Here is a 144,179-nt window from a genome sequence, read left to right on the forward strand (position 1 = left end):
TACAGACTTAGAGAAACACAAAATAGCTCGAAGCAGGGCTTCGGTTGAATGCGCTCATCTGCACTTCACTAATCCTGCATTGGCGCCGCATTCACTCGGAAGCGAACTTTATAGTATCCCTCCTGTGTCGTTCCCACGACGCACCGCCGCCAATAAGTGAACCTCACTAAACGGCTTCAGCCCAGGCACGGCGTTGAAGGCTCGCAGGCGTGACGGGCGGTGCCACGTCGGGTTCTTTACTTCCTTTTGTACATCTGCGTGCTTCGTCATATAAAGCGGCACCACGGGGTCAAGCTTTGCACGTGCCTGTGCGGACGCGCCGGTCGGTGACTGCGCCTCCCTTTCGTTCTCAATGAGCACGCGCCCGTGCACGCCTGTACGGCGGAGCGATAATTAAATCCTGACTCACCGTGATCAGACCAGCCCGACAGTATGAAGCTGCATTCCATGGGGAAAGCATGCAGGGCAGTTCGGAAACCTATGGGAGAACAAAAGAACTTGTGTGAAAAGCAGCCGCTGTTTGACACAAAGTGTTGCTATGATTTGGTCTAAAGGTGAAAGTTGCTATTAGTTCGGTGAACTCCGAGAGCAAGATAAATTTATATATACCCGTAGTGAGAGTTGTTGTAAAGTCTAAGAAGGTTTGGTACTTAAAAGGTCACTCTAGCCGAGAAAACGCATTTAATTTCAGAGCGATAACTATATGTGATGGATTTAAGAGCATAGTTTTTTAGCGCAATGGCGCCCGGCCAAAGAAGGGAATAAGAAGAACGATAAGAAGGACGAACACCTGTTGGAAAACTATGATCGTAAATCCACTTTACTAAATAGTCCAACACCTAACTGAAATTATGATGGACACAGTTGCGGAGTTTCCGGACCCATGATTTGACTGTAGCAGGCGTCAAGGTACAGCCAAGTACAGCTATCGTCGAAATTTTGCTCCGGAGGTCACAACAAAATAAGCCACATACCTCCAGCGTAAAATTAAACGCAAACAACATAGTAGCTGAGGCGCGTGCGCAACAAGAGAGAAATACATTTCAACTCGGACATAACGAACACGAAGTGGATCGCGTAATGGTTGGATATATCAAAAATTACAAGTATAAAAAATGCAATAGATAACACCCCAGAAGCAAGAATATATACCTTGCACCCATTTAATAGTTACACGTTCTTTCAGCGATATGCATGCCCTCCTGCGTGCCGGAACGCACCACTGGCTATTGCTGTGGCTAGGCCTAACCTTCTTCGCTTCGAAACCGAAGGGGACGATGCTTTAAGCTAGCCACTGCATAGCACAAGATGACAAATCTTGTTACTGGCGCACTACAAATAGAATATTATCAGTAAACTTAAACTTCAGTTGGTTTCCTCAACGTCTTCGACAACGAAGCGAAACTGTCGCCGCTATAGGCTTCAGTTAAGTTGATTTCACTGCATGACAACAATGTCGCGTGAAACAGCGAGTACATGAGCTGGAAAGCTGCCCTCAAGCACACCCCAGTGAATCCACGTTCGTCTCGTCATGTGGTTTCAAAGCTCTAACGCTGCCAGCAGGCGCCCAAGGCCGAGGAGACGACCCGTCTGCGCTCGGTAAACGCGAACGAGCACTTGTCCTATCCAATGTATTTCAACATTAACATCTACAGACAGCGACGTTGTGGGCATTAGATAAAAAGCCTCAAAATAGGGCTTCACAGCTTCCACTGACCGTTTACTTGACAGCGACATGGCACAGCCTTTCTCGCGTCGCAAAAGGCTGGTGACCGTAATGCGCTGAAGTTTGAAATATTTCAGAGCAACATCTCTTTTCCTGTTAATGAACAGTTTGTACAGCTTGTTTCTTTTATGTATCTCTTTTGACATTTTCTTAGTTTTACGGGAACACTGCAAACATATCAGCAGGAAAAGTTGGTCATAAAAAACTTTAAATACCTCTAGCAAATAATCGTGGGCAAGGTCAGGGTCATCGAAACAATAAACTTTTAACACGCCAACCACGAACAACTGACTGCGAAAATTCGCCAAACTTCTATTGTTAATGTATTTAATGGTGGCAAGCCGCCGCGGTGGCTCAGTGGTTATGGCATTTGGCTCCTCACCCGAAAGACGCGGGTACGCTGCGGTAAAATTTCGATTGAGGAGAAATTCTAGAGGCTCGTGCGCTGTGCGATGTCAGTGCACGTTAAATAACCCCAGGTGGTCGAAATTATTCCGGAGCCCTCCACTACGGCGTCCCTCATATATCCTGAGTTGCTTCAGGACGTTAATTTCATATAAACTAGACAAAACTAAACTAAACTCTTATGGTGACACCGAAATCAGATGATGTCTGTCATTTGCAGTCGTTGAGTTTGGTCAGTAACAATATAGAAAGGTGGTCACTGATCTCTGCGGATACTATCTGACAAGATACATGAATAATCAATGTTAGTAATAGTAGTGGTATTACAAGACCTTTATTCGGCCATAATTTACAGGCCGAGCATGTCGACCGCCTGGGCGACCAGAAGTCGCTGTTCTTCCTCCCCTTCAGCGCCAAGCCAGTAGAGCCAGGTGGTGATGGATAAAGAACGTGGGGGGTTGGAACCCGACTGCTGAGCAGCCGGGCAATAAAGAGGCTTTAGAAGAGCAAGTTGCTGGGCTAGTTGGTGCTGTTGCATCGTGGTGGAGCAGCGCAAAGGACGGGACACAAGAAACATGGAAAGACGAACACAGGCGCTGACTATCAACTGAATTTTTATTGCGAAATACAGAGAATATATAGCGATCATGAGGGGGTGGAACATAGATAAAAGGTTGCTCGGTCACCGGAATCCAGAAGACAGTCACGTCAGTAGATACAGTATGTTGGTGAATGTGGTGGCGGTGAAAGACGATAAAGAGAAGCGGAGGGTGTATAGGGCCAAGGCGCGAAATAACGGATGATCGATAATGAAAGATGAGGTCGCCTTAAAGGGACTAAAAGCTATAGACAATCAATAACAGAAATGATGGCATTAAAAACATAAAAATCGTTAAGAACATTTAAAGAAACACTTTAGAAACATTAATACCTGGTAGGCTGGGAGGTATGAAGGGCCGGCAATCAACAAACACATTAAGGCCTCACGGAAGATGAATTTTTAAGGAGGCCAAAAAAGGGGTTAAAAGCACGAAACAACTAAAAGGAGGAGTAAAGGCCTGCGACGAATAAAACCTAACCCTATATAACAAAAAACCCGGGGAAAAACAACACTAAAAAACAGGAAGGGATAAAAATCAAACGCCAAGATTCAGAACCCATGCCCTGCTGTTCTCAGAAAATCCAATTCTTTCTGAGATAAACTAATGGAAGATGTACTGACACAGTGGTCTTTTGCACGACGGATGTTGCAAGCCTCAATTATTTCTCTCGACGTACGGTCTCGTCCTTTCCCAATGGTTGTACATTGGCTAAAAATTGGGGCGCAGGTTTTGCTTTCACATTTTTTGCAGTGCTTGGCCAGATTTCCAGTGATGGCTATATTACCTACATTATTATTATGTTCTTGAAGTCTGACATTGATGCATCTTCCCGTTTGACCAATGTATTCCTTCCCGCAGGATAAGGGGACAGAGTACACAACACCGGAGGCACAAGGAACGTGGGGATTGCTGTGCGTTTGCCCACAACCACGGTGAACTTGCTGGTTGTTAACTCTCCTGCAGAGAGAGGCGAGCTTGTTGGGCGCAGAAAAAACCACGTCGACGCCTGCGCGTTTCCCAACTTTCTTAAGACCGTGGCTAATATTGTGCAGATAGGGCACAACTACAACATTTCTGCGGTAATCCTCCTTCCGGGTGGGCAAACGTTTTTTCTTTATGCTGCCTGCAACTGATATCAGGAGAGGTAAAGGGTAGCCCGCCGCGAGGAGCCGACCCACCTGCCCGTGAAGACAGTCATGAAGTCGATGTTCGCAGGTTTTTTGAAGGGCGTTGCGGAAGCACAGGCTGATGATGCCTCGCTTCGAAGTTGATAAAGCACATTCGAAGTTGATAAAGCGAGGCATCATCAGCCTGTGCTTCCGCAACGCCCTTCAAAAAACCTGCGAACATCGACTTCATGACTGTCTTCACGGGCAGGTGGGTCGGCTCCTCGCGGCGGGCTACCCTTTACCTCTCCTGATATCAGTTGCAGGCAGCATAAAGAAAAAACGTTTGCCCACCCGGAAGGAGGATTACCGCAGAAATGTTGTAGTTGTGCCCTATCTGCACAATATTAGCCACGGTCTTAAGAAAGTTGGGAAACGCGCAGGCGTCGACGTGGTTTTTTCTGCGCCCAACAAGCTCGCCTCTCTCTGCAGGAGAGTTAACAACCAGCAAGTTCACCGTGGTTGTGGGCAAACGCACAGCAATCCCCACGTTCCTTGTGCCTCCGGTGTTGTGTACTCTGTCCCCTTATCCTGCGGGAAGGAATACATTGGTCAAACGGGAAGATGCATCAATGTCAGACTTCAAGAACATAATAATAATGTAGGTAATATAGCCATCACTGGAAATCTGGCCAAGCACTGCAAAAAATGTGAAAGCAAAACCTGCGCCCCAATTTTTAGCCAATGTACAATCATTGGGAAAGGACGAGACCGTACGTCGAGAGAAATAATTGAGGCTTGCAACATCCGTCGTGCAAAAGACCACTGTGTCAGTACATCTTCCATTAGTTTATCTCAGAAAGAATTGGATTTTCTGAGAACAGCAGGGCATGGGTTCTGAATCTTGGCGTTTGATTTTTATCCCTTCCTGTTTTTTAGTGTTGTTTTTCCCCGGGTTTTTTGTTATATAGGGTTAGGTTTTATTCGTCGCAGGCCTTTACTCCTCCTTTTAGTTGTTTCGTGCTTTTAACCCCTTTTTTGGCCTCCTTAAAAATTCATCTTCCGTGAGGCCTTAATGTGTTTGTTGATTGCCGGCCCTTCATACCTCCCAGCCTACCAGGTATTAATGTTTCTAAAGTGTTTCTTTAAATGTTCTTAACGATTTTTATGTTTTTAATGCCATCATTTCTGTTATTGATTGTCTATAGCTTTTAGTCCCTTTAAGGCGACCTCATCTTTCATTATCGATCATCCGTTATTTCGCGCCTTGGCCCTATACACCCTCCGCTTCTCTTTATCGTCTTTCACCGCCACCACATTCACCAACATACTGTATCTACTGACGTGACTGTCTTCTGGATTCCGGTGACCGAGCAACCTTTTATCTATGTTCCACCCCCTCATGATCGCTATATATTCTCTGTATTTCGCAATAAAAATTCAGTTGATAGTCAGCGCCTGTGTTCGTCTTTCCATGTTTCTTGTGTCCCGTCCTTTGCGCTGCTCCACCACGATGAAATAAAGAGGCAATGGGCCAGGTCCGCATAGATTCACCAGGGTGGAAATTTGGGCAAGTCGGTACTGATCCATAACATAAGAGTAGCGCAAAACCAGGACGACGGACACAAGGGGAGAGAACACACACCAACAACACAGGCGTAATAGTAGCAGTATAGATACAGGGGCAGTTGGGAATAAATAGATCCAAAAGTGTTGAAGAGCCATTTAAAATGTACGTGGGAGTTTTCTTTTACATCTGAAAAACCACTCACTTCAAGAGTTCTGCCTAATTCCTTCTGTTAAAGACATAACCTAAACACGTACCGTTGTCCCAACTGGAGTATTTGTCCAAGAAGTGAAGAAAATGCGAAACACTGAACACAGCCTCCTGGAGGCCTGCATAAAAAACGCTAAACAGCTTCACTGCACTGCACTGCCAAGACCTCGAAATCGTTCCTGATGCACGTGTACGGTTGTACTACAGAGCAAGTATTCCATTCTCGACCATCAGCATCACGCGCCTCCCTCCTAATCGGGAATGACGGTTTACAAAGTATACGAGGTATACCCGGACATTTTAAGAATATCAGAATTATCATGACACCAGATTTCGCTGATCATGACGATGTCCGGCTCAAAGCCAAAAGCAGCTATCAAAGCAAGATCTGTCTTGTTTATTTCGTACCCACTGAGCACTGAAATAAATAAAAGAAAAGGTAAAGCAAGATTTATTGCGCGTAGTGGCAACTTCACTGGGTATCAAATAAGCTGCATTCATCCCGCGTCTCAAGCTTTGATAACGTAAAACGCCAGATGTGCTCCGTTAATCTTTTCCAGATCACTTGCGTGCGCTATACGCGCAGAGTGCTAATAAGGACTCAGTCTTGCAAAAATCTTTCCGCCTTTGGTCCCACTTTTTTTTTCGCCAAGTACCACTTTTTTTTAAGCACAGAAAAAAAAATGGCAGGCGGTTTATCCTTGCTAAGCAGAAATGTTGCGCGAAAGCACAGTTTTTTGCAGGTGCACACTACAGCAATGTACCTGAAAGCGCGATTGAGGTCTCCATAGACCCAAGGAGCCAGTTATGAGCGTATTCAACTTTTTCATCCTCAATGCCAGTTTATCCAACGTACGCCAACATTGTCCACGCAAACGCATGCACCGCATATCTTTCTGTCACATCCGCTACCTAGCTGAAAGGCGAATATTATAGTTTGATAGCAGTATTAGTTGATGAAGAAGACGATGCGCAAAGCAAGGCGCGATAATGTGTCTGTCAGCTGGGGTTGTTCTGTCTCTTGGTGCGTCCTCCCTTGGGCACAGTAACTATAATGTGCTCTCCGCCATTCAAACTTTGCTTTCAGACACTAAACGGTTGCCGTCCTAAGCTCTTTCTCATGATCAATATTCCTCGGCAACGAAAGCTTTCCTAAAGGTTGCACGTTTAGCCCCAAGCCGAGCATAGATAAAATTGTTCGCTTAAATGAACAATTTCTTCCAGTTTCGGCACAGCTGAATATGCTGACGTGGCATGGGCGTGTGCACCGTCCATGCAAGTACGTTGGCGTACCACTAAGCGCATATAGGCACACTGAAAGCTATTGGAAAGATCACGTACGGGCTGTACAGCGCCATACTTGGACATTTCTCCTACATGGTCTTTCAATACTCGGCAAGGCTACCTCCTTAACCTTGTTTCTCGCGACAAAATTTATTAAGTTTTGTAGATTATTCACTGTGCCAGAATTTGTATTCATCACTTCCACAGAACTTTTGCAACTTCCGCTTGGGGTTCCTCCCGGAACCCATGCGACGTGATTATACTTTCTGGCCTCTCAGAGCATGCAGGTGGGCAAGGTTAAGTCGTCTTTTATGTGCGGCAGATTGTCATCTGCTTTATGTATTTTCGTGACACTTTCCGCCTGATACTCCGAGCATTTTTGCAGACAAACCCGATACATCTAGGATTTTTGCAGACAAACTCAGTTGTCGCTTTGCCCACACTGACTGTGTCCTCAGACTTCTATGACCGTCCTTGTCTGTGGGAGTTTATGCATGAGGTATATTTTGCTGTACGCTTTCTGGCAGTCCGTTTTTCAGCAGAGTTCTCATTTTCAGTGCCGCGGAAACGTTTGTACATAGACTTGATTTCGATGCTTTTCCCTCCTCCTATTTACCGCTTATTGTACTTTGAATTGATCTCCTTACGCGGGTGTGAAAAATGTTACTTTCACTGTGCACTAAGAATTTCTCCTACAAGTTACACACGGAAACATTGCCCGTGAAGACTTGGCTTTAGAAAAAGGACATTTTTGTGCCATCTTGGAACTGCCGCCTCTGTGATGTTCCTGAAACATTTCAACATTGCTTCAACTATTGTAAGGAGGCAATTCGGTTTTGGATGTCTTGCAATGGGCCTTGAAAAAACTAATTTATTTGACTTCTCATACCATACCATACCTCAACGGAGTGCAATAGGTTGATGGACCTCTTGATATGTTTTCTTTTTTGTGGTTGGACTTTTTCTGGTTGGACTACACAGCTCATGGAAAGGAATAATGGACCGGCACTGTGAATAAGCTGTTTCCATAAAATCTAATTCCTGCCAAATGACTATTCATCTAAGAGAAGTGTGTGAGCAGATCGACTTTCAAACGGAGTGGCACTCCCTCATGGTAATGTGCTCGCCCTTACCTTCTGCGTAGTTCCCTCTTGCACTGTGTTTGTTAGACGTCCGTAGTGGCGTTTCCCGAAAGCTTTGTAGATAGTTAATGCAAACAGAATATAACTTCAGTTTTAAAAAAAGCGACGATAGCTATAGTGCACTCGTGCAGTGGCAAGAGAAGCTAATCTGTTCGCGCCTCCGGGGTCCGAATCCCAGTAGCGGCAATATTTATTTTATTTATTTATGCTTCGCTGAAGGTTACCCTCAAGGTCAAGCATCACACAAACTGGTGAACCTGTTTGACCAACTGAAGTTGTGCTTTCACACTAAAATGAACGATTTGCGGTTGCGAATTGCCTGGCGTAAAGTATGCATGATAAGGCACGTATTTTTTGGACAAAAAATGCAGTTGAGACCGCTGTGCATACGCTTTAATGCTTGCGCAGCTTGTTGCAGAAGCATATGACACCAAAATAGCCATGCTTTGCTGTAAAAAGCCATGGGGTTGAGAAAACTGGAAGCAGCAAACGCAAGCAGTTTGCTTGCTTCGAATATGAGGCTTCTATTGTTCTCGACCGTCTACTGCGGTGGTGTGATTCTAGAACCGCTCTGTATTTTGCGTGAATTTTAACATGACGAGGCCAGGTTCATGCTGGCTGACCTAGCGTACACAGCGTAGAGTGTGTCTTGTTGATTGTTTGTTTTGTTAAATGTTATGTGCGAAAGCCAAGCAATAAAGGACAAAAAACTGCGGCGGCCTGCTTATATTCGCACTCGAATCCCAACCCATATAGTTGAGGGTTCGAATCCACGCTTTTTTCTGTTTCCTTCATTGTGATATCTGTTATCTGCGCTGTTGAAAATTGCCACACTCTAAATTACCCGCAAATCGTGCACCGTTTGTACTTTTTTTTTAAACCTCTGCTCTTGGAGACTCACTGTTACACTTCTTTCCTTGGGGACCAACAGTTAGACCTTGTGCAGTTAGCCCTGAAAGGAAGTAATGGTTTTGGTGATAAGTTAGTCCCCAAAAAAACTAACATCTCCTCCCTTTTTAGTCCCTTTTTCTTATGCTTAGTTTTAGCGCTGGTAGCTACGCACGATCATATCTTCATTCAATTTTTTTTCAGACGCACTACAGTAAGAAGCGAGCATTTACATATATCAATTCAAGTAACCGTGTGTCAGATTCTCAGCGCAGAGCACGCTGAAGAAAAAAAGAAAGCGAAACATCCAGAGAACGCGCCTTAGTGACTACACAACGCAAACTATTCATTCCGGCAGAAAATAAGCCGACTCCTTTATGCCCTTGATTCCAGGACCAGGAAAGACTTCTGCGTACTCCTTCTTTGAAAATCGCCGACATGAAATATGACAAGCTCAAATGCACAAAAAGGGGCTTTTTTGGTGGCGGAAAACTGTCCATTGAGGTTCACGCGTATTCTGCATCCCAGTTGGCTATCCATTTGTAAAACATTTTGCGCGCTCTCACGTATTATGATTTTGACTACATTCACATAACTGCGAGTCTCAAACGACCCGTCATATCAGAGGTTTACGACTACCTATTCGCAGCGTTTATTCTGTTGTTGGCAAATGTTCGCATGGTGACACGTCTGCCCGTGAACGCGAGTGGAACATTAGCTGCCGTTAAGTTATCGTGACGCTTCCCTGTGTCGTCCAAGAGGTTCAAAGAAGCACTTAAACTTGTTGCTCTTCTCAAAGGCTTCGTTTCCGTTTGAATTTAAATCGGCAGTGGGCGCAGTTTAAAACGCAAGCAGTTTCGGTTTGTATGCAGTCGGCAGCTTTCATGTCGAGACTGCAGGAGCTATTCGAAGCCCCTATAAAACGGAGCAGTCCTAAATATGGGTATACTAGGACGACAGTGCTTGAATATTCCTAGCGCATTGTGCATGTCTAATGAAGTCTTTACTGTGAGCTTCGCTCTTCTTACGTCACTACCAGGTCCTACCAAGAAAACATATCGATAAAGCTAGAATTTATGCCGCAGTTTGTGAAGTTTGAGGTTTGAGGTTTATTTTCCTTCAAATAAATGAAAGAGGGAACTGTGACAAAAGGCGGTAAGGCCTGACGAGGTCACAGTTCCCCAAAACAGTTCATGCAGCAGTGTGCTGCACATAAATAACAAAACTTAAAGTAATATGACAAAAAAAACATTGGGACAAAGAAACATTGCAGCAAGCGACAGTATTTCAATAATAAATAAAACAAAGACAGTGCACCATAAATCATATCAAAGGTAGTATATAAACATGGCAGGAGGTCACAAAAGGAAACGCAAACACACAAACAATTTAACATGAAAACAAGAGATGCTACGCTAAGTAAAACCGAAATTATATTGCGTCAGTGCTGATTAGTAACCTTTTGATGTCTTTTTTAAACTTGTTCTTTGGGAAATCAAACATGACACTTAGAGATGGGTTATTGAGAACGACTGGAATCTGATAATCGAGCTTTTGTTTTCCGTAATTTGTCCTTGTTTTAGGGACAAAGTTTCTGTGTTGCCGAAGGGGGTATTTACTAGGAGGTCGGTTCGGAGCAATGGAATATAAACGATTACGATGGATGTACAGTAACAGGCGAAATATGTAAACATGGTTTGCTTTAAGTAAATTATGCTTATGATAGAGTGGTGATGTTGGTAGGTTTTCCGGCCTACCATGGTAACCCTCAATAGCCCGTAATGCCTTCTTTTGCAAAATCAGTAACTTTTGAAAATTACGTATTGTTGTAGTGCCCCACACCAGTGCACAATACGACAATTTGGAAAAAAAATAGTGCATAGTATATGGACACTTTTAGGGAAACGGGCAAGAGATCGCTGATCCTGTAAAGACAACCAACAGCTTTACTGAGGTCAGTGAGAAGTTTGGAAATGTGTGTGTTCCATGATAAATGTTCATTAAACCAGACACCAAGAAACTTCTGAGTTGTTACCTGTCGCAGCTTTTTATTGGCATATGTAAGGTTAAGAGTGCAATGAACAGGGGCATTAATAGGCCTGAAAATTATGTACCTGGTTTTTGGCAAGTTTAAACTAAACTTATTCGCCTGCATCCAAGTGTATAATTTTACCAAATAAGTGTTTACGATATTTTCTAATTCTGGCAGAGTACGTGATGTGAAAAAAACATTTGTATCGTCAGCATACATAACCAAGTCTGGAGAATCAGGTATGTTACAGATATCGTTAATATACAATAAAAACAAAAGTGCACCTAATATAGACCCCTGAGGAACCCCTTGGGTTATGTACAAACGGTTCGAAACAAAATTATTCCATTTAACGTACTGTATCCTGTTAGCTAAGTAGCTTTTCAGCAGGTTTAGAGCTATTCCGCGTATACCGTAACCGTTCAGTTTACTTAAAAGAATATCATGCTGTACGCAGTCAAAAGCTTTCCGCAGGTCTAAGAACAGACCAAGAGTGTATGCTCTGGATTCAATGTTGTCAATATTCTTTTCTTTAACGGCGAGTAAAGCTTGCTAAGTCGATTTATGTTTCAAAAAGCCATACTGAGAGGGGTTAATAATGTTATGAACGCTAAGGAACTTTTCTAATCTGCTATTAATGGCTCCTTCAAATACCTTCGATAACACTGATAAGACGGAGATCGGGCGATAGTTCGTGATTTCATTTCTGTTTCCTCCTTTATATATAGGACAAACACCAGCAACCTTCAATTCATCTGGGAGCACACCACATGCGAGCATCAGATTTATAATATACGCTAAAACATCGCATATTAATGCATACACATACTTCAAAGGTACAGCTTTGATGTCGTCATGGCCTGCTGAAACATTGTTTTTTATTTTCCCAATGTAGGCAGCTACTTCTTGTGGGATCACAGGCAGCAACGAAATAGAGTTAGGTAATGGGACAATGAGGTTGCATACGGGAGCATTAGAGAGAGCTTGATCTAATGTAAGCTTGCCAGCTTCAATGAAGAAGTTGTTTATGGTGTTAGCTAATTGCGTTCCGTTAGCTTCGGAATTAGTTGCAGCGAATTCTGAGTTATCCCTGCACTTGTGTTTGTTTAATAGTTCGTTAATCTCGCTCCAAACTTTCTTGCGGTCATTATAAATTCTGGAAAACCGTTTTGTATAGTAAACTGTTTTTCGCATGTGCACGCTGCTGACAAGTATATATTACAGTGCAGGGAATCTATGACCTCAAGAATTAACGATGCCCTCCATTGCAGACAAAGAAACTGCGCAGGGGTACACATGCCGGGTGTTTTACCTAAGACTTTACACAATTAAAAAAATAGGGTTTTTGATTTATAACGCTTTTTTCGCCATTCAGCGGTGTAGTACATCAGTATACAGCTAAGACGTGCTAACTAGCGGGCTGGTTAACTAATATTGAATAGTTAACTTTTAACTATTAGGATTAGGCTCTTTAATTATTGAGAGGCGTGGAGGCCGCCATAAGGAATATCCACATCAGTTTTTAGAATTTCAAAACGCAGTTACCCTCGGTGCTGTGGCCCGACAAATTTTGGCTACATCATGTCAAAATAAATGCGCTTTCGAGAAACTTGCAGGCAAAGCAACCTCTCCAGCACACGTAAATCGTCGAAACAGACAAAATTGACGATGTTGCAGTCTCCGCTGATTTTGACGAAAGGAAAGACACCAAACTGCAACTCCCTGGGTCAGTGGGTACCTGAATCGCTCTTGCAGGTAAGCGGCGGTGGCGTCCACCTGCAAAACTTCTAGGGTTGCACTTAAGTCTGCTTAGGTGAAGTAATGCGAAAGCATTTTTTTTTTCATTTATTTACCTTAAAAGCTTATGTGCGTATGGCACGGGGGGGGGGGGGGGGGGGCCTCACGCAAGAAATGCAATGAACAAAATGCAATAGTAATATAACGACAGTTAAAGAGCATGTAGTAAGACATCATAACAAAGGTTTAAGCAGTCAACAAAGAATAGGTTGGGGCAACCGAAAAGGAAATAAAAATAAGCAGTCAACAGTAAAAAGGGCAATATGCCTGAGTACAAACATGCAAGAATGGAATGCAACTTGCTCCAATACTATTTCAAAAAAAAAAACACAAATGCGCCAAGAACGCAAAACAAATCAGTCAAAACATACATTTTGCACACCTACTCTGTCAGGCTATCTTTTATTACTGAGAGAATTTTTTCACAGTCAATAATGCAAACTACGGAATGGTAGGGGGCATTCCATTCTTTTAACGCCAGGTGAAAAATCGAAAACCTGACTGCGTATGTTCGCGCAGATGGAGGTTCCATTTCTTTATTGTGGTCAAGTCGATGAGAATGTGCGCATGACACGACAAATTAGCGGTGCGGAGTAGGGTGTGGAGTCAAAATATAATTTAGGAAAAAAACGCAAAATGTGATATCTTACGTCTGATTTCCAACGTAAGTAGGTTAAGGTTTAATTTTATTGTAATGACGCTTGGGAAACGGGAGTATACTGACGTACAATGAGTCGACTGGCCTTGTTTTACAGTGTCTCTAATTTGTTAATAAGGTACTGTTGATGAGGACACCAAATGAATGGCGCATATTCTAGCTTCGGTCTGACTAACGTGATATAAGCAGTTAGCCGTGTATTTTTCTTAGCTTTACAAAGTGACCGGCAAATAAAACCAAAAGTATTATATATGTTAGAACGTGATTGATATGAGTGTTCAACGACAGATTAGGGGTTAAATACACTCCTAAACATTTGAAAGATTCAACAGACTCTGTTTCGGTACTGCTGATGGTGTAGGTGCTTGAAAAAAACGTGACAGGGGCTACTGAAATGCATTAATTTTTTTTTTAGAGTTAATGGTCATTTGCCATTCAGAGCACCGCCTATCTAATTTAGACAAATTGTCTTGCAACATAAAGCAGTCAGTGAGATTAGAGATTGGTAGAGATTGGACAGTAAATTACACAACCATCGGTGAATAAACTACTTGATTTTGTAATGCTGGAGGCAATATCATTTCTGCGTATTAAAAATGATGTTGGTCCAAGCGTTCAAGCGCAGATCCTTGAGGGACTGCAGATTTTACAGACTGAGGAGAGGATTTACCGTTGTTAGTAATGACTGATTGAAATCTGTTATGGTGGTACTGCTCTACCTATCTAATAGCCTTGCTATTTATGTTAGTGATGTTCATTTTATATATCAAGCGATTGTGGGGCACACTATCAAGCGCCCCCCCCCCCCCTCCTCCCGCACTCCCCAAACCCATCTCGAGCTCTCAGTTCTTAGTTTAATGAACTTTGTATCTTTCTCATACGGTACCGCGGTAAACTTTGTTCCGCTCAGCACCCACATGTTCTTTTTTTTTTTTTTTTGTCTCGCAGTGCGCATCCTATTCGCAAGGTACCGGCGCGTCCACATTTTCCCATCGCTTGACTCCTGGCGAGTGATCCACGTTCGCAGTGCCCCGTGTCGGTGTCGAGAGGCGTTCCGGATCACTTCGCGCGCATCCACCACCCGTGACGAGTAGCTGTGATACCGAGAGTGCTCATTTGATTCAAATGCCCCGCTTTCCCACCTTTATTGCTCTCTTTATACTTCCCCCGTGGTTTGTAATGGCCATACCTGCAGAGATGACGAACATGGTTGCCTTCCCGCCTGACCGTGCGACCCACGGTGTACCGCAACGAAGCCGCGTTAATCGGGCAAACCTTTCTGTGAGCGGACGCCCGCGCGCGATGGCTTTCCCACTCGTCCGCGCAAGCAAGCGCTACCGATGCAGTGAAGCGCGGCTCGTGGGTACGGCGGGGCTTGTGCTTGTTCGCGCGTTGAATTATTTGGGCGACGCGCTTCAAGCTGGACGTCACTGCTGTGGAAACGAGTGCCGCCTTTTAGGGCCATTTGTTGCTGAGTTCAGGAGCTGTAATTTCAGTATGTCTGCGGAACCGTTCTTTTTTGGTGCGATAAAAAAATGCTACTTCCGCAGGTTTGTAGTGATCTCTTAAAAGCGCTAACTATACAAGCTCCTTGCTTGTACTTTTTTGGTAGAAATCAGTCAGTCAGAAAAATAACGCTGTGGGAAGTGGGAGCAAGGTAAGCGCCGCAAGTTAGAAAAAATAGGTATATGTTTTCTAAAGGACTCCTCGTTTTGGTTCCTGTCTACCACCTACTTTGAGTGACATAATTATGTCATTTCTGAAAAAATGCATGTGCACCATCTTGGAATACTTATAGACGCCGGAAAAATATTTAGATACATACACTGACGGTTACCTGGAGTTGCCACATTGTCGCAATGACTACCCTGGTTCTGCCAGGGCTGTTTTTGATTGTAGTGAGTGCCTAAGGCCTCTATGTTTTCCGAAGTGTTTTACAACGGTGTATCAAACATTTTTGCCCCTAATGTTTGCACTCAATTTGTTTTCAACAGAGTTACTCGCAAACGTGGCGGCATTTCAGTTGAAGCTCTAGCTGATTGTGTCTGCTTCTAAACTCAGCCTCTAGTGCTGAAGTATGAAATATCTCTCAGTATGTATGATCACCTAGACACAAGGCAACTTAAGCAAGGGGGCGTATTCGGGAACGGGCCAGGAAAGCGAGATTCATAGCAGCAGCAAGCCAAGAGCCGCTTGCAAATTTGTTCAAATGGCGGATGTTATAAAATGTTTTTTTTTGTTTACCGAGAATTTATATTATCGCAACTTTTAATTTCGTAAAAAGTGCCCGCCGCGACGAGACACGCGAGCACCACATTTGCGCGATGCGTCCAATAGGTTGCCTATATTGCGTTTCTGTATAATGTGAATCCCCTGTGCTTTAAAGTGCTTGCCAGCGCCACCATTCATAAGTGCCAGCTTACCTTCATGGCGGTACGGAGGTTGACCTACAGGGTGGCAACTTTTCGCAAATCACCCACGACTTCTGGCGTTGGGTAGTTTGGATACTTTCCTATATTAAATAGTTACTTTTCAATAATTTACGCTTTTCGCGATAGTTACCGCCGGAGTATAATGCAAATTCAGTAATGAATTACTGGCTGGCGTATTTGCTGATGAAAGACATTTTCTGCTTACGTATTTGCATTTTAATAACTTCTCAAAAGAACATAATTTATTATCATAGAACTTCAGAAGACTTTCGAGAGTACCGTATTTGCAGAAAATCTTCCTTCGGGTGTAAAATATGAGTTTGAATTTTCCGGCTCTGAAAGCAGAGCCGTTCATTATATCGCTGCGCCCCGCGCTATACCATGACTGCTGAAGCTTTTACTCTTTGCGTATTCGTTTTTTTTGTTTTACTATTTTGTGGCGTTTGTTCCTTTCTTTAAAACTTGAACGCACATTGTTTTTTTCTGTTGTTTTTTTAACGAGCGCGCACTGAGCGGCACACACCAGACGCACGAACTCGGATGCACATCTCGCAGATGCGCTACCACAGTTTTTCTCACTCGCAAGTGCGACGGAAACCACAATGCGGGACAGTTCGAAGATCGCGTTTGGTTTGTGTGGATAAAATGCACTATACTCTTCAAGACACCGGCCAAGAAAGCAGTTCTAGTGTGTCGTTCAAATCCGCCTATGTTAAGAAATCTCTTCTCCTGCTTTTCCTGGCATACATCTCCTGCAATATTCTAGAAAGGTTATTTCGCTCCCTCACCAAGTAAAAAAAACTACATCTTTTAGCTTCGTTTTAAAAAATATAAGCGGTAACAGAACCACAGGCAATCAATAAACGTTGGGCAAAACTTGTTTGCTGATCTTTTCACTCTGCGCGGTCCCGCTGTCGAGAGGTGCTGAAGAAGCGACACTGGTAAATCACTCCGCGGCACAACTTTCATCTTTTCCACCGTGCGCGGGTTTGAATAACACCAGCCAGTACTTGAACGTTGGTAAGCAAAACGAAGAAGTTGAGTGCTGAAAGTTAAAAGCAAAACTCCGTATAGTATAGCCACCATATTCCTTTTTTTTTTTGTACTCGAAGAGTTTGTTAGTCTCCGAGTTGAAGCCAGGGATTGAGCCCGTGTTGGCTCATATCACTGATGGTTTTGGACAGTTTTATTTTTCTGTCGTTTTTGTACACGCGGAATTTTCAAGTGGAGGGTCGCCGCGCCAATTTCCGACACGTCATGGCCACCTGGACCCTCGTGGTCGCTTTTGTAAGCTAAAAAGCCGCTGGGTTGCTGTTCATGTGTAAAAATAAGGAGCATGATCTCGGTACCGAGGATTTGAGCGGAGGGGCTGAGAAGGCGACGGACAATCTATAGAAACGAGGACTCTGTCCTCTACGCCGATATTGCGTAACGATATCATTGTACCGCACCTAACAAAATTTCAGACCTTTCGCTTTTCCTTGCAAGGAAAAAAATATGCAGGGTACACTTAATTGCATTACACGTTGTGAATGCGACGGCTTTGAAGTGTGAAGTCCGCTCGGCCTGCTCCTCCTCCATCGTGGCTGTTCGCCGCATACGTTGAGCCTGTGCGGCCCGCCTGTCATCATCATCATCATCATCAGCCTGACTACACCCACTGCAGGGCAAAGGCCTCTCCCATGTCTCTCCAGTTAACCCTGTCCAATTAGCGCGCCTATACTCCATCTATACTCCACTTCATTAAGCTGCCTTAGATACGTCTGCATGCGACCAATAACAACTGACGCCGCTGGTATACGGTCTGCCAGCTACCAGCATAAAAGTCGTCCTTATTTTTTGTGTATATTTTCGCATTACATATGAATGGGCAACTTACGCTGTTCTTAAAGTTTTCACGTGTGTTCTTCTCTTTCATTTATTTTATAGATGCGCATGCCTACATCACCCAATAGGGTTTTATTGCTGGAAGGTTACAGCGATGATGTGGCTCGAAAATTAACACAATACACATTCCAAAAAAAAAGTTGAGCAAAAACAGACTTTTTCACGCGGCGGCTCTGCGCATGTGCGCCTATCCTCCTCCTGCTCAGCTGATTGAAAAGAACCCTTACAAAAATGACTTTTGAGCTTCAGTTGACGCCTTGTTGAGCTCCTGTTGAATCAACTGGAAACCAACATGAACTCAATGTATGTTGAGCCTACTCAACACCTGCTACACGGAATGTTTTGTTGAGCGTAGTCAAGAGATTTACTGTTGAGCAATTTCTGTTGGATTTAAGTTGAATCATCTCAAGGCAGCCGTTTCTAAGCCTAACTAAATGAAATCATTTCGACATCCATCGTGTAAACAGAACCTGATCACATTACACATATTAAGAACGCATGCAGCACCCGTTAAAACTCTCATAAACCGCTCAAAGTCATTTTCTTGCATAGAAAAAAGTGCACTATGCTCATTCAGGCATACCTACTTTGGAGGATTTGTATGTGCTCTCATAAAAAAGGGCGCTTAATTAATGCTTTAATTAAGTTGTTTACGAATAAATCAAGGTCGTCAAATAATAGACCGTTGCATATGAACTTCATTACTTCTACTACACATAAAATAAATAAATATTAAGAGTAATAACTGACATAACTTTGCTGATCGGCAGGCCGTAACCTGCGCAGGTCCGGACACCCCTGAGTAGGACTATATAAGGGCGAAGCCGAGGTTGCACTAAAGATCAAGATGAACTCTGTCAGTTCTTTCTATAGCCTCGTGTGCAGTACTGTCCCATGCTCTTTATCTGATGGATGTGTAGGATGTGTATGTGTATGTATATATATATATTTATATACATACGTGTTTGTGCGTATGTGTGGGGCGCTACGTCACAGGGGGTGATGGCTTCACGTTAACGAGAAATCGCAGCAATATGAATATACCGCCGAAAATTGCATTGGTAGTCAGTCCATCTGGTGCAATACGAATGCATTCCCAGGATTTTTTGCTTTTTTACCCCAGCCAAGGTTCAGAATAGCGTGTTGATTCACTCCCGTAATTCCAACATGAATTCAACATGAACGCAAAGCAGAAATTTCATTGAGAATGCTCAACTCTGGCACAGTGGCCACTTTTCCAATGAGTTTCAACTCGGCCTCAACAATTCACCAACACTAGCCCATCCTAGTCACAATAAAAATTCAACATGGCGTGTTGAGTCTGCTCATGAGAACTTCAACACTGTCTCAAGAAGCATTTTTGTAAGGGACCGCCAGACCCTTCTGCGCATGCGCAGTTCTTGTAAGCGAGAGGCGCATGCGACAGATGGCAGCAGCGGTCAAGCACACACTTGCCAGTTTTCAGGCAAAGTTAGCGCCTCGTTTAACGGGATCGCTCCTCCGTCTCACACGTGCGTTTGTTTCCAATCAGTTGGAGACAAATTTTCGCCACTCCCCAGAGGGCGCCACACCTTGTGAATTAGGCGGATAGCGCAACACTCAAAGATAACAGATCTCATGCAAGGCTGAGAACAGTTGGGCAGAAGGTACGCTGATTATGTTTTCACCGTTGATGAAGTCAATGAACACATTTCAGCGCAGTTGGCTGTAACCGCAGATTCACTTGAGTTTCAGGCGACAACTGCGGCTTAGATCATAGAGTTTCTTACTATTACCTAGAGGGAAAGCTGGCAAGCCGTCTATGGGAGTTTGCATGGAGACCCCACGTGACCACCTCAGCCACCATGGGCGCTCAAAGCATCATGGGGCGGTGAGGTATACTTGTTGCGGAACTGCAACTTTTGGCCAAGAAATAATAAAAAAATAAAGCTGTTTGATAACTACAAACGTCCTAACATTCAATATCTTGTCTAATGATTGCAACAAACGAGCAGAAAAGCATTTAAGTGCAAAGTTTGCCCAAAATAAGAGATGACTAGCTTTCCTATTGGCCAAGTGATGAACACTAAAAAAACTAATATTTCGTAGTTACCAGGCGCACTTTTAAAAGTAAATATGTTTTCAAAAAAAATGTTGTTGTTTAGATACTTTAAGAGGTTTTTTAATGGCATTTCGGAAGAGTAAAATTTTATTGGCGTCGTGTGTCGTCGAGTTTTCACTACTATGGCTTTTGCACACTGCGCTCGCGCGAAAGTCGTCTGCGCGCACACGAACAGAGTTTTCGGAATGAAACATTTCAGTAAAGCCACTCCGTGTTCCCAAAAAAATACAACTGTCTCGCAACAAGTACCTCACCGCCCCATGATGCTTTGGGCGTCCATGGTGGCTGAAGTGCAGCGCCGCCAGCTTTCCCTCTAGGTAATAGGAAACTCTATGGCTTAGATAGGTGGTAAAATGCACAATAGTCAGATACAGCTCATGTCTGCAGTGAAGGTCTCCCCACATTCAGGAGCGCGAAAGAAAATTCCTGCACGTCATAAAGGAGACCGTTGTTAAAAGCGTTTCTTGCTGCCTAAACAAGCAGCTAATCACGAGACGAAAGTATAAGACCAAGAATTTTGATGCCTCTGACTTGCTTGATAGAGTAGTCTTTGAAAATGTGATGTCATTCAATGATGTAGTCGGTCAGTGGAGTCATACAGGACGCCGCTCGTACAGTGGCTCATTGTTTGCAACTGCTTTTTTTTATGTTTTATCTTACTATAACCTTATAATGAAGGAGCAGAAAATAGTGGGTTGTAATATCTCTCCCTGCCATTCTCCTCCTTTGAAATACTCGACTGTAAACACGAGGCGAGTTTTACCATATATCTCCGTAAAAAGGAAAAATAATAAAAAAAAACAACCCCGCTAAGGGTCACTGATTGGCAGCAGCAGTATACCTTGACTTCGAAATTTCGTGCAATACAAAGTGCTGAGAAGTACACTCAGCATGCACCGCACTACATGTCAAATGCAGCTATGCACACCATTGTTACCGACGCACAATCATTGTTGCCACCTTGTCGCGGCACTGGAAAAGTCTCGGGAGTTGTTTCTGTGCTGTCTGGCCATTTCATAGAACACGGGCTTTAAAACGTTGACCAAAACAAGATTAACCCAGCATGTCGAAGTTTCTAGTATAGTAAGGAAATTACGCATCAGCGGTATTACTATGCAGACAGGAATGCATGCACACTTCGTAACAAAAAAAATGGACAAAAGAAAAACGTTAACGAAGTTCAAAAGCGGATGGAACGTCAAGAAGCCTGAATTCCTCTTCAGCTCTCTTTCCGAACGCCGCATAATCCGCGTGGGACAAAACGATTCGGGAACGGGGACACGCTGCGCTTACAAGACGCCAGAACTGAGGTGCCGCAAAAGCGCCCGTCAGTTGTAGCCGCCCGGTCGACTGCTCTCCTACTGGATGCGCGCGCCTACCATATGCTGAAGCGTAATACCTACGTTGCGAAGCTCCGCAGCTATTGCCGCTGAGGCTCAGAGCTGTATAGACGAGAGGGCTCGGCCGCATGCATTATTGGGCGTGCGCGAAAGACGAGGGAACAAAGGCAGGAACGGAGCAAGTCGGGTCCTCTTCTCCCTGTCTACGTCCTTCTCAACGCAGCCTTTCCTTTCCGTTGCTTCCCTCTTTCCAGCGATGCCTCTTAAAAGCCAGCCAAAGTCATGCGCCGTAGCAGCACGTCGCATACTATACAATGCGGGCAGTACTTATGTCTCCGCGCACTATATACCCAAGAGTATAGAAACCATTCTCACCCCGAGCTATGGCCAAAAATGCGTACCGTTGTTGTGCCAGAGGTGGACGCCGGCTCACGGCAGAGCGACAGCCTTTCGTATGCAGCGGCGTCAGCGCAGGAGGGAACGTCTAAGGTAAAGAGTCGGCGGTGCATCTTTGGCCCGATGGCGACAAATGAGCTGACAAATCTGCGCGCTGCCGGAGACGCTGACCACCACCGGGGATGTGTGTACAGACCGGCGGCGCTTTTGCGGCCTCTGAACACTGCTGGCCGAAGGGTTTTATGAAAAAAAAACAGGGGGTGAGGGGGCGTAGCTGCTCCACCGTGACCGCGCGGACAAAAGCGGCAGAGAAGAATGGCGTCTCAGATGGCAGCGATTTTTCGGACCACTTCCCTTCTTTGCATGCGGTCCGATTGGGAGAGGAGGTTAGCGTCTCCCGTCGACACTCGCTGGGCGCGGCGGGACTAACCAGGAGCGGGGTGGAGGCATAAAGAGGAACGGTATGAGAGAAATGAAAGAGCAAGGAGCGCGGGAGAAGTCGACCGAGTGAAAGAGGAGCCGGTCCCTCTTGTTGGCGTCTGCGCCTAAAAGGCGGGGACTTTATCTCGGTAAGTCCCAAAGGCAGCTAGGAGTCTATTGATGATGTGTCCCGCACCCAGCGACGCCACGGCCGCCTGCCGTCTGCCGCCGACTTGGCTCAGGTCGGCTGTGTGCGTAGCAGCATTGGCTTCCTACTCGACGCGTATGCCTGAGGTATGGTCGTGGAGAGTGCTAAATGGCTTTCGGCACCGGCAATCGGAAGATATGATTGCAGTCTGGTTTCTCACAGCATCGCCATGTCTGACAAGAGATGGGAGATTCTGACCTCATACAAGCAATTGAGAATCAAATATAAAATTGAAGTGAAGCATTCGAACGCAACACCGTGCTTGGAAATGAAAGCAGCCGAAATGAATTGATAATAGCGTTGATAACAATTACTTAATTCAGAGCACGTGAAATGAGTATCTTGCTAACATTCGTCACTTCTGCTAGAATCTTGTTTGCAAGCGGTCTAAACAGTTGCTGTAGAATTCTCTGGTAGTGTTCATATCACCTGAAGAGAGACAGAAGTGGCACCTCCATCACCGAAGCCAAAAGTGGCCTAAAATCTTCACCTGTTTTCCAAATAAACACTTGACCTTATTCGTCTTCATATTTGACTTAGTCCATGCATGCACACGAAGCAACGTAATGTTTGTCTAACCAATGGGACGAACGTTCGATTTTTATGTTCTTGGTTAGTCCTTTTCTCTTGTTTTTCTTATGTTAGTCTCGGGACAAATCAAGCCTTTGTTCAACTGAACTCTGCCGTGAATGTTAGCCCACCTGCCGAATACTGTTTATTTTCGTCTGGCAATGCACAAAGGAAGATTTGTCGTAGTGCAAGGGCATTTATTCTCAAGAGAAACCAAAACAACAAAAAAACTTTATTAAACCTTCATGGTACAGTCAGGCGTACTAAGCAGGGAGTTTGAGGTTGAAATTTGCTAAGCTATATGTGAAGCACGTTACCCGACCAATAGCAGATGCAGGGGTTCAGCTCGTCCATCGTTGTTTGCGACTGAGTGGAAAACCTGTTGCAAAAGTGTGTGCAATAACCTCCCAGGCGGTCAAGCTCCACGCTCGTCGCTTTCAACAGTATCCTCCTTCGTGACCATTCTTAACGCAAGAACCGCCGAAGACGAACGAAGTCCCTTTCATGTAGTGGCCGAGTGCGCCCACAAGCAAAGCATTTTGGGCTGGAAAGTGGTCACAGTGTCAACCCCACTTTCTGCCGCGTCTTTGTACACACTTGGAAGCCTTCCGCCCTCTGCGGCGACGAACAAGAGCGCAATTCACAGCGGTAAGCCCGAAAAAAGGGGACCCTCCTTACTGCCAGTCCATAAAGCCGTAGCTCCGCGCATGCTGGGGGCGAGTCGTTGTCGCCTACGCCTTCTGCGCACTGAGCAAGAATGCCCAAGGCGGGACGTTTGGGCGGGCGGGGGTGCCACTCTACTTACCGCCCTTCGGATGTGTTTGCGGCTTGCATGAGGAACGGCGAGAACCCGCGCATTGTTGAAAGCACAAGCCTTTAAGCCGCCAGAGCGCTCCCCGTTCGCCCTCTGCGGCGGTCGACCGCGACAAATGGTCGGGGCTGGCTCGGGACAACTTTATCGCAAATAGTCTCGCCTCCCACCTTCTGACCGTCGTTCGGCCACGTGGAAAGAGCGGCTTGCAAGAGAGTTCGCGGCCCGAAACACTTCATCGCCACCGCGCGAGCATTCTGAACGGCAGGGGTTTGGGGTGGGTGTGTAAAAGGGTAACACGGAGGCGGTGGCTCGAAGTCGAGGAGAGTTTTGGCGCAGTCCGCGGGCGCATACATACTTTGCCTGGCTGGGAGATAAAAGCAGTATGATCATTGGACACTAATTGCTAATTCCGCCAAAATGGGCTCATAAGAGATTCTGTGTTCTATGCACTGTCCGGCCTACTAACTATGCTCGGCACTTCGTTCTGAACATTGAAATTTTTAATGATATTTTTAACACGGCTAAACACAATGTGTATTAATGAGTACTGAAGATCTGGAATCATATAGGCTCATTATATTCACGCCTCCCTTAAAAAACTTCCATAAGCTTTCGACTAGACGAAGAAAATGAAAGCTGGCCATGAGGGAATACCCGCAGAGTGAACGTGGCCGCACTATGGATGATTACGTGGTCTATTTTTTACTTTGAGAACATTACATATTTACTTACCACTCGTATCATCTTCGTCAATTTCTCGTTTCTTTAATTTACTCGATCAAGAAGGAAAACCCCCTCGTGGTGCGCGAACTTATCCTGCTAAAGCACGAGCTTAATAGCGGTACCTTCATTTAAGCGGTATAGTATTAAAACTGGCATGGGCTTTTTGGAAAACAATTCAAGAAGTGCAGAAGAGAGGCTGATAAAATGTTGAAAAAGTGGTCCTTCTTGTGATTTCTATGTGTTTCGTTCACTTCCGCCGGTTTCTTGTATATACTCAACAATTGTGGACAAAAGCATTTTCGAGCGGGAAACAGGTTTTGAACGCAATTTTTTCATATTATGTGAGTTTTCTCTATAACAATCAATATGTCCACAAATCACCCGACGGCAGTCTTGCAATTTTATTTCTATTAACGTTTTTACTGTCGTCAAAAGCGTTCTCCATTGCTTTTCTACGGCACTTTAAACTGTTCGATGCCATCGATAGAAACAGTTTAAAAGAAAGATTTTGCTAATTACAAGAAGAATGAACCATTGCCTTCATTATCTCCACAACAGAATCTTGCAATTTTCTAATTTTCAAAAATTTTCTCCGATAATGTTAGACATGGGACGTTTACAGGTAATTAATGCACTTAGGAAAATCGGTTCTTAATCCCGTGGTGAGTTTGTGCCCTGTGTCTCGCGTTCAGCGTCTCCTTTTCGCTGGTTCTTTCAGTATTAGATATAAACAAATTCTAAACTTCTGAGGTTCACTTCTTATTATGGCTTTTCTCTCATTCGTCCTCTTTTGCATTATATAAGCCATGTCAATAGTTCAGGTTTATTGGTTTGGTTTATTGTGGTTTAACGTCCCAAAGCAACTCAGGCTATGAGGGACGCCGTAGTGAAGGGCTCCGGAAATTTCGACCACCTGGGGATCTTTAAGGGGCACTGACATCGCACAGTACACGGGCCTCTAGAATTTCGCCTCCATCGAAATTGGGCCCCCGCGGCCGGGATCGAACCCGCGTCTTTTGGGTCAGCAGCCGAGCGCCGTAACCACTGAGCCACCGCGGCGGGGCATGTCAATAGTTTATTTCGCAGCGTAGACCTTTGACACTCTTCGCCCCTAAGTGTAACACAGGTGCTTGATAATGCACCACTCCAGCTTCCAAGATATTTTCCACGCAAGTGTTCACGGAAAACAGTACGTATGGTTCCGTTCAACATAAGATAGTCGCACGTTATCTATTTCTGAATAGGCCCTCGTTACGACAGTGGCTCGAAACGCATCTGATCCGATACTGATGAAAAAACTTTCATTTTGCGTGGCTCCTAAGGTGAGACGCATGTGCGGTGTGAGTGATCCGCTACTGAAAAGTTGTGACCCTGTAAGATTTACGCCTCATTAGTTAAAGCTCTGCAGGTGGGTTCTGTAGCGTGTAGTATTTGAATAATGCGTGCGTATAAGTCTACACATGCATCTCTCGTAACGGCGGTTTTCTCGCTGCAGTTTTAGTGTGCCAATTTTAAAAATTGGCGCCTGACACTGGAGATTAAGAATGAAGAGCAGGGCACGAGCAAGCGCGAATGGCAGTGAACTCTATGTTGCCGGCCTGACAACAGAGTAGTTAGACGGGACATGTGTGCCTTAGTTTTTACCGGGCGATTTCTTTTCTTTCAAAATTTTTGGTTTGTTTTATGGGGCTTACCGCCCCAAAGCGACTCAGGCTTCATATAAGAAAGGCCGTAGTAGGGCTGCGGATAATTTCCAGGACTTCGTCATTAACGCCTTCTTGACCGCAAAAATGTAAAAAAGAAACTTTGAGATTCATTAAGAAAAAAATTACTTCTAGTTGGTATCAGCTAAATTTTGTAAAATCTGACTGTCTAAGGTCCGCGAAATTGTGTGCTAACACGCTGGCGCACGCTGGAATTCAAGTGCAAAATTCAAAACTAATCATCTGTGAATGTAGCACTACGACCACATAAATTTTAGGCTTCTTTGCGTTAAGACTAGGTTTTGCACGAATTTACCTTTTTGCGGGCCTCATGCATCTCCGGCTGCTTATATTTTATCTTGCGTTGATAAATATGTTAGGGAAGAGCGTTACTTGAAGTACGCTAGCAGTTCAAGTAGATATGCGGGCAGAAATTAAAATCTTCACATTTTTGCATTCTGTTTCATATATTCAACGTAGGGCGCTAATTGGTTATCGTGTACTGGCATCGCATTCCTTCTTCATCGAAATGCGACCGCTGTAGCCGGGATCGAACCACCATGTTTCGTGTCCGCAGCCGAGTACCATAAACCATAAAGCCACCGTGGCGTCTTTTCCAGATTTTTATTTCGGTGGATGTGAAAAGGCGGTTAGCTAATTTTTAACATTCGGTTTTAGAGCGCAAGATTTAATTCCGAAGTTGAACAACACCCAAGGCCCGCCAGGTTTAAAATATACGAATCGACATTCAGGTTCAAAATATCAAGCGTCAAAAATACGCCCTTGAAAGCTCACTTAGTTGCCTCCAATTTGCCTGCATAAGTAATGGCGTCGCTTCGCGCGATATCATAGCTAATATCTCGTTAACTTCTTCTATATGATAAATTACACAAACTGTGTCTGTACTTGCTACATTAGAACACCGAGCGACAATATTTTATCAATCTGCAACGCGGGGAAGCCATATCAACCAGATTCCAAAAGTATGTTTTCGACGCTCGTTGTTTCGAACCAAAATACCGATTTAGAACATTTAAAAGCCGGCTTTCCTTCGATGCTGACGGCCTTCATGTTCGCGTAATGATTTGCTAGCTCTGTAAAACCAAAAATTAAAAACTTTGAATAGTTATTTTCAATTACCTACTCGTCTTTTAAATGAACTCTATCATTCAAAAAATGTCCGCCTTCATGCAACCACAGCGACGTATCTCTGACAGTTCCTAAAATAAAAATCTGTGAAGATTTAAAAAGAAATGCCCCCCGTATATTGTGGTGCCTAAACCAGGGATAGAACCAGAACCTTTCATTTTATCGCTCATGTGCACAGATTTCAACGAAATAAAAAATTGTCCAAATAGTTCCCCATGGTTTTCTATTGCAGTCTGAAATGCTCGCGGCGAGCGATAGAAAATTTTAAAAGATTTTCCTATGTATCGGAAGAAAAGACAATTACCTTCAATGTTTACATAACAGCACCTTGCAATAATCCAATATTCAAAACTTTTATCCAGGAATGCTCGACATGGGAAGAGAACGAGTATGAACAGGAAAGAATTGCAGTATTTATTACACGCGGAAAGAAAGTGTATTTAAAAATGTCTGCACGGACAAAACAAGGCCCGTGCAGACATAGCATAGGCCTATAGCAGGAATTGGGTAATCGTTTGAAGAAATCCGGCACGAAGAGTTAATAATGGAGTGCATAAACTTTAGTGAATCAGTGAGTCAGGCTACGTGTTCGCAGAAAGCCGGTTGTTTCTAAAACATAAAAACTAAGAGAAAATGCGAGAAACGTGTGACACGACAGCCTGTGAGCGCGAGACATTACATAACTGAACATCTGAAGCGTGTGACCCTTTTGGTTCGCATCTTTAGTGGTGGTGTGAATCTGACAAAAACCCGTAGCCGTTATTAGTCGTATAATGATTCGTAGATAAACTGGCTGCTCTTGGGCAGTGCGTCAGAATAGAAGGGTTTAATCCAGGCAATACCGACAAAACTAGAGTGCGCTACCGATAAAAGAACGGAAGAACGGGATAAAACGAGAAACGACGATCGCCTAAAACAAGCTGAAAAGACGCTCTGTAGTAAAGGTTTTGTATTACGGGTGTATCCAACCACGTGACCACATCTCAGTGAAGTCTGACTTGAACCCTTCTAATTGCATCGTGTTTCAGTTTCTTCGAAAAGTTTTCGTGATATCTTGTTGTATTTTTGTAATCAACCGCTTGAAATCTCTATCAGACGGTGCCGTAGCGTTTCGTGTGTCTTCGTCTGATCAGCGCTGGTCCAGCAGAACTTTTGTCCACGAGACATATTTCAATGTATCACGATGGCTTTTGTGTAGAAACGCAAGTGCATAAACGCTCCACTATACTAAATGTTTGGCGTCTGGGCCCATATTAAATATCAGTTCATTGCTTCTGAGGGCGTGCGGTCGCTATCGCGCTCGCTGATCATGGCGTCCAGCATCGGCTTACAGAAAATGAGCGTCTTTACTGATCTAAAAAAATTTGGTAAGATTCTTGTACAGCGTTAAAGGAAAAAAAAGAAACTCGTGTGCATGAAATTTAATGTCTGACAGTGACAGTAGCAGAAAAATTGTTCTCTAAACATGCGCGCAAGGCAAACCACATATGATTTCTTGGGAATATTAGGGACATGGATATGTCGGGGGACAGCAGGGTTAGGTTTAAACATAACGCGGTGCAGTTTAGGCAATTTGGGGCGTTCGTAAAGCTCAACAAATAAGCGCCGGCGTTAGTCCGATTTCTAAAGAGGAGCGCGGCAGTTGGAAGACCCCTTCAGTGCAAGCCGCCTTCCCAGCAGTGATTGGCCGATGCATGGTTTGTAATAACCGTTGTAATATTCGTCGTTCGGATCAAGTGTCCTGGGGCAGGACCCACAGCGTACGTCTATTGGTGAGCACATGACGATCGTTTGTGCTACCTTTCATTGAGACTTGAACTAGCGTACCTGTCGTGCTGTTCTGCAGACAAGCTACCAGTGGCATGGAGAGTATACGAAGCTCCTTCCGGGCAAGAAAAGTGAACAATAATAAGCTGCGGCAAGGCGCCCTGCCAGCATTCCTCCCTACCCCAACTGCTCAGCTTTCGAGGACGAGTCCAATGTATTCTTCCAAATGGTCTAAGCTCACAGAGATGGATATTCGCCGCCATAAAAGCGTGCAATTTCCGGCTTATTCCGCTGAATCTATAGCCATGTTTGCTTACCTTGTGTCGCTTCCTGGCCTGGTCTTGGTGGTCCGTACCACTCTGTGCCAGGAGGATTGGCGAGGTGGTCAGGCGTCCCGAGGCAGTTAAGTTGTCACCGTTGTCGTCCGTGACGTGCTAACAAGGGCTTTAGGACGCATCGGCTCGTAGCCCACGCCCCGCGAGGTTTAGCATCTATTGTCCTGGCACAAGCAGCGACAACGGGAGACGTTCCGGCTGCACAGAGAGCACAGTTAGTGCGACCGTGACAAAACTGCCTGTGGACGATCGGGAACGCGGCGGCTGCGTGCGTCGTGAAGGAGTCAACGCATACCACCCGCGGAGAAGATTGGGTGGGGTGCGCAGCAGCCGCAGGTGGCTGCTGGCGCATGCCATAGGGACAGCCCCGACTCTTTCTGAGACGTAAGAGCCCGGAACATGATGAGCGTGAAACAGGACGGGGTAGGACGTAAGCGGCGTCTGTACACCTCGAGTGGTGCAGCCGTTTGAGACCAGGGTACAATGGTACAATGCATTTCACTGGGGACAATGAAGAACCAAACGGTGGCCTTTTAGCAAGTGAGTGCCATAGCAGATGTATGCGCCCGGAGACCACAGGAAAGATACATGAGCTCTCCTCGCGGAGAGACCCGTCTTCGGCAATCTCTCGTATGATCACGCTTCGTGTGCCAGAAGCGTGTCTACTGTTCCTGTCATCGCTCCATGGGTCATGCTGGACGTGTTCTGTCCCAACGGAAGACGCTACCACAAAACCTGCGCTCTTTCGTTGCGGTCAAGGTGCGAAGGGCTTTGGAGTCGTGGGAGGCTTGCAAGTTGTTTTTTCGGAATGCACACTGGCTCGTTTGAAGAGTTCTGGGATAAGTCCGCTTCTTGATAACTGGACAGGGGAGGGCGGTGGCAAACGCTTTGCTTTCACGCTGGCTCTGCATGCCACGCGACTCCATGGAGCCAGCAACTTCCCGTCGTTGTTGTGGACGCGGGCTAGACGTTAGCGGGAGCAAGCGGAACCTTCACGGTGTTTTGTGCGACGACTTTTGGTGGGCAGCTGGAGGGCCGAGGTCGTTGATCTACGAGCCAGTTCAGCCATTGTATAGCAGCCGAGTTGGCACGCATGTTTTTCTTCTCTTGCAGCCCCCCCCCCCCCCCCTGGTTGCCTTTGCGAGTTCTCATTCTGCACAGAACTGCATGTTAAGAAAACCACAGTCATAGGAATCAGTTGAGTTATAATCGGGAAAACACATAACGCTTTTGCTATTTAAACTTACATAAGAAGTGAACTATATAAGAGTTTTGAGAGTGGAACAACAATTTCGGAAGTTTGTGCGACCGGCGCAGAAGGATGTTCTTGACCCGTCGCATTCTTCTCTGTCCCATTAGTCGCACTGAGGCTTCAAAAATGCAAGAACAGTATACTGAAAGCTCATGATAAGAGAAACGTCTGAAGGATGTTGTGGCCGAAGGGCGCAGTGGAGTTCATATGTGTCAGAAACCGAGGAGTTGGACCAAGCAACATTAGGTGACGCAGATATCTGAATATCCATGCTTGGAAGCGGTCTTAGTTAGTTATTGCCGCAAGCGATAGATATAACACAGTTTCATGCGGGCTTCCGCTAGCGTATGCTCATGATAGCTCATCTTTTCTTTTCTCATGTTATGACTGCGTTTCTACAGTAAGGTTTGCTAGCCTATTGCTATCGCTTGCGTGTTCCTGTCACTGCTGCTTGCTGGTACCATATGATTCAAAAGCTACTAAGCCCGCACATCTGCTGAGGCCATATGGCTACGCTGTGATCCTTACTGTTCACTGCAAGTCTGCTAACAAAGGAATCGAAAAATTTCACAATCGGCCTTGCGCTCGTGAGTACGAATTAATGGAGCTGCTTCAGAAATAATTGGCACCGGTTACGGGAAATTTTGTAACAGGTCTTGCAATGCCTTTATCGGACATGGACTAGACTCATGTAAAAAAAATTGGGCCATTCCAACTGTGTCAGTCGGCATTGACGCAGTGGCGTGGCTGGTCATGGGACTTGGCACCATGACGGCGCCACGAGTATGCAGCCCTCCACTTTCGCTAACCACGACTACGCGACGCTTATGATTTTTTTTTTTTGGTTAGCCACTTTGATTAAAGAAGAGGCCAGAACAGGTTAATGAAGAGTCGTGGGGCTCATCGGTGGCCTTGTTGACTACAAGCGGTTCCCGCCGCTAATGCACAAATCGCAATATCTTGCAAGAACTGCACTGGCCAAACTCAGTAATTAAAAGCTTTTTCTTCCATTCAGTACCAACTTCGCAACTCAGCGATATGTTCCGCCTCAAATTCCGTGTCACCCCTCCTTTCCAGCCGCCTCTATTTGTTCAGCACATATCACTCTCTTGTTGACTAAGACTCTGGACTGCTTTGCAGCCCAGACATAAATCAGGTTATTGCAACAAAGTATTATCTGTGGAGAGATTTTCATATTAACCAAATATGCAAGAGAGGTGTGGATGAAATGTTTCCCGACTAATATATCCCAACAGGCAAATTCCCTTCACTACGGATATGCTGGGGCAGTAATCGCAAAGTATAAAAGACATTCTACGTATACGACTTCAACGTCGCAAAACCATACTTTCCAGAGATAGCTATTTCAAGTGTTGCGCAAATTTTCTGAAAGTCAATTATGAATTCGTTGTTATCATTCCATTGTTGTTGACACGTGAATCTGAATATGCAGGTAAGCATTTCCGAGGTTCCTTGAGCACTGTATACAGCTACGGAAATTATGCCCGTTAGCGCGTCATACTTGCCTAATTTTGTCGGGTAAGCTCTCCTTTCCTTCTCGAAAGTTGGCCGTCTCACACGTACACAAAAACGCACGCCCACACAACTTCATTCAGCGCGGATAACCCAGTGCCCAGCGTATATAGAGAAGGGATCTAGTCACGGGTCGCTTTTTCGAACAGCTGCAGCCTGACCGCGGTGATTTGTGTATGAAAGGCAACGGCGTGAATCGGATCGGTAGACTGTCATGCAAGTAGCGGCTTTACACTGCGCTTGTTCTGCGTTTCGTTGCAAGCCAAGTGGTGTTGGCTCGCTGGCGATGCGTGAAAAGCTGGACCCTGATTCCTGCCGTTGCGCCCGTTGTATATGCACGCACGGATCGCACCGCTCGCTAAGCTCTCTCCTGCATTTTCTGTCCTCTGAGCTTTGGCCGCAGTCTGCGTATGCATAACGTACGCGCATGGAGAGCTATAACAATAACAACAACGAGTGGACGTGGTGCCTATTTATGCGGCGCATGCGCTGACATGCTGCGGCGATCAGCAGGAGTCCGGTTTGCGTGTAGCTTACACACACACACACACACACACACACACACACACACACACACACACATATATATTATATATATATATATATATATATATATATATATATATATATATATATATATATATATATATATATTGTGATGACGAAGAAGTGCCCGCGCGGCAGCGGGACTGCGCTCGGCGAGCGCGCGCTTCCTGTTGGTGCGTTTGGAACGACTGACTGCCGGTGGACGCCGTTCAGCGCTTTGTGCTCTGTGCCGTGTTCTTTGTGTTCTGTGCCCGGAAAACCCATTACAAGTGGTGGAGGTGAACTCTGATCCCGTCCTGGAGCTGAGGAACGGCACCGTTACCACCCCGATGCCGAGAGACACAGCCCCGGCGCCTACGCCGCCGCCACCGGCACCGCCAGCACCTGTTATCTGCGCTGGCATGCCTCGGCAGCGAGACCCAGCTGTCTTCAGCGGCACAGGTGACAGTGATGTCGAAGATTGGCTGGCGTCCTACGAGCGGGTAAGCGCACACAACCGCTGGGACGATAACATGAAGCTTAACAACGTAATTTTCTACCTCGCTGACGTCGCCAACCTCTGGTTCCGCAACCATGAAGCGGACATAACCACCTGGTCGGCTTTCAAAACGAGCTTTGCTGAGGTATTTGGCCGTCCTGGTGTGCGCAAGCTTCGCGCTGAACAGCGCTTGCGTGAGCGGGCGCAGCAGCCAGGTGAGACGTTCACCAGCTACGTGGAAGACGTAGTAGACCTGTGCAAGCGTGTCAACTCTGAGATGACTGAAGCCGAAAAGATCCGGCACATTATGAAAGGCATCGACGAGGACGCCTTCCAAATGCTACTTGCCAGGCAGCCAGACACCGTTGCCTCCGTCATCAGCTTGTGCCAGAGCTACGAGGAGCTTCGCAAGCAACGCGTCCTCGCTCGTCGCCCTGTGCGGCAGGCCGAGGTACTATCGGCGGATGCCGTGGCCGCTGAAGAGCCCCAGTTCATGCAGGAGGTGAAGCGGTTTATCCGTGAAGAAGTTGCACGCCAACTCGCGCTCGTGCATGCGCCCACAGCACCGTCACCAGCACTTCCGCCGGCCTTTCAACAGACCATCCAGGCACAGGTCGCAGACGCACTGCAGATCGCGGATGCCGTGCCACCCGTCCCTCAGCAGGCAGTGGCTGCCCCGCTTACCTACGCCGCCGTCCTGTCCCGCCCGGCTCCTCATACCACGGGCAATTTCTCCGACGCCACATCAGCTCCGCCGCCTTTGGCACCACGACCCGTCCGGTCGTATCGGGTTTCTGCCCCACCATCGTCGCCGCACATGGCGTCGGCCCCCCTTCCCTACGGTCGCCCATGGCGCACTCGCGACAACAGGCCCATTTGTTTTGCCTGTGGCATTGCCGGACATGTCGCTCGCTACTGCCGCAATCACTCCTATTATCCGCGTACTGACGTCATGACGCCATCGGCATACGGACCTTACACGCAGCACTACCGCATGCAGCCTAGTTCGCCACCATCTTCGTTCACAACTGACAACCAGTCCGCAACGCCGCACCGCTCCCATTCTCCGCGGCGCCGTTCCATCTCCCCGATGCGCCGCCGCGTCAGCCCCAGTGAAGCGGAAAACTAGTGAGCGCAGTTCCCGAGGCAAGAGCTGCGCCTTCGGCGAACTTTACAAGGCCTCTGACGTCCCCCGCCAATGTCGTTGATGTAGTCGTGGACGGTGTTGCGACTTGTGCCTTGATTGACACCGGAGCAGCCGTATCAGTTATAGACGCGAAATTTTGCCGCCGCATCAAGAAAGTTTTGACGCCATTCTCTGGTATTTTACTGCGTACTGCTGACGCCCAGCAAATTCAGCCGCTCGCCGCTTGCACTGCACGAGTTGCTATCCAAGACGTCATCTACGCAATTGAGTTCGTAGTACTCTCGTCCTGCTCGCATGACGTCATTCTTGGGTGGGACTTTCTGTCGGACCACTCTGCTGTCGTCGACTGCGCTCGGGCTGAAGTCACACTCTCTGTCCTACCCGACGACTCCGCTGCCGAAACCGCTGAGTATCCGGACAAACTTCTCCTTTCCCATGATGTCGAACTTCCTGCTTCCTCGTCCGTTGTAGTCTCCCTGTCCTGCGTCTCTCGAGCCGACCCACCCGACACACCTGTACTCTTTACTCCCTCGGAATTGTTCGTTCGCCGCAAGAACCTACCGCTTCCCTTCGCTGTCCTCACGATGACTTCCGGAACCGCAACCATGCTCATCAGCAATCATCTTCCCTCTGCTTTGACTCTGCTTCGTGGGGAATGCATTGGGTACGTGGCATCGGCTGAACTCCTACAAGTAGTTAACGACGCCGAGGCCGCTCCTACACCGTCGCTCGATGCTCTCACTCCGGCTCCCCTGTCACACCAACCATCCTCTGATGTCCTGTACAGTGCTATCGATGGCGACCTTCATTCGGCGTGCCGTGACCAGCTGTTCGCCCTTTTGTGCGAATTTCGTTCGTCTTTTGATGCGTGCCAAACTCCCCTCGGCCGTGCTGCCGCTGTCACACATACCATCGATACTGCCAACCACCCTCCTCTGCGCCAGCGACCATATCGCGTGTCCGCTCCGGAGCGTCGCGTCATCACCGAGCAAGTGGACGACATGCTAGAGCGCGGGATTATACAGCCCTCGAAGAGCCCATGGTCTTCCCCGGTCGTTCTCGTTCGGAAGAAAGACGGCTCTATCCGATTTTGCGTGGATTATCGACGGCTGAACACTGTAACCCGGAAAGACGTTTATCCTCTGCCGCGCATAGATGACGCCCTCGATTGCCTACAAGGAGCAGAATTTTTTTCGTCCCTCGATCTGCGATCTGGTTATTGGCAAATACCCATGGCCGAAGATGATCGCGCAAAAACAGCATTCGTCACGCCTGATGGGTTATATGAGTTTAACGTAATGCCATTTGGGCTTTGCAATGCCCCTGCTACATTCGAAAGAATGATGGACAATGTCCTGCGGGGCCTACGCTGGAAGACGTGCCTCTGCTACCTTGACGACGTCGTCGTGTTTTCGGCCGACTTTCCGACACACCTGACTCGCCTGCGCCAAGTGCTCACTTGCCTCACCACCGCTGGGCTGCAATTAAATTTGAAAAAGTGCCATTTCGGAGCTCGCCAACTGACCATCCTCGGTCACGTCGTCTCTAAACACGGCATCCTTCCGGATCCCGCAAAACTTCGTGCAGTCGCCGAATTTCCGAAGCCGTCCACGCCCAAAGAACTGCGGAGTTTCATCGGCCTATGCTCATATTTTCGGCGCTTCATCCGGAATTTCGCCACTATCATTTCACCTTTGACACGACTTCAAGCCCAAAATTCCTTGTCGTCATGGTGCTCCAAATGTGATGATGCTTTCGCTACAATGCGCCGGCTCCTTACTTCCCCACCCATACTTCGCCATTACGACCCGAACGCTCCAACCGAGATCCACACGGATGCTAGTGGCATTGGCATTGGTGCTGTGCTTGCACAACGGAAGCCTGGGTTTCATGAATATGTCGTCGCCTATGCCAGCCGCACACTGTCTAAAGCCGAGATCAATTACTCCGTGTCCGAAAAAGAATGTTTGGCCATTTTGTGGGCAATAACCAAATTTCGACCATATCTCTACGGCCGCCCCTTCGACGTAGTCACCGACCACCATGCTTTATGCTGGCTGTCGTCCCTGAAGGATCCATCCGGCCGACTTGGTCGTTGGGCACTGCGACTTCAGGAGTACGACATTCGAGTCATCTACCGTTCCGGACGCAAGCACTCTGACGCCGACGCCCTCTCCCGCTCACCGCTACTTGCCAACGATGCGACCCTCTCTAGCATTGACCCCGTGCTCTCTTCGTTACGCCCTCCAAACATGCATCTGGAGCAGCGCAAAGACGCCTGGATAACCTCTCTTGTGCACCTTCTCACCGGCCGCACTACGTCAGCGCCCTCTCGCTCGCTTCGTCGTCAAGCCCGCCACTTCACTCTGCAAGATGGTATTCTTTATCGCCGGAATTACATGCCAGATGGCCGAAAATGGCTGCTTGTCATACCTCGCCACTTACGCGCTGAAGTCTGCGCATCTTTTCATGCCGAACCCCAGAACGCTCATGCTGGTCTCTTAAAAACATACACGCGCCTTCGGCACCGGTACTACTGGCGCGGCATGTATACCTTTCTACGAAAGTATATTCGCTCATGCCTTGACTGCCAACGCCGCAAGTCACCACCGCAGCGCCTTTCCGGGCCAATGCAGCCTTTACCTTGCCCTGCCCGTCCGTTTGATCGTGTGGGCATCGACCTTTATGGGCCTCTGCCGCCTTCTACTTCTGGTCACCGCTGGATTGTCGTCGCCGTCGACCATCTTACGCGCTATGCCGAGACGTCCGCTCTTTCGGCGGCTACAGCCAGAGAAGTCGCTTTCTTCATTCTTCGCAACCTCGTTCTTCGCCACGGTGCTCCCCGCGAGCTTCTCAGCGATCGCGGCCGCGTGTTTTTATCAGACGTTGTTCAGGCGCTTCTACAAGAATGTCGCGTAGTTCACAGAACAAGCACGGCGTATCATCCTCAGACGAACGGGCTGACCGAAAGGTTTAATCGGACGCTCGGTGACATGCTCACTATGTATGTCACTCCCGACCACTCTAACTGGGACCTCGTACTCCCATTTGTGACGTACGCCTATAATACCGCCGTTCAGTCTACAACAGGGTTTTCGCCATTCTTCCTCCTTTATGGACGCGAACCTACCTGCTTGATTGACACCATTCTCCCTTACCATCCTGACGCATCTGACTGCTCGCCTGCTTCTGAAATCGCCAAGTACGCCGAAGAATGCCGCCAACTAGCCCGATCGCTCACGTGTAATGATCAACATCGTCAGAAAGAACGGCGTTATTCTGGTCAACCTTTTGCCCACCTACCTGCCGGCTCCCTTGTTTGGCTCTGGGTCCCTTCTGGACCTCCTGGCCTGTCGTCCAAGTTCCTCACCAAATATCATGGCCCCTACCGTGTTGTCTGTCAGAGTTCCCCCGTGAACTACGTTGTGGAACCTTTGACACCCTCATCTGACCACCGCCGCCGTGGCCGTGAAACCGTTCACATCAGCCGCCTCAAGCCCTATCACGATCCCGTCATGTGCACCACGCCGTGAGTCGCCAGGATGGCTCCTCCTTCGCCGGGGGCCATTGTGATGACGAAGAAGTGCCCGCGCGGCAGCGGGACTGCGCTCGGCGAGCGCGCGCTTCCTGTTGGTGCGTTTGGAACGACTGACTGCCGGTGGACGCCGTTCAGCGCTTTGTGCTCTGTGCCGTGTTCTTTGTGTTCTGTGCCCGGAAAACCCATTACAATATATATATATATATATATATATATAGATATGTATACAGGCTCAAAGAATGAATGCCGTCCATGCAAACAACCTACGGCCAGCCGCAGACCTTCCACTCAGTATCTCCTTTATAGCTTATTCAGTCGTTGGCAACACTGTATTCGGGCAGCAAGTCAAGTCCACAAGCAGCGGTCTCTGTGTGCAAAGTTTCCTGGCTTGCGTGGTTCGTTTACAGGCTACTTATGCAAGTTAGCTTAGCAGTTCTAAAAAAACAGGCCTATTTAGCTGTTTTTGTTAGTTTCTAAGGGATACGACCAATATATTTTAACTGTCGCGCAGACATATTGTGCGACCCTTTGAGAAAAATTATTTTTTTTATTCTGTTCATCAGTTACTAATGTTTCTTCAACGAGGTGAACTTTTTCATCGGAAACTGAGGCATTTACCTTTGTTCTTCAACAAGAATGCTACCCATGTGGCCCGAAGTGTGGGCACTCTCCACAAAGCCCTCTGAGTGATCCCGCATGTCCAGACGGGAGTGTGTATATATGCGTTGAGTCAATGGCGCTGTCGAGATGTTGCTGTGAACATATGGAGGGCTGGAACGGCTGCATGCAATAATTGTTCCCTTCAATAGAGGCGATTGCCTTGGTGTCCATTTTACTCTTAACGGTGGAGAGTCGGACAAAGAGGAAAGAACAGAAACTGACAGGAGTCTGGACAGAATTGAAGCGCAGGCTGCCAACTTTAATTCATAACTTTCATATCCTGCATCATTCGAGTGATGTATACCAACCATGCTGCCAAAAGGGATACTTCGATACCCATCCGCATGCTTTTTGCAATCGTCGGCGCTTCTGCATGCTTTGTTCAATCGTCGACGTTGTATAGTTAGTACAGTATGTCGCAGTCGAAAGATCAGGGTTCCCATCCTAGCCCACCCGGGTGGTCGGGTCATAAAGTTACGGGCTGAGGAAGCCGAGTCCTTATCATGTCGTCCGTCTCTATTTGCAAGCGGGATGTTGGACAAGTAAAAAGATTACGACGAAAGAAAGGAGACACACACATGAGCGCTTTGTCACAAATGGAATCTATTGGAAAGGCTTCGGAATATATACTGTTGAAACAGGCAACAAACACATGGTTTGGATTGCACTATTTTTGCAACATGCAACAGCTCCAACTTTCTCAGCTCTGCCTGCAAGTGCTTCTGCGAGTGGGCACTCCCGTGTACTGCCACAGGCGTCATTGTCACCTACTTTCTTGGAAGGAGAGCCAAAAATCCGTACGGAGGCAGCGTCGTTCGCACGAAATGACGTCATTCTGAAGGGACCAGCGGCGCAGCTAGACCAGCGGCAGATCCCATCGAGCTCCGTACTCACGCGTCAACATATCTAGGTACCCCTTGATGCAAGTGCTGCGAATAAATTCTCTAGTAACCTAGGCCAGGGTGGGTTCGTATGACTTAATCTTGTAGGAGCCATTGAGGGGCAATGAATTACCAAGCCTATTAAAAAACTAGAGGGGACTCTAAGCTCCTCCTTAAGGGTACGATGATATAGGATTAATGGGTTGACGCCTATATATGTGCGGAATTGGTCATTCTTCGCATTCATAGATCCCTGAGAGTATTCATACCACTCATGACGCAATGCATGGTGATGCAGCGGTTAAGCAATGCGACACTGCCCTGTGATGTGAGGGGCTGCAACCGTTAGGGCTTGTGAGACTTGAGTTGCTTTTCCGGCCTGAGCAACCTCTCGCGACTATATAGTCATTCAGTCAACTGCCGCCTGCAACGATAGGCAGTTTGTTCACAATCCGGTGGGCAGGTTGCGATTCCGCCAAGACGTCGCGTGAAATAGGTGCCCCACCTGCCACCTAGGTTGCTTGTCTGGGGACTTTTGGTACATTTTTCGCTCACGCCAACGACTCCGACGTCAACGACGGTGCCGGCTTTTCTGCGACACCGAGCCCTTACCGCTCTCGCGTTAAAACAGAGCGTGACCCCACTAGTCGTACATGACCTCGCACCACATTACTTAAGAAAGAGAAAAAAACTTGATTATTAGGAATTCGGGGCACGCCCCTGGGTCCCCGCTCGACCCCACTGCACTCAAGTGTTTATGTTCCTGAGGTCCATAACACTGGCAGCCCGGCCGGCGGCGATGGTCTGCATGCACGGCCGGGTCCTCCGAGCGCAGCAGGGACTCCCAGTCCTCCCAGGTCTTGAGGTTCTCTAGGTCCCGCGGGGGAGGGTCCGCCGGGCAGAGGGAAAGGATGTGGAGGGAAGAAGCGAAGGGTTCTGGGCATAGGGCGCATGCCGGAGTGGGGAAGGAGTGATGATAGTGGACTAGGGTAAGGGGTGAGGGGAGAGAGTGTGTGTCTGCGCCAGAGTGTTGCTAGTTTGTTATCTAGGGAGGGATGGGGCGGGGGTTAGAGCTGGTGTGAGGCTCTGTATGCCTGGGTCAGCTCTCCCTGAATGAGTTCATGCGCTCCTTCGTGAATCCCGCATCCGAGGCCACACGAGCCTGGTTTAAAAAAAAAACCTCGGGCCAAAAGGTTGGAGGGCCTCGTTTCCGGGATTCCCGGAGTGCGCAGGCACCCATGTCAGCTCCACTTGGCGGGAAGGGGGTGCTTCGGACGAACGCAGTATTCTTCATATCTTTCTACATATATGACACAATGCGCTCATGTGGTTTTTCTGTTACGACTAAGGCAGTATTATCCGCACATATTAATACTAATGAGAGGCTATTTTACTCTACTTAAACCATCTGTGTAAATATGAAAGGACATGGATAAATTCGAGAACTTCGTTGTATCCAAAGTATATTACCAATTCAGTACTTACACTGTTGCCCATTTTAATAATTAACAACATGATATCGATTAGTAAGATAAGTATAGAAGAATGCTGCAAATTTGCCTCCGAATTCCAGTAACTGCAATTTCTCAAGAAGTATATCAAATATTACACTGCCAAGAGAATTATATTTTGTTCCAGAGCTGTACTAACTACATTTTAAAATTAACACTGCAAATGTTATTGTACTTCTGCCCTTCATAAATCCACACCATTCCGCGTAATAACGAGTAGAAATCTATTGAAAACCTGGCCATAACATTTAAGATGCGTTTTCTATAATATGCATAAAACAGATAGTGCAATTGGCCTATTTTGTTAAAATCAACTTTCTGCCTCGCTTATGTATTGGTCGGGTGGTGGATGTCTTTATTTGTTAGAATGCTATAACAATATGGAGAATTACAGCATGCAACTTATCCCTTTTGATATGCAGAGGTCGCTAGACCTGATATGGCTATACCGATGTGGCTAATAAGCTGGAAATGATGACAGTATGTCGGCTAGAACCATTTTAGTTGTCCGTTATTTGTCTCAATTTCCAAACTGAACGCCACTACCGCATTTAATTTGTCTTAAAGGTCAGGTTTGACTTAACTGAAATTATATTTGAACGTTTTTTATCTGTGTTTTCAATTCAGCTAGGAACTCGCGTATCTCGCTTCTTCATGGTCGATAAATAACGTAAACAAAGATATGATCGCAACATGATATTCTAATGGGTAGAAGTTCAGAATTTTAAACTAAAATTCCGATTTCTCGCAATACCATTTATCTTTTACAGAAACTAATGCACCTCCTCTCCTTTTTCGTGACAGAAGCAGCATGGTAAGCAGGCAATAGTAAGTTTAGAAAGCGGACTGATCAATATTAATTTCAGTTGAAGTAAGTAAAGCAGCGTATTGTCGCATATCTCACCATCATCTCAGTGAACAATCACCTGATTAAATTGTTATCAAATACTTCATATCTTTACATGGATTAAGTCAACGCAGATGGCGTACTTCTCTTTTAATGGTGTTTCTTTTTTGTAGGAATGCGGTTCTTTGAACTGCGTGACTATTCTCGTAGCCAATAAAGCTTTAACAAATCATTCTTAGATTTGGTCTGAATGACTGGTCCCCTTCCGTTTCCCTCACGAAAACTACACCGTTTTCGTGTCCACGCGAATTTATAAGACATCTCATGTGGTTTCATCTTGGATGCCTGAATCAGCTGTCGACCAGTGTGGATCACTTTTTCATTGTTGAATGTATTATCCGCTCAAAGCGCAGCTCTTCTGGTAGCCCAAGCGTCCAGCAATGCTCTTTTTGAAATCCTCTTAATTATATACGTGGAGTTGACCGCAGCGGCGGCCTATAGTGGTTTTAGTATCCTCCTCGCATGTGGGAGGTGGGGGTTCGATCCCCAGCGCCGCCGCGTACTCACCGGTGATGCAGTGGGTATAAGCGTTCCCCTGGCCTGGTGCTCGGTTACTCTGGAGAGAAGTGCTTGGGAAATAGGACTCTGACCCAATCTTTCGTAAAGAAAATTACCTTGCTCCCGGATACGTTTTGGCCAAAGCTTCCCTTGCGTCTTTAAGATTCAGCCTCAGCATCATCAGGATAGGTACATTTTTATTGTCCGCCGCTTTCAGTCTGCTCACACCTTTAATTTTATCACCAGCAGGTTAGGTAACACCAAGGCCTCCAGCAATTCTGTTAGAATAGTGATTATGTTCTCATTTTCTTTTAAAGGGGTGCCATGTAACTGTATGTTTCCATCGAGAATTCTTTTCAGCTTCATTCGGAGCTATCTTAATCGGATTTCATTCTTGATGTCTGCTTTTGATGTGATTTTCGAGACCGAAAACATTCTTACGTCTGCGACTAAGCCCTCCTTAAGCTTATTTTTTCAATCTCTTCACAGCTCTGGTACAAATTCCAGAGCCTTTAACGTTTTGCGCTATACTTTTTTGTACTTTGAGTGCCACGAGAACGTTTTTTGCGTGTCATCTAAAACACTTAAATGACGTTTTTAATAGACATATTTCTTTTCAGCATAGCAAGTTTTTATAGTGCTTCTGCACCCTCCTCGGCAAGCACGGCGAAGAGGTCTGCCTGCGTCGGCTTGGCCTGCCTATAATCTTTACAGTCCCAGAGCTTTGGCTGCTAGATGAGTGCTGTCTCTCGTCAACCTGGCACGTAACACAGGCCCGAGCCTTGTAGTCATCCTTTGGCATTGCTTTGAGTGCGATTTTCGGCACTCTGGAGCATTTACCATCATGATAAGCATTCTGACATTGCTGATTTCGAAGTCTTGTAGTGTCACCTGTAACCTGTTTGTGGCATGCCATGCAGAGCACGCCTTTGTCTGTAATTATAAATTAGCAGTGCAGACCAGCGAGGAGGGCGTCGTTCTTTCTTGAAACAGCAATGTTTACTTTCTGCTCTTCTGGTAAAAGTAAAAAATGCACTTGCGCGGGGAGCAATTTTTCCAACATATTTTATTGTTCCGAAAAAAAAAAAAGCGATTACTTCAATGAGCGCCGCCACAGAGGTATGCATCCTTTAATATTGCACATGCTCTTCAATGCAAACCTTTGACTTTTCACTACACGGTGCAATACTATGTCCGCCGTTTCATTTGCGTCATTGAATCAGGGCTACGCGCTCACCTTAGAAGGTGCTATTTGGTTTCATAAGAAATGCTGCACCGCAGTGAGCTTTCCAGTTTCTTGATTTCATATTCACTTTAGTTTTTATTGTGTGGCCCTGGTATGTTATATCTCAACATTTATATACACCAAGAGTGACTTCCCAAATCTAAACGGCGACACCATCGCGACACCATCGCCTGCTTGCGGTACGCGGTTTGCTTATCATGACGCGTTTGAGGACTGCCATCTCAGGCGAGGCTGTCTGCTTTGAATGTCTATGTCTGGGAATAAATTTAGCGCACGCGGCAGCGCCTCGGACCACATGAGAATCTTGTCCGATTTGCAGAAACACCAGTGACTGAGCGCATCGCTTTGTGGAGTATATCCGGCATGACAACAGACATTTATTGTTACGTTTTAAAGATATATCAACTTGCGAATAACGTAGCATGTTGTTTCATTGTTTTTTTTTCAAGTACTCGATAGTCAGTTGTTAACAACCTTCTGCCTTCATAGGTGCGCTCAGAATGGGAAATTTATTTTGGAAGTTTATTGTTTACATCTGCTTCTATGGATCGCACTTCCACCAGGTACCTGCGTCCGGAGGTAACCAGCTGGCAGGCCCATATTGCTGTGTTTTAAAAATATAGCCTCTTCGAAATGATTTTCCTTACTTCCACATCGTGTTCCAGTATGTACTGGCCTGTTTTCAAAGAAGGGATGGCCACTATGGTGCCCCGTGAAGCAGGAAACTACTTTTAAAACTATTGTTTACATTCGTTCATTTGGGCCGTGCCTCCGGCTGTTACCTCCACGCGGCGAGAGCAGCGCCACCACACCTCCTTACATAACTGGTTTGGTTTGTCGGGGTTTAACGTCCCAAAGCAACTCAGGCTATGAGAGACGCCGTAGTGAAGGGCTCCGGAAATTTCGACCACCTGGGGTTCTTTAACGTGCACTGACATCGCACAGCACACGGGCCTCTAGAATTTCGCCTTCATCAAAATTCAGCCGCCGCAGCCGGGATCGAACCCGCGTCTTTCGGGTCAGCAGCCGAGCGCCGTAGCCACTGAGCCACCGCGGCGGGGCCCTTACATAACTGGTCAATGTTGATTCATAAGCAATTATTAACGCTTTATTTCTTTTCTTACGCCAGTCTTCTTTTCATCGAGACCTCTCTTTGCGAATTATACTGGTGCTGATACAGTTGAACAAGAGTGTACACCGGCCCTGACTTCCAGAATAGCTGGCAAGAAAATATTCCTCTGGCCTTGGAATTGAAGCTGTGGCTGAACAGTTGCGCCGGTGCACAAAAAAATAAAAAGAAAATAAGGAAAGCAATCGTTATGAAATAGGTCGTTATGAAATGCAGACCGCCTGCCAAAATCGTTGTGTACCTTATCAACGTTGATCTACGAGTTCGTGGACAGGTCTGAGGGTGAGCATCACATTTACTATGATATTAAAACCTCTCGGTGGACAGACGCATAAAAATTTGGTTCCTAAATTATATACACAGAAGCTGCACACTGAAAGAAACCTCTCAGCGTCTGCAGCAGGTATGCGAGAGCAAGCTTTTCAAGTGTGTCCACCTACATCAGTGGTGCCGCATTGTTCGATTAAAAGCCTACGGAGATATTGGTGCATTCACTCGCTGTAATGTTTCTTGAGGCTCATGATCAATAAAGGCACGTTCAGGCGAGCAAGCTCTTTAATCGTGCTTAACTCGAAGGTCGAGCTGTGACCATTAGGTATCACATTTGCATGTTTTCCGTAATTATTTTGCCCCTTTCGCAATCTTCAGGGCACTACACATGCACGAAAGCGTAAAATGTCATGGTGTCCTAACGTATAACGCGCAGTATTGATATGAACATTGACTAGCAAAACACAGTTCTGGCGTTCACAATCACCACTTCTCAAACAAGCAAGTTCTCATCCATTCCAGAAGAGGCAGCACTGAACAGTCGTTGACGGTTCTCCAGGGCTGTTCGCCAGGTTGTCTTGATGGCTTCGGCGATGCGCTTCACGAAGTTCTGCTCGTAGTAGCAGGTATATATATAATCGCACTGCTAACAGTTCACGTCAGCACTTCCCAGAAGCACGACACGCAACACGGAACCTGCGGCACTTCTCGGCACTCATGTTGCACACCGGACGCCGGAGAACGGTATCCACGTTGGTCCTTCCACTGTTCCCAGCGAAGTTGGTATATGCCGTTCTGAAAACAGGTAAACGGAAAATTAACTTAAGCATAAGTTGACAAAATTTAAATAATAATTTTAAAATAAATAAATTAACATTATAATAATATAAATTTAAATAATATATCAAAATATTATATAAACATTTGCCATTTTTTAAAAGGCAATTTTAAACAAGTATATACTCCGAGACTACAGGCGGAAAGAATGGCATAACAAAAGACAGCAATGCCTAAATGCACATGACTTATCGATGTGACAGGTGCCCGCCCTAACAGTTTACCCATAATTATCTTGGCACTGCTCTCACAGGCACGCAGTGCGTTTGCACAGGTCCATCAGTTCTCGTTGCAAGACAGGTGCGAAATCATTTCAAAAGCCAGTCGAACTTCGGTTTCCCACTAATCCTGCCAAAAAAAGAAAGGCTTCTGTTTTCTTAATCGCAGTATACAAATAATGTGGAAGCTCAGGTTCACTCAACTCACTGTAATTTCTGTTTTCCCTTAAATTTACTGCCCCAGTCGGTTGATTGCTCAGTTTCTCTCTACTCGCCGCTGATTTATGTGCATAGTTTTCAACTGCGAAGACTTTACCATATTGAAGAAAGCCATAGATTAAAGTGAAGCCGAAATTAGTCGTAAACGACTGTAGTTTCTACTTCGGCGCTCACAAATTAAAACTAAAAAAAATTAAGAGGCCCCACGCCAGTCGCCTTTGTACTGAATGGGAAACAGCGCCATGTTCCTCCTTGTGTTCTTAGGTGCGTATTGCTCTTAGCACTATTAACATCTCATCATTGAAATAAATTCACGTGATGAGCTCAGTATAGTCCACAACGCTCCACCAACTGCGAGCAGCTGGAATTTAGGTCATCTGTAGGGCTACGCTACTATTTCATCCCTCCACGTAGGCAATAAATAACTCGCGAAAATGACTTTTATGTATTGTTTCTCAAACCTCGTTCAGCAAATGTACAGCGCGCGGTGATATACATCTATCGTGTGAGCCGAGTACTTTCTGTATGGCATGCTGACATATTTCCAAAACCTATTCGAACAACCCCCCTTGTGCGAGGTGCTCCTATATTCGCGAATATATTCGTACTCACGGCAAAACACTGGGCGCCGTAACTCAGTAAACCGGCTCCAGGGCTAGGCGTTCAGAGGCAATGGTGGACCCACGAGGTCCAGGTTCGCAGTGCTGGGGACCCAGAGCAGTCACGGGAGCGGTTCGAACGGACCAACTGCCGGCGCCCGCGGCGGGGCTTCTGCGCCGGCAGTTGAGGACCCACGGGTGCGTTCATTCGAGTGCGTGCGTGAATCAAGACGTTGGCGCTGTCAGGGAGACGATTACCGCAACGGGTCCGACACAACGCCATCTCTTCACGTTGGCACTAGTGGTAACGAGCGCATCTCCAGGGAACGCCTGCATGGAACGTTGCAAAAAAGCCGATCTGTTTGGTTTCTTTCGCAGGGTGTGCGAAAAAAGCGAGGGATACTACAGTTATGAGGAATGTGGCATTGAATGACGGCTCGTAAGTACAGCGCCAAAAAGAGAACAATACTTGTCTGCTGCATAGTTTGATGTTAACCCAAAATAAACTCGGAGGTGCATGCCGCGTGTACAATGCTAATTTTTCCTTTAGTCATCATCTGTTCGTCGCTGTTCTGATCTTTGCTGTCCAAAATGAAATGTATTTAATGAAGCTGCTACATGATTTCAACGGCCACTATCGCTCCAACTAAGATTTCTGAAAGTATTTGGAACAAGAGCATGAGCCGTGCTGCACAGGTATTCAGTTCTCCAAATGATTCAGCAGGCTGCAGCGTTTTTAATGATTTCCATTCATAAGTCATGCCCCAAAGGCCCCATCTTTCTGGATCGTTGGCTACGTTCTTTCAAAAAGAACGTCCCCGTCTCGACGGCGACCAACGGCACGAACGATAACTCCAGTGCAAGGCGGCAGCCGCGGTCGTGCGCGTACCATGGCGGGTTCAAGATGACCCCCGACTTGTACATGTCGCACAGCAGCCTCTCGATGGGTATGGCGCCGATGAACTTCCGGAAGAACAGCTCCTCGATCGCCAGGGGAGACACGGTTCGGAGACAGGGCAGAGACAGCAGCAGCTTGCCGAAGCGGAACGGCTGTGACGGGTACGCCGTCTGGATGTACCGAGACAGCGTCAGCTGCGCCTGGTCCTGCAGGGCTGCCACGGCCCGGACGTCCCCCAGGCTGCGCGACTCGGACGTCTGGTCCTGGAAGGCTGCACGTGTGAACGGCAACAAGCAGCAGAAGGAAGTCAAACGGCAGGCTTTTGTTGAACGAGTCATACTATATGTGCGGCTACATAGACTAATAGGCGTATACACCGACTGGAAAATATCTGCCGTAAAAAAAAAAAAAAGAGGGGAAATGTTTCCTGGTAGAATATTACATACCCAACCCGTTCAGTTCAACTGGCACTTTAGCGGATATCATCGTTTATCACCAAGTATCAAGCGAAGGCGGGCTAGTTGGTGGTTGACAATGGAGTGCATATTGCAACCGCGCAAAACGACGAGGGACGAAGAGAGGAAAGCACAAGCGTCTTGTCCTGTGCTTTCCTCTCTTCGTCCCTCGTCGTTTTGCGCGGTTGCAATATGCACTTCATTATCACCAAGTATGCCTGATTGTGTATAGGTACAGTCTTTGTCAAAAGTAACCAGCCTGCATGGTTTGCTTCTAGCGCGTACAGTGGAGCCCTTACAGCTTCCCTGAAGCTGAAATGGTCGTTAAAGAGAAGGACTGGGGGTCTTCTTACCTTCCAACAACTTTTTATCTTTAGGAAAGCCTCAAAGGCTCCACTGTTCAAGCTAGAAGCAAATCATGCAGCCTGGTTACTTTTGACAAAGACTGTACATATGAAACGGATAACTAGGTTTCAGGAATGCTATAATGAATAACTACCTGTACGCCATGCATGTATGTAAAATGTCACTGGTGCGCTTAGCATGACCTTGCCAACGTGCTGTGCTGAATACGTACATGTTTTGAACAACAGGATCGCCTTGACACACGCGTATTCCGTAGCGTCCACTTGCATGTCCTTGAATTTAGAGATGATATCCTGGAAATTTCTTATCTCCGCCATCAGAGAAACCACGCGCTCCGACGTCGGTGGCTCCGAACCAAGGCCTGCGCACACGAGGAGGAAAACCGTTACTCTTCGGACAGAACGTGTCTGCACGCTTCATGACCGAAAAATATTTCCTCATAAAAAATGACATGGCTATCTGAACTGAGGTACTCAGACGCACAATGTACCCCGACCTTCTGCGCGGGCTGCCTGGACTTATTTCGCCGTCCAAAGCTGATAATCTGCGAGGTCTCCTTCCTACTAAGTATAGCCTAAACTCTTCCATATAAGCTTTGGGGCTACAGCCAAAAGTAGAAAAGTCAAGAAGGGACTCAAAGCTCCTTTTCGTCTCTTCCATTTTCTTTTAGATTTTGCAATGGAAACTCAGGGGGTTGGCTGTTTTCCACTGTAACAGTATCAGGTAAGGTACAGCCTTTGTCAAAAGTTGGGAGCACAGGGGGTTTGCTTCTGAAGCATACTGTCTGGTTCGTAATGCATCTCCAGCGCTCCAAATTTGCTGAAGGTAAGAAGATTTCTGGTCCTGCCGCCTCCAATAGGTAGTACTACCACGAATGCTACAGGAGTCCCACTGCGAGGCTTAGAAGCAAACCCCCTTGGCTCTATACTTTTGGCAAAGACGTGCACGTCTCCCCCATTCTTATATCGTTTGCTACTACTATGCTTATGTTTGCACCTGCGCTCCTCTCCGATGCTATTGGCATAAAATGTAATGCTGTTGTTCTTTCTTACCAGCTGCTGCCAGCAGTGGCGCCACCTCGAGGGGGAGAAAGAACTGGGCAGCCGAGAGAACAAACAGCTCCCGCCAACCTTCCTCCAAGAGGAGGAGCTGCGACGAGGAACAAAAAAAAAATAAAATGATGTCACGAATGCACAGTTAAATACAAGGTACAAACTATGCAGCCATTAATTAGAACTGTACGTGAATTCCGCCATCTGGACAAAAAAAAAAAAAAGGAGCACAGAGGAATGCAACATGGACGACGCAGCAAGCCGACAAAAGAACACGCAGCCGTTGGTGCGCCGGAATTGCTGTGCTTCCTGCAAACATGTAGCCACAATTTAGATGCCACAGGCAGGCACAGCGCCATTCAGGTGCTAGAGTCGCGGATTGGTATATATTTCCTATCCCAAAGCCGATTAGAAAACAATGCTAATCAATTTCTTTGCAATCCTTTTAGTGAAGAAATTATCTGCAGGGGACACCGTTACACCGGAAATTAAGATGTCTCCTTTTCAAGACAAAAAGAATATCATAATGAAGCATAGCTGTACACGCACACCAACTGATGGGTGTGAAAAATGTTGCATTAAGAGTTATTTGCCCATTCCACTGTCGGAAGCTGCAGGATGTATTTTACAGAGCATCTCGTAACGTTATACTTATCGCCTTGAATCTTGCATTGCTGACTACTGCTACGTCGCAAAAACATCGAATAAAACTCGTGAATGATGATCATTCTAATGAATCATCAATGGTAAATTTATACGCCTAGGGGTAAAAAGGAAGCTAGGGACTAGGCTCTTTCCGTTGTTCAATAGTCGGCAACGCGAGGCATCCTTTCTTTATTTTTTCCGTACCGAAGCCATATCACGGAACGCTTGAACACGATATGGTTCTTTTCGCCAACTTCAGACAAAATCAATCACCTCAGGTAACAAGCGCGGTATTTTTCGCTTCGTATTTTAGCACTCAGTTTCAGCGGCGAGCGATTGGAAGCAGAGAAGCCGGGCTTGGTCGCAGGCGTGGCAGCAGTCCGATCGATACTTTCTCCGCGATGTCTTACAGCGGTACGCCAGGCAGGGAAAAAAAAAGCACAAATGGCAGACAAGCCCCTCCCACCTGATCTCTCACTGGCAGCACGGTGAGGGCGGTGACTGTCTTCATCCACTTGACGTTCATGAAGAGCAGTTGGGCGGCCGACTCGCAGATTGCGTCCGGGAACACGGCCAAGATCTCGTGCGGGTACTGCGCATGCGCGAGTTGCCGTCCTAAGCACAGCAGGTACGCGAAAATGACGAGCACGCAGCAAAGCAAAGCTTCTAAGTTTTTTTGCCTTATAGATACAGCAATGTGGTCGTTGGCTGGCTAACTCCATTAGCGTGTACAGTCGCCAAAGACTGATTACGCTAATAACAGTGAAAATAGGAGTGAGCGCATATCTTTCGCCTGCTACGCAAAATTCGCCACCTTCCCTTCTTTTTCTAATCTCCTTCATTGGTAAATCGCATAATTTTGTCCGAACAGCAGCAGTTTCCGTTAAGGGTGTCACCGTTTCCACCTGGACTGTGGAAGGCGACGCCAACTGGCGTATACAGAAGCGCCGACCTCAGCTGCATTGCAGCCCAAAAGAACTATATTACAGCAAAAGTGAATCTCATGTGCACGTGTTATCGTGTTTGGTTGCAGCGACCATCGCGGCTTCCCAGGTGCTTTCGCATGTACTTATCGGTTACGTCGCCTCTCGAGCTGATCAAGAAGAAACAGCGGAGCTCAAACAGCTTTCTTCACTCTTCAGCGTGAGCATATACTACGCGACCAAATACAGGTTCACATCGACGGCCCCAGTGAAATCAACATGATCCTTATCGCCGGCGTCCGGTCAATCCGGCAAGAAGCCGTTAAGAATTCAGGGCACGTGATGTATATGGCATCGTCGACACCATCATCCCATCGCGTTTTTTTATTATTATTATTACAGCATCGTGGTTTAAAACAGAACAGACCAGTGGCGACTTTTGAGACTCTTGGATCGCATATGCATGAATATGCCGATGAGCCGTGGTCCCGGGGTCTATGGAGGCGAAACGCAAAAGGCGCCCGTGTGCTGTGCGATGTCAGTGCACGCTAAAGATCCCCAGGTGGTCGAAATTATTCCGGAGACCTCCACTACAGCACCTCCTTTTCTCTTTCTTCTTTCACTCCCACCTTCACGGTGAAGTTGAGGTGCCCACCGAGAAGTGGGACATTTAGTGCGCCATTTCCTTTCTTCAAAAGCAATACATTTATTCGACTTTAGTTTGGCGTACGCAGTATAACCGGTGAATAGTTTTTGGTCTGATGATTAGCCGTTTCGTGATTTTTCTAACCTGAAATGAAAATCCTGCAATTGCGCAAGCTGACTTCTGGGCCGCGAAACCACTCAACTCGTCCAACGAATTACCCATGACCACCTGCAGTCGTTCTCGTTCTTTACCTTGGGTGTTGGGTGGCACAGTCCCGCTCCGGGAATCGGCCTCAGCGCGGGCGCCGTGTACAACACTGCAGCCGCAGCGGCGCACGCGGCTTCGGGAGTCGCTCCCGCGGAGCCCAGGAACGCCGGATGCAAGGCGGTGAAGGGGCTGCCAGCTCCCGCAGCGGCACCGGCGGCGCCAGCGCCCAGAACGCCGCCCGCCCCGCCAGGTGTCAGTGCGGCCGAGGGACCCGGGGGCACGAGGCCTGCGGGCCGCAGTCCGCCTTCCTTTAGATACAATGCCACCTGTCGGCGAAGCGTCGAGTTGCGAGGACCGCGCTCGTGTTGTACGGCTGCGTGAGAGAAGGCGAGATGGCCGTGAAGACTATAGCTCTCACTCTGCCCTGCTGCAAGCCAACGTCGCTGAGCTGTTGTATCACCCAAAATATCGTTGGCTTGGCCGCTGTGAACTTGAACACATAGAGCTGACACTACATCAAATGACCTGTGATTGCATCTGAACATAGTAGACGCCGTTTTGCGTTTTGTTCTCAATCGGATAATTCATCCCGACTGAAGTTTCTCGGTTCAGATATAGCCGAGTACCACGCGCTACTCTTCCATTGGCCAAGCTAATTTAATATATGTATATATGTACGCAGTTTTAAAAAGCTCAGTGCTATCTTATAATCGCAGTCGAAGGTTTTACTATTTGCACGTCGCTGTTTTTGGCTAATTGATCAAACTAGAAAGGGGGAGTGGGACAGTAGCGGTGGCCTAGTCGTTTGAGCATCCGCCTCACATGCTGGAGGTGCTGGGTTCGATCCCCAGTGCCGCCGGGTACCCACCGGTGATACAATGGGTGCAAGCTTTCCCCTGCCTGGTGAAATGCGTAGGAAACGGGTGAAATGCTTGGAAAATGGGTCTTTGACCCCACCTTGAGAAGGCAACAATACCTTGTGCCATGTCGCTGTTTGGCCACTGATGCCCTTGCGCAATAACAATCCATCGCCATCATCATAGTGAGGAGGAGCAAATATAATTTAGCACGTTATGCAATGCACAGTAGAAAGGTGATCGTTCAGCACGACGTAATAGCCGGCACCGAGCAAAGGGAAACGAACCGGGGACAGTAGGGACTCAGATGGGAAGTTCGTATGGGGGATGTTCGCTGGGATACGCTGGCCGCGGCGGGAAGCATGGAAAGGCCTGATCGGACGTCAACTAGGGAGGACTTTGTCCCGTTGTGTACTCAACCTTTCTGGTGACGGTGATCAAATGAGTGCCACATCCCCGCACCAACAATCATTCGTTGGCGATACCAGTTCTTGCTCCCACGCAACGACCTCGTCTTCTTCTCACCTTCTCTGTTCATGCCTGCCTCGAGGCACTTGCGCAGACGGCAGGCGCGACACTGGTTGCGGTGTGTCTTGTCCACTGGGCACCCGTTGGCAGCCGCGCCCCGTGCCTTGCACACGTACTGTCGGTTGCGACGGATGGAACGCTGCACGGGTCAACGAAGGAGGGAGCCATGTTTGTTTTTGTTTGTTTTTTTCTGAACTCCGCGTACGCTTGCGTATTCGGAACAACAGTGCCGCCGTACACAGCAGCACTGGGCTTTTCTATAAGTTCGTAGGAATGACTCAAACATAATGTTAGATATCACGAACAGTTGCCAGCAATCTTTAGAGCTCCTCATGCAACGACGACAAATTGTGCATTGATAACGGACATGACGTGACCATTTTTTCACGCTCACACAGACAATCCTTTTTTATTAGTTATTATTATTATTATTCATATGCACCTGCAGTCAAAGCACGCAGGTGCACTTGGACGGAATCACACAGCAAAAAAGAATGAATGACTGGCACGAATAATGAAGAGGGTGATAAGGAGGAAGACGACCGGTGCACTGCCATAAAGGGGACAGAATTGAGGAAGAGAGGGGGCGGGTAAATCGGTGATCTCAATTAGAAAGATTCCTATTGTGCCTGCTAATGAAGCGTGCTTGTATCATGACTCTTCCGTTTTCTCTTTCGTTCGTCTTGAACGGAAAAATTTGAAGTAGCTCTGGGCCAATAAATTACCGCTTTGTAATGACAAAGACACTATATACTTTAAATGAAAACGCAGCAGCTTCTATACGCCACAGAAAATGCGAGAAAATGAAATACAGGCGTCCTTATAACCTTCCCACTCTTCGCAAGCAAACCGGGATATGTCGACACATTTTTTGGGTCGCGAAACTCGGAGGCTGTAGGCTAAATCTACATTCCCTTCAAAACGGCGATCACGGTGTCATTGTCAGTTCACATGTCAAGTGTTTGAACCAAGTGGCGGAAAAATGTCTCTTTATGGTATTTTCTCACCGATAGATGCGTCTTTTTGCTGTAGAACAAGCAACAACATACTCAGAAAAGCAACACAAAGTGAACAAGACAAAGGCAGCCTCAGAGTGCTAGCCAAAGTTCCGACAATAAGACTTGTTTTCGTCTGGGCCCAGGCGAAAACAAGTCCTCTTGTCAAAACGTTGGCTGAGCGCTGCGAGGCTCCTCCCTCCATTGTTCCCTTTTTGTATTCAAGAAGCCCGCCCTGCTGTTCTCTCTCTCTCTTTTATGTAGTCAGAAAGAGACATAGAGTCGAATTTTACTCAGCACTAAACTTCAACTGAGTTGTTCTAGGGACTCTCTTAGCGCATGCGGATGCAGAGTTCTAAGAAAAATGCTCACCTTGAAGAATCCCGCACACCTGTAAAAAAGAAAGAACAGCGAATGTCAGCCACGTAACGACCGGCCGCGCAAGAAACACGGCAATTTACAATTTACGAAGTATATACGCTCGTAAGATACGAAGACCTGTTCTGGAGATGATCATCAACGAGTGCGGCAAACTCCTCTGGTAGCCATTGTAACTATGTATGCATGAATTCATGGGTTCCACAAAAAGGGCTTGTTCCCAAAAGGTAAAGTGCAAGCGGTTGTTGAAATGCGATGCCGTTAGTTGGACACTCAATGCGCACAGACCACAATATGTTTACAGACGATCAAGATGTGTTTCATCTCTCACTTGAATGCTGCAGCATTCATGCTAGTGGCAAAACAAAAGTTGAGCGTTATCAGTATAGACACGAAAGGTTTAACTCTATGCTAAGCTCAGGATAATACATACCGTGTAAATAAGCTACACAACTGTTGGAACACGGTGCATAATTTAATAACCCCATCACCAGCGTAACATAACAAAAAAAAAGACTTTCACCGTGTTCAGTACTGATATTATTTCAGCTCTAAGCGTCGTTCAATTGAATTAGCTCTCGCCGTAGACGGGAGTTTGATCAAACAGCAGGCTGTGCTTGAAGCACGTAGTAATACCATTTACATGCATTTATATATGCACAAGTTTCAGCCCGTCTCATTCACAAAAGAGGACATGCTGCCTATATTACCTGCCACGCTGACGCTATCCGGTCATGTATACATAAGTGGTTCTTTCGCATTCAACCGGGAGAACAAAATTAGAAAGAAAAAAAATAAACTACCCGGTACACCATCGACTTTAAGCGCCACCGCGACAGCCGACAATGACGCCGCGCCATATGTCACTCGCAGTCGCCGTCACCAGGCGCCAGCTAAAATGGTCCCCTTCGCCACCCCAACCGCCTTTCCACCCCCTTTCCCCATTCACGCTCTCTCTTCTTCCCCGGCGAATGACCCAGCGAGGGCGACGCGGGTATTATTATGCCAAGCTGCGCAATTATGCCAATCCCGTTCACCCCCTACAGCCAGCAGCGCTCCGGGGTGCAGGCTGTTTCCGGATAAATCGGTGCAGTTGATGTATACGCCGAAGCGTTCTGCAGGCAGTGAAAACATACAACGCTCGTCTCATCGTTCCTGTTGTGTCCAGCAGCGGTGCCTCTAAGCGAGGCAAAGCGACCAGACAATGTGTATATCTGTAGTGGCGGAACACGCGATGGTATCGACAGCTTTAAGCTCCACGAAATGACCTGCTGCTGCACATAACTATTTACCAAAGGCTTGTTTCTTTACGCACGCGGCTCCGCTGAACCTGACGGGAAATGGCTGCACAAAAACGCACCCGCCTCCGCCGGCTTAGCTCCTAGCGCACTCAAGCGCTCCGCTGGTGAAAACGACCCCGTCTTTGATACAATACCGAAAGATTCTCAACTCCGATGGAAGGAACGAAAAACATAAATGAAGCAACAAGGATCGCCGCGTAAAAGTGGGTTATATAGTAGGTAGCATTCAGGAATATACTGTAGCCATGTGGGTTACGTATAAGCGCAGCTGGAGTTTCCGCGCATGTATCGCTTAGTGCAAGCTGCTCCCTCACCACCCGCGGTGAGCTCGCGCTCTTTACGCCACTTCGTTCGCTTGCTTCGTGGCCTTTGAGGTGACGCGCCCCTGCTCGATTATATAGATGGGCAGTTTTCAGGCCGCCTAGGCGCCTCGCCCGATGGCGACAAAGGAGAACTCGCACTAGCGCTGTAAACGATATCAGCCAGCTCTCTGGAGTACAGGACACCCGTCGTGAACACTTAGGATCTCTACTCTCGTCCCTACGTCGCGTGTTTAATATGTAAATAGTAGTCGAAAATGGTTTGGTTGTGCATGCATTAAGAATGGCCACTATTTCTACAGCGTCGTATGCTCTTTAATTGTAAGCCCCAATCAGAAATGCTAAAGCAGGCTCAATAGAAAGACAACACGTGCACAGCGTTTGTCCTCGTACAATGCAAGAGTTTATATGTACTTTGCTTTCAGTATGTTTTTACGATTAAAAAAAACGGCCTGCATTTAACAGAGTGCGTCTCTAGCGTTTACCGCGAGTCCAATGCTTTGTTTGTATGCAGTGGTAAGCGGTAAAAAAAGGGCTGGCTTTTTGCGTACTGTATAAAATGTGCGGATCGCCCTCCTTCGTAATAAAAGTTTTTAGTTCAGCGCCCTGTGTGTCTCCTCCTTCATTCGTCCCTCGTCTGTCAGCGCTATAATGCTGATAAAAAAGGAGGCCTACTATCATGCAATCGTGGTCAGAGAAATCGAAACTATGCGGCAAAAATGAGAGCACGAAATAAGGCAGGCAGCAATTGACGGAGGTGGAATAAGAACGCGCTTACATCGCACTGATTACAAGAGAGTTCACGCCTTGCATCGGGCACGTAGCCAGAATTTTTTTCAGGAGGAGCCCGAATGCAATTTTTTGCGTATCGATGCTGAGGCGGGGCTGACCAATAATCTGGGATGGTTCTGAGGAGATTTTAGAAACCTACAACCAGGATTGCGGGATCCTGTATCCAACTTTATTCGCCGAAGAACGCACTGACAGCGCTATACTGAGCACGATGTGTTGGATTTTCTTCTCGGCCTTTTTGCTGTGAATCTCTCTCTCCCAGCAATCCACATGCGAAAGTACATGTTCGCCATATTCGTGGTCAACCTCCATTGGCTTTCCTTCACCTGTCTTTCCCCATCCCTCTTCCATCTGAAATATCCGAACTTTGTCGGGTTTCCGAATATTTCTATCATCACCATCGTCGTTATGTATTAAGACGTTCACTGTAGGGCAAAAGCCTTCCTCACTGATCTCTAATTTACGCTGTGCTCTGAGTACTGTGCAGAGGTTTCAATTTTCAAGCTTTCTCTCTTCAGCGGTCTGAACTTCCCAAGGGAAGGCTCCCTCTGAGGCGTCACAACGCACTGGCAATGCTTTCAGTGCCTATTAAGCAGTCTTGAAGAACGGCGTGTGTTCATATATTTGCCGAGTCTCGTCTGCTTGCTGGATCGTGTACAAAGTTGTGCGTGCTCTGAAGCTGGACAAGCGAAAGAGAGGGTATTCGGGGTTATCATGCATGGAAGGAGGAAATAAAGGGAAAAGGGCTGTCGCCCTCCTCAACCTGGCAAAGCCACGTTTAGGTTTGGTTTGGTTTATCTGTGTGTAACGTCCCAAACCGACTTAGGCTATGAAAGACGCCGTAGTGGAGGGCTCCGGATAATTTCGACCACCTGGCACTGACGTCGCACAGTACACGAGCCTCTAAAATTTCGACTCCATCGAAATTCGACCACCGCGACCGGGATCGAACACGCGTCTTTCGGGTCAGCAGTCGAGCGCCATAACCAGTGAGCCACCGCGGCGGCAAAGCCACGTTTAGGAGGGCGACAGTGGCGCCTCTTCCTGTCCACAAATATCAACAAACGCTCCGCGTATTCAAGCGTTCCCCCCACAGTTCCCCGTCCTCTCTCGATTTCTGAAAGGCGGGGTGCAGCGCCTATTATGCCCTGCTGCGGTGGCGTGACCGCTCTCCGCTTGCCTTGCGCTTTTGCCTCGATCGCCCTCGCTCGAATCACGGGCCGGCGACAGCCAGGCAGGGGACAAAAGGTAGGCCGCCCCAACCACGGCAGTGTAGACGGAGAGGGGGCGCCATAATCTTACCCATGCCTTTAAGTTTGCCTGCTCTGATCCTGAAGACCTTGTGAAACCAACACGGAGCGGAGGGTCTAAAAGGCAAATAGCTCGCTTCTCAATTCCGCTGTTTGTTCCAGTTGTGTATAACAATGTCATGCTATGTAAATGCCTTTTTGAGAGCAATCGTTTATTTATTTTTCTGCCGTTTTCTCTACATATACCTGATTTCTTCTAGTTCGATGTAATCGTTTGCTAAGGCGTTGTGTAACATGCGCGGTTATACCCATCGAAGAACACTTAGCTCATGAAGGTGACGTTTCTGGTTAGTGACATTAAACGACGTGCAGTGGGCTCGCCTAGCCACACTCATGTGACTGCGCGTGACCATGAGGTGTCGGGTAAACTGATATACGTATCCACTAACACGTCTCCGGTATGCTAAATACGTCTATTAGAGGCTTTTAGCATATACGGATAGATATTAGACTATATATACCGCTCTTCCCGAAGCCTCCTGCGCCAGCGCAGTGACATGGTTGGGGCCAGGCGGTGCCTGACTACGCAAGCGCAGCCGGTGTGCGGTAAACCGGTATATATCAACGCTAATATGTATCTGCTGTGCTAATCAAAGCCTCTTTTAAATGCTCTTTAAAACTGTACGACCCGCCGAGGCGGCTCAGTTGCTTTGGCGTTCGGCTGCTGCTGCCAAGGTCACGGGATGGAATCCCTGTCGCGACGTCCGCACTTCGATGGAAGCGAGATGCAAAAACACCCATGCACTGTACGATGTCTGCGCATGTTAACAAAAACAAGGTGGCCAGAATTAACTCGGGGACTTACACTACGGCGTCCCTCATAGCCCATGCGTCGCTTCGGGGTGGTTAACCTGACATACCACATTTAATACCATACGCTCTCACACACACACACACACACACACAAAAGGAAGTTGCGCTTCATGATCCAAAAGCTTTTGGTTGGAGGAGGTGATAGCACCGGGGCTGATCCATTATCCCTAGTTCAGGTGTGTAGAATTATTACTGCCCCAATGAATTTTACCCATGAAGCATACAAGCAAGCAGTACAGGATAGGCTGTAACATGGGAACAAACGCACCAAGGCCACAATGCACACGCGTAATAGGCAAGAGAACACAGAGAGCCAAGGGCAAGACTTGCTGAGGATATAAGACCCCCTTGAATGCGCTTCGAGTGGACACATGAAGCCGTAGACTCACCCATCGCAAGCGAAGATGCCGTAGTGTTTTCCGGACGAGTGGTCCAGGCACACCTTGCAAGGAATATCCAGCAGGATGCGACCTGCGTGTTCAAAAACGGACGTTAAAGTTGAACGTTATTAAAATTCAACTTTTAAATAGCTCGAGTCAAGTTAGGGTCCTGTCTCCTGGAATTTCCAGGAGTGGGTTAGCGTTGCGAAGAAGAAACAGGCGTGTACTGACAAACCCAATGTTATTAATAATCCTCTTTAATTCTTTGCATTCAATAAAAACTTCACCGTAAAGCATGACACGCTCTTGAAAAAGCCACGACGTTTTCGTCCTATAACAAGGGACATAAGTTCAGACAGTGACAGGCACGATTTGTAGCTTTCGTAGTTTCCCTCAGCTCATCTCACCTACATTTTCTTTGTTCCAGCGCCAGAACAAGTTAACGCTGTTCTGGGGACCTTTAACGTCGGGCGTGCACCGGTGACTGTTCACGGGACGGAAACGGCCAGGTGTACACTCAGCCTCCACACGAACTGACACCTAGACATCCTTCCTACCAAACGCACGAACTATTCCTGTAACACCAAGCTCTCCCTTTTGTGTAAGCATAAAGCTACGTTTATTTTTCTGTTTTTCTTGTTTGTTTGTTTGTTTGTTTGTTTGTTTGTTTGTTTGTTTGTTTGTTTGTTTGTTTGTTTGTTTGTTTGTTTGTTTGTTTGTTTGTTTGTTTGGCGCAGCACATCTTCAGACGCAATCACGACATCCGAACCACTTTGCCTGTGAACGAAAGCGTCTACTATGGGTGAAATTCGAATCTTCTGCTCCACGGCGTTCCGTTAGGAGCAGGGGAAAAAAAACGCTGTATATCGAAGAAAAACTGCGTTCTACCTTTATTTAGTTCGAGGATGTAGCAACCTTCTCTGACAGCAGCTCGTACACGCGTGACCTATATACTCATTCCTTCCATTTCGCTTTTTATCACTCGTCAACCTGGCAGCCGTGCGGGTTTCCGTGCTCACAAAAGGAGGGAAAAACATTTGAAACGAACTTTCATTTTCGAACGTTATGTATATAATGCTACCGCCACGTGTCGGCTCCATGCACACAGCAACCATGCAAGAAAGCTGCCTACGCGGTTTATTTATTTCCCTCGTTCCTCACGCGGCACGACTTTCTATCTGGAAACCATGAAAGCCCGGAGTCAGAACAGGTTTCCGTGCGCTTTCTTGCTTTTCATGCTATCTTATACACGCGTTCGCAGGTCCGTAGGTTAACTGCGTAAGGTCTCAGGTTTACATTTCTGTATGACCCGCTATGTGCAAGTTGCGCGAGATACACCCCGTTCGGAAGTCTTTTGGCATATAGCATCAACTGCGGGGCCTTTTCCTCGACTTTCTGTGGCACAGAAAAAGCAGAAAAAAAACATCTCGCGTGAGATAGTTTCCGAGGGTGTTTTCTCCTCGAAGACGGTCGGTGAGGCGTTTGATTTTGAGCTCCCTTTCCTGCGTCGCTCCTGAAAGGTGCGTCCCTCGATAGAGGCATGTTTATTACTATACGTCAAGCCTATATTCCCCATTTACGACGCGACTTCGGTGCCTGCCTTCTCACTATTTCGATGTTTTCTTTCTTTTTGGTGAAACGAACGGTGAAGTAACGCAATACCACAACCACCACCACCGTATGCGTGACGCCTTAGGAAGCCTTTCTCGTTTATTTGCAACGCGGAAAGACAGACGTATAGCTGCGCCAGGAAGCCGTGAGGTCAGTTTTTTTTTCTTTTCGGCAACATGTTATGTTCACTCACGATTCTTTCATTCCCTCGCGCGACGCACGACGTTCGCCATTTTGATTGCCGCGCGCGGCTTTTGCAGCTGCTTTTAAAATGTCTGAGTACCTCTCGAAAAGCATCTTTCTCAAATGGAGGCTGTCTCTATGATTGAGACCTGTGATGCCTGTGATCATTTCCGGTGTTTGGTTTTTTATATATACTTCACAGTAACTCTTCAGTCTCCTTCACATGCACGGAACTCAGTCGCACTCTGAAGTAATCGAAAATAGGAAAACGATGTGAATGTTTGCCCTGAAGAGCGCATGTATTTCAGGCGTATACTAATCATGAACAAGAAGGATAACACTTTTGTTACGTAGGAAGAATTGGAGACGAAAAGATAAGAGGGCAAATTCGTAGGCAATTTGGTTGTACACAGTGCAAATAAGACGTGCGCTGGACGCGCGAGCAGTAACATGGGACGGGACGGATTAGAATCGGCAAAAAAAGAAGCGTACCCATATTTCCTCTTTCCTGCATCCTGTCCTGTCTTCCCGTGCGGCAACTTTTCACAGAGAACAACACAGGCTTCTGTTTCTGGGCGAGCTGGTTCATGATCCAAGAGACACGTAGTATACAGCCAACAAATATACTCTGCACAGGGATGAACACACGTGCATGAGGCTAATTAACACCTGAAACTTATCTGTTGTTGTTGTTGTGACTGAGAGAAGGATGAAAAGGAAATTGCACGGGCCTGCTACTGGCTCAAGCCGAGCCACCACCGCTGCCTCGTGCAGATAGAGGAGAGTCAAAAGATCAGAGGAAAGAGAAAAATGAAAGAAAAGACGCGCGTCGCAGCAACAACTGCGTACGCCGGAACAGACGCTGCTCAAAAAACAGATAAGCGGCCGAAGCCGCGCTCGCCGAAGCGAGAAACTTATCTGAAGCAGACAAACGCCTATGTAGTACATAGTGGGGACGAGGGAAAGGATTGTGACAAGGCAGCGTACCTTCCCCACTGTTTCCCTCCTCTCCCTCATCCTCACTATATTCGTGCTTTTCTGCTTGAATAGAGTTCAGTTTTAAACCAGCCTCGTGTATACGTTCGTTCTTCCCTGTGCAGAGTCCATTTGTTGGCTGTAATTCTATTCAATGCGAATTAAAGACAAAACCGGAGCGTGCTGGAAATGGACTGGTCACGATGCCTCCAGTAGCGTGGAGATTCACTTTTTCTTCCCGCGCGATTCGCAAATTGTGTAGCGAAGAATCATCATAAGCTATATTAGAATGCCCGGCCATCGAATCCTCATGACCGATCGCTATAGTTTAGCACTATGTGTTAGCGCACTAATGAAGTTAAGCTATGTTTTCACTTTCTCTGCTACCCCAAGCGCCCCGCCGCGGTGGCTCAGTGGTTACGGCGCTCGGCTGCTGACCCGAAAGACGCGGGTTCGATCCCGGCCGCGGAGGCCGAATTTCGATGAAGGCGGAATTCTAGACGCCCGTGTACTGTGCGATGTCAGTGCACGTTAAAGAACCCCAGGTGGTCGAAATTTCCGGAGCCCCTCACTACGGCGTCCCTCATAGCCTGAGTTGCTTCGGGACGTTAAACCACAACAAACCAATCTCCTACCCCAAGCGGCCGTTTGCGTGCTCCTGCTGACGCGCTGTAGTAAGGCAACCTCTTTAAGAACAGTCAAAGGACACGAGTATTTCATCCCGCTCACTTTCTTTTGTTTTCTTTTTGGTTCACAACGCTGCACGAGCAAAACTTTTGAACGAGTTCAGTCTGCTGCGGAAGTGCTTCTTCGAACAGTAACAAAAAAAAAAGACAAAAATACCAATACAAGAAAAAGATGGCAGCGTGTCTTTTCCTGTCTTTGTACGAACCGTGCCTTTTTCCACCTTGAATGAAAGGCCCCACGCACGCCTGCCAGGCGTGATGAGGCGCCGTAAATCAGGAGCCGTTTGTCGGGAGGGAATTCACCCTCCCGACCCGTTTAGCGCCGGACGAATACCTCTCGCTTTGCGCACGACCGTGCGGAGAAGAGCCTCGGCGGCGTCCTGCGGGTCGGGTCGCCTTTGCGTGGCTAATTGACCAGGCGTACGCGCCTTTTTGGGGGCCCCCGCAGCTGCTGCCACTGCGGGCGAAAAGGGGGACCTTCTTTACACCGGACTTCACGCGGTGGCAAGTTCAGCCGCAACTGGCTTCATTCGTTCCTCGCTCCAAGGTCGGGACGAGCACGGCGCCCGAGAAAGCGGCGCCACGCGCGGGTGTAGTGGCGTATTTACGAAGCCTTTCGTTCATTGCGCGCAGCTCGTGGGTACCCAACGAGAACCCTCAATAGCGTCACCGTGGTCGAGGGTGAAATTATTAATGCTTGTTTGTTTATTTATTGGGGTTTAACGCCCCAAAGTGACTCGGGCTATGAGGGACGCCGTAGTGAAGGGCTCCGGAAATTTCGACCACCTGGGGTTCTTTAACGTGCACTGACATCGCACAGCACACAGGCCTCTAGAACTTCGCCTCCATCTAAATTCAACCACCAAAGCGGGGATCGAACCCGCGCCTTTCGCGTCAGCAGCCGAGCGCCGTAACCACTGAGCCACCGCGGCGGGGCAATTATTAATGCGAGAGTGCGAGAGCATTGTATGGGTCTGTCGCGTCTTCAAAAAGTGTCCGCACATTTTGTCAACACGATTACATCGTTCTCTGATGATAAATGCGAGAATGTGTGATATTGACAGATAGTGTGTGATAAAATGTTGCCGTGGAAAAAATTTGGTTGATGAGATGTCATTAGGGAAACAATTAAACACGAAAAAGCGGGAAAAAGTACACTCAGACGTCAAATTAGCCATGGACGACAATATAGTACATGGTTGTCAGAACGTCGTTATAATATGTGGACGTTTTGCTTTCGCATTGCTCCAGTGCGGGTCGCCGCAGTGATCTCAATGTTTTTAGCATGTGCGGTGTATGCAACGTCCCGAACCTGCATGCACTAGGGGCTATGAGAGGTCTATACTGGAAGGCTCCGGATTAACTTCGATCGGCAGGGGTTCTTCTATAAAGTGCACTGACGTCGTACAGTGCACTGCCATTTTTTTTTTTTTTGTATATATAGCCTTAGTCGAAATGCGGAAGACATTCGATCCTGTTATCTCAAGCAATGAAACGCTGGCCTTGGTTTCGTAGTTTTATATCCGCAGCTGTCTGTTTATGAGGCACCATAGAAGGTAAAAACAGGAAAGTACGAGCTAGTTGGTGAGCACACTTCTTAGCGTTCAGTTGGTGCAACACGGAAAGAGAAAAAAAATTCGAAGAAAAAAAGAAAACAATAGTCTCGTCGCGTGTTTCTTCCTTCTGGTCATTCATATACACTGCTACACTTTTTTTTTTAAATCATTCTAGTCGAGCGCTCCCTTGGCGCCGACGCTGAATCCTCCGCTTTGATGAGCGCTGTTTCATTCAGAAGCCACTCTCTCTCTGTCTCCTCACCATTCCAAGCGAGTTACAGCGGCACAGGCTGACCAGCTGTCCAGTGGCTCTAATGCCGTTCGCGGCGGCGGCGACTGATTGAGGGCTTCAATCGGCCCGTATTGGCACGTCACGAGGAGTCAGGGTTCCCTCGAAGCGCGCTCACGCCACCGCATTCATCAGTCCAGCGCGGTTCGGCCGCAGCGTCGCGACTCGTGAGCGGCGTAGGCAAGTCGTCCGTCAGCGCGGATTGTCTGTCTCAGGGCGTGGACTCCCAATCGAGTTGATCGCGAGCAGGCCGTAAACGAAAGAGCTACGCCCAGTCTTCTGGCCTCGACGGAACGACTACGTCGGTCGTGATCGTTAATTAGGTTAAAGTAATGCGTGAACCAAGATGCCAACACAAAAAGAAGATAGGCACGCCTTGTCTTGTACAAGACATGAGATGTCTATTCGCAACTTATTTTATCGCCATGTGCGGCGCAGCACATATCCAAGCGTGTGCGAAAGGCAGTGCGGACGGGACATGTAAAAAAAGCAGAAAAAATTTAAGGATGGGTGGAAGGGGGCGGGGGGGGGGGGGGGGGGGGGCACTTTTACGATCTAAAGTGCGCGATGCGAAAGCCTTTTCGCGCCTTTTTTCTGCCTCTGTTGCTGATTACACGCTGTTTGCGAATGAAATACTACGATTCTGTTGCCACTTCTTATCATTCTACGAATGCATTTGGCTGCATCATTCTACTGATGTTTCTTCGCTGAATTCCATCACGTGTGGCTCGAAGTTGACAAGCGCCAAGCGCATGTGCACTAGGAACCGCCGATGACGTCACCAGTCTGATTGACAGCTATAGTGTGACAGAATTTTGGCCGACAGTATGAGCCATTAAAGGCTTTCGCCTTAATAAATTACGGATCACACAAATGCAGAAAACAGCCTGATCACTATACTGATGGCGCTAAAGTATTCCTTCTTTTTTGTTTTTCACATCTGTGTACAAAGGCAGCAAAGTTCGTTTTACAGTCAGCAGCCGTCGATAAATATAGGCCTATTTTTTTTTATGCCTCGAGAAATGAATACATTCCTCTCGCGGTATATCTCCTTCCGCTTCACAAGAGCTTCACTTCCGTTTGCTGCGTTCCTCAATGCTGCGTGACATTCAGTGTATACATATATTGGTGAGAGTGCGTTCCGCTTGTTTCACGGTTCTTGACGACAACAAAGACCCGCTGAAGCAACAAAACCGCGCATGCGCAAATAGCACGCGCCACGCTTTTCCCAGCTCCCGTAACCTGCCCAGCCATGGCAGCTCCGGCCCCGATTCTCACGCGTTCCCCGCCCTCCGTGGCCATCGCTAAACGGTTCCGGTCCATGAAAGCCAGCGTCGCCATCGTGCGTGCGCTCTGGTCGTAGCGCCGAGGTTCTGACCCCCAGCAGTGCTTCCTATATGTGCATGCATGATGCCCCCTCCACACACGCATCTTCATTTCGGGCACCTCACCGCCGCGGAGTCGCCATCGCACGTGCCCCGCCGACAGCAGCTGCGGGTGACTGCGCCCTCCCGCCTCCTGGCAACACACGCACTGGTCCCGTCAAATTACGCGAATCGACGCCATACACACCCGGCTCATTCTGGACGCTGCCGGCAACGCGCACCCCCTCTGCTATCGTCACGAAAAGACCCGGGCGGAGAGCGAGCATGGGATAGAGGGAGAAGGAACCCTGACAAATATGCCAGCAGAGGTGATGGCAATTAATGACGCTTTCCTGACTGGAAAGATGCTGATCAGAAATTACACATATATATGTGTGTATATATAGCAGACAAGGGAAGGGAAATGAGGGGCTTGTTATACATTTAAGAGAAGCCAACAGCCACAGAAAACATGGGAACACAGGGGTTTTTTGTATTTATTTATTTTGTGGAGTTTATCAGTGGAGAATATTAGTGAATATGTTATCGCTTAAAGATAATTGATTAAAAGCAGAAGAAAAAACAATCCCATGCTGCCAGTGGGAACGGAACCCACGACACACACACACACACACACGCACGCACGCACACACACACACACATATTCAGCGCTTAATATGGCTAAAACGTATTAACTAGTGGGCGGGTTAACTATTATTGAATAGTCAGGTTTTTAACTGTCACTGTTCGGGTCTTTAATTAATGACACGCGCATAGCGCACCTTAAGTAACGTGAATATCAGTTCATAGAATTTCGAAAATGCGGTCATCCTCGACGCTGTGGCCGAACAAATTTTGGCCACATCGCGCCAAAATGCATGCGCTTTCGAGAAGCTTGCAGGCAAAGCAACCTCTCCAGTGCACCTAACTCACGGAAATAGCTAAAATTTGTTAGCCCGCAGCGCCTAGCGTGTCCTCATTTTCGAAATTCTAAAAACTAATATGGATATTACGTACGGTGGGATATATGCCTGTCGGCTCCTCATCGATCGAGATAGGATGTGAAGCTTTCTGGTGAAGCCCACAGCACGATGCAATTGCAGACCGACTTGGTGATGATGTCAAGTTCACGTGACAACCGCCTATGGAGTGTGAAAGACAGGAAAACAGCTATACAGTTGCACAGTGCGTGTCATGAGCGTATGCGTGCGAGCATGCGCAAAGGGATGAATGGCTACTACCGCGTATTCCTTTTTTGGACAGAGCGAAATGCAGTATAGCGAGGCCTCCGACAACTTTGATTTCGGGTTTCAGCACACTTTTACGGAGATCCATTAACTGAACTGAGAGAACAGTGGCGCCACGATGACAGCACAAGAAAGAACGACAGCAGTATGCGCATGTGTCGCTCTTCCTCTTGTGCTGTCGTAGTTGCGCCGCCGTTGTCTCGCTTCAGAATTCGATGAGCTTAAAGAAATGAAATGCCTGATACTTGCTGGTAAATCATGCGAAGTGCTATCATTGAGATGGTGATGTAATCTCCGAATAAACACGCGACGACTTTCAGGTGTCTCCGCAAGAGGGCAGCACCAAGCTGGGGGCGCGTGTTGACGTCATCTAAGGAGTCGGTACATTACCAACGCAGAAAGGGATTGTTTTGAAGAAAGAAAGCCGTATGCACCAAAGGCATGCCCTACACTTTAAACAGAATGGAGTAAAAAGGGCAAAGTTGTCCTCTAGCGCACTTCCTTGTATAAAGCATGTGCGCTAGAGTACAGCTTACCCACTTTTTACTCCCATATAGGTGTATTCGTGTTTAGAGTGTACGGAGTCGCAAAGACCACGGAGCGCTCTTTGACGACGTGCGACGACGCACGGCACGGCGTGGGCGAAGGCAGTGAAATTTGCGATGGGACCGTTCATGTCGTGATCACCAAGTTTCTCCGCACTTCTCTAGAACTGTGAGGAGAAGCCATAACTTTTTTTTTTGGCGGTTTTGTCATTATTTTATGTATGCTAGCGCAATAATAAAGCTTCCCATGTTTTACTAACCGCATTCACAAATTCGAATCCTTAAACATCGCGGAACCGAAAGGCTGTTCACAAAGTGCTAATAATTAGCATGCTGTCTCTTACAGTTTAACGCCTGGTTGAAATTAGAGACTTTTATCCAGATATTAGTATCAACGATACCTTTTTTTTTTATATATGGGGTTGCCTTCGGTGCTGCGACTCAACAAATTTAGGCCATCGCAAACATTATTCGAATACTGCGCAGCTTGCCAGCGTGCATAGCAACACCCACCAACAGACGACTTCAAGTGCCTAGCTGTAATAAATAAAAAGCTAACTACAGTCGAAGCTCGTTATAACGAATCGGTTTATAAAGAAATAATGGATATAACGAAGGAATGGTGATTTCCCATGGAAACTAGGTCAACACGAGGGCTATAACAAAGCTACGGTTATAACGAAGTAATCGGACCCCTTCAGCTTCGTCCGCCTGAGGTTCAGCAGTATTGCCATTCAGTTAGCCAGTCAGACAGTTAACATTGCTCACCTGTAGTCTGACGTCCACCAACACTGGCATTCTCAAAATCCCTATGTTTGCCTCAAAAAGACTTTTTTTAAACATAAGTGGCGGACGGCTCAAACCTTGCAGGCGCCAGTTAATTAAGCTGGATATCGTTGGTACGCAGTTGCACACGGGAAGGGTCGAAAGCGCCAAATATGGAAAAATTAGACGGACGAAACGAATCACAGGAATAAAACCTTCAGACGTAAACGATACCCTCTATGCGAGCCAAGCATATATACGAGCGCTGAAGCGCTCACGAACACCCCCCCCCCCCCCCCCCCCCCCCCCCGGTCTGCCGACGTTCAAAGCTAGCGCTTACGGTCGCACGCGACGTCTCCGCGTCGCGTAAAGCCTGATGTAGTTACGAAGGCTCGTGTCAATCGTGTTTTTCTTTTTTTTTTTTCGTGTGACGACAGCCGCCTCTAAGCGCGAACCATTACTAAAAACAAAGGACCAGCGCAGACCGCACAGCTGCGACCTGTAGCGCCGAAAGTTTGTAGCGGCGTCCAAGCACGACACTTGATAGCGACGTGAGGTATATATACACCCGGCGTATATTATTGGAGCCCGAAACGTTTGGACAACAATAATTATTGCGTCGTGCGCAAGCCCGGCCAACATGCGCTATGTATGCATACACAGCGCACAGTTTCTGTCGTCCATGTGTTACCACTCGCACGAGCGCAGAGCCAATACTGCGAGGAGAAATGCAGGGAGGAGATCGTAACAATCAGCCAGCTTCGCGGCTGGCCCTTTATATAACGCGCCTGTCTGATTTAGTGTAAATGCCGCGTCGAGTAACTTAAGTCGAGAAACGGCGGCAGCGCTGACTGTACACGATGATCGCTGGCCGTTGAGCTAAGGATATATGAGACCACATAGAGCAAGGACTTGGCTCTCTACTGCCAGCGAAAGACTAATGCAGCTATAGCTACACAAAGCCAGCAGGCACCGGTTTCATTATATATACTCTATATATGATGTCTGGAAAGTGAACGCGTTCGGCGCTGCCAAGTAAGCGAATGCTGCAAACATGGCTACGACGCGTTGAGTATATTGTGCTTGGAGCGCTATATATAGAGCCGCACAAATAGATGCGGTCTCGTATATAATGTATATAATGTCCTGAGCTTGCTGGGCCAACTTATGTATGTATGTATGTATGTATGTATGTATGTATGTATGTATGTATGTATGTATGTATGTATGTATGTATGTATGTATGTGTGTATGCGTGTATGTGTGTGTATGTATGTGTGTATGTATGCATGTATGTATGTATGCATGTATGTATGTATGCATGTATGTATGTATGTATGTATGTATGTATGCATGCATGTATGTACGTACAGCCTTTGTCAAAAGTTTGGAGCCAAGGGGGTTTGCTTCTGAAGCACACTGCCTGGTTCGTAATGCATCTCCAGCGCTCCAAATTTCCTGAAGGTAAGAATATTTCTGGTCCTGCCTCCTCCAATGGGTAGGGCTGCCACGAATGCTTCAGGAGTCCCACTACAAGGCTTAGAAGCAAACCACCTGGGCTCTAAACTTTTGACAAAGACTGTAAGTATGTATGTATGCATGCATGCATGTATGTATCTATTTATGTATGTATGTATGTATGTATGTATGTATGTATGTATGTATGTATGTATGTATGTATGTATGTATGTATGTGTTTATGTATGTATGTATGTATGTACGTATGTATGTATGCATGCATGCATGCATGCATGCATGCATGCATGTATGTATGTAGGTAGGTAGGTAATCGTTGAAGGAAAGCTACTTGCATTGGCAGTAAAAAAAGAAAATAAGAATTACACAAAATAACTTGAGTGAACTGTCCGCTACATCATACTATCAAATTAATGCTAAAGCCAGGCCGCTTTTTGGAAGTGTAGGCTGCCTGATTTGGTGTTATTCAGATCGGTGTTTTAAAGCCTCGATAGTTAGTGATTTGTGCAGTATTGGTTTTGCAGAAGTGTGGGAAGTATGATTCCAAGCGACTATATATCAAGACGTTAACACAATGGGAATTAATTACTCCGCGGTAACTTGGCTTTCCCAAAAATAATGCCCTTGAGTGCGCTTAGTAGATACTGAAAAAGTAATAGATAAGTTATAAAGAAGTTAATTGCCTCTGAAACGGTTTTCTAATTTCGGAAAGCCTTTAGTCCTACATAGAGATGCTTATTATAAAAATTTAGCCACTGTGATACAAAGAGAAATATATCTTAATTGATAAATAGCTATTCAAATAACGTGCAGAAATATACTGTGTCAAATGTCAAAACGCCATGAGACCAATCTTACCGCTGTCGGAGCTCAACAACAGTGACCAGTAGGTCGGATTTTGCTTCAGTATACAGAACGGTATAATTAATCTACTGCGCACAATTGCAATCCTATACGCTGATGCTACCAATATCTTTCTCTGCGGGCCAAGTCAGCACGAGATGCAGTTAAGCGCTAATCACCGGTTGCCAGAACTGCTTTTTTTGTTATAATGAAAAAAACTTTGCTACTTCAGCAGCAAGGCGAAACGTGCGCTTTTCAGATAAAGACATATCACATCTAATTTTTCGCTGACGTCATAAAGGACTTGGCTTACATGGAGAACGTACAACGTGGTTTCTTGGAATAATTTTTGGCGAGTATATATTATGAGAGCATGCATATTTTATTCGTACCAAGATCGCCCTGTTGGTTACATCGTAAACAGATGTGGTACCAATAAGCAAGCAAAACGGACCTTTAAAACTGATTTGTCTACACTTCCACGTTTTCTGCATTTCGTTGCTTATTCCTTGCATTTCCTTGCTTGCATAGTAAACACGATTTAAAAGAAATCGCTCGCTTTTTATATGTCGCCAGAATCAGAATATAAGTCGAACCAAAACCATACTAAGCCTTCCTGGGAATGGAGACATCCACAGCAAGTAATGGAGGACTTATATAGGGTGCTATGTGCCCTAATATATCCCTCCCTTCCATCCCCGTCCCTTTTTTTTCTTTCTGAGGAATAAGTTCAGCTATAAACGGCCGAGACTCATCGCTTCAAATCGTTTTGGAACGAAAAAGTTGCACTTCTTGCATGCAAAGCTGAAGGTCAAACAACGCTTGGATTTGACCTCTAACTGGAGGCTCGCCGCTGGTGTGGCTGTGACGTCATACCACGTAAATTGTTGCAGCTGTTATCGCTCCTTTCGCCGCTCCGATCGCTCGCTCTCGCCAGATGTGCCGCCTAAACACCGCAGAGACATGGAGCCGGAACCGATCACCGGAGCGAGTTACTCGACTGAGCATTGGAGGCGCGCGGGCTGCTTCTAGCGATCCCTACGACAGAGAGCGTCACGAAGCCGCGTTGGCTAGAGATAAGTCCCGCAAGCGGGCTTGTCTAGTTGATGAAGAACGGGAGGTACGTCCGGATAAGCAGCGGAACAGGCAACAAGAGTATCTCAAGCCCAAAACGGTAGCGGATGCTGTCAACGTCTCCGCCTCGAGATCGGCCACTGGTTCGGTTGCCTTTCGCTCGGTACAACCTGGCTCAGTCGAGTTGAACCTCAGCCATTCTTTCGGTGTGCAAACAACAGCTCTCAATGTGTTCCAAATGCCATTAAGAATGGGTGTTGAAATGCGATCACTTCTCCAACAGCTGGTTTTCGACAAAGTTTGTTAAGGAATAAAAAGTGTTACAGGAGACAATATTCCTCTTGCTTCCCAATTTCTTTGATCACTTTTCTATGTGAGAGTTTTAGGCTCATTTAAACACAAGTTACAGCAAAAACAAGCCACAAAAAAATCCAACTTTTATGCAGTCTCGGTGAGGCCTTTCGGAGGATACGAATCTCAGAGCTTATAATTAACAACGGAAACGAAATTGGCTTGCTTTTGGAAACACTCCAGCTTTGTGCTTTCATATATACGATTTGGAAAAAAGAGAGATGCTTCGGATTAATTATTTAAATGATATATCTTTTGAAGGCGCAGGTAGGAAATGGCGTCCAATTTTTACCCATTACCAGAACAAAAAAAAACAACAAAAATATTTCACTGTGCAAGCCGCGGTTTAAAACGTTACAGGTTGATTACCTTAATGCAACTTCATCCTTTGCACTGTGTAATCACTACTAAGTTTCCGTTTGGTGTACGAACCATGAAATTATTTTTTAACCCGCCCTACAACGCCGCAGCTGCAGGTATAGATCAGTGCAAATAGTTCTTCAGTATTAATTTCACATTGGCGGCAAAGCCACAAGTGCGACACTGTCGCTCAAACTCACGTTCATTCGAGACATTCAGTTCAGCTGCCGAAGGCGAGAAAGTCGAAGCCTTAATTTAAGACCAAGAAGTTAGCAGAAGCCAATATCAAGCGCTTCGCTGTCGTATAGGGTTAGGACCGCATCTCTCTCAGCGCTCACTAATTAACCACGCATCAACGCCCTCTATAAGACACGGCCTTTTCTGCTGCGTTAGTGCGTGCGTCTTGAATGCAAACGGGTCCGCGTGCCCATCCAAGCGCATGTCATTTTTCATGGCTTCGTTTTAGACTCCCTTTATGCACTTGCTAACTTCTAGTCGGCACGCCACGCGAATAAAGCCTCCGTCAATCCCGCTGTCTTGTGTGCCTGCATGTATACAAACACCGCACGGTTACTCGACAACGAGAAGAATGACAAGCAATATCGAGACGCGCTCTCTTCAATTCTCTATATGGAGTATATATAGGTCATGGGAGTTCACACCGTCGCCTGCTCGATCGATAGAAATTAGGCGGGCACTCTGCAAATGTCAATTCTAAATGAGAGTCTGTGCTGCCGTTATGCCCTCTTTCTGCTGTCGCGGCCGTCTCATCATTCAGCTCCTCAATTCGATCGTTTTTTTGTCCTTTCAAGCATGCCATGTTGTAAAGAAGCTCACACCCTTTTTTAACCACGGCAAAGCTGTTATTGATCTATTCATGTGTTTTGTTTATCGGGACAATAGAACAGACGGTGGGGATGCGCTGCGCACAAACTTCTGTTAACAGGCACGTTACGTCACTGGGCGTCAATAAATTGTACATACGATAAATATGACCCAGCGCCTTAGTGAAAGAAAGAGAGCCTTCAATGGCGATAAATTTCTGAAAGTCTACTTTTTGCACTCCGAATTATTTGAAATATTGGTGCGGTTTAGGATTGCTTTGTTCATGTTTTGAAATGCTTTGCGAAAGCAGACCCCATAACGAATGCTTGTATTGTGCTTACAATGGCAGTGCAGTTGGTGTATAAAGCCCCTCAATAATCTATAAGCGACGCCATAACCTCTCTTCTCCTCCTGGGCCACCACTCTCTCTTTCATTTTTCGACCGTGGCTCCCCCTAGGCGGTGCTGAACTAACAGACGCTGTTCGAAGCGATCTCCGAGCTGCATTGACAGTTTTAGCATACACAGGCGGAGAGCCGTCCGTTGCCGTTGTTATCCGTTGCCCGGCTTGCCGAACAACATTGTCCGTAAGGTAGCAGTTACCGTAGTTGCCGTGTTTTGCCGTACGATTTGGATAAAACTCTATTGTATCGCAGTGGGGCTTGCACGCGCCGCTCGCTGTGTTCGGTACCGCGGGTGAGTGAGTTTGGTACCGCTTGCATTAGAGTGCACATACTTGTAAGCAGTTTAGAAAGAAAACTGGTTAGAACAACTGATAAGAAATGAACATCACATAATTTCACACAATACACAGTGCAGATACAGAAGAGCAACGTGCTAAAAGAATAGGTCCCGGATGTCATTGTAATAGATCAAACTGCATCATCAGTAAACCCAAATTTGTTCAGGAATGCGGCATTCTTCAAAAGTTGGCGCTACTTTTAGTTCATTGGAGGGATTTATCGGTGTCTCCTGCTGTACGACACCTGCATATCACCAGGCATAGTTTCGTTATTTTCTTTGGTGCGCATTTCGTACTTACGATAAGTTTCGCGTCTCAACGATAGTATTTCCATGTTTGGCGGCCATTATGTCATTATATGTCATTATTTGCAGCTGCCGCCTACTAAACCGAAAGGAACGCTCCATGAGCAACAAAGTTACGCTTTAAACTTTTGTGTCGTCATACTCCTCACAACAACCCGGCTAAAATTCACATCGAAAGGCATGCCTTCGATGGTCATGCGCAAAGGATTAACAGGATCCTGAAAAATCCTGGTCAGCTAAATGTATAACAGTATGTGAGAAGGGAAGTTTTTCTTATATTCCGATTGATAGTAAAAGTTGCACCATTACAGCGAAAAGATAGAAAGGGCTAAATGGACTTTTAATACAAAGGCAAATACATTCTGGTTTATGGGGTTTATCGTCCCGAAGCAACTCAGGCTATGAGAGACGCCGTAGTGAAGGGCTCCGGAAATTTCGACCACCTGGGGTTCTTTAACGTGCACTGACATCGCACAGCTCACGGGCCTCTGGGATTTCGCCTCCATAGAAATTCAGCCGCCGCGGCCGGGATGCAAATACATTCGTGCTGACTTAATTGTGTTTATTTTCTACCTGTTTATTTTTCTTGCTAAACTGTGGAAAATCAGCAGTATATTATGCACTCTATATAGGTTAACGGTAAGCAGCAGTCGTCGTTTTTTTTTTTTTTGCCTGAGGAAAAAGAAAACACGCAGACACAGAAAACACTAAGTTCTCAGAACCCACTGCACATGAATGTTCATTAGCTGCAGTCTTGATGACCATATTGACTCTGTTCATTGCCTAGAAGAGGTGCCCGTAAAGGGCCCAATAGACACTTCCAGCAGGCCCGCAGCGCTCGGCTGCCGCATTACCGCAAACTCTGCGCTGCAACCAGCGGCTTCATCAGCCGTAACGATGGCCTGTGCCATCTGTCTATATTCTTTCTTCGATCGCTCCTGTTTTCTCGGATTCTCGCCAATGAGACCTGTCTGCACACGAGAGAGACAGCCAGGTCTGCGGTGTCCCCCGCAATCACAGGTGCCAGCAATGGTCTCTATTGTCAGGTCCTTTTTCTCGGTACACGTCGTATCAGGAGCAGCCAGCGCTTCGGTCTGAGCGCATTCGCGGAACCAAGCCGCGCAGGCCTAACTACACTCGGGCACATAAATGGCGTCTCTTCAAGGCCAAGAAGTGTACGTGGGAGGTGAGCGAGAAAGAAGCAAGGAGTGGGGAGAGGGGGACACGGCAAAGAGTTTCACGGACTGAGCAATGAAGCATAATTAGGAGTGCCAATTCCATTACGGCATCAGGAAGAGCGCAGTCGCTCGACACCAAGAACAGGACGTCTTCGAGCGTGCCGATATGCGCTGAATGGACGGCAAAGTTCGCGCTCGCGCGACAGCCAGCGGTGCTTTTCAAAAGCGCGCCACACATCGAGCCACAGCTGCGTCGCCCTGCTTCTCCAACGGCGCTGCGCGGAACGGAGGGGAAAACCAAGGGAGGAGGTGAAAAAGCGCGGGAGCGCGGCGTGTCTCCGCAATCACGGCGCGAAGAACCAAGAACGCGCTCCGCTTTTTCCTTTCTCCTCTCCTCCTCATCCTTTCCCACGCCGCGCAATTGACGTTCCGCCGCGTCGGCGTCAGGTGCCGCCGCGGCAAGCTAGTTTGCCGGTGGCGAACTGACAGCGGAGGCGCGGCGGCTGGGCAAAAGAGGCGCGCGCGCGTCCGACGACGTCGTGCGCCGCACAAGCGTTTGCGCGTTCGCGGAAGCGCCGCTTTTTCGACGCCGCGTTAGTGAACGCGCCCGCGCGCGCTGCTGCAGATGTGCTCTCTTGGCTGCCTCCGGGAAGTGGCCGGTGGCTGCGCGCGCTGCTTTCTCAAGTCACGGCGTGCGCTTCGTGTTCAGGCGGTAGAAGCCGTTCGCCGAACTCGTTGACGCGTCTTGGCTGATGGTTTGTTCCACGGGTCACGAAGCGAGCTATTGCGCCTTCACTGTGTGGGCCCGCGCTCCGACGTGTACTAACCTTTCTTGCCAGGGTTTGGTCGTTATTTTTTTCTTTCAAGCCTTTCGGGACCATATATATGTGTGACAGTGCATGCTATCCTCCCAAGGCTAAAGGAAGGCACCAAGAATTCCAGGAGCGCCATATGAAGCCGCTGTATGGCCGTGGTGAACCTTGATGAAGACGGTGCCACGGAAAGAGGCCTCATTCATTCATTGCGTGTCAGTGCGCCTTGTCTCTGCTCCCTTTGAGGCTACGAGCGGCGGCTGCGTATAGAATAGCTCTTTCTTTGCATGTGCCACGTTTATGTGCTTCATTAAAGCGGTTTTTATCATTTGAGAACTCGGGCTCTGGCCTGGCGCAGGTCGGAGTGTAGATACCGCATAACCCGCGGCGTTCCTGGAGAAAGACGAGCTGCATAGTTTGCTGCCTGCTTTCAGAGACGTTGAAGTTGGCATGGCTTTCATACGCTCTGGCTGTACACCCAGTATACGCCGGGAACAAAATACTCCAAAGAAATTTTACGTAAGGATCTGAGAATAAAGAAGGTACGGCCAGGAAAACACGGTAAGGTTATGGTCGAAAAGTGGCTGCCAAAAGATACGCGCAACAAAAAGCTCGAACGCCTGCTCAGACAAAGAGAGACGGCCAGAACTTTCTCAGCATTAGGGACTCGTGCACAAGGCATGACAACGTAGCTCCGTCAAAAGGGAGAGAACTGCTTGCAGTTCAGCCCCTTCTGCAGCGTTCAGCGCCGTTGAGGACTAAATAGATTTCGTGCACAAATTGGCTTCGGTCTTGGTGCAGCAGCTTAAGATGCTTTATCTCTAGAGCTGGCCGGTCTGCGTCAAAACACGGCTTCGCCCTAAGCGCCGCCCATTTCCTTTACTGCCCGAAACGTGGTATATCACCATTCTGAGTATATCTGCGGAAGTCACGGTAAAAGGGCACTGTGACGGAGAATCGTCGTTCATCGGGGAGTCCCACCTTATTTTCTCTATCATGATCACTGTCATCAACAGCCCTGCAGTCAACATGGCCTTGCTGGCGATACATACTGAATTGCAGTTTTTCTTCACTGAGAAACTGTTTGTAAACCTTGCCTCGCCATTTACAAAAAGAACCATATAGGCTTAACCTTCCGGTATATTACGCCTACGTGGGCAGGAGTTGCTTGCAGATTATGGCCATATAGTCGCGACTTCCATCGGTTTTTCTTTGCCCTGGCACGAAATGGTGTGGGTGCGAAACCAACCATGACTCCGCCCATGACTCAACCGCCCATGACTTAACGAAGAAATGGGGCAATACTTGTGAGGAAGCATGTCCAACATTCTTGGAAGAAATTTTCGAATATTATTGCAATATTGTAGGGTACTGTTAAGGAAACATTAAAGGCAATAGTCCATTCTTACCATGTCCAGCAAGACCTTTCTTTCAAGGTTTTTCCATCACTCGCATCGAGCAGTTAAGACTGCCATAGAAAACCAATGGGGAACGCTTTTGACGATAGAAAAAAACGTTAGTAGCAGCAAAATGCAAGCCTGTCGACGGGAGACCTGCGGATGTTTTCATTGTTATACCGAAGTCTTTTAATATGAAAAAAAAACTGCGTTCATAAACTCTTTCCCGTTCAAAAATGCTTTTGTACGGAATAGTTGGGTATGAAAAAGTGCCTTCCGACGACCGCGCTCAGCATTCGCGACTGGCTTATGTAGCAACTAATGATCCACCCTTACAAAAAATTTTTTATACAGTCTATAGAGTGTCTATAGACGTCTGTCTATAAAGTCTATAGACTGTCTATAGACAAAAGTCCATAGGCAATACAAATGCCATAGACAGTCTACAGACAATCTATAGATTTATGGCCATACACTTTTAGTAGACTTTTGTCTATAGACAGTCTATAGACTATGAATAGACAAAAAGCAATGTCTATAGGAAGTCAATAGAGTCAATAAGAAGTCTATAGACTGTCTATAGACCGTTTTTATAAGGGCAGGGCCCCGCTGTGAGCCTTTACAATGATCAACAGTTGAGGTAAAGACATGCTGCCTTTAAAAAGCCAATAGGATAAAAAGTTGGAGGCTTATCAAGGTTAAGCCCAGTGGATGCGAAGCAGCCTTCGTTTTGCATTCTTATTATTAACGTCCTTGGCGTTTGGGGGCATCTTGACCGCATACACGCCCGGCGCAAAGACGCTGGCGCGGTTGCGGGCACAGAGACTGACGCGACGGCGGGCGCGCGCCGCTTCATCCCTGGTGTGACGTCACATATCACGTGATGCAGCGATGGTGGCGCCGCCGCCGCGTCGCGCGCGACGGCGCGAACCGAAGCGTGGAGGCCTCCGCCGGGCGACGTCCGACGGCGCGATATGAGGCCCCATCTGCAGCCGGTGTGACGTCATCACGTGACGTCACATCATGTGATCTCACTTCAAGGTCAATGGTGGCCACCGCCGGGCGTCGCGCGAAGGCCCGAAACCTACGTTAATATGCTTCGCATAAAACGTAGCTTAGCAAAACTTGTGGCTAGGTGCACGTGTTGTGCTGTATCAACTTCGCATGAGAGTCAGCGCCATGAACTCTTCTTCACTGCTGACTTCGTCTTTCGCAACTCTTTTTTTTTTGGGGGGGGGGGGGGGTGGAAGGGAGATGGAGCAGAATCCGCAAAAATGCAAGCTTCAAATCTACTCGTACATCGTGCGTCAGAACCAAGGGAAAAAAATCTCAATTCGTCCAGTTCTCCGGTGTGCTGCTGAACTCATTAAACCCCCCAACTTATGCTGGCACCTGTGACGTGTATGCGTCGAGTGGAGACTGCACTACCTTACATGAAGAGCAAGTCTTGTTATCCTAGGCTTAGGAGCAATCAGAGCTCGAAAGCCTTACACAGCCTGCTGGCGGTCACAAACTACGTTGCCAGCTGTATTAGGCTATGATTCAAACGGGTGCGCATCGTGGTCGTCTCTTCTGCGTTAATCATCTACATGCGAAAAAATGTGCAACTTTATCATCATCACCATCATCAGCGAGAGTATACGCCCAGTGCAGGATAAAGGCATCTCCCCTATATCTCCCATTAACCCTGTCCGGTGCCAGTTGCGGCCACCTATCCCCGCAGACATCCTAATCCCATCTTCTAACCTAAGGCGGCTAGAATTTCTTTGGAGGAGAAATTCTAGAGGCCCGTGTACTGTGCGATGTCAGTGCACGTTAAAGAACACCAGGTGGTCGAAATTTCCGGAGCCCTCCACTACGGCGTCTCTCATAGCCTTAGTCGCTTTGGGACGTTAAACCCCACAAAACCAAACCAATCTTCTAACCTAACTTCCGCTCCATGCTCGCTTGATTTCTTTGAAAGTCCGTTACACTTAAGGCCATCGTCTACCTTTCCTTTGCATTACATGGCCTGCCCAAGCCCACTTCTTCTTCTTGATTGGGACTATATGACGTTATTAACCCCCGTTTGCTCCCTGACATACTTTGCTCTCTATTATTTTCCTTTACATACCTCGCTGCGTTGTCTTAAATTTAGGGCGAACATTTTTCGCTAAGGTTCCACGTTTCACCCCGTAGGTTAGTATACCGGTAAGATACAACTGTTCTATACTTTTAGCGATGACGTAGTGGCAGAGCATCTGTCTGTCGTGCCAAAGGACAACGGTTCGAATCTCGGTGACACCAAATGCAGCACCGGATAAAAAAAAAAAACGCGTGTTCGTGAAATTGCGTAACTTCTGCATTGGGTGTGGCCTGATATCGGTGATTACAGCAGACACCGCGCTCCCTCACCAGACCAAGCTTTGGCCACCCTGCGTGATAACTTCCGCTGCCTCCTATGTTCAATACATCAATTATAAAACTGTACAAAGGTGTTGGCTAAAGGGCAAGGCCACTGTATACTCGCACGCATCCTTCGGCGAAGGCCACCTTGGGCAACCGAACTCGAACGGAGTCTCTACAGGAAGTATTCACCGACGTCACGGTGGCCGCCATTTTGTATACTACCACTAAGTCATTAATTCTCTGAATCACTCATAGGATACTGTCGCTGCAGGTCGGACGAGGAGCATTTAAGTAGCAGTCGCAAAGGAGTTCACAGTGACATCACCACTGTGTTAGTCATTTGGCGAGACAGGTATATCGCTCATGACTAGTTGTGCCCTGGATGTGTATACAAGCGGCCAGAATTTTTATTATAATTTATCGCTGAGTTATTAAGCATTCAGCAATGAATATCGTTCTGCATTGTAGCGGGTAAAAACGGTAGGCGAACAAGGACAGTATATTAACATTGTAAGGGAAAGTGAAGTGTGCTAAAAAAAAGCGGAGATCTTTATTTGTTGATTGGAATATCGAAAGTGCCACAAATAACTTCACAAAGAGAGGAGGGGGGATAACACACAATACATGTGAAAACAGGCAACAAACTGATTACGCAAGGGTTCGTGAACAAGGGCATGAGCTTACGCAAGTGTTCCTGTTTCGCTCACAACTAAGCGGTTGGGAAGAAAATCACCATGCGCGTAACTTAGTCGTTGATGATGGCGAATTACTCACTACAAAGAAGAAAAAAGTGACCACACGAAAAAGTGTGCTTTTGCGTTATATACACCACTTTGCAATACAGTAGCGAGCCCATATTTGCAGGCCTTCCCTAAATTTATATATGATCGATCCCGTCGTCCGCTGTGTCGTCCGTGGTGCCATCCATGGAACGTCGTGCCATCCATGGAACGTCGTGCCATCCATGGAAGCCATTAACGGCGCTCATGTTCCGAATGGTTTGAAGCCCACAGTAGTTCTACATTTCGAAGAATGCGCCACGCTGGGAAATGCTATTGATGATGCATCTACGTATGTCACCAGAGTTTGGCTTGCACTGCATACAGTCCGCAACAGGGCAATATCCGTACATCCACCGACTCCCCAAGCTCACACTATACACTGCCCACTCGGTGCCCAGCGTGTCAGTGAGCATGAACTTGGTGTTTGTCGTAAAAAGGGAAAACAGGGAAGCAAAAAAAGACAAAAGAGCGTTTGCAAGGCTGAAGCCCTTTTGCGTTGCTATAGCTACTTCTTTTGCTCCTGGGCATCCATCGTACGCAATAATCAAGGTATCCGCGACGCCCATACGTCGTTTGCGCCAACCTTCCTTCCCTCCCCGCTATACCTCCTCTCTCTGGCAGCTGGATGGCTCCAAGGCGACACGGAGGAGAGGACGTTGCGTGCGAGGATCCATTAGGTTCAAAAGGTGGCTCCTTCTCGTTAACTCTGCCGGCGCGATAGGTTGACAGCTTGACGCCTTTTCCCGGGACCCGAAGAAGGCTCGCTCGATTCGGAGCCAGAGCGACAACATTAGGCGCGCATAGTGTAACCGCCGCCTCACGACGCCGTCACTCAGCCATAGAAACCGGGCAGCCCCCCTACTTCTTCGAAGCCACGCGGACGTCAAGTCTGCGGTCGCGGTTAGTTAGGGGGCAATCAAGGCGCGCGCATTTGCGGCAGGGGATATGGCTTGCCGGCTCTACGTCTCCCCCCCCCCCCCCCCCCTCGCGCCTATGACCCTGCACGTCCAACGGCGCGGAGACAAAGGAAAACGGAGTGACGCTGAAACGCAGTTGGGGTGGAGGAGTGGCGTATTGACGGCTATACAGCCTCCCGTCCATTGTTTCTGCGTGGGCGTGCGCGCGCCGTGAGCAGAGTTAAGAAGGCCGCTATATACGCGGGGGTGAAGTGGCGGCCGACTCGATGGGTTTACGAGACGTCCGATGTCTCGTAAAGTACGCCGGGCGCGCACAGAGTCGATTTGGTGAATGCCGCCCGGATACGAGCGCAAACGGAGTCTGAGCGCCGACCGCGTTTTTGCCGGAGCGCGAACCGGCGAGTGCGTACAGAATGCAAGCAGAACGCGTTGCGCGCATATAGTTTGTGCTCTGGGCAGTTAACGATCCCGGCGCTAGGCAGTTTACAGCTGCTTGTGAACGCTGTTAACGGCGTCGGTAGTAAAAAGCCTGTGCGGTTGGTATGGAACAAGTATCTCATCAGCGTGAGCAGGATCCCTGAAAAATCCTGGTCAGTTAACACGGAGTTTGTACAGTGTTTGTCGTCGTGTACCTCAGCTAAGTTGCATGTGCCTTCGCTGCGTGTATAGAGCTTACAAACGGAATGTGATCTCCATTTCTCACGATCTTGTTTGCTGTCAGTTTTATGACGTCATTAAAAAGCTGTGCGTGTGACGTCAGTGGCCTCCGACGCCGCCAATCAAGGACAGCCGACAGTCAGATTACAACGGGCAACGGCGACAGATTGCTACCCTGATACCCGGCGAGTCGCCTCCGACAAGCCGAGAGAAGGCTGGAAGGGTTCTTTTTGTGGCCAACTAGAGGGCTATATATATGACGCACTTTTAATTTTACGCCTGTTATCGCGCTCATAGAAACGATTTAATCGACTCTTTCAGAACGACGTCTCTGCTCACATGGCCTGAAAAGATCCCGAGGCGCTTCTCGCGATGAGGAAAAGATCTTTAAGGGTTCATGAGCGAAATCCAAAGTGAACGTAATTCATTTGTTCATTTCATAGTTCATTTGTAATAAAGCGCAATCAGGCAGACAGCTCGTGGCGACGCCATTGTTGCTTGTGCGCACTGCTCTGTACTGCACATTACAGGTTACATGTGATGTATGAGTTGATTTGATCGTCAGTTCGCCTCGTTATCTACAGAATGCATGACCAAGCAGAGGCCAGAGAAAAGTCAGAAAATTTTTATATCCTGGTTGTTACCCTGACGTCGCCAATGCTGTTAAGAGACCGGAAAAGTCAAATGGTTTCTGAAGCTGCAATTGTGGCGAAAAATCACTTCTAGGTTGGACGCACCAGTGACTGCACAGTTCCCGAAAACCATGACCCTTGTATATGTAGTTACCGCGTCACGATTCTGGCGTCCCGCGTATCCTTACTTAATAATGAACATCGAGATGGCGTATTCGTAAACAGATGAATGGGTAAACGGAGAGTCTGGAGAGAGACATCAATAAATCCGCCAACTGAGTCTCCCATTTCTTCCCAAATTCGTGAACTTATATTTGCAACATTTAGCAAGAGCTAACTTGGCATAATGGTGGAAATGGAAAGAAAATTCTACAAATGCCATTTCGCGAGGACATGCATGTGGCACCCATGAATACGCACAAGCCAAACTTACGTAAAAGGGCACACCATAATTGTTTTAAACGGTTTGGCGAGAAGTGTATGTAACGAGTAAAACTCTAGTTGGCAATGCAACATGAACCTTGGACTGGTCCCCTGTTTTTGGGCGTAATAAAAGAGGTCACCACCACCACCGGTTATCGAGGATAAGAAACTGACTTCCTTAGTCACTATATCACACAATATGAGATCGCGTTGCGGTAGATTTATACGACAAAACATTGCTCCGCGGCAGCAAAAGAACATAAGCAATTCTTAGCACACCAGTCACGAATGTAATTATAGTTGCCCGTTAAGAAAAAAAATTTTTGCCAACAAAATTTAAGCGTCAAGCGCTCAACACGTCGCTGTAATTGGCGTGCTCTAAATTTTTCGTCTCAGCATGCGAGAGCGCTTGCAAAACTGTGTTCAACATGAAAAAAAAAAAAAATTAACAGGGAGAGTACCCCATGGTATTGGTTAAAAAATTTACACCTCAGCGTAATTAAAAACATTTAATGCCGTTTTAAAATGCACTAATTTGATCGTGGCACTCTGCGCTTAACGGTGACGAACGCGGGCAAAATCTGCCGGTATATTTATTTATTTATTTTTACATACTGCAGCCCCTATTGGGGCTATTGCAGGAGGAGGGTTAATAATTTAGAAAAAAAAATGGCAATGTACAATGAACACAACACAAAGAAAACATCATGTGGCACCGATAGCTGTTAAAAATGAGTTTAATGAAAGAGACCGCGTTATGCCAAGAATTACGTTCCAATGTTCAATAGAGGAAAAAAGCTGTGTTTGAAATTATCAGTATGAAATTATTAGTATGAAATTATTAGATATAATTCGGCAGGAGGTTTGATTTTAGATAAATTATGTTAAACTTCACCTGAATCTGCCATGATAATACGCGCTACAAAAACCATCCTTCACGCTGTTCTTTTGAGAGCGGGTGCTGAAGATTGGTGCGGCCGTGCTGTATAGAAATTTTAAGCTGTCGTGGTCTGCGGAACCTGAGTGCGGTATGTTTAAAATATTTGGATAAACGTTATATCTGGTATAAAGTGCAATGCATTCCGGCATTGACGCCACGACAGCCGCCGTTGTTCCGGCTCTGGGCGTCACATGCGGACGTTGCTGCGCTCGACTCAGGTGAGGTGAGGCGTGCCATTATTCGTTTAGCGCGACCCGGCATAAAATTTGCCGTTCTCGTGAGAAAATGGCTGGCGCTCCTATATATAAGGGCGCGGTGCTTGTGAAGTATGCCCCGTTAAGCTATAAAACACAGTTTCATGGAACCCTTTGTGACGGCGACCTCGTAAAAATGCGCTCATGCACGTACGTCGTGAGGAGACGTCAGTTAGTTATTCGCCTTTTTCTTCCGCATTTTTTCGCATCGCTTTTTCTTTACGTACACGTTACGTAAACGTGCGAACCGGAAGTAGTTTCAGTGTCTCCTCTGTATTTTCTTGACTTATCTTTTTTTTTTGTGGATATTTCTAAGATTAGTCACTGCTTCCATCACTAGCGGATCTCGTTGTATTATTGCTTATTGTCCCTTTCATAAATATTTACTGGCAGCGATTGGGAGTAAGCGGGACACTGATGATAGATAGGTCATGGCAGTCTATTCTTCATTTCCTGTTCTATAGTATGTTGCGCTACATATTTCAGAAATATTCTGGCCGCAGCATGCGCAGGACAAGGTGAATTGGAGGAATACGAGAGAATCCTTTCCCCTTCAGTGGACGCTGATGACGACGATATATAGAATTATGCGACACAAATGGACTGTTTCCCATGCGTGCAGAATACAGAGTAAGCGAAATCTTCAATATTAGAGTTTCACTTATCGGATTACTTCAGAAATGCGACGAAAAAGTAAGCTTTAAGCGATTTGTTGTGTTTTTTTTTGTACATTTTAATCTCTCATTTAAGTTGAATAAAACAAAGAAATAAAAGGCCGCCGCGGTGGCTCAGTGGTTATGACGCTCGGCTGCTGACCCGAAAGACGCGGGTTCGATCCCGGCCGCGGCGGCTGAATTTTAGTGGAGGCGAAATTCTAGTGGCCCCTGTACTGTGCGATGACAGTGCACGTTAAAGAACCCCAGGTGGTCCAAATTTCCTGAGCCCTCCACTACGGTGTCGCTCATAGCCTGAGTCGTTTTTGGACGTTAAACCCTCATAAACCCCAAACCATCAAACAAAGAAATAAAACAGGCTCAGTAGGCTTATGTCATGACGTTTGATTTGCAAAAACTTAAATATGGGCCGGAATGATGGAGCTGAGACCTTATAGGGGTTTCACTGACATCTGACATTACTTTTTCTTCCTTCGGTTGACTGACATATATATGGGGCTGTTATGTAGTACATAACTGCAGAGTGTGCTACGCAGTTCTCCGTAACGGAGTCTCTGCGAGCTATAATTCATGTAAAGCCTTTGTCAAAAGTTTGGAGCCCAGGGGGTTTGCTTGTGAAGCACACTGTCTGGTTCGTAATGCATCTTCAGCGCCCCAAATTTGCTGAAGGTAAGAAGATTTCTGGTCCTGCCTCCTCCAATGAGTTGGACTACCACGAATGTTACAGGAGACCCACTGCGAGGCTTAGAAGCAAACCCCCTGGACTCTAAACTTCTGACAAAGACTGTACCTTTGTAGGCCGTGAATGCGCTGACCAGTCCAGGTGAACCCACTGTCGCTTGTAACTTTATCACGGCAGTTATCACGGAGGCCTAAACTAAAGCGTATATATTGCCCAACTATAGGCCGTGAACCTAAAAGGTTAAATCACGTTCCAGCCAATAGGGGTCGCAGTGAGCGCGTGTACATATAAAGCGCCCCTTCCCGGTTAGTTCGTTTGCCTGTCGCAGAGCGCTCCTTAGCCACCGAGGCATAAATTAATCTCTCCGAGCAGCCCGGGATGCTGACACGCCTGTGTGCACGCGTATGTCTTTATAACGCGCCGTAATGAGATCCGACTGCGCGTCGCGTCATGTGTGTGCGTTTACGTGTGCTCGTGATTGCTGTGGCTGCGTGCACCCAGCTGCAGCGTATATGTATACGTGTAAGCCTAGTACCAGCCAGCCAGCCAGCGCGAATCGTAAAAAGCTGACGCGAGTAAAATGTGCCCGCGTAAATGTACGCGTTTGGGGACGATCTGCGCACACTGCAGACGACCCCGCGCGAGTATATTAGCTCCTCGGTCAAACCGGCACTCGTCGCGGCGCTTTTTCGGAAGGAAAAATGAACGTTTATCACAAGCGGGGCTCTAAAGCGCTCTCGCGAGAAACGAGTTGCTTCTTTGTGGGTTTGTTGGCTTTCTTGTTCACTCGTATGTGCCTGAGTTTGCACGCCGTCTTTGTGCCTACAACTGCGGAGCTGTAAAGATACTCCGCGTATGCTCCAAACTGTTTACCCGTCACACTGAGGCCTAAGCAAGAAAAAAGGCGCAAAGCCGAGGCATTACACGTGTTAAAGAATATTCCTCGCATTGAAAGACAAAAAAAAAAACAATAAGAAGGTGTAGCGAAGTTGCAGTAAGACAAAAATAGCTTTCGGCCGAAATAGATAGAAAGGCGATTAGTTTACAGCGCCATTATTAATGCAACTAAGTTTCGACTCTGCTCACAGAAGAAGCTATAAATGGGATATCCAGGAGTTCAGTACTGCAGGCAGTGAGGGCACAGCATGCGTAACACTCTTGCCTAACTATAACGAATAAAAGCACTGGCAGCCAGAATGAAAATAAATCATGATAAGCAATACCGCGTAGCATGCTTCGCGTTGAGGTGTGTTTTTAGAGAGGTTGTAGATGTAGCAAAGTACTTCTTGTAAATGTAGCAAAGCGCCTTGTCCGTGTGGTTCTTCGTTCGTCCTGTCCCTTTTGCGCTTTATATCCTCTACTTCTCCCCATAGCATGTTGTTTGTTTTATCCATCGTAAAGCCGAATTAAAGCGTCCATGACACAGACAAAAAGAAAAGTTGATCACAGAGAAAGTATGCATGTATTCGTCCATGAACAGCAGATTTGTTTAAAATGTTTTTTTTTTCAAGAACAACAGTCACAATAACACCATTCACCAAAGATACCAAAGACAAAATAGTCCTGACAGCTATATATATTAATGTTGCTAGTGTAATAAAGAATAAGAATGCGTCACATTATCAATAAAAATAATACACTGGCGTTAGCTTACTGCAAAACATTATGCTGTGCGTTAAAATTTGGTGTGCGATACGCGTTATATTTGCGGCGGAATTTTAGTAGCGTAAAAAACAAACTGCAGAACATAAAAGCGCTAGCAGGAAAACAAGCGTGTGTGTACCAGCATCAGTGCTGGGTGAAGCGGTTTTCGCAGCCCATATATACACGTAAGGAGCATTAGAATAAACAAGTCTTATTGTAAATAACATTTCATAAGTTTTATAAACATATCGATTGTGCAAATAGCGTTACGCGTACTACATGTCTTCACGTGCACGTTGTCTTAAAAACGACAACTAAAGACGTCCATAAAAAACAACAGACATATTTTGTTGTTCTTGTGTAGGGGTAAATGGCACGTATAAGCTGACGGCCGGGCTCTCTTGAGAAACACATGCAAGAAAGACACGACGTTGCAACCGTTAACTTTGCTTTCTCGCCGGATGCTGTTAGGGCGCCATTGTAAAGGAAACTGTGGTTGAGGAATATCTAAACCTTGCTAAAGTATTTAGCGCAAGAAACTGGTATTTGATGAATGAAGATCCCGCAGCTGATTGTATATGAAAAAAGGAAACTTATTGGCAGATAACAGAAGGAAAATTACGATTCCATTATTTCTTGTTAATTTCCGGGATACCAGTAAAACACTTTTTGAAATTATGAACCAATACTCTAAAGGAAGCTTCTCTATTCGTCGGTGCCCGAGCGTTCCCTACAACTAATGATGTGCTATGGTTCCGATATTCTAGCCGCAATTCTATAATGTTGTATTTCCCTAACCTAAGCGCTTTTCTTAGTGGTATAGAGGCAAAATTATATGTTCTTGCTTCCAGGAGAGCAATATACGCGAACGCCCCGTGTTATAAGATATAAATAAAACAAATTACACCATGCCTAACAAAAGGTCGAAGGCGTTTGTCGAACTCCACTGAAAATATGTGTTCTCAGATTGTGTCCGATCCCAACGCCAGGAACACTTCAAATTAAACTCACGCAGTAAAGAAACCTCCGCGACGGAATAACTTTATAGACACCTAGAAAACTATATAGTGTAACATGGTGCGACGTCTTAAGTGCAACGATATTTTTGCTTAACATTCATAATTAGAGGTTCAACTCATACATCAATAAATGATTCGTTCATTACCGCGCACACCTTACCTTACAGCTTCCGGTGAAGTTGCCCGAAGAACACTCATATATGTGACAAATATGACTCAGCATGACAGAACTAAATGGATGAGCCTGATTATCAGTCCATGGCGCGTAGACAAAGGTGTACGGAAGCGCCAAGCGCCTTTATAGGCCTCTTGCCATCAATGGCTTAACAAAAAACAGCCGGCGAAGGTTTCTTTTTGTGCGGGTGGTCAGTGAGAGAAAACCGAAAATAATTCGCAGCTTGAGTTTCCGCAAGCAGATTTTCTCGAGCAGCAAGAAAAAAGTTTATGTGGAGCTCATTATGCGGCGCAATAACTTAGCATAAACTTTATCAAAGTTGCCTCCTGCAGACTCACGGTGTCGATTTAAACCTGTACCGCGTGTATGGGTATGCCATGCATGATTGAATGGCAATAATCGCTGTTTGCGTTTCGGGTAGACTGCCCAAATCCCCTTCACACTAGAAACCGTGCGTGTTCACTATCGCTGTCTATGCGCGGGTGTGCAGTAGTACACCCACTTTTTGTGACCAAGTCGACAAATTCTACAGAGAGATTCAATTCTGACCATATTTTTCACAGAAAATGACACGCGCATTCGAAGATGAAAGCCACCTCAAAAACACAAGGGTCGTAACCAACCCTTCAGGCTTTTTTTCTCTTCTTACCAGAGCATCACTGCTTGTCTGTGCAAAATGAAGGAAATGTCAAATGTAACAAACCTGTGGAAGTTTGAAAAGATATCGTCTACTACTACATGATGTCGGAAAATGGACAGTGGGCGAGTGCCGGTAAGTAGTAGTACTCACTGGACGTGCCGGGCGGCTTGCTCACTCCAGCAGCCATGTCCGGCGACGACGCGGAGAAAAGCAGATTGCGGTGTAAATTCGCCGTGACTGCGACGTCGGCCACGAAGATCGCGGGAACCGAATGAAGAGGGGAAGACGACGATGTAAACCGGCGCGCTCCTTTCGCAAGCCGTCGAGTTACGGCAGGAAACTCCGCACTGTCAACGCTGAACCCAGCGAGCGGCCCTGTATCGCAGCAACAACACTGGCGAGCCACGCGTTCCCGCGGTGCGGTCGGAAGTCGACGTACGTCGAATTGCGCCGCTGCTCGTCGGCCGACTGGCTCCGAGGCAGATTGGGCCCCCGTGTTGTCCAGCGCCCGCCTCCCACCCGAGTTCCGGGGGAGGGCGCTGGCGTCGCGCCGCCTTCGCGCCCAACGTCATTGGACGGGGCGGTGTCGACGCTCGGACAATAGCGGCAGCGGCGGTTGTTGGCTGCCGGCCGTGTTTCTAACGGATCACCGCGTTCGTCCTCCTCGCGGCGTCACCCGCTGGAGGCAGCAGAAGTGAACGGCGGCCGCGCAATCGCAGCTCCCCTCACGGGATGTACCGCTCCGCTTTGAGGGAGGGGAGCGGGCATCGCTTTGTGCGCCACAGCGTGGGGGCTTTTGAAAAGTGCGGGTTGCACTGCTGCGACGAGCCACGGGGCATCTGGCGGCAGCCTTTTGCCTGCCTGCGGCAGCAGTCGCAGCGTCGTTTCTCTCTCCCCTTTTTCGACAGTGCCGCTTTTGGGCGGCGGGGTAAGTCGTGCCGCCACGGATGGCGGCGGACAACTGGCCGCTGTGTCGACGGAGCTGGGAACAACGCCGACTCGGGTCGGCCGGGGTTGGAATAGGTGTGGGAGGGGGAAGATCGAAGGACTGCTCTGTTCGCTTTGTCTCTCGCTTTGGGAGAGGGGGCGCGGTTTGAGCGCGGTTTGTGCACGGGCAAGATGTCTGGATGATGATTTGCAATCATGCTTCTCGGGCGTTCTGCTGCTCTTGTCGGGAAGACCTACATGTGGGTGAGGAAGTGAGAAACGGATGCGCAAGCAAAAAGAAGTTGGGGAAAGAAAAATATGAAGGACAAGTTTACGATGGGTGAACACGGACAAAATAGACGACTGAGACGCCTGAATTTTCCCCCTTTGGTCTCTGTTTATTCGTCTTCTGCGCTGGTGCTTTTTAACGTGCGTGTTTTCTTTCAGCGCTGACCGCCTATATTGTTTTAATTTTCTTTACATCTCCATGTTTCCTGCTTTTATCGCATTTTCGTGCCTTCATATTCTAGTCTGGCGCTGAACTGCACCAGTGTTTCATGTATCTTCCACCTCTCTCGCAATGAACACTGTACTGTGGAATAGGTTGGACCATAGTATAAATAAAGCGCACAGAAAACTGATTACCTCGCGTGGTGTCTTAGAAGCTGTCGATGCTTTTATCGGAACTGACGTCACGTCCTGTCTGATGAGGTCACTTCCCCTAGCCAATGGGCTAATTTTATGACTGACGACACACTTTTTTCTGCTATCACATAAATAATTATCAAAACATATTAAAAACGGTATTACTACTGTGCATAGTGATGGCGAGAATGAAACATGATATGTGGGACAATGAGGAGACGAGGAATGAGGACTGCATATGCAGTGCCTGCTGCCAGACTGCTGATAAACAGTATGCCCGTGCTGTGGGATCCAACTGTTTGCAACAAGCTTGTTCATGCTTATTGAATAAATAAAGCTATTCAGCCGTGGAATTCGCTCGCTGCTGACCAATAGCGTACGAATTTTCGCGTACACATTGATACGGCGTCGCAAGGATTCGCAAGGTGGTTGTGACGTCATAGCTGAGTTTTATCCACGTGAGGCATAAAAAACAGTGATATTATCAGCCTATACTTCTTTGACATTCCGGCCCTTAATGTGAGCGTAACAGTTGTATCGTATTAAAAATCCGAAGCAAATTTACATAGCAGTTCTTTTATAGTTCTCAAGTGACGGGATCTTAACTTGGCCGTCCATACCACCGTTAAGCTGGTGAAACCGAAACAGTATGCGCGAAGCAGTTTGATTAGGAATTATTTACCTAGTGAGTGCGAATTCCTGATGCAAAGAACACACGCAACCAAAAATTGCGAGGACACTTTAGCAACTAAAGTGTTGAGAGGCGAAAGCTGGGGACACTATGCCGTGACGACTTCCGGTGGATGTGACGTCACACAGCGCTATTTCTACGCAATTTCGCCATTGTGCCCATAATTAATTCACTAATTTGTCTACAGTCATAAAACTTGGCTTCCAGATTCATTTTTGCCTCCTCTATCTGAAGCAACCATTGATTTTCTTCTATCATTTTTAGTTCCCGAGTTAAACGCGTTTGGCACACTTTGTTAACGGATGACAGTGTCAGCCATTAAAGGCTTTCGCCTTTATAATGTTATGTCGACACTTCTTTTAATAGTAGTCTTACGTTACAAGCAGTGAACGCCCTCTAAGATCCACTCTAAATGTGGAACCATATACCCAGACATTTTGGGCAGGCATGCTTATGAATGAAATTTTTCTTCACATCATAATATTGCATTATAACAATCAGTATTTCCATAGATCACTCCTCGGGGCGCTTGTTGTTTTCTGTTATTTATTGTCAAAAACGCACCGCAATGGCTTTCTATGGCATTCCTAACTTCGCGGTGCGAGCGCAGGAAAAACTTGAAAAGAAAGGTTTTTCTACGTAATTAAAGATTAGACCAATCCTATCAACGTATTCATAACAGTATCTTACAACAACCTACACGTGATTCACGATTACTCTAAAAACGCACCCCATTAATTTTCTATGTCAGTCTTACCTAGTCGTTGCGAACGGAAGGCAAACTTTAAAGGGCCACTGCAACACTTTTTTGAGGATTTCGCGATATTCAAGGATTCACATCTATATAGTGTAAAGGTAGAACATGCCAAGTGTTTTGGCACTAGCATTTAAAATAGTGAAGTTATCGACGATTCAATTTCGTACTTCTCCTCAATGCACCGGAGGAGTGCAGAGAAGTTCAGTGTGACGTCACGGAAGGTATGATTTCAAATTACCACTCTCGTCAGCCGCACCCTGCCCTGACTCGTTGGACGCTGCCAAACAAATCTCGGCAGGATTTGCCTTCGGTGGCGTTGCTTTTTTCCTTCAAACCAGGCGTTTGTGCCTTGGAAATGTACCGATACCTTCGATGACGTCATCATGCGCCCCCCCCCCCCACTTCGCGTTGTGTGCTACGGAGAAGCTTGAAGGGCATCGGGCTTTTAATAGGCGGTTACTTCACTATTTCAAGTGCTAGCTCAACAAGACTTCGCATGCTTTACTTGCAAGTTTCACACATTCGACCCTCTTAAGCTCGTTGATTTCTAAAACCAATTAAAACGAAGATTTTTCTAGGCATCGGATGGTTAGCTCATTCGAATTAATATGTTTATAATAGTGTTTGACAATATTCCGCAGTTGACTCCCAATTAAAGGTAATGTCCAAGAAACCTGGACTTGACAAAAATTAACGATCGAAAGGTCCATTTCCCTCCCTTATTATTTTACAAAAATCTAACTGACGCACAGTAAAAAATCTCTATTATGAACTATAAGGAGTTGGGAAGAAGCTACAACTGCTTCCAATTCCGTCTTTATTCTTATACTATTTATTTATTTTAGATACACTAAGGAATTGTGAGAATTACGTATACATAAGGAAGTATTCATCGATCAAAAACACACTGCACTGGCGAAACAAAACGCGAATCGGTAAAAGAAGCAATAAGGAAACAGAGAAGCCAAATACATAAGAGGTAAAATATAAATAGGCATGTTATCGGTTTTAAAAAACAGAAAAAAAAACAAATATATATGCCACAAGATAAGCCAATACAACAGTTTAGGTATAGCATAACAAAAACGACACAATCAGAAGTCAGGAAACGCATTATAAGTGGCAAATTTGAAAGCACATAACAGCCGAAGCAAGAAAATTGGTGAATTCTAGATATGAAAGAAAGAAGCCGCAGATCACTGTGGGTTAGAAAATTTTAGTCATGACAGGAAAGTTATCCGAAAGCATGATGATTTTGGAATAGCGGCAACACTAGAGGGGAGCAAATTGCACTCTATTGTGGACGCGACCGAGGGTGATTATCTTTCCGTCCGAGCAATCTTTTTTTTTTTTTTTTGCGCTGCATATTCGCCCTTTCGCATAATTTCTGAGCGAAAATGGGTTCAATGTTATATGGACATGGTCCCCTCGAGGCGATATTTGAGGTGCGGGGAGGTATGTGAACTTGCAAAGCAGGTCTGGCTGTACTGCAGTGCACGAAAAAGAAGATAAATGCTGAACGGCGGAGTACTGAATGATGATTTCAGAGGGTTTATAGGTTGATGTCTCGACTATATTATTTCGCTGAACCAAGCGATCGAGCGACGCCGAGTCTCGCATTAAAGAAGGTATGAAATTTAAAAAAAGTGCTTAGTGTGTTGGCTATGTGAAAATACTGGAAGGTATCTATGACGACCACACATCATCTATAAAGCCAGCAATAAAATTCCAATAAGGAAAGGTGTCAAGCAGGGAGACACGATCTTGCCAATGCTATTCACCGCCTGCTTACAGGAGGTATTCCGGGGCCTGAAATGGGAAGAGTTGGGGATAAGAGTTAATGAAGAATATCCAAATATTTTGCGATTCGCTGATGACATTACATTGCTGAGTCATTCAGGAGGTGAAGTGCAAATCAGTCATTCAGGAGATGAACTGCAAAGCATGATCAATGAGTTAGACAGGCAGAGCAAACGGTGTATGGATCTAAAAATTATCACACAGAAAACCAAAGTAATGTTCAACAACCTCGCAAAGGAACAGCAGTTCACAGTTGGTAGCGAGGTGCCGGAGGTGGTAAAGGATTACGTCTACTTAGGGCAGGTACTGAAGCTGATCCTGATCAGGGCAGGGAAATAACTTGAAGAATAAGGATGGGTTGGCGCGCATATGGCAGGTTCTCTCAGAACATGAATGGCAGTTTACCGGTATCCGTCAAAAGTATACAACAGCTGTATCTTACCGGTACTCACCTGTGAGTCAGAAGAGCGGAGGCTAAGAAAGAGGGTTCAGCTTAAGTTAAGGACTACGCAGCGAGATATGGAACAAAAAACGATATGTGCAACGTTTTAAGAGACCGCAAGCGGGCAGAGTGGGTGAGGGAACAAACGCGGGTTAATGACATATAGTTGAAATCAAGAGGAAGGGTAACTGAGTGGATTCCAAGAGAAGGCAAGCGTAGCGGGGGGCGGCAAAAAGTTAGATGGTGGGGATGAGATTAAGAAGTTTGCGGGGATTCGGTTGGTTGGTTGGTTGGTTTATGGGGTTTAACGTCCCAAAGCGACTTAGGATATGAGAGACGCCGTAGTGGAGGGCTCCGGAAATTTCGACCACCTGGGGTTCTTTGACGTGCACTGACATCGCACAGCACACGGGCCTCTAGAATTTCTCCTCCAAAGAAATTCAACCGCCGCGGCCGGGATCGAGCCCGCGTCTTTCGGGTCAGCAGCCGAGCACCATAGCCACTGAGCCACCGCGGCGGCGTTTGCGGGGATTCGGTGGCCGCAAGTGGCAAAGGACGGGGTTAATTGGAGGGACATGGGAGAGGCCTTTGCCCTGTAGTGGGCGTAGTCAGGCTGATGATGATGATGATGATGATGATGATGATGTTGCTATGCTAGGTTTGGCCAAGGTCACATTCCCATTGGCTACAGCTGGCGCCGACGCACCTGCGAACTAACCCGAGCTTCCTCCCATTGGCTGGGGCTTGCGCGCTGCTCTTCCGAACTAACCCGAGCTTACCCGAGTTTCTCCGAGGCTACAAACATGACTCTTGGTTGTGATCGTGTTAAGTAGCACTTTCTCACTGAAAAAAAGCTAACTAATCTAGGCTATCTTAGTTAAAACATTCGGCAAGGACTAAAAACAAGCTAGCTAATCTAGGCTATCTTAGTTAAAACATTCGGCAAGGGTAGACGTGCCCATGTCTCCGACTTTCCTTCATTTTTTCCCCTTCTTCCTGTTTTCTTTCTTTCGTATTCTTTTATTGTTTTGTATTCTTCTTTCTGGGTTTCTTCGTTTTTCTCCTCTCCCTCTTCTGGCTTTGCACCAATCCGCTTACTGGGTGCCAACGCAATTCAAGCTAAGTCAAGAAGGAACCAGTACAGCTGCAACGGGCTTCAGTTACGCGGTGACTCCGTGGTTGGGCTACCATAAACAGCTTTCGCTGTAAAAAAAAAAAAAAAGCAAACGAGAGAACGTTTCATTACGTTCGTCGATAGGATATAGGGCAAACCCAGTCTCCCTCTCACTGCGATCAAAGTGGGCAGCACTATGTGGTTATAGCCGTTGACATACGTTCTCATTGTGAACAAAAGATTCCTCCTTATGCGTGCACCGCGGCTCCTATGCCCTTTCTCTCTATAGAGGAGCACCTGAAGGATACGTCTCAGCGCATTGTCGCTCAGGCAGCCCTAACGAGGAGCTGAAACAAACAATCAGCGAAGGCAGGAAGGCGTGACAACTCCTCACTAACGTCCGTGCAATCTGAGCCGAGCTGCGGGCTTCGAGCTTTGAGATGTTTACGCGTCACCCATTGAACGTATATAACAACGGTATATAGCCGCGCGAGCCAAGCTCAGTTAGTTATTGTCGCACGCAGGGCGAATAGGCGGGCACTCTTGGCGCGTTGTTCTCCAACGGACTCTGCAGCCGTGTCACGTCGTGATTTGCCTCGTCTCGAGAGAGAGAGTTCGATGCGAACACTTACGACTTATGGCGCCGAGAGTACATTAAGAACTGCCGCCGGTCTGGCTCATTAATTGTTTACAATATATACGCCCTGCTATAGTATACGGCCTCGGGAGAAAGTTTATTGATATGAGCGACAAACTTTTGCGATGATATACAGCGCACCCAGAGCGGCAACTGGTTCTCGTTTTATGCCTGATAGAAACAAGTTGTTCGCTCTTTTGATGCGTGATCGAAAGGCACGTGCTCGATTCTCGATGGGTATAGAGACCTTATTTACATGCGTGCGTTTCTGAAGCGGTGTAAAGTGAATGCGAAAAATACTCCCAGAAATCTCAGGCGGTCATGAGCGGATGATATTTTTAAAGGAGCGGGCCGGAGAAAACAAAAAGAAAAATTTCTCAGTGCGTGTATTATGATAATAATTAGACAAATACAGTGTTAAACTTTACTGTAGAGGTGTTATATCAGTGTGACGGGAAAAATAAAAGCCCAGGAAGTCAGGACAAACGCTTCTAGCTTGCATGGTTGCCACTGCGTGGCGCTTAACACTCAAATTGGCAGCGGGAAATTCGAACGTTCGGTACATTCTGGTGATTTTCTATGGTCGTCGGATATATTTGAGCTGAGCGAGAAAATATTTTATACGCCAGATTTCGCAGTGAGAAGGAAGATACCCATAACAATCACCATGGTAATAAATAATTTCCTCGGACTGTGTAGTTTTTTTTTGTTTTTCAGTATTGCAAATTTAAAATATCCCCATTCAGTTACGCGGTGATCGCTTCTGGTTGCCAACAGATGCCGCGAATTTCTCATTGTTTAGGGAAACTGACCATGTGCTTCAATAGTTAAGTGCAGTTGCAACAAACCTGCAAGCGATAGCATATGAGGAGAACTCAGGGAAACTAGCCGAGCATGCATAATTCTCGCTTCTTATTTCCTGTTCCCTAAAACTATTGTTTTTGCTTTCTCTTGCGCCGGTCGTTTGGTTCTCATTTCACTAGTGTTAGCAGACATGGGACAGAGACCTCAGAGAACGATAGGAGATTGAATATTTAGAAGTGGTAAGGGCTGTCAGTATTGATGCGCTAAGCAGGCAAAGGTGTTTCTCTCTGTGTGTCTGCAGACAGTAACTCAGAAATAACTAGGCAATTAAATATGGGTTGAAGTGTAGTTCGTAGACACTCTTAGGTCATGAATAGTGGCTCACCAGCGCCCTATAACTTGAAGAGTTGATATGTCGCCGACACCCACCAATACGGGGCTGGAACATGGACTGACAGAAAGGACTGAAAGTTTAGTGAGGGCAGAACAGCGAGCTTTGGAGACGAAAATGATCGCATGCAGCAACCTCAATAAAGCATCGATAAAGCAAAGTTGGTTAATAAATAAGCAGTTTTGATAATGCTACCCCCAGTTGAAATCAAGAAAGGGAAATGGGCGTGGGGGAGACATGAGAAGCGAGAACGGATGGCAAAGTACGGAGTGGATTGCAACAGATGGAAAAAGGCAGGGCAGATAGATTACATTGCACGATGAGCACGGATAGGGTGACAGCAGCTGCAACGCATAACATGATAAATTGGAGCTCATATGCGATGAATGGGAGATGCCTTTGTCTTGCAGCTTGCGTGATCAGGATGATGACGGCCTCAAATGAAATCAAAAACATATATATATATATATATATATATATATATATATATATATATATATATATATACAAGGAAGCACGCGCCTCCTTGTTCATCTATAGACACAACATTCGCATGGATGGCGAGCGCGGGATTTTTCGATTGCAACATACTACGCTGACGTCGTCAACAACAGCGCCGTCTATCCAGGAGAAATTAGCATGTACAGAATTTGTCACACTGAGCTTGGAACCCAGCTGGTTTCCTTCTAAGCGGTGCAGTCGGGTCCTGACTGCATGCATTGCTTAGACGCAACTCTTGTAGCACCCATTAAAGTCCCCATCTTCGGAGGGAGCAGAACGAGACTTGTTCTGATTTTCAGGAGATTTGGAATAATATAGGGATACCCACGTGCCACGCAGCATGGACAGGAAGAAAATTATACGGGGCACTAAACTTTTGACAAAGGGTGTGCAGACATATACCTCAGCAAACAGTGTAATCAAGCTACGTACACTATCCGTGTAACATATCGTAATATGGGGACTGCACATCCAGTTCCTATCCACAACGTCCGCTTGAAAATAAATTTCACTTCTTGAAAGGCGCGTCAAGCTTGCCCTAATCAAGTTACTGTCGCTTTTGTGGTTCTACGTCCGCCTGGCTTCGCTTCCCAGCTCCAATGCGCACATTGATCGTTGCGCCTTAATGCAGTCGATGCTTTCCCTGTAGAACCGCATCAGACTGATTATTATGGTATAGATGGCTTGCATATGATGTCAGGGCTGCGATGATCATGCATGCATATAGCTTCCATGGCAATTGGCTATAAGCGGATTAGACGAACGAACAGGCACTCTACTGGTCAACCAACACGGTGGCCGTTGAGGCGTTGTTGCAAGCCATCTACTGCCATGCCTATATATATGTATATATATATATATATATATATATATATATATATATATATATATATATATATATATATATATATATATATATATATATATATATATATATATATATATATATATATATATATATATATATATATATATATATATAGACCAGTCCCTGGTCGAAACGTTGAATAAATCTGTTAAGTTTTTCAATGTGACTTCCCCAACTTTTATGTATTCAGTCAGTTGCCTTGAAGATTTTCTTATTCCTTACATATATATATATATATATATATATATATATATACCGGACAAAAGAAAGCCTGGGCTTTCGTGAACGCTTGTAATCGCACTCGCCAGCGCTTGCATAGCTTACGATAGCTTCCAGTTTTTTGTATACCTTGGTGGCTTTGATTGGTGTGCATTTACAGCATGGTTCGTCACGGTTTCCCAATAGCGCTTCTTTCGGTCACACAGCCAGTGCGAAGCCTAGGGCACATGTCGTCCGAAGTCAAGCTCTACGGTGGTCGTCGCCTTTACTTCCCCCCGCCCCGATTAAAAAACAACACTTGCCTACCTTTGTGTATATCTTTATGAAATTTTCAGTACATTTGCCGCGTGTTTCCTCGGCTACAAAACATAATTTTATTGCGGCCAGAATCAAGTCGTTGGAGCCTGTTCAACAACGTTCGACAGGTGAGGCACTTCGATGAATTCTGAGTTTTCCCAGCTTGCCTATTGAGAGCTGCCATATACTGGGCGGACTGCCTTTCCACTGCAGCTTTCTTCCAATGGCTGGGCCTGGGCTGTGGTTACAGTCAAGGACAGCATCCTGTTCTGACACTTTCCGTTGTCGGTGCTTTCCAGCGCGTCGCGGCATTCACATGCCGAATAGAAGTTCATACGCATAGTTCTGAGGAACCATGACCGCCAACGAATTCTCGCGATGTCTTTTTTTCGCACGCACAACTCCTGAAACACTACGACAAGAAACCTTTACGGTTTGTTTCAAGCACGTAACTGTTCTCATACATTGGTATATGCTATGCAACTCTCATGCCTTTTGTGGATTCGGTCCTTGAATACTCAGGACATCGGCGTGACACTAAGCAATGAATCTTTGTGAGGCTCAATACTTCTGCGGCCTCGACGCATGAATACAAAAACCACGATTTATGCACAGTCTAGTGCTTGAAGCAGAACTGTACGCATAAAATGCTACCCTCTTCCCTACATCCAGACGATTCTTAGTACCTCCACTGCATGCACTATTTATCGTGCCTCTTCTGCATGCGTGTCCATCTTCGTCTTTTTCGCCGTGATGTCAAGTCTTTCTTGCATCCTTCTGCATGCTTTTGTTTTCTCTACAGCATGCCTCATTTGGGGACAATGCAGGCTCTGACGGGCTAATCAATCAGTCGCACGAGCACCGCTTCTGAAATCCAGAGATCCATGATTGTTTCCCCTCGACCCATCGTCTACTGCTTAAGGATTGTTTAGCGGAAATTACGTCATCATCAGACATGACGTCATCGTTCTGTTACCAGGTAATATGATCCGGTCACCCAAGTCACACAGGCTATTTAATTTCGTCACATGACCCATCAACAGCTAACGAGTCACGTCGCACATTATGTACCACTTGTACATTACTTTGACCATACATCATGACCAAACAGCTCACACACGACTTGAACGCTTAATTCGTTTTTCTTTTCCTTGGTTACATGATCACCTCTATAATACTCCATTTAAGCCGGGTCATGCGAATACTTCTATGACTCGACACGTAGTACTTGGCACTCTTAGAAAAAAATGTATACTAAAAGGTATACTGCTGCGGATACTAACTTTTATAGCCGTCACTATGCCACTATATTCCTACTATCTCTTATGAACAAGTATTACTCTTTCTACCATGAGGACAGAATGTCCGATAGCGTGGCCGAACGAAATATTCGAGTATTGGGTTCTGCAACATTCCTGTCATGTGTCATAGAGTATATCGCCTTGCACAGATCGCAAAGTGCAGCGGCCAGTGGCTACAAATGAACAGCGAAGAAAAACGCCAATTTTCGTTATTTCCTGAAACCTCCCCATATGCATGAATATTGTTAATCGAAAATAAACGTATGATAAATTACTTGAGGATGCGAAGTATTGCGCGTTAAGTACATGTGGTTTGGCACCTCTCCTGTGACTAAAAACATGATTTCAAGCGTCATGCATATGCTTTAAGGCAGCTTCAGCCTGTTGCAAAAGCGCAGGGCAGCAAAATCAACATGTTTTGGTCTGCAAAATGATGTCTATAATGGAAATACCACCGGTATAGTGGGGCACCATTTGTGCTTCAGATACAACGTTATCTTTCTTAGACTTCATTGTCTGCTGCTGTGGCCTATAGTGAGATTCGCGTTCATTTCCCAGTCTAACGGTTGTGAGTTCGAATGCTAGCATTTTTATTCTTGTGCATTTCTGCTCCCTTTCTTGTAATCGTGCGCGATTAGTGGTGTCAGAACTATACTGCCCAAAGATGGCAATCACGGCGCATGCGTATATTTCCTTTTACGATTGTTTACGTAGTTGTACAAGCACTTAGCACCTACTGTTACTACCTAGTTACTAACATAAGTGACAAGCAATTACTGCGCTCAGTGTCATTAATGGCGATCTTTAATAGCATAGGGCTTCGTGCTTAAAGGGCAACTGCATAGGTTTTAGAAATCGACGAGCTTAAAAGCGTCGATGGTGTCAAACTTGCAGGTAAAGCTTGTGAAGTCCTTTGGGCTAGCATTTGAAATGATTAAGTGATCGCCGGTTAAATTCGCTACTGCTTTCAAGCTTCTCCGCAGCGCACAGCGCGCACCGCACAGGTATCGGTACCTTTCCAACGCATAAAATCTTGCTTTGGAGAGAAAAAAAAACAGCGCCATCGAAGGCAAACCCCGCCGAACATTGTTTGGCAGCATCCAACGAGGCACGGCACGGTGTAGCTGACGACAGCGGTAATTTCAAATCATATTTTGAGTGACGTCACACTGAACTTCCCCGCACTCCTTTGGTGCCTGAGGAGAAGCACCAAATTCAATCGTCGATTACGCCACTACTTTAAAGGCTAGTGCAAAAAAAAAAAAAAAAAAAACTTGACATGCGTTACCTACATCCTATATTGATTTGAACTCTTGAATATCTCGAAATTCTCAAAACGTGGTGCAGGTGTCCTTTAAAAGAACACCGAAAACGAAACTTCGGCTTAAGCGACGAATATTCAGTATTAGCAGCGCGCGCTCTGTCTACGCCGGTAAGCACATCGCCTTGCGATCATAGGATCAGTGAAACGTGCTCCCGCCACAGCCATTAGCCGAGGCAGCAGGGGCTCCTCGAAGTCGGCGCTCGCTGGTGGCGGCGAGCGCCTTTCATTAGCCCGCGACCGCGCGCACGATTCACGCGCAGCTATGGACGACGAGTTCGCTTCCTCCAACGTTTGCTTCCTCCCGCGAAGAAGCTTCCTTTTCCCCGACACTCGCTGGCTTCTTCGCCAGAAATGACGCCTGGCGCACGCGCTAACGCACCGCCAGTCGTCGTGAATGGGAGCGCCGCGGTTGTCGTCGCGACTGCCGCGAGGGGTGTACCGTATGCGGCTGCCTGTAAGCATGCAGCGCGCGATGCGGTTTGAGGGCTCGTGCGATGCCCGTAGGCGGCGCGGCTGCGAGCTTGCGACGTACCGCTATCGAGGCATCACCCTCACCAGTGTCTTGCTAATCGTGCTGCTCCCCTTTTACGGTTAACGGAAAGGTTGTAACAGCGATTAAGACGGAACAAAGGGAATGAAAGACCCACTTGAGCAATAGTGGGTCTCTTACGCAATTGTGTGTGCTGGTTACTTTGCCAAAAGTAACCAGGTAGCGCGCTTTGCTCATCAGCTATATAATGGGTCCCTTTCGACACCGCTAATGCCCAAAAGGTCTCGAAAGGTGAGGTCAAAGGTCCTCCTTACCTTACAGAGATTTAAAGCTCAATGGGTGCCTGTGTTCCGCTTCAGGGCTGGGAAAAAACATTTGACTGGCTACTTTGGGCAAAGACGGTATACCAACCATCCCGTATTAGCCCTATTCTACACTTCATATAGTATGGTAACGCTCCTCGATTATCATCATCATCATCAGCCTAAACTATACGCCCTCTGCAACACACGGGCCCATCCAATTCCCGTGTAATCAACCCTGCCCTGGGCGAGCTGAAGCCACCTTACCTCTACATTGATATCGATGGTTACTCGGGCAGCATTTCTGCAGCGTTTCTGAGATTAAGGGGTGAAGAGCAAAGATGGGCGGGTATAGTGGGTTGAAGCCTTGTGGACGTTGGAGGTGGGTTTATGGAAGTAGGCGAAGCCTCTTGAGAGAGCAGGTCGGTTATTTGGTTGTCGGTGGTGGATTATGGAGGGTGACGATGAGTGGAGGGCCAATATGGGTGAAAAGTGGGCGCACGCCTTCTGTAGGATCGAGTCGGCACCACGCAATACCCGACGCGCAGATTTGAGAATATGAGGGTAGTAATGGTGAGGCATTGAAAAATAAAAAAACGACACAATTTGCGGCCTAATAATTAATCATTTCGCAGGTCTAAGAACTGCTCGGATCAAAAATCGGCTTTTATATGCCGATAAATCATCACCAATGGTCCCTTGTGAGGCGGCATACTCCGGCGGCTGGATGAGATTAGGAAAACTGCAGGGATAAAGTGACCGCAGGTGGCATAGGAACGGGCTAATGGGAGCAATTTAAGAGTGGTCTTTGCCCTACAGTGGACGTAGAGCGAGGCTGATGATGAAGGTGATGTTTGCCAACCTACCAAACTAGAAATTTACACCGATTTCGCAGTCAAAACGAAGAGCCCACGGGACGAGTTGAAGGCTAACAAGAGCGTCGTAATCAGATCGAGGTTCCTGACCACGTCAATATACTCGGTAAAGGAAAGACCGCCCGCGTGTTAAAACGCCCAGGGCAACCAAAAAAACTGGGGGGAACACTTAGGCTCGGTCTTGAGAGTATGACGTGCATGGTAGCGTTAATGAGTTGATGCCCGTATATGCACAGTTGGTCGTTCTCTACTTTATATTCATAGATCGCTGGGAGTCACACCATACCTGGCGCAGTGGTGCAGCGATGCGCCACTGCCCTGGAAGCTGGCTGTTTAAAGCACACCCACTGGTCCGGGCTGGTGAGATCCAGGCTGCTCTTCCCGAGCAGCCTCTTCGACGAGTCGTTCATTTAAATGCAACCTGCCACAGTGAGCAGTTTGTTCACAATCCGGCGGGCAAGTCGCCACCTACCCCCATTGGCAAGTTATAATGACGTCACATGGTCACATGATCCATTTGAAGGGCGTCACAATCCAACTGCATGCTCCGGCCGCTCCCGCTGCGAGGCTTCAAACAGTCGACAACGCCGACTCCAGCCAATATTTTCCCGACATGAGGCTACTAGCTTTCCCGCGTTAAAACATGAACAACCTTATACAGCCTTCGCATACACGTTGCGTGCATTCCCTTGCGCTCGCTATTCCGTCGCCACCCTGTTTAAACTCCGCGTTAACGGCGGCTGCTCTTACGCAAGCACATGTGGCATGCATCTTTGCGCGCGCTTCTTTTGCCGCCAAGGCGTTCATTTAGCGCGCACGCGCGCGGCTTTTCCGCGCGCTTGGCGCGCTATTTGAAAAGGCGCGGGCGCCGACGGGCGCGTTTTTTAGACCGGCGCTAAGAGAAAGGTGAAAGAGGCGAATAGAAGCGCCGGCTCAGGAGGAGAGATGGACGCAAAATGAACTCCGACGGCGCCGAGCCAAAGCTGCCCTTGTGCGGGCACAGTGCGTGGTGCCGCGGAATAAAGACGAGCACAAGGCGTGTGGCTTCCGAGAAGTCTCCTAGTCAAAGCCGAAGCCACAGCCTGAATAGCGGACGAGTTCACGCACTTCACGGAATGCCTCGGCTGCGTATATATATGTATGCGTGCAAGCCGCGCGAGCGCCTGCCTTTCTTTTTTGGTGACGGCCGCAATGGCGAGCTATAAATCAGCACGTCGCGTTTCCATGCCTCCTCGAGCCGTATGCATACAGCTGCGCCGCCGCCGAGCTTCAAGAGGACCGCGTCTCTTCAAACTTGGCGGTCCGTTCAATTTAATTGTAATTCGTCGCCTTCTGTAAGTTGGACATAGAGTGATGCAGCGGGCTGAGCTGGGATTAAGCACCACCGACTGCTGAGTTTCTGTGTGCTTCTGAACACTAAGTCACGAATTTCGGTAATGAATACAAGAGTGCGGGAATTATTGGAGCTCGGGAGATGTTTGAGGGGCTGGAGAAACTAGAACAGCAGGTGGTTCCGGCGAGATTTCATCTAAGGCGGCTTGCAAAGAGGGATGGGTGTTTTGCGGTGAGGTTGGGTAAACGAGAGGAGTAGAGTGCGCGGAAAAAGAAAATTCTACAGGTGAAATCTGCACGTGATGAGAACAAACAACAACGGTTGCCCACAAATGTGTTTCCTACCTGCAGAGCTTGTTTAATATGTTTGTCCAAAACTAACTGGACTTCTAAAGTTGTAGCTACACAGCTAAACATGCAGGGCAGAAGGCAGGCAGAGATATCCTGTTTTTGGGTTTAGCCATTTAATTTTTGGTTCCGAGAGATACGATAGAAGGAGCTAGGAATTGCCCTAACTAGAAATATTCATTTGTGTCATACGGGGAGGTAGGCTACGGAGGGTTGGTCGTGAAATGCTTGGTTTGTTAGGGTGAACATGTCTGAAATGAAGGGAAAATTATGTTTTTTTTTTTATGCGGGCCGACCGCATTACATATAGCGCTGACGGTTTCAGCACGCGGTTCCTTTCCGGGCCGTACAGAACTTTGCCGGGTGCTTCGTTCAGGCCTCGACGTGAAGGATGTCTTAATCTCGACAACGCAGACCGCATTGCGCCCCATTCTAACTTCTCAAAACACTGCCGTTCCATGATCCACAGGCGCAGTAGCTTCGCTTTCGGCGCTACCCTCCTCCCTTGCCTCCTTCTTCCCTCCCCTTCGGATAGCTTTGCCTGCAGCTGGCGCACACGCAGGCGTTGATTGACCCTGTAGGTCATCGGTGCTCCCTTGACCGGCGGTTACCTACAGTTCAATGCAGGCTTTTTATTGCTTTTTTTTTCGGAGGTCATGCTCTTTCCGGGGCGGTGTCGCGGGTGCTGAGACACACTCTTCACTCTCCACACTTCCTGGAATCGCGCTTTTCAACTTCGGGGAGAAGTCTACGGCGCTTCTTCGTTCGCTGTAACCGAGTGGTGCGGCCACAGTAGTTCGTTGTATACCTGAGACGAATTGCCATTGCCGTAATGCATAATTTCACGGTAGCACCGCACACGTTCGTAATAAGCTAGCATTCTTTATATCTGCGGCTGTTATAAGTAGGCTAGACGGCACTCGTTTATGTAAGAACGAAACGTACATCGATGAATCCATCATGAATTTTTTTTTAAGCAGCTCATAAAGAATTTTCAGTCACGAGTGTCATTCCGAGCACGAAGATCACGGCTACTAGTTCAGTTGGTAAGTCTGTGTTTGTACCTTTTGTGAGTTTAATTTCAGTCCTGCACACTGAATTCTTTAGAGTCGTGAAATATTAGTTGCGGACGGAGGAAATCAAACAGGAATAACAAACGTTTCTAAGCAAAAAGTATAGTTCGTGCTGGAGCAAGGTGAAGAGACTTTTAAAGAATAAAAAATCTTTACGCAAGGCAACTGAACTAATATTGACACAGACGATTCACGCTTCACTGCTCTGCGACTTGTTGACGACGACGTAATGGTGCCACCCCGGTCCAGTGTGCTAGTTCTCGTGAGGAATGATTTATTCCACGACTACGAAGGTGTCGCTGATAGCCACGTACCCCTGCTGCTCGAGAAAGGAGTAGCCATCGCTCGCGGGCTCGTCCAACTACAAGACGGTTGTGCTAGTGTGCTCCTTACAAATTTTGCCAACGAGTTGCAGCACCTCGCCAAGGGCACGGCTGTCGCCTTCCTGCATGACTTCGCTGTGGTGCCTCAAGTGTGCGCCCTGGAGACAAGCCCTGAAGACCAGGCCCCACCATGCCCTGTCCTTCCGTCCGTCAGAATCAATCCCGATTTGGCGCCTGAGCAGACGGCTCTTCTCTCGGCGCTTCTAACCGACTTCGCGGGTTGTTTTGCCACAAGCTCCAGGGTCGGTCGTACGCCTGTCGCAAAGCATCGCATTATCACCAACGAGACTACACCACCCGTATGTCAGCGCCCATACCGCGTTTCTTCGACGGAACGCGAAGCCATTAAAAGGCAAGTGGACGAAATGCTCGCCGACGATGTCATTCAACCGTCGACAAGTCCATGGGCGTCACCGGTAGTCCTCGTGAAAAAGAAAGACAACACCCTGAGATTTTGTGTCGATTACCGCAAACTGAACAACGTGACGAAAAAGGACGTTTACCCGCTCCCCAGGATTGATGATGTACTCGACAGACTACGTGATGCCAGGTTCTTTTCCTCCTTGGATCTCAAAAGCGGCTACTGGCAGATAGAGGTGGACGAGCGAGACCGCGAGAAAACTGCTTTTGTGACGCCTGATGGTCTATACGAATTTAAGGTGCTCCCGTTTGGACTATGCTCAGCGCCGGCCACTTTCCAACGCATGATGGACACTGTCTTGTCTGGGCTCAAGTGGCAGACGTGCCTCGTATACCTGGACGATGTCGTCATTTTCTCGCCCACCTTCGAGCAACACTTGGAGCGGCTGCGCACAGTGCTCCGGGCGCTCCAATGTGCGCAACTTACGATCAAGCCCGAGAAATGCTATTTCGGTTTTGAGGAGCTTCGTTTCCTCGGCCATGTTGTCAGCGCGCGCGGTGTTCTCCCAGATCCCGACAAGACCGCTGCTGTCTCCAGTTTCCCGCGTCCCACTGACAAAAAGACCCTTCGACGTTTTTTGGGACTGTGCTCTTACTATCGACGATTCGTCCAAGATTTTTCCAAAATAGCTGAACCCTTAACAGCGCTGACCAGAGACGACACACCCTTCTTGTGGGGAAGCGACCAAGAGGATGCTTTCGTGGAGCTCCGCCACCGCCTGCAACGTCCACCGATACTCGCCCATTTCGATGACGCCGCAGCAACTGACATACACACTGATGCTAGCAACGTAGGCCTTGGGGCGGTCCTGGTACAGTGGCAGGATGGCGCCGAACGAGTCATCGCATACGCAAGCCGTACACTTTCGCGCTCGGAATGCAACTATTCAACGACTGAGAAAGAATGTCTTGCGGTAGTCTGGGCCATCAGTAAGTTCCGCCCATACCTATACGGAAGACCATTTCGCGTTGTCAGTGATCACCACTCGTTATGCTGGCTGGCCAGCCTCAAAGATCCATCTGGGCGGTTGGCGAGGTGGAGCCTCCGTTTGCAGGAGTACGACGTAACGGTCGTGTACAAGTCGGGGCGGAAGCACCAAGATGCGGATTGTTTATCACGCGCGCCAGTGGACCTTGCTTCCCCGGAAATCACTGAAGACTTCTCTTTCCTTGGTGCTGTTTCCTTGGTGCACTGATGCTCTCATAGCATCTGGTGCAATTAGTTGATAAAACAGCTAAATATATTTCTTTCTTAACAGAGGCCGCAGGAGCGCCGCCGATTTTGTAAAAAAACTCGCTCTTTCTTTTTCTGGTTACAGGAATTCCTACCTTTTAGTTTGTTTTTTTTTAGAGATTTTACCCCCATGTCTATGAGAGAGAAAGGAATTTTAATGAGGGAAAGGTGGAGAGGTCGGCCGGTGGTAACATGGCCCTGGCCTGCTACTCCACACAGGGGAAAGGGAAGAGGAGGAAAAGGAAAGTGCGAATGAAGGCTGATGATGGCATAATACAATGAGTTTCTCGGGTGATGTCTACACACACACACACCACACACACCACACTGGCTGGCACTCGCATCGCGGTTAGTACACGCACATAAAACTCATAAAACTGGTGTCTGCAACACAAACACCGACACATGTCATTAACCATGTAGGTTGTGCACAGGCGGTCACAGACGAGTATCCAGGCCTGTTTCACACAAAAAGTTGAGCAGGGCCTTTGTCACACGGCACCAATCAGAACGTCTCGTCCTGGCGCCCAGAAGAGTTTCCTCAGAGAGAGGGCGAGAGTCCAGTTGTTTCACGGTCGCCTCCAATGTTGTTCTTTCAGCAGTATAGTTCGGGCACTCGCAAAGAAGGTGTCCAATAGTCTCTGGAGTGTGGCACTGTGCGCAATTTGGGTTACTTTCGATGCCGATCTTGTGAAGATAGTGTTTGGTGTAGGCAACGCCAAGCCGTAGCCGGTGGAGTAAAGTCCCATGACGTCGCACCACCATAGATGGCAAATGTAATCGTGAGCCAGCGTCAAGCTTACAGACGCGGTCCTGTTGATGACTCGAATCATGCCAGTGCGACTGCATTGCCGCTTGCATTAAATGCGCCAACAAGGCTCCAATGTCTGATCTAGAAAAGGCTATCTCAATGAAAGCACCATCACTATGTGCCATCCGAGCCTCGGCGTCAGCACGCTCGTTTCCCGCTATGCCGCAATGGCTCGGTATCCATTGAAACTTTATGATATGGCCGCGGTGGAAAGCTTCGGCTAACAAAACCACAATTTGTTGAACCAGCTGCTCGCATGCCCTTGGTTTTAGATAAGTTTGTACGACCTGCAATGCCGATCTCGAGTCGCAGAATATAGTCCATTGCTGCGCTGGCTGGTGACCAATATAAAGGACGGCTTCTCGTATGGCTGCCAATTCGGTTGCCGTAGAGGACGTTTTGTGCATGAGCCTGAAACGGTGACATGAGGCATTTCCTGGCACTATCACCGCTGCAGCTGAAGAAGTGGTCGTCACGGATCCCATGTCTATGTATCCACATTGCCTGGTGGGCCCTTGTTTACCTTTCTGATATGGCTATAAGCTGGAAATATTCTCTTGTGTTTCGCAGCATTTTTTAACGACTTATAGTTTATGATTTTTACCGTCCCAAAGCGACCCAGGCTATTAGGGACGCCGTAGTGAAGGGCTCCGGATAATTTCCACCACTTCGGGTGCTTTAACGTGCATTTCGCCTCCATCGAAATGAGACCACCGCGACCGGGACCGAACCCTTCGTCTTTCAGTGTCAGCAATTAAGCACCATGACCACTCAGCCACCGCGGTGGTGTTTTTCTTTTTTAACAATTTGATATTTAAATCCTGTACAGGTGCCGGCCGGCGACAATTCGTTTCCAGCATTTGAGTTGCAGCGGCCGGCGCTTCGGCCGCTGCGGCTGAGCCTAAGCTATAATAAAAGGCTCACTCTACACATCGCCTTACAGTCAATAGCATCATCTCACAATAAAGTAATAGTATGGTCACTTTCCGCGATGCCTTCAGCCGCGAAGCGAGCGGGCGCCAGGCGAGCCGGACCCCAACGTCAGGCCAGCGCAGCTGCAAGGCGGTTGTGGCCACAAATTTGCTCGTATCACAGTTGTTACCTTTACCAGCAGCTCAGTATTGGTCAGCGATCCTCAAAAATGACACATTTTTCACATTTCTTGGCCTAGGGTTTATTATTTACGTCAATAACACTCTCTACCTCATTTTTTATGACGCCGGCCGACCTGATCCAGGCCGGTCGGCCGGCCGGCATGCTCGGCGTACTTGACGTTCGCACAAAGAAACACAAAACAGCCATTCTACAAGAGATGATGCTTCCTAGATTCGAGCAACGACAACATGTCTGTTCAAAAGTGGATCTTTCGGCAACGACACCGACTGCGACAACGCCGGGCGACGAACTGCGCGCTGGTCCCAGGCTGCCCTAGTCGTCGCTATAGGCCTAATGGTTTCGCATCGAAGCAAGCGCTTCGGGAGTCGCTTGCGCTATATCAAAAGGCCTACTCTTCACATCGCTTTACTGCGAACTCGTCCCATAATAGAATATATATTCGATTTCCACGACGCCTTCAGCAACGGAGCTAGCAGGCGGCAGGCGAAGCGCCGCAGCAGCACCAAAGCGGCTATGGGATGAAATTCGCTAGTATCGCATTCATCACTTTTACGATCAGCTCGGTATTGGCCAACGACCGTCAGAAGTGATGCATTTTTGACATGCATCTATCCTAGGGCTTGCTATAAACGTGAACAAACAATACTAGCGCGTTTTTCACTCGGCCCCGAGCGCCCTGAGGAGCGCGGCGTACGTCATCGCGACGCTGCCGCTCTCCGCGCTCGCTTTGGCTCCCGCTTCCCGTCGTTGCGTCTGCCGCGCGCGGCTCGTCGTTGACATCTAGCAAGTTGCACGCAGGCGACGAGCTGCGATCGGACGTTGCGACACCGTTCGCAACAGCGCACCGCAGTAAATCGCACTAACTTTCGCACATGTGTCTACGACTACCGGAAGTAAACAAGCAGAGCGCCATTGCTTGGCGTATGCATGGGCGGAACATCGGCCCGTCTTTTCTTTTTTATGCGAAGCATATTGTCACGTTGTAGTGACGGCAGTCCAGTGCTCTTTATTTGGGCTGACTTGCGCCCGCAAAATAACTGAATCACTCTGCGGCGGCGTAAGCAACAAACGTGCTCGTCGGTCGTCGAACTACGAATGCCCGCCGCTCGCGGCATCGCTCAATTTAAAGCCGGCAAGGAAACTTCCAGATAACAGGTCAAGATCATCTACGGTAATCTGGAAAAACCTAGATGCAGCCTTTCATGGCTGCGAACAATCGAGATTAGTCTGGTCGCTTCTCGCGCCACGAACAAAAGTGATAACGACCCTTTCCTGCTGCCTTGAGCGTGAACGAACACACACTGCAATGATACGTGGCATTACCCCCCTTCCAAAGAAGCATCGTCTCGATGCTTTAAAATGAAAATAAACACGGACAATGAAAACTTCCAGTCCTTTAGCGTTCATAATATGGCTTCAGGCGTACGACATGTACGACTTCCGGGCGTGTGCGGCGTCGCTGAGATGCTGTCGTGCCGTCGGGGATCACTTCGTAGTTGAGGTCACCGATGCGACGGAGAACCTTGTACGGGCCAAAGTAGCGTCGCAGCAACTTTTCACTCAATCCACGGCGGCGAAATGGCGTCCATATCCAAGCACGATCACCTGGCTTGTAATGCGTGTCTCGTCGGCGCAGATTGTAGCGTCGGGCGTCGGTGTGCTGCTGATCTTGAATGCGAAGCCGCGCAATTCTTCGGGCTTCCTCGGCGCGATGAAGGTAGGCGGCGACGTCGAGGTTGTCTTCGTCAGAAACGTGCGGGAGCATTGCGTCGAGTGTTGTCGTGGGCTTCCTGCCGTATACCAGCTGGAATTGGGTAAACCTGGTTGTCTCCTGGACGGCAGTATTGTACGCGAAGATCACGTAGGGCAGAATGGAGTCCCACGTCTTGTGTTCGGCGTCGATGTACTTGGATAGCATGTCTGCGATGGTCTTGTTCAGACGCTCTGTGAGTTCGTTGGTTTGTGGATGATAGGCAGTTGTCCTCCGATGGCTTGTCTGGCTGTAGTTTAAAATGGCTTGCGTCAGCTCCGCTGTAAATGCCGTCCCTCTGTCTGTGATGAGCACTTCGGCGGCGCCGTGTCGCAGGAGAATTTGCTCGACATAAAATTTTGCGACTTCTGTTGCGGTACCATTAGGCAACGCTTTTGCTTCGGCGTATCGGGTCATGTAGTCGGTGGCCGCGATGATCCACTCGTTACCTGATGATGAAGTCGGAAAGGGGCCGAGGAGGTCCATTCCTATTTGCTGAAAGGGCTTAGTTGCAGGTGGTATGGGGTTCAGGAGTCCGGCTGGTCTAGTCGGAGGCGTTTTGCGTCGCTGACACTCACGGCACGTTTTCACGTAATGGGAAACGTCGGTAGCTAGCCGCGGCCAATAGTACTTCTCCTGGATGCGGTGCAACGTGCGAGCAATCCCGAGATGCCCTGCAGTCGGCTCATCATGACATGCCTGCATAATTTCTTGCCTAAGATTCTTGGGCACGACAAGAAGATGTACTGTCCTGTTGGGCGCGAAGTTCTTCTTCAGGAGGACATTATTGTGAAGGACGAAGGACGACAGTTGGCGCTTGAACCCCCGGGGAGGCGATGCGGTCTTGCCATTCAAATAATCAACTAGGCTTTGCAACTCAGGATCCGAGCGCTGCTGCTGCGCGAAACTGCTGGCGCTTACCGGTCCTAGGAAAGCATCGTCTTCTTCTTCTTCCGGTGCTGCGTCTACGGGGGCTCGCGATAGGCAGTCTGCATCGGAATGTTTGCGGCCAGATTTGTAGACTACAGTTATGTCGAATTCTTGAAGACGCAGGCTCCAACGAGCAAGGCGGCCGGAGGGATCTTTCAAATTGGCCAGCCAGCAGAGAGCATGGTGATCGCTCACAACCTTGAATGGTCGTCCGTATAGGTAGGGGCGAAATTTCGACGTGGCCCAAATAATGGCGAGACATTCTTTCTCTGTCGTCGAATAGTTGGCTTCGGCTCTCGACAGTGAACGGCTAGCGTACGCGATAACTTTCTCCTTTCTGCCATTTTTCTGAACGAGGACCGCTCCTAAGCCCACACTGCTTGCATCGGTATGAACTTCGGTTTCGGCGTTTTCATCAAAGTGCCCGAGCACAGGAGGGGACTGTAAGCGGCGCTTCAGCTCGTTGAAAGCTTCCTCTTGCGGCCTTTCCCATTTAAAAGGCACGTCAGCCTTGGTAAGTTGAAAAAGGTTCAGCGATGCGCGAAAAGTTCTTGACGAATCGCCGGTAATAAGCGCACAATCCAAGGAATCTGCGTATAGCTTTCTTGTCATTAGGCTGTGGAAACTCTGCGATCGCAGCCGTCTTCTGGGGGTCTGGGCGAACTCCATCCTTGCTTACGACGTGACCAAGGAACAGCAGCTCCTCGTAGGCGAAGTGGCACTTCTCTGGTTTCAATGTCAGGCCTGAAGACTTGATCGTTTCCAGCACTATGCGAAGCCTTCTGAGGTGGTCTTCAAAGTTTGAGGAGAAGACAACAACGTCATCTAAGTAGACGAGGCAAGTCTGCCACTTCAAGCCTGCGAGCACCGTATCCATTACTCGCTGGAACGTCGCTGGTGCAGAGCAGAGGCCGAATGGCATCACCTTGAACTCAAAGAGTCCGTCTGGCGTGATGAACGCAGTCTTCTCGCGATCTCTTTCGTCGACTTCAATTTGCCAGTAGCCGCTCTTCAGGTCCATCGATGAGAAGTACTTAGCGTTGCATAGCCTATCCAGTGTGTCGTCGATGCGGGGGAGGGGGTAGACATCCTTCTTCGTAATGCTGTTCAGGCGGCGGTAATCGACGCAGAAGCGAAGGGTGCCGTCTTTCTTTTTCACTAGGACAACTGGTGCTGCCCAGGGGCTGCTTGATGGCTGGATGACGTCGTCACGTAGCATTTCCTCAACTTGTTTGCGAATAGCTTGGCGTTCTAGCGGCGATACGCGGTAGGGGCTCTGTCGCAGTGGTCGGGCGTGTTCGTCTGTGACAATGCGGTGCTTGGCAAGCCGGGTTCTTCGCACATTCGATGCTGATGAGAAGCAATCGCTGTACTTTTGAAGAAGACTGCGTATTTGTTCTTGTCTGCTCCGTGGTAATGCCGGGTTGATATCAAACGTTGGTTGATGGCCTTGGTTAGATGGTTCTACGGGTTGGTCGGGTAGGGTAAATATGCCTCTGATGTCTGCCAGCTCGTCGAGGAAAGCGATCGTCGTACCTTTGTTTAGATGCCGGTATTCTTCGGTGAAGTTGGTTAGCAGCACCTGGTCTTGGCCATTTCGGATTTGGGCGACTCCCCTAGCGACGCCCAGTCCTCGATCAAGGAGTAACTGGGTGTTCCCCTCGACGACGCCTTCGGCAGTTTCGACGTCTCCAGTACCTATGCAGGCGAAGACACTTGATCGGGGCGGCACGCTCAGTACTTCGTCAAGGACGTTTAAGGCAACGCGATGAGTCGCTGTCGTCGCTGCAGATATGGCTTTGTCCGTGGAAAGCTTGATCGACTTGGATCGAAGGTCGATGATCGCCCGATGTTCATTCAGGAAGTCCATTCCTAAAATCACGTCTCGTGAGCATTGCTGTAGGATCAGGAAGGTTGTCGCGTAGGTTCTCCCATTTACAGTAACTCTCGCGGTGCAGCGTCCTGACGGCGTAATCAGGTTACCACCTGCGGTGCGGATCAGCGGGCCATCCCAAGTTGTTGTTACCTTCCTGAGTCGGACAGCGAGTGGCCCACTCATGACGGAGTAGTCAGCTCCGGTGTCCACCAAGGCAGTAACCGCGTGATCGTCGATCGTAACTTCAAGGTCACTTGTTCGCGTTTTCGCATTGCACGTTGTCTTCGGTGTACGATCTCGGCTTCGTCGAGTTGTGAGGCTGCGGTGGGCGTACTGCGACGTTACTTCACTGGGCAACGGTGAAAGCTTCAAGTCTGGCCGCGTCGTCGTCGTCGGTGTTGTCGTCGTCGGAGCTGTCGTCGTCGGTGTTGTCGTCGTCGGTGTTGTCGTCGTCGGTGTTGTCGTCGACGGTGTTGTCGTCGTCGGTGTTGTCGTCGTCGGTGTTGTCGTCGTAGTTGAGGCATGGTCTTGAGTACTCGTCGATGGAGGATCTTTATCATTGCGCTTAGAAGCAACCTCACCTCCAGAGGCTGCTTTATTTAGTTTAACCTTCGGGGGCTGGGGCAGCGTCCACGCATGGCGTAACCTCGGCTAGGAGATACAAAGCGCGGAGACGATGGCGACGGGGAACGTGATAGGCGGCTCGGCGATGAGTATTCTTCCCGACGCAAAAAAATCCTTGATTTCGGCTGGTCGCTGGCCGGGTCGGGGTCGTGGGGTGCCGTAAGAGAAGCCTCGGATGCCCATTCTCCGGTATGGGCAGTACCGGAGAATGTAACCGGCTTCTCCGCAGTGGGAGCATAGTGGACGGCGCTGGTCGGGTGTTCTCCATACGTCGCATTTCTTCAGCCGTGTGCGACGCTTGTAGGACGGGCGAGTTGGGGCGAGAGGGCGACGCTCCAGCGCAGCTGGCTAAGGCGATAGGGGCTTGGGTCCCGTCGTAGAGGTACAGGACGGCGCACTGCTGCGGCGTAAGTCATGGCTGGGGGTTACAGAGGCTGCGTGGTAGACTGGAGTCAGGTCCTCCGGTGAATAACTCAAAGGGCTGGCGTCACGACTTGCAGGGGTTGTCCGCTACATGGGAGGCTACCCCGCACCTCCACCAGATGTCACGTTGTAGTGACGGCAGTCCAGTGGTCAGGAAGACGCCAGCCAGTCTTAGAAACGAAGCTCTTTATTTGGGCTGACTTGCGCCCGCAAAATAACTGAATCACTCGGCGGCGGCGTAAGCAACAAACGTGCTCGTCGGTCGTCGAACTACGAATGCCCGCCGCTCGCGGCATCGCTCAATTTAAAGCCGGCAAGAAAACTTCCAGATAACAGGTCAAGATCATCTACGGTAATCTGGAAAAACCTAGATGCAGCCTTTCATGGCTGCGAACAATCGAGATTAGTCTGGTCGCTTCTCGCGCCACGAACAAAAGTGATAACGACCCTTTCCTGCTGCCTTGAGCGTGAACGAACACACACTGCAATGATACGTGGCAATATTACTAGAGCTACACTACAGCCCGTCGAGCGCGGCGGTGGAGCTACCATTGACCTTTAGCGTGACCACGTGACACCACGTGACACCATGACGTCACAGCAGAGGAGAGATGGGCTGCCGGCTCGCGCGGTCGGCCGCGGCGGTGGAGGCTCCACATCAGAGGCGCGGCGGCTGACCACGTGACAACATGACGTCACAGCAGAGGAGAGATGGGCTGCCGGCTCGCGCGGTCGGCCGCGGCGGTGGAGGCTCCACATCAGAGGTGCTGCAGCTGACCACGTGACGCTACAGCAGCGGTATAAAGCTGAGCTTGCCTCAGCTTTCCAATGTACTTTCCATGAGTGCCAAGAATGCTGTTGTAGCTGGTGCTGGGGCAGCGGTTGTACACTCTGCATTGAATTCACCGATGATCCCGTATATAGCTGCCACGGCAATCCTTGCTACACTTCTAGTGGTTGTATTAAAATGACCAAGTATTCAACCAAGGAAAGCCATGTATTACCAAGCCTAGCCATCAATATGCTTCGCATCTGACTAGGCTTAACCTTAGCTAAGCCTCAGCCATTTTTTTTTTCGGAGCGAGCCCTGCGTGTATGAGTTGAGGGTGGTATGTGGGGGAGAGGAGGAACATCATTTTAATCGGCGATATCTTCGGTGTTGATGGAGTTCGCTTAACAATTTTTGCGGTGCGGCGACAAGTGATGGAATACCGATCTCTCGTGGGCTTTTGCTAACCTTGGCAAAGAGCTTTTCAGGGTCCCTTTAAGTGCTTACATTTGGATGTGAGCTAACTTTCCCTGTGCAATCTTGATTCTTGAGTTGACTTTCATTCCGTCTACCTTTCGAGGTTGTTACCGTTTGCGTAGGCATACTGAAACGAACTTAATTTTATGCACTCCGACCTATTAATGTATCGACCTGGCCACTATAAGTATTTGCCTCTGACCCACAGAAGGACGGTGATACACGACGCAAAACCTGGAACCAAAGGAAAAAATAAATTAGCAAAAAAGAAGAGCCAGCCCCTCTGCGGTCGTAGCTGCGCGGAAGAACACGCTATTCTGAGGGGCGCCAGCAGGCAGCTACGGAAGGACCAAGCGACAAAGCGGGGGCAGTTCCGTGCGGCTTCCTGGGGTCCGGTGCAGTAATCTCCGTAAGTGGCGGGATTATCGCAACCCGCTCGCTTCCACCCGGGTGCAAGGTGGTCGCCGAACAACCGGAGAAAGAGGACAATGGCTTATGCTTTCGAAAGCAAAGTTTTCTTTGTTCATACATTTATTCTTTTTTTTTCCCTGGCAAACTCGCGTCTTTTCGGCGCTGTTCCGGTTTATCTTTGACCCACTAGCAGCTCGAACGCGCCTTGGAGACCCCATCTTTCGCAGATGCGCGTGAACGTTCGCGATGTCCTTCTTTAGGTCAACTTTGGCTGTGGCCTCACCACGCTAGACAGAAAGAAAAAGAAAAGATGGGGAGAGCGGGGCGGGAACGGGGGATAAGCCGGTGGTGAAAGAGAAGAGAAGAGTTGATCGCGAAAGGGGATAAAGAAACCAAACACATCTCTCTCTCATTTTTTTCCCTCTCCGCGAGTCCCACTGCCCACCCCGGAAGCTCAGTACCTCTATAAGCGGCTATTCTTGTAGTTACGTTCAGTGCAAGGAACGCCCACACCTTTAGTGAACCCACAGCAATATTCGTTTCACCTGCCGGTTACAATGACTGGTCGGTGAAAAAAAATTTTTGAAAAATCTCGTTCCTGTTAACCTGCGTCAATATCAAGCAACCAAGAGTAATGCCGCCAGTGTTGCAAATTCTCACCTGGGACAGAAAAAGCGACCAACTATTTCCGCACACACGGACTATGCCTCTACTGCTGACAGCTTCACGACCGGATTTTATTGACTGACGTCGGAATGAGATTCGTTTTGCGCCTCATCAGGCAACGCGGAGGTCTGTGCTCATGTGCTCGCTCCTTGTGAATGCTTGCGACTTCGCTAGGCAATCAAAGGTCTTGAAGGACGATGCGACATGTACGCTAAAACAAGCTGAATCTTTGGCAGCAACCAGTTATTTCCGGCATGACATGTCAAAAACCATGCCCTCACTTTTACTTTCCAAGCTCTGATATGAACACGACTAAGCCAAGAAATTAATTTACGACTGTAATTTTCTTCCCCCCGCATGCCCCTGCCTAATGTGTCTTCATCATCCAAGTTTCAAAACCCAGTGAGGTATGGCAAAAACATCGAGCTTTGATGGTCTCAGATAGTATGCAAGCCCAGCTCGTGAACTCCAGGCACCACTCACTTGCGCAGACTGGGCTCAATATACATGGGCGCTCTCGGTTAAGGGGTCCGTGTGAAGGACTAGCACTGCTCACAATTAGCCCGACAGGGCCAGGAACGGCTCGCCACTGACCGGACACTGAACTCTTCCCTGCAGGGATGGATGGTGCATCCTCCTTTCCAGATAATGACGGCCGGTGCCTGCCATTGTGAACACACCTACAAGACCCACGCTGGGCTCTTTCCTCGCACAACGGGGTGCTGCTGCCTTTGGAAAGGAGTGTGCCGCTGCTTCGTCTTGCTGAAAAGTGCAAAACGGTGCAAAGACGGTGCAAAGACTGAAAACGCCCTACAAATGCGAGAGCCTTGGTGCACTCCTCTTCCTTCCTGCCCACCCGTCAGCTGTGCCTTTGTTGCTTCAGAATGGGGAACCACAGGAGGGAAAGACGTCTATTTTGTAACCCCGAGGCGAGCCTGGCAGTTTGGAAAAGAATAAGAACGGGGCGCTCGGCGTGTTTGGTTCAACAGTCCCCGTCCACGTCTTGCTGCCTCCCGCGGCAATCATGGCGACTTTCTTTTTTTTTTTTTGTTACGCGCACATTTGCCAAGCTTCGAAGTCCCTCGCCGTTTACCGCGTTCTTTCACTGCGCGAAGTATAGCTGGCATCTAGTTGTCACCACTCGGCCCGGGGGAGAGGGGTCGGTTGCCCTCGGAGCGCTGTAGTTTGGTTGAGCGATTAAGGGATTTGCTGGGCGCCAGACTCCACAAATTGTCCTGCTTCTGCTTGCGCGTTCTGCGCCTTGGAGCGGAGCCGGCCTTACGGTGCATTGTGACTAGTAGTGGGCTAAGAACGGGAGGCTGTTTCGTTTTTTCCTCCCGAGGGACGGTGGTTTACAGTGTTGCTGGCGAAGCGAATGCACTGTAGCAGACTGAAGCCAAACTTGAACCACGTCCATGCACAGAAGGAAATATTGAGTCCAGCAAGCATCCAAGAGGAACGATTCATTTTGAACTTGTAGTTGAAAGTTGACGTCGCTGTATACACATCTCAGGGATAAAACGTACCTGAGTGAGCGTTTGAGTCTAGAGCGGTCAGGTAGCAGTTTTCTGCATGCAAGGATATCTAATCAAGGATTAACATTGCGGACGTTCTTTCTGTTGCTTTGTCACTGATACTGTATTCGCGTGACCTTAGAGCAAAAGCAAATATACACTTCACTTCTTTCGTCGTCCATAGCTGAGCGTCTTGATGATTTCACGGGAAACGGGGACTCAGAGACTACGGGCTGTGATCGACACTATGATACAAAAGAGCCTGGATCATTTCCTTCTAGAACTCGCCAGAACATCTTTCAGACGCTTTATAGCGGACAAAATGCGAAGCAGAAGCCGTGGCTTTCATATGCATCCATAGCAATGTACGGGCAAACAAAGAACCGTGCTTTTTATCTTCACCTGCCGTGAGTGGACAAGCGCCTGGCCTAGACCATATGCATGTATTTAGGAGGTGTTGAAGGTGAGCAGCATTTCACGACAGCTCTACATAAAGGGATTCAATGACGGGCTTGCCATGTTTTTTTTTTCCTTTTTCTTTTTTGCCGCAACCGCGCTTTTCTCCTTCAGTGCATGAAAGGCGTTGGTAAAGGCGGGCCAGCCTGCACTAAGCGGAGAGCACCAAGAAGTATCATGCTTCAACTCTACTCTTCACGCTGCCGGGGCCACACATGGACAAGCATGAACGCACACATACTGTCCGCAGCAAAAGTTCACAGGATCTAGACGTGCAGAAAAGAAAAACTTACTTCGGCACAGTCACGTCAGCCAGTCACCTGAAATGCCTGAAGCTATGACGGAACATGCAATCTCCAATCGCTGGTAACATCATCAAGCTACACATGCTGTAAGCTTTGACGCCATTCTCAGAGTCGGCCTCGGCTCAGCTCACCGTTTTGGATGGATGGATGGATGGATGGATGGATGAATAGGAGCGCCCCCTTTGAAACGGGGTGGTGGCAATTGCCACCATGCTCAGCTTTTCTTTATTTATTTTTTTTTGTTTACTGTGCTGGCAATTCTCATTAAGATTCTCCATCAACTTTGCCTACGGTTTTCTACTATTCTGACCTTATTCCACATCTCTGCTTTTCAGCCACCAATCCTCCAATCGCTTTTTGCTGACTTCCACTGCAGATTTATTTACATGACCATTGTTATCTTTAAACCCTAGGGCCTCAGAAAGAGTGACTGTGCCTGCATCGACATCCGGATGGATACCATCACATTTGATTATGAGTTGTTCAATTGTTTCCACAGATCTACCACACACTGCACATGTGTCATCTTCTTCGTTAAATTTCTTTTTGTAGCTGCGCGTTCTAAGATACCCTGATCTAGCTTCAAAAAGTAGGGCACTGCCTCTTGAGTTATCATAGAAAAATTCTTTCCTGATCTGCCTTTTCCAGAATCGATATAGTTCTACACTATGTTTCTTTTCCATTGAATTCATCCAATTTTTAACTTCCGCGTTTTTTACCTGTCGTTTAATGCTCTTTCTTTCTCCGTCCTCATGACCGGCATACTTACTGGTTATTTTTCTAGTTCTTTTCCGCCACTGTGAGTCAACGTTCTTTCTGTATAAATATTTAAATACCTTAGCTGCCCATCTGTTATCGTCCAATTTCCTCAGGCGTTCTTCATATAGTATTTTACTCTTAGCTTCCCGTGCCTCGAACGATGCCCAGCCCATATCCCCTTGTACTGCCTCGTTTGTGGTTTTGCCGTGGGCACCTAGTGCTAATCTTCCAACAGCTCTCTGATTTACGTCTAATCTCGACTGAACTTCTGCCCTTAAGCACAGAACCGCATTGCCGAAAGTAAGTCCCGGCACCATTATTCCTTTCCAAATACCTCTTAGTACTTCATATTTGTTGTACCCCCATAATGCCCTATGTTTCATTATCCCAGCGTCTCTTCGTCCTTTTGCCCTAAGAGCCTGTTCATGCTTTTCCGTGTATATCTGCCCTTCGTTTAGCCATATCCCGAGGTATTTGTATTCGGCCACTTTGGGTATTTCGTGGCCTTGTATTGTAAGAACCTGATCAGTTGTATCGTTAAAAATCATCACACCTGATTTAGTTGCGCTAAAACTGAATCCTAGAGCGTCTCCTTCGTCTCCACAGCAATTAACCAAAGTTTGTAAATCTTCCTGGCTCTCTGCTAACAGTACAATATCGTCCGCATACATTAAACCCGGGAGTCGCTGCTCAACTACATTTCCGCCTAATCCGTACGATAGATTATAACCCAGATTACTTTCTTCTAGCCTTCTTTCCATATTTATCACGTAAAGCATGAACAGCAGCGGTGATAGAGGGCAACCTTGCCTTAATCCTTTGTGCACCCCTACAGTTGTGGTACTTTTTTTCCCTTCCCATGTAATTTCAACTTCATTATCTCGGTAGATTTCCTGTAGAAAATCAATTACCTCATCACCAATACCTAAATCTTTCAATATGCTCCACAGGAGTTCCCTGTTCACGTTATCGTATGCACCGCTTATGTCTAGAAAGGCTATAAACAGAGGTCTATTTTCCGCCTTAGCTATTTCTATGCATTGGGTAAGCACGAACAGGCTATCATCTAACCGCCTACCCCTTCTGAACCCATTCTGAAGTTCTCCGAGTATCCTATTCCCTTCTACCCATGACTGCATTTTTAATTTCACCGCCTGCATTGCCAGCCTGTACATAACAGATGTTATCGTAATCGGACGGAAGGATTTTATGTTCATCTTATCTCCTTTCCCTTTATAAATCAAATTCATTTTACTCTGTCTCCAGCTGTGCGGAATTTGCTTATTTGTTATGACTGCCTCCAATGCTTTTATCAGCGCGTCCTTGCTTCTTGGGCCAAGTTCATTAATCAGCTTAATTGGAATTTCGTCTATCCCTGCGGATGTGGTTTTAGGAATATTCGCTTCCGCCTTTTCCCAGTTAAGACTAGTCAGTTCTAAGCTGTTCTCTTTTGTGCTGTCCTGTGTTGCCGCCTCATTTGGGGAGATTACCCCATTGGCGTCGCTAAAAGACGCAGCTATAAATGACGTAATGTAGTCCACAGCATCGTCTCCCTCCAAACATTTTCCCTCAGCATCTATAATCTGTTCCTGCTTTCTTTGATTTGTTTTTCCCAACCAGCTTATATGGTTCCAGAATTTTGCCTTGGTAACCGGGCGCCCCACCTCGGCCGCTAGTGCAGTGTGCCGTTCGCGCGATTAGACCGAGACAGGACGCTACGTGCGTGCGGCTATGTACATACAGTTTACTACCTTTTTTGTAACTGAATGTGCGCAGTGGCCGCTCGCGCGCACTTATTTTCGGACAATGCTTGGACATTAGCGCGCGAGCGGCGCGAACTTGATTACTTTTGTTTTTCGTAAATAGTGTACAAAGCTCTGCCCGGTCCTTTCTTGCTATCGCTCCCCTCTATGCTCTCCTCACTATCCTCTCCTTTTCCCTTTCATTTCCGCCGGCCGCAGCTCGGGTGCTTAAGATATTAGATAGCAATTGCCGCGGCCGGCAACACTCTTTTGCTTCGCCTTTTTATTTAAAAAAAAATAAACCACTACCACCACTTCATATTCTCGATACTACATGTCTCAGCCTGTGCTGCTATGCCAGAGCATGCATGGGCCACAGAGAAGTATCAAAAAGACCCCGGCACTGTCTCCTGACAAGAAGCGCGTGCGCGCGGAGGAGAGAACAAGAGTACGCGGATGTTGGGCGGGTAAAAGGCCATTAACTGGTCAAATTACAGGCCGGGCGCCACCGCCCCTCCCCGCTTCCGCGATGGCTCCAGAGTCCGGATGCTTGCCGTTACCAGACAGCGCTTCTTTCGAAAAGGACGCTTTAAGTCGCTGCTCTAACAGTGAACGTCTTTCGGAGGTCTTCAGGGGCCCATACACTTCGAGCGTGTTTTAAGTAAGACTGGCAGGGTCAACCTAAAGTGGCAGCGTATGTCGGTTGCTTTTAAGGATGTGAAGGCATCCTTTAGCACAGATAATGGGCTAAGTAGCCGGCACTCGGACACTGAGATATATAAAGGCAATGCGGAGAGATAGAGAGAAAGGATGGCCGTGTAGGCCGAAGGAAGTCCCGTGCCCACCACAGATTCAGAGCATAGCACTGGTGTCACCTTCGTCCCACCCTCCGGCGGCCAACAAAGAACGGTATTTTGGTGCGTGACCACCCCCGACGCCACCGAGATTCGGCGGCGCATCCGGCGCGTCCACTTTCCTGTCGGCTATTAAGCCGCTTCCGCGCCACTTCGACCGGCTGCCCCATCATCGGCGCAGGAAGTGTAGCGTTGAAAAGTCGGTCGCTCGTTCTCCACGAGGGGGCACGGCGCGTGTCTGGATCGCCAGCCTCGTTCGCTTGGCCGGTGTCATCCGTCCGCCGCCTCTCCGGAGCGGCTGCTGCTTCCGCGCGCGCGGCCAGAGCGTGTCGGCGATGTGCACGTGCGGGGAAGTCGCTTCCGAATTGGCCGGACGCGCGCGCAGTGGGAGGAAGGATGAGCGACGGACGGGTTCTTCTCCCGATCGCCGCTGCGGAAATGACGCGCTTGAGGAAGATGGTAAGGAGGGGGTGATGTTTATTTATTTGTTTGTTTGTTTGTTTTTGGCTGTTCGCTGTGTGGGTAGACTTTTACTTGAGGATAGATGAAGAAGGTTTAGGGGCCTCTACAAATGGTTCCTCTATACCTGCCTACCTGCGCCGAAAATACAGATCGGCAGTTGTTTGTAACCACAGCATCTTTTTTCCTGTAGTCGTGCTCTGGAATGTAATAAAAATACGACAACATAAAGCAGGTGGCTCTATTTTCAGTCACCCGCAGTCATGAACTATGACAGTAGTATTATAACGGAGCAGCAAACGTTGTGAGAGTAGTGTAAGAAAACGACAGGGAAGGAATAAGATTGGGAGCACTGAAACTATGGAAACAGGGAACTCTTTGAGAAATGGAAGTGAGCGAGGCGCGGGTAAATCAGAAAGCGAGCGTTGCTACGCAGTATGGGTTGCTGGCTTTGAGCTCTGACATACGTTGTCTTCCATAGCAAATTGTATGTTATGGCAGTGAAAGCAGGAGGGGTGTCGTGGGAAATAAAAGGTGGATCGTTACATACGTTGATGAGGACTATGTATATCACGGCAGTTCTAGCCTTCAGTTCTTAGCACCTCAACAAGTCGACATCGGTGGACTTTGTTGCTTTCTTGCACTCTCTGTGTAAATTTCACCGTGTCCCTTCTGTTTTTTAGTCCTTTAATTAAAAAAGTGAGCACATAATTTTTCAACTGTGCGTTCCGAAATGGGCCAGCTCTCATCAGGCGCTCGACGAACCATGGTTCAGTCTTAGCACTTCGTAAGCAGCAAATGAATCTTGACGATAACCTTATCAGGAAAGGTAAAAAAAACTGCATAGTTTACGCTAGCTATTCCTTCAATGCTAGAAGGACAGCATTGAAGCAATAGAGTATAGCAAATGAGGACATGAGTGCACATTGAACAGTCAAAGCAAATTAGCGCTGAAACATTCCTGACACGGAATCAAGCGGCTCCTTCAAGAACTCGCGGATGTCGTAGGAGTGCGTTGACTTCAAAGGACACATGTATCGTGCCAGGAAATACTCTAGGACTAGCTGAGCAGCTGTCTTAATACTCTTTCGTAAATAAATACATTTCTTCTAGACTGACTCTTCCAACAACACACTGGGAGGATTGCGTTCGAATTAGGTGTCATTGGTCGACACTCTTCTCCCAAAGGTAAACCCGTGTTTAAAGGCCGTCCAGGCGTTTTCGTATATTCCGAGTATACCCTGACTCCCAAACGTTAACCAACGTTCGCCAAATGGCCAATGCACGTAAGAGGCAGCGTTCGTACCAACTACAGAGGGTTCGATATACTGTTCAAGAGAAGTGTCTTTGTGCCATCGTATACTGCACACATTAAAGGCCGTTCCAGATGCTGCCTGAGTCGATAGCTCGATGCTAGCAAGTCGCACCGGTAGCGTACAGGCTACGCATACGAACTCTGGAGGTGCGGACCCAAAGGAAAAGAAGCTAATCGCACACGGCGCTAACCAACCGCGTCCGAATAAGCGAGTGCTCCCGTCGCGTTGCCGGCCGTCCTTCCGGTCGGCCACGTGCCGGCAGCGGAAGCCCGGTGCCCGCGCGGCACGGTGCATCACTCCCGGGAGGCCATTTTGGCACGGCCGCGGGCAGCCCCACATCCGATGAGGCGCGGAGGAAGCGCTCGGCACGCCGCCCGGCGGTGGCGCGGAGCACGGGATGACGACACGCGCGCCCCCACCTGGCGTGAGCTGCGAAGCGCTGCGTTGAGCTACGCTGTGTGTTCACTGAACCGCTACCGCCAACGCGCGTACGTACCTTCGACAGCGCGGGAAGCGCTGTGGAGAAGAGGGCTTGCCGCTTAAATGCTAGCGATACCCACATGAGGCCCCACTTCTTCCCACTCACGCCCCGTGAGAGATGCTTCCGGCCTGGGGTCATCGCCGCTCCACGGGCACGTTTTAACAGCCACGCGCCGGAGTTGCTCGCTGAGCTGCACGACGGACCCGTGCTAGGGCGGGGATGGCTTCCACCCTGAGTATATATCGAGGACTTCGTGTACAGTATGGATCTGACAGCGGCCAGCAATAAACGGCGCGTCACACCTGAATTGGTTTGCTCTCCGAAACTGTGTCAGCTAGTCGTACGAAATCTGCTAGCAAACGCCGGTTCCTCTGATTCTCACGATAGTTGCGAAGATCTGCTCTGGGATTGACATGTGGTGTTTTTTGTTTTTGTTTTTCACACTTCTCTCTATTGCACCCTTGACGGATGCGGAACCTATAGGCCTCAGTATAGATATGTAACCAGGACGACTTTGCAATCGCTTGTTTCGCCCTATCATAAAGCGTCATCACTGGCGAACAGTGAAATTCATGCAGTTGAGCCGGTTTCTTTTATGAGGGACTATACCACTTCTTCCTGGTTAGTGACGCTCAGTACAGTGCGTTGTTTGCGCAGAATGCCGTAACCAAAAACTTGGCAATTCAAGCGCTGTCCAAAGAGTGCGCGATTGCAGAGAGGCTGAGGAGAAGACAACGTTATGACGTTTCTGTTCTCAGCGAAACCCTACTCTACATCTGGTTCCTTCTTGATGCAGTTGTTTGGTCCGTAGCAAAAGATGCTGCCGTTGCTAAGATTTTCATTTCGAAGCTTAAACGTTTTTTCCGGCCGCTCCTGATAAAGCCACGTACGTAGGCGATGATCTTAGCGGTGCTGGGTTTTCTCCAGTTGTCTTCTATCCTGCACGATAAAAAGTGTGCTAGCCGTTATTTGGCAAAGCTATCCCATTATTCAGCCGGGTTCCGCTCGTTTTCTACTGCACTGATTTCACTCACTCAATTGGGAAACTCGTTAGAGCAGCCAGTTTCTTCACTTAAATAATTACGGACTGCTTCTTGCTCCTATTTAATTTTGAAACAACAAATGAAAACGTATCTATCAGGTGATAGCGAAATGCGCAGAACATAACACACCCCTATAAATAGCCCTCATTGATTACGAAAAAGCATTTGACTCAGTGGAAACCTCAGCTGTCATGCACGCATTGCGGCATCAGGGTGTGGAAGAGTGTTATGTGAAAATATTGGAAGATATAACGATTGCACAGCTACTATAGTCCTCCTTAAAGACAGCAATAAAATTAACGATTCGCTGATGACATTGCCTTGCTGAGCCACTCAGGACATTAACTGTAAAGCATGATCAATGATGTAGACAGGCAGAGCAGAACAGTGGGGCTAAAAATTAATATGCAGAAAACCAAAGTAATGTTCAACAGCCTAGCAAGGAAACAACAGTTCGCCACTGGTAGCGAGGTGCTGGAAGTAGTAAGAAAATATGTCTATTTAGGGCAGGTAGTGACAGCTGATCCAGATCATGAGAGGAAAATAACTATAAGAATAAAAATGGGGTGTAGGGCATATGGCAGGTTCTCTCAGATCATGAATGCTAGCTTACCAATATCCCTGAAAAGAAAAGTATACAGCAGCTGTATCTTACCGGTACTCACCTATGGGGCAGAAACGTGGAGGCTAACAAAGAGGGTTCAGTTTAAGGACAGCGCAGTGAGCTATGGAAAAAAAAAATGATAGGTGTAACGTCAAGAAATAGGAAGCGGGCGGAGTGGGTGAGGGAACAAACGTGGGTTAATGCCATCCTTGTTGAAATCAAGAGGAAGAAATGGGCTTGGGCAGGGCATGTAATGCGAAGGCAAGATAACCGCTGGTCCTTGAGCGTAACGAAGAGAAGGCAAGCGTAGCAGTGGGCGGCAGAAAGTTAGGTGGGGCGGATGGGACTAAGAAGTTTCCGGGGATTCGGTGGCTGCAACTGGCGAAGGACAAGGTTAATTGGAGAGACATGGTATAGGCCTTTGCTCTGCAGTGGGCGTACTCAGGCTGATGATGATGATTCAAAAAATTGGCTTTCGGATGTCACAAGCTGTATAAGGCTAGGCATTAGTGTCCATTCGGCATACTATGCTATCTCTACTTCTCGTTCTTCTCCTCATATTCTTTAGCCATAAACTCTGAAAGCTTCCTTACCTCAGTATGGAAGCCTTCACTGCAGTGAGGTGCCCTCATGTCAATCTGAAAGCTTCCTTACTGAGGACCCCTAAGTAAGGTCGTCCTTGGTGCCTCGTCGCTGTTAAGGCAGCTGTCAGCTGCCTTCATGCGTCCTTCCGTCGCCCTTGCCCTGGAGGAGCGCTTCACCTCACTGCTGCCACAAACGACTCCGCACACTCACGCGGGCGGCGAGACGCGGCGCAAGGACCCGAGCCCGGCGTGAGCGCAGTTGAGCAGGCGGGAAAAAATGGCAGCGTGGACTGACCGCTACGAGGGCGACTACACGCAATTTTTTAACTGTGCTTGTGAATACGCATTCGATGAAGTGTACCTGTATCCTTCAACTGCTAGGTCGCTTCGCGACGCGGTGAATCCAGTGGAAGTGCACTCAGAGGAAGAATTTGCGTTCAGATTCCGCACCTGTACGGCTCGGTCACACTTGGGCATTCGGCGGCGAGAGCGAGCGAAATCCGCCGTCGCCGAAATGTTGCTTCGTTCACACCTCTCGGCCACCACGTCGCCGCTCGTGGCGTACAGAGATATGGTTATAAAATAGCTTAAATCGACGCCGTCTATGTACCATAAGCGTATGCATGCTTACGTACTCTAAACGCAGGTATTTTGCGGGACGTTACGACATTTCTCAAATTTCCACTTTTAATTCAGCTTATGCGAACAGCGACGCAATGACATGACGATTGACGTTTATGTGGCTATTCCCTTTGCATCTGGTGGACGAGTTTTACACCTAGCTCAGCCTAGTGGCGCTATCTGGTTGTTAGGACGGAAACCATTTCTGTCAACAAACCGATGGTCGTCTTAAGCCTAAAAGCGGCTGAATCGCCGATCTAAATAAAGGAATGAGGCAAATTTATCACTCATACTTTCCTTAGATGCAAGATGAGACGAAGCGAAAGACCGATGCTCCATTTACGGCCAGCGAACGCACTGAAAAACGCTGTAACGACGACGAATTCAGACCGAATCGAGGGGCCCAGCTTCGAAGGGCGCCGCCATGTTTGTCGCCGCGGGAATGCAACTTCCTACTCGGCGTCCTATTGGCCGATGTGAAGGAACCCTCAAACCCAGGCATGCAGCATGCTTTCGTTACTTGAGTAGAGGCGAGGAGAGCTTTCAGAGTAAGCTGGCTTCCTCCATCGAACATACGCGGAAAGGCGGCCTCACGTAAGGTTAGGAAGACGTCGAAGGAAAGGAAGCTTTCAGAGTTTGGTTAGTGCTGGGAAGCTTTTGGATAAGTGTATATAGCCTTCTAATCGCCTTTACTTCACATTCAAAATTGAGTACTGAACGGGATAAAGTATTTCAGTTTTAACGTTAAAGGCACTCCAGAAAATTCGGTGTAAGCGTCGTCGGCGTTGTGAGGAAAAAATCACGAGCATTACCCTGACAGGTGGTGCCAAAAAGCGGCGTAGGAGGCAGGTATGCGACCTAGGTCACGTGCGGTGTCATCACAACCTGCCCACCGGATACTGAGCGAACCGCCCACCATAGCAGGGGCCAGTTAAATTAATGATTGACCAATCGGGAACAGGAATCTGGGCCATACAAGGCCTATCACTTTGACTACCTGCCATCCAATTGCAGTGGCGCAAGACTTAACAGTAGGGGTGTGCGAATATCAAATTTTTCGAATACGAATCGAATACGAATACTTAGTTCCGAATATCGAATCGAATATCGAATAATCAAGGAAAAACGCATTTAACCACTGCAAAATATTTATTTGAGCATCCAAGAACATCACAGTTCAACTATCAATAAGTAAATGAACACAAAAGGTGTGTGTGGCTGTACAGAAAGTATCGAAGTCTAGAACATTATTCTTAGTAGAGTGGAATTTTCACAAAAAATGGCTAGTACACAGCACTCATTGAATCTAGCATGCCATAAGCACAAAAGCGCGTTGCTGGGATGAACATTAAAGGTTGGTGTGAAGGAAAACCAGCTGCTCCACATGGTCAGGCAGCAGTCGTTCCCTTCTAGCTGAAACGACTTCTCGTGCACAGCTTTGACTATACCAGCTTCGCAGGTATAGCCACAAAGAAGCTCACAAGCATAGTCAGCTACGGTATGGCCCAACATTACGCATGGCTCTGGACGCCGCCATGTTGTTATGTCTATGTCGATTGGACTTGCTCACCGAAATGTACGCCGGTGCTCGCAATAAACTATTCGGCTAAATACGAATATTCGCATGAGATCGAATAATCGAAACAACACGAATACTTAAATTTCGAATCGAATACGAATAGCAAAAATCTAATATTCGAATTATATTCGAAAATTTCGAATATTCGCACACCCCTACTTAACAGCTTCACCACTGCGCCAGAAGTGGAATGAGGACTTCCACGGATCTATGAAGATAATGACCTTCTGGATGTATGACAATTAACCTCACACGCTATCGCGTCATACCCTTAAAGCGTCCCCTCTAATTTTGATTATTCTTGCGGCAACATTTTTGATAATAATTCTGTATTGTCATTCCTCTTTGCCCAACTGTAAAATTTTCTTTTTGATAAACACTAAATAAGCAGTAACTCTGCACATCCCTTACGCTTGTTTCTTGCTTCTCGAAGTACTAGGCAAGCATGTAACGCTAATTTTGACGTTCATAAATGTAGAATTTTGTATGGTCAACGCTTAACGGCGTTTACTAGTGCAAAATTATGTATTGTGTAGCCAATCGAGGTAAAAGTAGCAAGAAATTGAAGATGAACTTGTAAATTACATTACAATTCTAATCAAAATCGGCCTGAAACAATCGCCTTGTCAATTATAATTTGATGCCTTATTTTCGTTCTTCTTTGACACTTTATTTTTTATGTGTATATACGATTTTTGTTTTTATGAAGCATATTCAAGTCCTTTGTCACCTGTATTACATGAACATTTCTTCGGGTGTATTTGGTGAACGTGCCCTATTTATAGCAATGATCTGCTAGTACTTTTGATATTGCGCCAGCCATTAGCGATTGAAAAGCGGACCGAAGAAGAGGGTCTAGGGGATTGGAGAAGCTATCGTCGTGAACTGTTGACTCCATGGGAAGATAAAAAGACCAGAAGATTTTTTTTTAGAACGAATGAGTCTGAATTTATTGTATGAGCATACAAAAGCGCCTCCCAGCTCGAGACCATACAATCCTCGGCTTGACACAAATTTCAACTCAAAAGTGTCCCAGATGAACGAAATCTGTATACTTCATACTTCTTGTTTCATGTGTTCTAACCTTACCGTGAGAAAGATCCATACACGAACGCGAGTCCTCAGTCATTGAGATCATGTCGCGGCTCCCATCTGAAGCAGCGCTCTTGACAGCGCATTCCCGAAAGGCGCGTACGCTGCCAAGAAAAGTTCACTCTCACTCCATTTTCATTCCACCTTCTTTAGAGCAATCGTGTCGCCGTCGTCACCCGCTGTCATTTTGTTGCGCTTTGTAATCTATAAGCATCCACAAACTTGCCAAGTGTTCGATCATTATGCATTTCGTTTCAGTTTATTTGGCGCCGTTATGCGGTATCGGGTGTAACCTAAACAAGGTACAAAACGGTTGTTTACGTTTCTTCAAAGCTTTCTGTACGACCCTTGCATCCTCCCTGCCGGTGACTTCATGCTCTGGTCATGATTTTGTCGACCTGCGCACCTTTCGTGCTTTAGCTTGTTATAGTGTTTAGGCCACCCTTCTTTTCACACTATGTGCAACACTACATCCGATTTAAATGAAATGCCTGTCTCTTGCGTTATTTAAGAAAGTGCTGAGGTACTGTTTCAGCGATTTCTTTTCGATACGACTAAAACCAAAGTTAACTTCAAATATTCCCCTGAAACTGCTGCGTAAAAGCAATTGGTAATGTTACTCGCTCCTGAAAAAGTAACCTGTTACGCAATTTTTGGACTCATAGAACTAGTGCATGGTATCCCTACAGAGAAAGCTTACGTCGGTCTCTTCTTTTACCTCCACTTGGTACCACCAGGCAGGAGCAGTTCATCACGTTAGGAAGTGGCATCATGTCATATGAGGAAAAAAAGAACGACCGAGCATCCCGTGTGGGCGCTGTTTTTATGAACATGCTCTGGCATCAACTCGCTCAAGTAAAGGCTATCGACGCGTGTTATGTTCATGCCTTATAATACAAAACCGCGTAATGCGGGACTGCACCACTTAGTCCTCACGAGAAACGTTTAGTCCGCGCGCTGTAGACGCCTCTTTCTGATTAGTCTACTAGGGAGTAGAGGTTGATCTATTCAGGGACTAGTGGCCGTGGCAATACAGTTACTCCCGAATGACTAACGCTGCACTTAGTTTTTTTTTTTTTATTCTGGCTCAGAATCTGCAGACTGTTTCACTTTGGCGTCACATATATCGTTCGTGAGTGCATTTCATTGAAGGCTTATCAAGCTACGGTTTTATGTTATATGAGAGTCTTAACATCTGGAAGCAACAGCGGACAGTGAAAGGCGCCTTATATAATGTAGGACTCCTGTGTAATTCTGAAAACTTGGTGTTTAACCGGTGCCAACATCGCGCAACACACGGGAAGTTTTGCATTCTGCCTTTATAAGCCACCGCACCCGGGATTCTAAGTAAATAGTGTCGCTGCCATCGCTGACGAGCGGCTGTGATGAGAGCAGTTTGAGGACCATGTGAACGGGGAGTAAGCCTCGTTCAGAATGTGCCACCTGTTATCACAAGATACAGGTAGGTCTGAGCCATCAGTTAATATCGACCGCTATGTGGGCACTGTCGAGAATGCGCTATCTTCTATCATATGATCTCTTTGATCTTGGAAGTGAGCGCCCTTGTAGAGACTCCATCCAAGTTCTCTTTTCCGTTCCGATTCTTACTGCACCCGTAAAGAGCTAGTCAAAAAGGCGTAACGCTGTGTGTATACTTTCAATGCAAAGTGTGCAGAATGCAGTCCTAAAGAATGGCAGCATTGAGTGATCTTTGCTTCGACAGTGAAGACGTCATGTAGTTGTCATTTACTAACGTCCCAGAGCAAAATGAGCAACATGATCTGCGGCAGTCCCCGCTGCATACCTTTTCTTTTTCGCCTAGTTTCAATGAGGATCCCGCAGGGAACGCGACGTGTACAACAGCGTCCAACCGACCGAGCGACATCCGCGCCGCACTTTCTCCCGCCCATAGAAAGCGCTGTGACGACCCACGTGCGCACGCACAGACACACGTGTTCGTTCCCCGTCGTGCACTCCTAGCTCCATGCTTGCGTGGCCGTCGCTTGTATACATACACGGGGAGGCCCGGTGTGCGCGTCGGAGCGCGTCTGCCGCGGCTGTGCCCAGCGAAGCGCGCACGAATCACGCCGGGAGCATCTGCCCTTCGGCCCGTCACCGCTCATGCCGTGAGAAATCTGTACGGCAATCCGTTTCGCGCTTTTCACAAAGCAATACGACCATAACCGCATGGAGTGCGTTATGAGGAGACCCTGCTCTCTGTGACCGATGGAAATGTCGAGCGTTCAGGTTCGGCTTTCACCGTGTGCCGGTGATTTTTTTTTTTTTTTTCACACTGCATCTGAATTGCGATGATGCGTGAAAACGGTAACATGGATTTTATTATTCGTCTCTGGCCATGCCTTAGCACTCAGGTGCCAAGAGTTGCATACTGTGAATGTGTTTTCGGGCATGCTTGTTTTTTTCAAATTTGTGCAAGAGCATGATTGCTAGTGTGACCTTGGAACTGAACATCATTTTACACTCGAAGTTATGTTAGTGATGCCGACAGTAATTCCCGCCAGTCACCGTTGAGCTTCGCCGCAAGATCAGCATTGATTTATTTATTGATTTGCTCAAATTTCCGAGATGCCCAAGAGGGCATCAGGTAAGGAGGGGGTGCAACAGAGATTATAACAAAATATTGGAAATTGTAACTATTAAGTCGCAGTGGAAGACAGAATATTGGAAAGCTAATCGTACATTGTATAATATGACAAGACAGATGGCAAAAAACATTTCATTGCGTCCCACTTCAGTGTTTCAACAACAAATAAAAAATACGAAGAAATGTGAAATCGAAGATCATAGCTCATGGTAGCATTTCAGCCTGCTAACAAATGAACCATCGATATTAATAGATGCGGTATTCTGCGCGTCCTGATTCCATTGATGGATGACGAGGAGGAAATGGGAGTAAACTACATCATTTCGGGCAGTATGTATTCTGCTTCAGTTGGCGATCCACGCGCGGAACAATGCGACCGGATGGTGTGATATGATGCTTAGTAAAGGAAGAATGCTATTACGCAATTTGTAAAAAAACAAAAACAAAAGGAAGTGTAGTCTGCGTCGCTTTATAAGGCCTAAATTAAGACCCTTTTCTCCGTTCACACTCCATATTTTCGAGTAACTGATCAGTTTTTTTTTTTTCGGGGGTGGGGGGGGGGGAAGAGGGGAGGGATAAGCCAAATCCAGAAACCGAAACTAAGTCAATTTTTGCAGTAATGGAAAGCTCATCCGTAGATCTTACTTTTGCAAAAGCTGTAAGAAATAAAGATGCCCAGGAACGCCTAGCGCAAAATATTTTATGAAATAAACAATGAGCCAGGTCCTGTTGATGCAGTGATCGAAATGGCCCAAATACACTCGTGAGAGCCTTCTTCGTCAGTTTGAGCCTCATGGGTCGAAATGTTTCAAGAATGGTTTAATTTATTCCTTCCCTAGAGCCACTTTCTTATCGACTGCGAAGGATACGAAGAGATCGGCGGAAGATCCGAATCCAGAAGACGACGATAACGGTGGGATAATTAGCCCCGTTACCGTTGAAGCAAGTATTCGCCTCAGATACAGTGAATGTTAAAGCGTTTAGTTGGGTGAGTTGGCAGTGGATTTTTCAATTTATTATTACAAGCGAAATAGCAGAAACGGACCGGAAACAATAATACTACCCGTATTCCTGTCGTTTTGTGTCCGTTACACGGCTACCCTTTAGCTAGAACTCGCGAATTTAGAACGCTGCAGTGAAGTAAGATATATTTTAGATCCCATACATTCTAGTTGATGTGACAGCCTGAACACTAGATAAGAACGCTGTCCCTGAAGTGCTCGCTACAGAAGCCTGCTATTCGCCTTTGTTTGCTTGCGTTGAAGCACAGCCGTACCTCTGAGTGCAGACAATGAGTGTTGTTATTCTTAATCTGCTGTGTCGAGAACAAAATAATTTTCAACCATTATTTTCATAAACAGAGCCTGAAAGCAATTGCACAATTAAAGTTTCCTGAACAAAACTGTATCGAATCCAGCTTTTCACATCCAAATATATCTAATCTAAAGAATACATTTTGGTATTGATTAAATTACTTGCACAATTTTTCATTAAATTGAGGTGCAGAGTTGCTATAACTAACATGTAGAGAATGTGAAATCGCAACTTCGATAGCGCTATGGTTTGTGCGGATAATAAACTTTCGCGTTTAGGCGGATTTCGCTCATTTCTTGAAGAAAAAAAAAAAAGAACTAAATTCTTGGAATTGGTCTGGGCGACTTTATTCTGTAGAGGCTCCAGTTTTTTACAAAGCATGTTTTATGTGGGCTCCTAATTAAAGAGGCGTACATACCCACCTATTCTGGAGAAAAGCATTTTTGATCGGGAAACCAATTATGAACGCATTTTTTTCATATAATGTAAAATTTCATATAACATTCAATATATACGCAGATCACCCAACGGCAATCATACATTTTTTTTAACTATTAACGTTTTGCTATCATCAAAACCGTTCCCCATTGGTCTTCTATGGCAGTCTTAGCTGTTCAATGCGGTCGATGGGAACACTTACAAATATTTCGCCACATATCAGAAGAATGAACTATTACCTTCAATGTTATCTTAGTATCTTTTTGCAATTTTCAAATTTTTTTGTACGAGAATGTTGGAAATGGTCTACTTTCGAGCGTACTAATTTAGTGTTTGCTAATAGTTTTGTGTCTATGTTTGCTGCACATGGGTTGCGTCTAAGGAAGCCGACGGCTTTCGACGCCTTCTTTATTGTCACATCCACGTGCCGGTTCAAAGAAAGGTCTGATGCTAAGTGAACACTTCTTTTACTTAAAAGCGAATGCAGGTCCTATGGGCACATTACTGGAAATGTAATTACACGGTGCGGCACTAAATGCGGTGATAAATTTGGTTACTGTTCTTTTTGAGGTTTTAATTTCCACTTGCCTTTGTCTGAATTATAAGGCTGCCATTTGTGACTGGAACTTCTTGTCCACAGAGGTAGTTACGATCTCTGACCACTCGTTCTATGCTAATGCGCTCGAAACGTTCGTCATAGTAGCAATTGTTTTGCAGTCGCTGTGGAATATTTGCTCCCGGTGCTTTACAGCGACAGCTTTAAAGTTCCGACTCCGCTGAAAATCCGGCGGCATCCTTTGTAGCGGTGCGCGAAAAACCCAGACTGGAGGATAAGGTGGCTACGTCGCACGTGAAGCGGCGGATTTGGAAAGTGGTTAAAACATTCGAAAACGTGATCAGAAGGTCTCAACATGACTCAAACGTCATTAGGTCATGTTAGTACAAGAAGTAAATGGTTTGCGCTGAAATGAAAGCTGGGGTAATTTGTCGGGAATCGAACACCTGAACCTTAGGCTGCGCGTCACACATGCTACCCATAGGCCACGCAGATACTATTGGGCACTACTATTGGGTGGTTACAGGCCACATTTGAGGAGGTGAAGGTTTGTCTTGGACTCTCTGAAGTGTGCCAGTGAAATCAGCCGAACATTGACACACTTTGCAGTTATACGCCAGGATCGGCAGGCTTTTGTCCCCAATATATGTTCGTGCAGCGTCGTTAAAGTGGGGCTTTTAACTCTATCCCGTTGTACTGTACATTTTGAGGCGCAGCTTAAGCGTCTTACAATTTTTTTTTTTACGGTGGTTGTCTGCGGAAGAATTGTTTTCTTTTTTAGTAGCATATTCAGTCTCAAGACTTTTTTTTTTACATATATGCTCGTTTTTGGCTGCGGTGAAGTACGTGTGTATACAGATCGTTTTTGTAACAGTTTGCAAGATGCCGTTTTGCTGACACCCGCCTCCCCTCCCTATGTAATGTCAGCTTAGAGCATTAAGGGTATATATACGTTAATAAATAAATAAATAAAAGAAAAAATAAATATATACATAAATGTTGATAACGCCAGATTCGCTGTAAAACCGAACTGCAAGAAGAGGGATGGTGGCCGACCGTTAAACACTGAATACTGCGGATCGATATGCTTTTTTTTTTCTATTTGTAACCACCTAGAGATACAGGCAAGTGGACATGGTGTCCGTCTTGCTGTTTTTGCTTCGAACAGGTTTAAAAAGATGCCCAGGCTTAGCTTGGTTAAGCCAAGAATGCGTTGCATATTGCGCGGTCTTTTTGCGCGATGTATTGCTTGGCGGCACTCGATTTTCTCAGCAGCTTTTCCTCCGTGACGTATGTATGTATGGATGGATGGATAGGAGCGCCCCCTTTGAAACGGGGCGATGGCAACCGCCACCATGCTCAACCGTCTTTTTTTTCTTTTTTTCTTTTTTTGTTTCTTTTTTAAGTGGTTTGGCGACGTCACGTCACGACGTGACGTGACGTCACCAAACCACGTGACGTCATGTCACGTGGTTTGGTGGCTGCCCGGCCGCGCCCAAGGGCTGAACTGAGTGATTGCAATATGCTACGCATAAAAGCTTTTTCCTTGCATTTGCGGCAGTAGTGGGCGTGAGTGCAAAAAGGCACAATACACTATAACTACGTTGGTTGGATCACCTCTCCTCCTTCAAAATATATCCCATGCACGGGGAAACATCGATGTGCAACCAAAGAGTCTCCATCCCTCTTTGTGCCCTGGGCACTGAAGAGGCTGCCTGTAGTTCTTATTCTTTCGCGAACTGTTATTTAACTGTTATTTACTGTTATTTAAAACGTGTCCTATACTGATTCAGTGCCCGGCTTTCAGACTAAAATGTAATCTTGGGGAACTCATTAATTAGGCATAAAACGTAGTGGTCGCCTGTTTGCGAACCGCAGACTCTGCCGCTTCAGCTTTGCGGAACTCGAATAAAAGAATTCTCGTTCCTCGTCCTGCCGTGCCACTAGTCCGTGGTCTTTTCGCATGACCCAGGGAACACTGTTCGAGGTACATACCCTATGTGGTGCAAAAACTTGGCCCAAAACTTTGATTTCCGGCTTCTCTGTCACGAAGCTACCTGATTGGTCGAGAGGGTAGTGACGTGTTCAACACCTTTAAATTTTAAAATCTGAGGTCTCCCAAATTTGCAGATTGGCCCGCTCTCAAAATTTCCTAAGGACCTCCAAAAAGAATGTACTCAAGCTTGCTAATTTGCAAATTGGCCCACCCTCAAAATTGTCTAAGGACCTCCAAAAAAAATGCACTCGAGCATGCTACGAGATGATGACTCATGCATACCATATAAAGGTTATGGAACCGGTTTCTGCCGGTATTTTGGCGGGAAAACCGTAACAATAACATTAGACGCTCATATTAGGCACCATAGCAGGCAACCTTAAATTTTATTGCATTTTCTTCTTTTAGAATCTGGTTTAAAAGGCCCCCAAATTTTTTCAGCTCTCGACTCGGCTGCTCGGTTATAAATATTTACGCTAATTCTTACATTTACTCGCGCATTCCTTCCGCTCCCGTCTGGTACCTCGTACTCTGCATTGGGGCGAAGGTTTGTTCAATGAGCACCTCCACGTAACGGCTGCCTTTGTTTTTTAGGCTACTGAAAACATTGCACTGTGCGCAAAGAGGCAACACGCAATATTCGTACGGAGTGTAGTGTGAGATGCATCACTCCTGTTGTCGTTTTAAACTTGTTTCTAAGAAAAAGCGTTCCTTTTCAGTAAATGCAGCTCAATAAGGAAGTCTGCAATGCGTGTGTTTTAAAGAGAGGCTCGAGGATTCTTTCCGCACGGATCACGCAGAAAAGAAAATTTGCTATTTCTAACTTAAGTAATCTCATGGGCCGATGTTACAAAATCAATTTGTCGTTTTTTTTTGTTCTTTTCCGCGCTAATACACTTCCGCGAAAAAGCAGCACTTACTAGGTCAGCCGCTAACTAGGTGTCAGCGACCGCCCTCCAGTGGTCGTGCACGAAAGGTCAGAGGTCAGTGACCACCCATGTTTTCAAAAGGTGGGCGGGACTGAGCGAGCGGTGTTTATGGCAGGTCGCTTTGTTTGTGTTTGTGTGCGGGAGGGGGGAGGTGCGGTGTACTTCTATCCTGATGGTGTGAAACAACTGTGATATAAGTACAAAGAAAGCCACCGCAAAGAAGCTGAGAACAACGCCGCTAGAAAGTTGCGTAATATTTAAGTTTCTGTTGCATGCACAGCCCGTAAACTTTGCTGGGGAGCTATTTCTTCGCCAAGAGTCACGACCGTTTGGCACGGTTTCCTGTATCGTTGGAGAGAAGAAGAAAACATTAACCAGGGCGTAAACCTCGAGTTCACTGAGATCATACACCGAGCCCAGATCACGAATTCACGTCAATGAAGTTACAGAGTGCACTTAAAATTCTTGCGACACGTGAAATCCCGTCGATAATATTTATATCTGGAGGTCTTGCATCGAAGACAAAATTGAGTCTTCATCTACATGCGTCGTCTCCGAGCTACATAACAAGATATTTTGTAAACATCACAAGCCATTTCCTTCACATTTGTGCGACCAGCAATTTGTACCATGTCACATTCATGATAGAGAATGTGTTAAAAAAATCGCTCAGGTCATAATTCTTAAATCTAGCAACATGCCTAATATTGATTTTTTTTTTTCAAATTCCGATTTCAAAGGCGCATCGCGGTGCCTGAGACAGAATCCAAAATTTTGCTCGGACGCGCTAAGGCAGTTTTGTTGTCAAGCAGTAGATCACAATACCGAATGCTCATGTTCAGGGCAATTCGTTACTTTTCCTTTCCACCTTGGTTCTTTCCTAGATATCGCACCTTCCAATGATTGTTCTTTTCCATCCAAGAACTGTCCCCATGCGACCTCAACCTTGATGGCACACGCAGGATCCAATGCACGGACTGAGAACGGTCATTGCGCAACCGGAGAGGAATATAGTCACTCGCTTGGCTACTGAAAACAAAAACATGGCCCTGGAACCCACAACACAAATCACCCCTGGCGCGTGGGTCGCTTAAATACATGTTAGGTAGCGCACTTTTCAGTACACGCGGCCTGAGAACTGACGCAGCTAAAAAGAATGCTTCACAAAGCAGGTCGACGAAGCTCCGGCTAGCCAGGTACTGAATCAATAACAAGGTGGCGCGTTCCCAGGATCAACAGCTGGGGTCTTGCTTACACCTCATCCTCCCTTCCCTTAACTTCGTGCCAGCCCGCTTTCGCAAAATCCGCTCGTCTCGGCGAACCGCCCCGGTTGCTCTGCCGACGGGAGTGTGCGGGCGTTGCGAGGAGGTCGTGACTCATTAAACTAACGGCGTCTTTCGACACAGTAGTTCATCGCCCGCTCGACCGAGCGTAGCTTCGCTACCGAACACCATATGCAGCGGTCTTCTGACAACCGCAGGTCGGGCTTAAGCCTCGTCTTTTGACCTGCTCCTCGAAAAGCAGCAGCAATGGTCTACTTTAATTCACTGAGAATTATCTACTCTTCGATACAAGTATTCTGCGTCAACTATAGGAGAACGTGAATGCTACGGCTTCTTAATGACAGTATTTACATTGGAAAATTATTCCCTTATGACATCGAGGGGCTCTGAGTTCTACTCAGCCTGTGCTCTGATTCAACACAAAAGCACAAGCGGGGTCATTAGGAAGCAGTTGTCATGCAGACTTCGATGGATGGTGACCGGTATGCTGCAGCAGTTACCCGAAGCCGCAAGAGAGCTCGGCCTTTAGGTTCCGTCGTATTGTTAGTCCATCGAGACTTGGTTTTCCATCTTCTGAGTTGTAAAAAGACAAAAAAGTGTCCATTTGTGATATAAAAGAGAAGAAGAAGGTGCCAGTCTGGATAGGCACCTTCACACAACACGCTTCTAGCTATTTCATTAAAAAAAAAACTGTACTACTCATAAGCAATGAGGCTAAGTTCCTTGCAGACCAACGGCCACTCCGATTAATCTCCGGTTAGGCCTGGCCTACAGAAGCCGTGTCCACCCTACCACATAACATTTCGTGACATCATGTTCCCACCTTATTGCCTGCCACCCACTATCGATCGGCAAACTAGAAAATGTATAAATCTCAACAAATTGACTTGTTGTATAAGTCTCTCGTTGTGAGTATATAAGTTACTTGGTGCATATACGTATTCCCATGTCATTTATATTTAGCTCATTTGTTTCCCGACGTTGCCCTTATCGCATTCATTGAATAAATGCAATGGAACTAAAGTTGAGCGCTGTTAGGCCAAATAGCAGGGATGATATCTTTACTTTTTGTGTGATAGCCGACAGCTGCTTTGCGACCAGCTGGAGTAATTGCACGCCTCAAGTCGCATTTAATGAGTGCTTTTCGTCTCGACGGTTCCTAAAACTGTTACCGTTCCCACCAAGAGAGTAATAAGCAATTCATGAATGCGTTCAAGAGCCAATTGATTCAAACCGCTTGATCAGGGCACAACAATAATTATTTATTAAACTGTTGAGACACGAGAAGAAAAGAAACAAGCCTTAAAGAGGCAGTCATCGGAATTTCAGGTCAGAAGAAAAGGCGACCAACGTTTTCGAAAGCAGTGAGGCATTATCAAGGGGAAAAGTTTATTGTTTGCGTGGCCGATTCGAAACAGAAATCATGACCACATAAGCGCTTGTATGATACTTTCTGTTGTAGACCCCAACGCCTCCATGACGGCGAAGACTTCAGCAAGGCACGAGACACCAGAAAGGGTCAAGCGGACCGGTTGTAGGTTTCATTAGCAGTTTAAAGACAAAGCCCGCCATATGTCGGCGCCCGTTCACACGAGAAGGTTCCCTCTTCTTTCGATTTCGATGCAATACACACGTGAAGGGCTTCTGATCCTAGCTTAGGTGCTCCCTAGGCAACAGATGCGACACCGTCTGTCGAACGGGCCGCCCATCTTCTCCCTGCTAAAAAGCGCACGCTTTGAATCTATTTAGCTCAGGGGCACCACCGCGAGTTGCGTCACCAGTAAGCGCGCGCCTTGCTTCTCTAGAATCGCGGCCCGGAGTTAATATTCCGGGTCGAAGGAAGTGAAAGATGCTGCAAAAGCGTGAGGTTACGAAAAAAAAAATATGAGAAGAGCACAGCGACCCGCTGATTTCGAGGCGTCATCTGCTGCCGGCGTCAGGAGCCTCTGTGTACTGGGGAGGGGCGGGGGGTCGCACCGTTTGCGGTAATTAATTAACCGCCTAACAGCCGGCGACTACCGGTGCGGGCGTCGCGCTTCGTGGGAGCGAGTCCCTCGCCCGCTACGGCCTTCTTACCTTTCCTTCTCGGCAACCGGATGGTGCTGACCTCTCGGGGTAGTCTCAACAGGCGAAGGCGAGGGGGTCCTGCAGAAACAGCCGCGCCTTTCACCACGCCGCGCGGCCGTGTGAAGATTTATCTCAACTCTCAAGTTGGAGGCTTTGCCCCCCCTGCCATCTTAGGCGCTGTCCAAGGCGTTGCCTCCTTCAAGTGCTACTTTCTAACCGTCATGAATCGTTTCCATCGCCCCCTCGTCGAAGTGCTGAAAAGCGACCATCGCCGCCTTGTTGCACTACATACATACGTCGTGACCTCTGTCTGCTTTTGCTCGTCACTCCGGGAGAACAGTTGTTCTGGCGAAAGTTTCCGCTCGCCTGTTTGTTCTTCCGCTTGTTCGTCCCCTGTTCCTGTTCCTTAAGCAGCTGTACCGTTTAGCAAAGACCGCTACTAATTGAGTTCGGCCCAAGGTGTATTCAATATTTCACTGTTCGTAACAATGATTGCGACAGATAAGGACTGAACACACTAAGTGTGGTTTTCGTTTCGCTTCCTAAG

The 144,179-nt window shown here is 47.4% G+C and overlaps 2 protein-coding genes across 2 annotated transcripts; one reads left to right on the forward strand and one right to left on the reverse strand.

Annotated features, from left to right (window-relative positions):
- Positions 1–32,922: 32,922 nt before the first annotated feature.
- On the forward strand, positions 32,923–34,200 carry LOC149360085 (uncharacterized). Its single transcript, XM_089567781.1, has one exon. It carries the CDS (start codon positions 32,923–32,925, stop codon positions 34,198–34,200), a length of 1,278 nt encoding a protein of 425 aa, XP_089423907.1.
- A 12,595-nt stretch (positions 34,201–46,795) lies between these two features.
- On the reverse strand, positions 46,796–90,319 carry tll (nuclear receptor subfamily 2 group E member tailless). Its single transcript, XM_089567782.1, has 10 exons — positions 90,158–90,319; positions 59,607–59,688; positions 54,676–54,694; positions 53,306–53,447; positions 51,968–52,296; positions 50,614–50,739; positions 49,503–49,599; positions 48,662–48,811; positions 47,621–47,900; positions 46,796–46,970 (listed from the first exon to the last, which is right to left on the reverse strand). The coding sequence occupies exons 1-10, from the start codon at positions 90,192–90,194 to the stop codon at positions 46,796–46,798; spliced, it is 1,437 nt and encodes a 478-aa protein (XP_089423908.1). The 5' UTR covers positions 90,195–90,319.
- Positions 90,320–144,179: the final 53,860 nt, after the last annotated feature.

This window comes from Amblyomma mixtum, chromosome 2 (assembly GCF_055824585.1).
Source record: "Amblyomma mixtum isolate Tamu chromosome 2, ASM5582458v1, whole genome shotgun sequence".
Classification (NCBI taxonomy): Eukaryota; Metazoa; Arthropoda; class Arachnida; order Ixodida; family Ixodidae; genus Amblyomma; species Amblyomma mixtum.

Coding starts and splice junctions, on each gene's coding strand:
- LOC149360085 (XM_089567781.1), top strand. CDS start 32,923: ATGCCGAGAGACACAGCCCCGGCGCCTACGCCGCCGCCACCGGCACCG.
- tll (XM_089567782.1), bottom strand. CDS start 90,194: ATGGCTGCTGGAGTGAGCAAGCCGCCCGGCACGTCCA. Junction 59,689..90,157: donor CAAGCCGCCCGGCACGTCCA/GTGAGTACTACT, acceptor TTGAACACGCAG/GTCGCATCCTGCTGGATATT. Junction 46,971..47,620: donor GTCATCTTGAACCCGCCATG/GTACGCGCACGA, acceptor TCTCCCTGACAG/CGCCAACGTCTTGATTCACG.